Below are 144179 nucleotides of genomic sequence, written 5' to 3' on the forward strand. Positions count from 1 at the left end.
CAATCATTGGTGCCAAGTGAGCTCATGTCACTCGTCTGGCAGAAAGAGCTCATGAAGTACGACCCAGATAAATATAGTCTAACCTTACATCACAACAGCAGGCCAGGCTCAACTCTGGGACAATATGGAATTAAAACGCATTGCTGGACATGTGACTACATTAGAGAGGCCTTTTAGTATTAGCATAATACAAAACGTAAACACTACGATAGGCTCACCCACTTTTGCAATGATTTTGCTCAATATATATGTTTCTATTCATGAATATCATAGGTACCAAACGGGAGGAGGTATGGGGTGATGATAGCTTCTGCAAAACTCGCTTCCAAAATGCGAGGGTGTTACTAAATGTGATTACATACTAGCCTGAATAAAATGAGCCCACCCCCAAGAGTCTATATATACTGGCCACTATACACTACCAGTCAAAATTTTGGACATTTGTGACTGAATTTGTTTTTTTTTAGTGTATTTCAAAACACTGCTTCATGAAGCTTCGAAGCTTTACGAATCTTTTATTTCGAATCAGTGGTTCAGAGCGTGTATCAAACTGACAAAGTCACGCTCCCCAGTGGTGAACCACTGAAATTTTGAAACATTGATACACTAGATGTTGTTGAATAGTTTTTTGTTTTTTTGGCACACGTTTTTTGTATCAAAAATATCTTAATTTGTGTTCTGAAGATGAACAAAGGTCTTACGGGTGTGGAACAACATGAGGGTGAGGAATTAATGACAGAATTTTCATTTTTGGGATTTGTGAACTAACCCTTTAACCAAATGAAATTGAAAAATTAATGACTAGTTTTCTGAACCCCACGTATCCTCATCTGCCAATTGCCGACTTTAAAGAGCTTGAGCATTAAAGCGGCAGATGACAACTGCAGAGTACGCTTATAATAAACAGAACGTTATGGTGTGGATGCTATTAATTTTTAAAGCTCTTATTCTTGGTGGCCTTTAATCTTGAGAACTGCTTATTTGTACAACATTCATATATTGAGCTGGATAGGAAAAAGCATTAAAAAAATTAGTTACTTAGTGCTTTTTGAGACAAAACTGTGCTTGTGTATGAATTTCTTTTACAAATAAAAGAAACCATTAAAAAAAAAACAAAAAAAAAACAAAAAAAAAAACAGAACAGAACAGAAAAGCAAGGATCCAACACACGTTGGTCCTCCAATAGCAAGATGAACCTTGTTAGGTTTCAGAGCTGTAATCTAAGGTGACTTTTAAGAAACTGAAATAACTTCTGGTTTAGATTTTATGCATATTCCTCTAGAAAGAGAGTGTAATTTACCTTAGTTTTTTTGGCCACTATACTTGGTAATATAATATAAAATCATAACACCATTATATTAAAAAACAATAGTAATTAAGTAGTAATAAAGAATAAGCAAGCATGTACAAACTTGAACGATAGATCGATTTGCACAATGTATTAATCTAGTGGATTCTTTCACATCTCCAATCACTTCAGGTAGAACACATGATTTGAGGTATCACTCATGTCCACTGCAAAAACGGTGCAGGATGAATTAAGTGCCAAAGTTTAATATTTTTCAGAACCCTATAACCCTTGTGATGAGCTTGGCTTAGCAAGCAAGAAAAGGGCTGTAAACACAATGACAAAACTGAAAATTCACATTTCACAGTCTTGCTTAACAGTATATTTAATCAGAAAATATGATCTTTAAAAGGGTCTTAAGGTAAACCATTGAGACCAAGAAATTAGCTTGTAATTTATTGGTAGAAAAGGTCAAGGAAAATAATCGTAAAAGCCATGAAAACATAAACCCCACTGACTTTCACCTTATAAATAAATCACTTTTACTCTTGCATAAGCTAAGTGTTTTGAACATAACGTTTAATTATCTTTGTGCACACGCACATCCTTCAAATTACTCTAGACTCAAGGAAGGGTACAGAGCAAATCCTATGACAATGTTTAAACATTGACAGTACGTCTCTGCTTATCTGTGTAATCAGTGTAATGCTGCAGATGAAATTCAGAGTTAAATTTCATACACTTGATTGTTCAGAGGAATAGTTTCACACTTAAAGGTTCAATGCCATTAACATATTGGCTGTGCAGGACCAACTCCTATCCAATCCACTCCAAAACAACACAAGAAAGGGGAGGGAAAGATGCACACGTTCACAAACACTCATTCCACTCGCACAAAGAAGAGGTCCAGGGCTGCAGCAGGTTTTAATGCTATTATGGAAGGCCAGAGAATTTGCACACATGGCACAGCGTCCAACACACACACCCTGCCCTGCCGTTACAAAATCTTGGACTCTCAGATGTCAAATCAACAGTAATAAATAAATTTAATCTTTAGAAGGCTTTGTTGGGCAGGAACAAAAAAAAAAAAAAAAAAAAAAATCCTCCTCAACTCCATTTCTTTCCTTACAGGACCAAAGTTCCCATGTCTTTTGTCTGCTAACAGACTACACTCAGAAATATTTTCAGACCACAGTGGCCTCACAAGTAATGCTACATGAACAAAAGTTTCCAACGAATTGAAAAGAAGGGGGGAAAAAAATAAAGAAGAAAGCAGCATCCTGTAGGTTTCGTTTTTGGAGAAAACTCCTCAGGGTCTTTGGGAAGACTGATCTGAATCAGCATAATCCCACCAAAATCCATCCTGACATCATCTCTTAGCTGTATTGGGATCAGTGTGTTTAAAGGGAGAGTGACAGGGTGTGAACATGGTAAGCAGCTCGTTGGTGATGCACAGGGTGTGTCACGACAGCATAGTAAGAAGTCTTCAGTGCATCGGCCTCTAGACTCCCTCCTCCTCATGCTGGTTGTCTTTATAGATATCTCTGACCAACAGCACTCGAGTCAGGAGCATAGCCAGCGCGCTCTTCTCTAGAGGCGTCGAGCTGAACCATAGCGGACTGTCCGAGGAAGCAGAGACCTCTGGCTTCATGTAAAAAAAATCTGTCCTCTGTCTCACAGACTCTGGGCTGAGGAGAGACGAAGAGAGGAGATGGGTAAAATTTAAACAGCAGTCAGATCCCACAGAGTTCATTTAACAGAACTAGAGATACAGTAATATTAAAAATCTGGCTGATACCAAAAATACAAATTTTTCATGTTAAACTGATATATATTTAAATAAATGCTAAAAGTATATTTAGGAATCACAGTATGAAAAAAATGGAAATTCATTTTGAGATTAACAGAGTAATCTTTTGCTTAAGATTGGTGTTAAATTCAACTTAAATTATTAATTATCTCCACTGTATAATTAGATCTACACTACCATTCAAAAGTTTAGGGTTGGTGGGATTTTAAATATTTTTGAAGGAAGTCTCTTATTCTCACCAAGGATGCATTTATTTAAAAAAAAAATACAGTAAAGACTTCAGTGTCACATGATCCTTCAGAAATCATTCTAATATGCTGATTTGGCACTCAAGAAACATGTATTATTATTATTATTATTATAAATGTTGAAAACAGTTGTGCTGCTTAATATTTTTGTGAAAACATGATACAATATTTTTAAGGATTCTTGAATGAATACAATGAAGTTCAAAACAACAATTTATTTGAAATTAGAGATGCACCAATTGCAATTTTCTTGGCTAATTCAAATTTCTGATTTCTGAAGTGTGACCTGCCAATACTGATTTTGATTTTCAGATAACTATAATTGACAGGATATACAAAACAAAAATCTACTTTTCTTAAATAAAAAATTTTATTTTCATAAAAAAACAAAAAAAAAACAAACAAACAAGCAAAATGACAGTAATAAAGTAAGAACAAAAACAAATTTCAAAAAAATAGCACAAATAAATGAAATAGAATAAAGAGATATTAAATAGTTTTTCAGGTGGGTCTAACAGTATATTTAGGTAAGAAATACTACAGAAATTAAAGTAACCAAATGTAAAGTAACACTGGATAGTTTTCATTCTAAAAATTAAATACATATTAACTTACAATAGCTAACAATTAGTTACAATAGTTATTCAGTCAAGACCAGAGATTTCTTTGTCTTTTGTTGTATTATTACCATGACAGAGCAGCAGGAATATTAGACTGCTGTCACTTTAAGAATTTATGCACAGACCCAATATACTGTAACACAACATGTGTTATCTTTTTCAACTAATTAGGTTCCAAAACTGACTGTTTAACCAAATACTCGCCGAGACGGGCATTTTGACAAAATTTTGCGTGTATTTGACCGCAGTAAGCCACTCATTTTGGTACTTGAGACTGAGAGGAGGCTTATGTGTGCGCCATTTATATAGATCAGTGGTGCGCGTGCTTTCGGTGTTAACGCTAAACCTGTGGGAATTAGCAAAATTATGCGCAATGCAAGCACTATTTAACCTAAACAAATGAGACGAGTGAGTGAGAGGCGGAGGGTGTGTCACTGCGCCGTCAGAGAGAAGAGAGCAAGAACACGCAGATGACGTTATTGCCTGTGATGCTGAAAAACAAAATGGATCGGCTCGGAATTAGCAAGACATGAGACTGACCAGTCGTTTACCGGTACAGGCCGCGGAAAATAGTCCGATTCCGGTCCCTGGCCGGTCAATCGGTGCATCTCTATTTGAATTAGAAAACTTACCGTCACTTTTGATTAATTTAATGTGTCTTTGCTGAATAAAAGTCTTAATATCTTTTTTTTGGTCTGGCCTGTTTTAATTTTTCAAACTGTTTACATTAATACCTCACCAAGACAGGAGTTGGGTCACTGCAAGGTCTCTTTACAGAGATGATGATGTGTCCTCATACTACAAGTGTCAACACCATTTTTCAGGATGTGAACAGCAAATGTTATAATCACTGGACACTGCTTAGTTCAATACAACTTGAACAAGCCAATCAAGGTCTTGGGTTGCCCTTTCCTACCAAAATAGTGCTAGTGTTTGGTCAGAGGATCTGCACACCTCTTTTAGATAAAGTTATTCAAATGTATAACAAATAAGCAACTGTTATATGTGACTCACCACTTCGAAAGGTAAAGCTCATAGAGTCGACACTCGTGTTTCTTAACAGGACAGTGAGCAGATCCTCCTGAGCCACTGTCCGCCTCAAAGTTTGAGTCACAGTCATCTTTACGCCTCCTCTTACTTCCTGATTGCTCTACAGAAAAACAGACATGTTTCAGCATCAGGTAAAGTTAAAGGTACAGACAAAATTACATTTCAGCAAATGACTAAAATAAAAATCTGCTGAATAACAGCAATGATGATGATAAAATATATCAAAAAATAACTTTACAATACATTTTGCTATGGTACAATACTTCAGATGAACACACCGTGCTGCTCCTGTGAGATGGAGGGGATACGAATACAGACGGTGGTCTCATGGCTGTGTGGTTTGGAACTGCTAGGGCCGTAGACGTTTCCAAATGACAGGCGTAAGTGCTGTTCAGTGGTGTGAAGACCAAAGTATTTGGTGTTAAGATAGAGGAGGGATCTCAGTAGGACGGAGGGCGTCTGCTCCCCGAGCTGACCGCTGCTCCACAGATACTGCTCTTCAACACGACCCCACCGAGAACCTTAAAATAAAAAATAAAACAAAAAACACTTAACACTGAAACAACACAGATCTTAACAGCTCATGCAAACTGTTTTTGTATTTCTAATCAGCAATAAAATTAGACAACATTCAAAATCAGATTAAAGGTAGGGTAGGCAATTGTTTTTATAAACACTTTTTGTTATACTGGTTGAAACTCTATTCACATCCTGATAGTGATCAATAAAAGAACTGGTATAATATTAAAAGATGTACATATATCTTCTGTGGAAGTCTCAGGACCAAAAAATGTTGCAATCATTGCATTCGCACCCTGCTCGTGCAGACATCACACGTCATAAGTGCGTTCCATGAGGCTATGCAGAGCTGTGGACAGTCACTGAGCGCTGCAAATAAACAGCAGCTGCCTTTTACAGTTCCTCAGAAACCCAAACAATGCGCTTATGCTGGGCTCATGCCATGTAGTCACTGCAATTATGAGATGGCAACCCATGACATTCTACCCAGAGATGTTTATGTCCTCAGACTCAGATTTATGCATTTCTATGTCAACACTATAAACAGTAAAATGAATATGCAGCAGTCAGGTGGTACAAGTAAGAGCTCTGTAAGTTGTTTACTAGGGCTGCACGATTTATCGCGTTTAAATCGCATGCGATATGGCAAAGGCTACGATTATTTAATGCGTGGCTTGTCAGAGTTGTACGGCTGTGATCAGTAGTGAATGCTTCTCCATCTGAAAGTCAGAGGGCGCTCTTGCGCAGAAACTCCAAATATGCCCTGTAGCAGAAGAAGATAACACGCATCATATCGCTGTAGCTGAATAAACAGAAGATTGAAATGCTTTGATTAATTAAACATGACTAATAAACACACGACTGCCTTATTCTGTGTAAGAAGCCACATCATCTCACAGAATGCTTAACTGTCGTTATGAAGTGAGTTTGGAGTAAAAACATGTTATTAAATGTTGTCTTTTGTCGTGTCTGAAAAGAAGTTTGACACGTTTTGCTTTTTCAAATGTATAAGTGACTCAAACTCACAGTGCTTTCAGATGGATTAGCATTTGGAGCCATACTTCATTAACAAGCCACGCATAAAAAAAAAACAATCACAGCCTTTGCGATTTCATAATCGCGCAAGAAACGCATTTAAGCGATAATCGCGTTCAAGTTCAATGTTATTTTTCGTATTGTGCAATATATCGTGCAGCTCTATTGTTTACGTACATTATTGTAATACAGCATTATGTGCTTTGAGACATTAAGTAATTTAAAGCAGTCTTGCTTTGCAGAACCTGCTGGGCTCGTTCATGTATTTTGGAGGAGGCGTGGTTTTGGAGAGATCTCTATAGGGACAGTGCGATATCATGCTTTCAAAGCTTGCTATTGCTAGTCTCTCAAAAATTGCCTACCCTACCTTTAAAGAAAGACTCCATATACTGAACACTTTTTGTGTGTGAAATGTCCTCATAGTTGGATTGAGTCAACAGTACTTTTCAGAATGTGAACAGCAATAGTTATAATCACTGGACATTTCAAAATGGCAAATCATATTAGAATGATTTCTTTACATTTTCTATAAATGTATTAATGCATTTACCATCTGGAAGAACACTGGGTTGCCAGTCTTTGAGGAGCTTGTTCAGCTCTTCCCCAAACATGTGGTACTGTGGATCACTAAAGAGGTCATCTGTCCTTCCCTTGTCCTGCAAATACTACAAAACACCCACAAAAATTTGATAAAACAGCACATTGCAAGTAACACGCCTTTAATAAAAAGTGACTGGGTCAGTCTCCGATGAGTAGTGTAATGTGTCCTCATAGCAAAAGCATCAACACCATATTTCTGGATGTGAACAGCAAATGTTATAATCACTGGACACAACTTAACCCAGGAGTGCACAAGCCTAGACCTTGTTTCCTGCACAGTTTAGCTTCAAACAACTTTACTACTAAATCATGGTCTCTTTATTTCTCATTTTCAATTCATGGGAACTTTTGATGTTGAACTAAAGACTTGTAAATTTTTTTCAGGACTGTCTCATCACAAGATGGCTTTGATGTTTAGGGTTCCAACATGATTTTGTTTAAAAAAAAGAAGTTTAAACAAATGTACTAATTTATTAATTATTAATGTTTTTACTCCACATGTGTGCAGTTTTTTTTTTAATAAAAATAAATAAAACAAAAATATTAATTTTGACCCATTCATTTCTAAACATACTGAGCATGACTTTGTTTCCACACTAACATACAACCAGATATCATTCCATTTTTCTGTTTGTTTATTTGTAGAGCTAGCAAGTGTCAAAGTCATCAAGTCTCATAGCATTTAGATCAAGGTAAATGTTTTCTTAAACATCAGCAAATGCCATTTGAGGTCTAAAATTACCCCAAACAGCGCATAATGGTTAAATACCTACAGATCGGTACCATATTGGTTATTGCCCCATATTTAGAAACTTTAATTTATTAGTACTGGTTAACATTGGAAATTTTAATCTGTTGAGTTACAGATAGAAGTCAATAAGGCAATATCAACATTAGAAAACTATAGTCTATACTTAATTTTTTTCTGAAAATCCTGCACACTGCACCTTTAATTGTGCATGCTTATTTCCCTTATTTTTACATTTAGATTACTTTTTTGTCATTTAATTCTCACTGAAATGTAACCTTCAAAATCACAAAATTTAAAATGTTTAACAAATTACATAACTTTATCAAATCTCAAAATGAATATCATTTTTTCACACTATCCATTATAAAATTCACTTGCATTTAAAGTGATTGATTTTTGGTTTGTTTTATTCACACAATTTTATTAATCAGCCATTTATCAGTTATCAGACATAACATGAAAACAATTATCTACTTATCAATAGGACAGAATTTTAATATTGGTGAATCAATCCTTCTTTGTAAAGCAAGATGTAAAGGAAGGTGGTGTAAATCAAAATAAATAATTTGTCTCTGTTGTCTAATGCAGTGATTCTCAAACCTGTCCTGGGAGCCCACTAACACTGCACATTATGTATTCCTCATCTAGCAACACACCTGATTCAACTCACCAGCTCATCAGTAGAGATGACAAGACTTGAATTGGGTGTGTCCGATGAGAAAGACAGAAAATGTGGAGTGGTGGAGGGTGCCTGGGGCAGGTTTGAGAAGCACTGGTCTTAATGATCCTCTTTTACAGCTTTAATGGGCATCAAGCATGTGCAAGACTCAGGATGTGGACAGTCTCACCTTCTGTATGCTGAGACAGAGGTAAAGGAGGCTGTCTGGAGTATAGCGCTCCCCGTTGGGTCGACGCACCTCTTTGACAAAGGAAGATAAAGACTGATTCAGCTCTGCTGGGCTCAGGGACAGGAGACTGCCGTTTAAACTTACTGCCCATGAGAAACAAAAAAATTACCTTGAGTGACATCAGTATAGCATAGATAGACATTTTTAAGATTATCTTGATGACATGGCATAATAAGGCAGGTTTTACAGGATTGGGATTCTGCAATCAACTCAGATGGATGGAAAAAAGTGCCCTCATAACTCAAAGTGATCAACAAAACTGATTCAGAATGTGAACAGCAGTGAAGTTATAATCACTGAGCACAATTAAACCAAACAAACGTTTCAAACAATCCAAGCTTGAAAATGTCCCTGGGACCATCTGGCATTACAATCTATAAATCAAGCATTAAACTGAATGAACCAAGTTGAAGTTTGTGGGAAGATCAATCATGACGAATACCTTGTTTCTGGCTCTCCTTTCCTTTGGATTGACTGGACGGCGAGGCTTCAGATGTGGCCCATCTCCTCCATGCGTTTAAGCCATATCTGGAGCTCAAAGGGAAAGAGCTGTCTGCTGCCGAGGACTCTACTGTTGGTGACGAGGATAACGAGGATGAAGACTCTTCCTCTACTGCCCGCCTCTTCTGACCCTGCAGCAAAAGTAGGTCAGAAACATTAGCATACACACAGTGATTGTTAACAATCACCTCTGTGACTACTAGCCTCATATAAAACTTCAGCAATCACGACACATCAGCATGTGAACAGCAAATGGTTTTCTAATCACAGGACAACACTGGAGATGTGATGTTATTGGAGTGAATGTGTTCATTACCCTCCTCCTGGTTCTGGGCCGAGGCGTCTTCTCCTTCTCCTCAGCCAGGATTGGAGGCAATGAAAAGAGCATGTCTGTATCTAGACGCTCAACCAGGACGGGCTCTGATGCTGGAAAAGACATTTTTTTACTATGTATAATTTTGCATTTTGAAAACAGTGATCACATATTCAGAGAGATCAACAGAGGAAAATACTTTAAGGTAGACATCATCATGTAGAAATGGTAATATTGACCCTCCAAACATAAAAAAAAAAAAAAAAAAAGTAAATCTTTTGCAATAACAAGTGTGTTCATTTGGTGGTACTGTACCTAAGGGCAGGTCCTTCTCCAGGTCCAATTCTGGTTCATACTTGTCTTCCTCCTCCTCTTCTGAACTGCCACTGCCATTTTCATGTTTTAAACTTTCCATCTTCACTTCTCTACTGCTCTTTTCACATTTGATGTCTATACAAAAAAAGAAAAGAAAAAAAAGACATCAGGGTTTTAGCTGTAGGATTTCAGCTAATAGTTGCGTTGATTCTGCATGATGGGTTTTTGATGGGGATGCAACGATGTGAACATTTTGGCCGATACGACAATTCTTTATATTTGAAAGCCGAAAACTGATATATTAGCTGATAAATCTAAAATCCAAATTTATATATAAATTTTTGAGAGCCCAGTTACAAAAACAAAAGTGTCCCAAGCACTTCAACATCACATATACACAGTACAGCATCCTAGTTTGAATCAGTGTGTTTTAAAAATTAATTTTACACTCCTATGGCTAAGTTTATCAAAACAAACAAACCAAAAAAATATATTACCTTACAAATAAATAAAATAGTGCCTAAATAATGCAAACAACTCATTGGACAACATTACTTGCGTATAAAGAATCAAAATGCATATAACATGGATAAATAAAATGGAACAGCCTCTGCACGGACAATAATGAAATAATTTTAATTAAACCACATTGTTAATAAAAATGATGAGAAAAATAAAAGTGCTAGTTAATAATGCATCAATGTTTTTGAAAAAGAAAAAATTAATATTACTGCATCCCTAGTTTTTGATTATTTGTTGTAAACTGGACATTAAACATGCAGTGTCAATTTAACAAGAAACAATGGTGCAGTATGAATGGGGAGGAAAGATTGGTTTATAAAAGAAGGGAGTGTGGGATTGCTACTGGAGCAGAAATGAACAGGGTGTCAAAAAGCTGAGGCAGTGACTCAAGCAGAGTCTTGCTTCTATCTGTCAAAGGTGGATGGCTCCTAACAGGTTCTTACTTGAGCATTTGGGCTTCTCATCTTCTTCATGTGCAATCACTTCAGCCATCGCTATTAGATCAGCTTCCAGAGGGTCAGAGGGAACTTTGGCTTTGAGCTCATTGATGGTCTTCACAATCTGCTCAGCGTTCTGCAGCGTGGTTGGTAGAAACACTGGCACAGGCACCTGAAAGCACCAGAACGAGCCACAGAGCAATGTGGGTCATCTCCATGAAGTAAGGCATGTTGCTGTAATATATTTCAGACCATTCTCACATTTTAATGAAATAAAAGAGATGAAAGAATATGTGAATGTGAATAAAAAACATATATAAATATACATTTTTGTTTTATTAGTTTATTAATTTAAATAAATTAATAAGTAAAATAGCATAAGCACAACATGAAGCATTTTCACAAACGGACTTAGGGGGTGCACCCGGGTTTGACCGACGTCAGAGTTCGGTAAGCAAGTGCCTTTATGAACAAAACGAATTGTTCATAAACAAAAATATAGAAGTGAGGAGAGCAACATTACGCATTTTGCCGCCTTCTCCTGTGCCGCCCTCTCCTGTGCCGCCCTTACGAAACAACGGAGTAAACAGCTACTGGTTTGATGACGCAAACGAACTGCGGGTTGGACCCAAATAATATAATATGAACAGTCCAGCGGGGGCAGGGGGAGGGGGAGCAATCAAACTTGGGTTCGGTGCAGACAATTGAACCAAGTGTGAAAGCACCCTTAGACTTTAAATTTTACTGTATTTTCAACTGGTAGAGGAGCCTGACTTGAATATACCTACTAAAACAACATATACCCATATATATGTCAGGAATAATTGGTGACAGGCTGTTGAATTATTTAAAAAAAATATGCACTCCCGAAGTGGTAAAGCAGCCATGATGCAGGTGTGCATTATTTTCCCTTATAATTCAGCAGTCCAGAGTCAATTATTCCACTTATACTACGGCTATCACACCTCAATTGACATTGTTCAGATGTTTTATTTCAAGACATTTGTTAGGTTTTTGTCCTTAAAATACTTGTGTATAGGACTCATTCATCATATAATGCATCTCATTGATATGCAGACTAATGCAATCATGAGACAGAGATTCATTGATTAAGGCAGCAGCGCCTCTACTATTAACAAAGCTAATAGTTTAACTGCTTCAAGAACAGCGACATTACCACCTTTCAAAGAGAGCGTGCTTTCCATAGATAATAAAATGTCATTTCATAGAAATGTCATTTTTATCCTATTGTTTGTTAGATTTATTTGCCTGATCAATGTCTTTGTGGGTTTTGGTTCCATTGCTTTTGGAGGTAGTAAGGACCTTGAAATAATTTGGTGAAGTGATACAGAACTGTAATGCAGACAAGAACTGCCTGGAACTACTTTAGCTGTGCGTTTACTGGAAAATAACTGCACACCTTAAAACGTCCATCAACCAATCAGAATGAAGCATTTAACAGCCCATAGTGTAAATATTTATACATGCATATTGCAATAATAATAATAATTATAATAAAAGTGATGCTTTCATTCTGTGAGGAAACTCTTACCGGTACAGGTATTGCAATAGGAGTGGGTGTGGCCTGAGCATAGAGGTTCATGGGTACTGGGATGTAAACGGGAACAGGGATCGGAACAGGAACATACTCCTTTCCTGAGCCCTCCAGGTCTGCCTCATCTGAGGGGAAGCAGAGAAAGAAGCACATAAACCTCGACCTTTTCCAGAAAGTTTATGCATTCGTTTTGTCACAGAACAGAAGGCTCACCTGTCTGCAACGGTTTGCTCTGCATGTGGGGTTTGCAGTAGGTGGCCTTGGTCATGGTGAGGGGCTTACAGAGCACAGCTTTATTCTTCACATCCTTCAGGACCCCTCCCCCAGCATACGATACAGGCCCCTGAGTAAACGACTGCAAGTCACAATAAGAACGGGCTACAGTGAATTGAAACAACTACTCTCTGTGCCAATCTGTAGCTTCTTGTGTTTAAGAAAGATTCAGTCAAAACTGACAGCATCCTCACCATCTTCGATGCTTGGGTTGGTCCTCCAAACCCTGTAAATGGACCAAAGGATTTCATTTTAAACATGACAGCATGATTTAAATATGCATATTTACAGATGCAGGGTTTTAAATTGCACCTAAAGCTGTGTTTTCCGGGCCTTTCTGAGTGGCCATGTCAGGCTCGTTCTGCTGGCAGTAGAAGCGCAGGAGACACTGCTGGTCACAGAAATGCTTCATCTCTGCACGCCACTGCACAGACTCTGTCAGATTCCCCTGTACCTTACAGCAGTCGCAGCGCGCCGCCTAGTGGACACAGCCCAGAAATACAGGGATTTAAAATTACTGCAGCACAGAATTGGGTTAAAAGACCTGTAATTTACAACAGAAATTATTTGAAGTATGAAGGATCTCTGATATCAACAGTTTCCCTAATTATGTAATGCCTCATAATAGTCCTACATTTACTCAGTGTATTTTTAATCTGGAGGAGGCCATTTTTTTCCAAACGTCAGTTTAATGCAATATGTCAGTTCCATACAATCCCATGTGTTCAGTGAACAAGCAGCATTATCAGGGTTTGATTACATGATCTTAAAGTTAGGAATGATTAAATCAGTGTACCTTGTAGTACCAATCGTGAAACTTTTTAGCACACGTCTCGCTGCAGAAGTCCCTGCTGACTCCGTCTATCTGTTTGGTGACAGATTTCTTACACATCTGGGTGCAGTGGTTGCAAGTGACACACTTCAGGCCCAGACGCCTGGCAAAATCCTGCTTGAACAGTAACTTACAACCTGCAGAAGGAATAAATAGACAGCCTGATATATCACACCTGTTATGAATAAATGTAGCCAACAGCTTAAAATAATACATCAAATTCATTAGAACATTGTCCTCATACCCTAAAGATAAAATCACAGCATGTCATGATGTGAACAGCAGTAGATTTAATCACAGGACAATATGCTGTTAAACGTGCCCCGAAATTCGACAGTAAAAAGAATAATGACCTTCACTACAGAAGGGCCTCTTCACCCCCGAGAACTTCACAGTCTCATGCAGAGTTTTCTCTTCTTGACAGTACTCGCAGAATGTCACTATGCAGTGAAGCTTCTTGTAGTCATCACAACAGGTCTTACTGCAGAACTGATGCACTTTATCCTGCAGAGTATAAATAATAATAATAAAATAAATAATAAATGAAAATGTGAGTAAATAATGGCAGAATATTCATTTTGAGAAGAAGAATTCCTTTAAAATATTTAAATCTTAATAAAATAATAGGCCATTTGAAAATGTTCTCACCTCCCACTCCAGAATCTCTGGCTTCAGGTTGAAGGAACCTCGACAGTAATTGCATTTCAGCTGAATGTTGTCTGACGCTGAAGTAGGAAGTTGCCCATTGGCTGATGTTTGGATGGTGGCATTCTGCAGGTGGCATTTGGATAACAAAGCCACCAGAAGAACATTACTATTGTGTACTTAGACATGGACATTCTTAGCATTTAATGATGCATGTACTAGCTTGAGTTCTTCTACACAGAATTACCAGATATAACAAGCTTTAATGGCATCTGAAGTACCTGGAACTTAGTGACACATTGTGAACTGCAGAAGCTCAAAACCTTCCCTTCAGGCAGAGTGGCCTGATATTGAGGTAATGCATTTCTCTTACAGAAGTGGCATGAAGGCTCAGAATCTACAAATACAAACAAGATCAAACATGAGCTGACAATTATAACAGATACTCAGTTCTTATAACCCCAAATCTCTGACTCAGAGTTTGTAGAAATCAAATTGCCTGGCAAGTATAAATGTGGTAAAAACCAGTATGTACTGCAGAACAAAAAATGTGGAGAACATTTTGTATATTCAACAACACATTATGAAAACAACATCGAACTTAGGCATTAGGGGAACACAAATGTAGGCTGTTTGGCACCCACGGAGTAAGAGTCACAATATCAGCTCTAGGTTGTGATTATCTACTCACTCTGTGCAGCAGCTGTGAATTTGCTCTTGGTCATACAGGCTGTGGTGCAGTAAGACTCCATGGCTCCATTTGACCCGATACACTGAGTGGCATCAAATGATCTGCACATCACTTTACAGCCACTACACTGCACTATCTTCCCATGAGTCTGTGAAAAAAAGAAAAGAAATGAGAGTAAATCACTAAAAACATTAGAAGTAGGGCTGCACAATTAATCAAAACAAAGCCTAAACTGAAATGGTTTGGTGCGATTATCAAATTACAAAGGCTCAGATTTAATGAAATATGCACTGCACGTTTCAGAGTGAAGCACAGCACTGTGTTCTTTTAGATGTGTGCAGCATGATCAGGTGTTTTCAGTGTCTTAAGGCCCATTCACACCAAGAACGATAACTATAAAGACAAGATAAAGATATAGTTCTAAAAATATAATAGAACAGCAGAGTCCACACCACAGCTATAACGATAACGATATAGGCTAGAGAAAAGATATCATTGGAATAACTTTCAGAATTAAAATTTCCAACTGTTGACTTACAAAACAGACAGCCAATCAGAATCCATTTGAATTTAAGGGCTCGTGCATTTAAAATGACAGACACTGCGGAGAAGTTAAGGTCCAGAAAAATCCACCACTGTTTGACAATTCAAAACCCCTTTACAAGGGTACTTTAAAGAAAATGGATATATGGAAGACAATCGGTCATACCCGTGAAATAAATGATGAGAAGTATTAACGATGAGATCATTATTCTAGACTAGCAAACAGTGCGACATAAAAATTACCTCAGGTATCCAGCGCTAATTTTGACAACATTGCCTTGTTTCCTTTGATGTTGCAGTGAAAAAGACTAGGCACTATATTGACTTTGTCAGCTAAATCCACTGTTAGATTAGATCTATTAAAAAATATCTATTTGCTCGAAACATAGCATGCTGAGGACATCTGCTGGTTAAAGCTGTGAATAAACAGACCATTATCGTTCGTTGGTGTGGATGCAATGAAAATGAGATGAGAATGAGGATGAATTACAATACATAAATGTTAGTATTGTAATTTTACAGTAGCACTATAAATTACTTTTATAATATAATTATTGTTATTTTTTCTTAAATATTTTATTTTACAGTGAAATATAATAGTAATATTTCTTATTTTTTTTTATATTGTTATTTAGTAATAATAATTATTACAAACAACAAGTTTGTTTAAATAGCAAGTTAATCCGAAACAAATGTGCAGTAAGATTTTCACAGAACTGAGTGATGATGTGAACGTTAAAGTTTGACTTTGTAGAGTTTCTTGATTTGAATGTCAATCAAACACTGAGCTGAAAGAAATGAGTGATTTTTCTCAGGACTTTAACACATTAAACTAAAACACTGACCTGTTTATAGTCCCTGATGCAATTTTGACAGCAAAAACGTTTCTGCTGACCGTCGATGAGTAAAAAGTGGTTCGCTGTGGCACGACTTGGCAGGTAGTTCCCGCACTGTTCGCAGCAGTTCATAATGAGCCCGTTAGCCATACGGTAACGATTAAAGCATGCGTCACTGCAGATCTTGTGGGTCACATTCTTGAAGCTCACCTCATGTCGAATCTGGAGAAGATACAAAAAAAAACATACATCAAAATGATGAATTGAATTGAATGCTCATTCAACAGTTAGATTAACATTATAAATCAACAAATAGACTGCTAAATTTGTGTAATGGTCTTTTCTTCTGTTCCCAAGGTGATCGCTATGGATACACCACAAATACAGTCAAGGATAGCAGTAACCATGGCTACAAGGCTGGAGGCTTGATAGTGCTCGAAAATGATATTCTACAATGCACAACAATAAAAGGTGGGTGAAAATTACAGTACTTGGGTTTTTCCATCCAGTTGCAATGAACCTTTATTACAGATATAATGAATAAGTGAGCCGATTATGACCATCCTTCCTAATTGGCAGCACTTTTAAAGGCAAGATTCCAGCGCTCTACGACGAGTGAAAATTATTTGGCCGCACAAGTCCTAATACAGTCAAAATGCACAAATTTATGTACATAATACCATCAGAATAAAAACTCCCTAAGCACATTGCATCACTTTCAGAGTGCACACAGCCTTGCTGAATGTAATGGGAATAATCTAGCTCTAACTTGTCACACTATTCATCATTAATTGCTATTCATAATCTAAGCCTTTACTATGGTAGGATTCACCAGCATTCACAATAATCAGTACAGCTTTTATCATTTAGGCTGACTGAGCGAACATCACGTAACAAAAACTAATTAATGAACTAAGCATTTTTAAGTAGGATTGGTACATTACAGAATATAGACATACTAATTTATGACAAACTCTTTATGATTTTTATTAATTGCTTTAAAGTTGGCAAAGCTGAAACAGAAGTAGCATCAGATCTTTTCATCTGCTTTTTGACATATCGGAGTAAAAAATGAAGGGCATGATTCTGTGTTTATTGGATTTAGGGATGCGAGCTTGCAAGAGTGAGGTTTAAGCAGATGGATTGCAAAGGATTGTAGAAGTCATGCGTCACTGGAAGGCCCAGTTATGACATTTTAATTAAACATCACAAGGTCAAAACATTTATAAAAATTGAAACATATGAACAGATGAATTGTTCACAACAAAATCTTTAAGTTTATAAAATCGTTAGAATGAATATTCATTTCATGTGACTTTAATGACTATTATTTCAAAAGACTTAACAGATACAATCAAACAGTTTTGATACAGAATTTGATTCATACATTTCGCTTGAAAAAATTTAAGGTCAGTATGATTTCATATATTTGAAAAAAGTCTCATGGTCCAAGGCTGAATGTATTTGATAAAAAATACAGTAAAACTGTGGAATTGTGAAATATTATTACAATTTAAAATAACTTTATTTTTACTTTAATGTTTTTAAAAGTCATTTATTCCTGTGATTCCTGTGCAAAGCTACATTTTCAGCATCATTACACCAGTCCTCAAAGTCACATGGTCCTAGAAATAATTGATATGCTAATATGCTAATTTGCTGCTAAAGAAACATTATTATTATCAATTTTGAAAACAGTTGCGTGGCTTGATGTGTGTAAAACTTGTTTTTCAGGATTCTTGAATGATAAAAAGAAAGTTTAAAAGAACAGAACTTATTTAAAAGAAAAATATTTTGTAGCTTTATAAATATATTTACTGTAAACTTTTATTGGACTACTGATCTGTTAAGGATATGTAATATGTAAATGCTTCATTAATTTACATAAGTCGAATAAATAAATAAATATAATGTCAGTGCAATTGAAATGGTTCATCATTGAAAAAGGTCTAATGCCCTTTGTTATGCATCAAGTATAACAACGGATCTTCGCCTGTGCCTCAAAATGTTTGTCTGCGCATCGTAAACAGAAACGCAAGCACAGAGCCCTGATTCCAGAATACATATTCTGAGTAACACCATATCCTAATCAGGTGGAACAATGTTCTTGATAGAAGCAATTTGTCTGTACACATTGAACGTGAAACAAACGTTCACAGCAAAAAATATATGAAGACATAGTCATGGCTGCAGCTGTGAGAGGTTCAATACAAATCAAATGTATAGCAGCATGTAAACTGTCTGACCTCAGTGAGCTTTCCACAGACGGTGCACTTGGTTTTGAGCTGGTTCTTCTGAGGATTCTGTTTGTTTTCATAAGCTGCCAGGCAGCCTGTGCTACAGAACTCCTGAAATGATTCACTGGAGTCCACCTGGGCCACTATGGTGCCACCTTTCATGTTGGTAATGTCTCTGATTTGGAGAAGAAGCACAAAAGAGAGAATGACACTCTAAATGAAGAAAAAAAAACTATCAAACTGTGCGTTTACAAGCAAGAGTGCTTAAGTGTCATTTTAACCTGTGGTTAACACCTTCAGACATAAAATTACTCTCTGAAGCTCATTTTAAATGACATACTTCTTGCACATGGTGCAGCTCTTCTTGGGAGCGGGCTTATGGGAGAAGGCAGACAGGCAGGTTGTCGAGCAGAACAGGTGGGACGATCCTTTGCGCTGGTACGCAGTCTGGCCTTTCTTCAAAGGCTTCTTACAGTTGGCGCATGTGACTTTCATGGTGCGCTGTGGCTGCTGGGATCCTGAGGAGGATTGGCAGGGAGGTTTGGGCAGAGGAGCTGCAGGAGACGGTGAGTCCACTCCAGGCTGCTTCTGGTTACGGGGAAAAGAGGCCGATTGGGAGATCCATGAATCTGAAGAAGGACCAAAAAAGAAAAAAAAGATTCAACCTCATACGTCAGAACAGTCCCTATTAAGATCTCTGCAAACCTTTTGGTTTTTGAATCCTGGCAACAAAATACTACCTTAAACTACTGTAAAATATGCACATGAATGGTCAAGTGATCATCATCAAGTCTTTTAAGATAGAGTATCTTTTAAAGTCTGCTTTCACCCTATTTATTTTCTAAATTCATGTTACAGATCTTATTATAAACACTTAATCTGTGCCTGCATTCATTTTTTAAAAATGTTCTAACCTCGTAATATTTAATCAAATCATAACTTGACTTCTTTCTGGTGACATATGCCAGACATCTACAATCATTTAGTCCTCTTAATCTCCACCCCTGAAAGCTCAGGTTCATCTGCATAAACTTCTGAGAGCAAAGCTCACATCTCAAAATCCAATCAACACTCAATGCATAGAACCAATTCCCCACCCTACAATTGTTTTTTTTTTTTTGATAAAATGTATGTCACAATACAGAAGAAAAGATCTGTCGCTACTTCCATTTCATTGCAGCTTTAAAATACATATGTCAGTGAGCAGTCTTTCCTAGAGGTGTAAACATCTTTGCACAACATGCATTATGGATAGTGGTGCACTGCTTTTGGAAATTGAAACCTCTAATACAAATATAGTATTGTTTTGTTAGTACTAGAGAAACAAGTCAATGCAAGCCTCATGTACATCATGTTCTTTGACACAGCAGCTACGTGTGGATGACTTACCAGATCTCTGGTGTGTCCCCGTTTCTCCATTCTGCACAGGCTGACTTGCAGCGCTAATGCGTCCAGGGTTGAACGTGGGTGAAGGTCTGCCGGCTGTACCCTGGTTCTGCTGGGCCTCTGGGTTCAGGCTGAATGCACTGCTGATCTGCAGTCCATTCTCAGCCCCCTCCAAATCCTCCAACCGGCCTGCTGCTGGACCGCCCTCGCCTTTCAGCGATGTCACATTCGTGATCATGAGGTTTATATCCTCTTGTGCGCACACCGCCAGTGGAGTTGCTGTTGACGTTGCCAAGGCGACCGCAGAAGAGTCCATTCCCAGCGTGGTAACACTAGCGATTTTGATTTCAGAGTCAGGCTCGGTGCTGCTCAGGGCATCCTTAGACTCAGGGGGCGGCAGGCAGGAAGAGGCGGCACCCTTGAGCTCTGAATCCTCCTCATCGTCGATAACGATTGGCTCACTCTGGCTTTTGGCAGTCGTGGATGCGGTTGTGCTGGTGGTAGCTGCAGAGGAGGGAGGACTGGGCGTTTTGGAGGAAGCTGTTGCCGTGGTAGCCGACTCTGCACAGTCATTGGCTGCAGCGAGGGTATCTACAGGTGTGGGGCTGGGGGGCTGTACTCTCCCCTGAGACTGAACAGGAGGCTCTTCTACCAATACTACATCATCATCATTGTCTTCTGAGGCCTTGGGCAGGTCTGGTGCTGTCTGTGACTCTTCAGCAGATGGAGTCTGCTCTGTCGTGGGTGTTTCCATATGACCCTCCTCCTCCTCCTCCCCCCCCTCCCCTGTGACCGTACCTGCCTCCTCAACATCTGCCCTGGCTTCCAAATCTCCATCCATCGCTTAGGCAACCACCTGTAGACACAAACACAATGAGCTGAACAATTACCTGAGGAAGCAAAAAAGCCATGTGAATTATGAGTAGAAATAGCTTGTTGATCAATAATCCTTGTATTGTCTGACATAACTGAAAAAAATAGCTCAGATTACTGTTAATAATGACAGATGTCAATGCGATTAAGAATTTACCAAGGGATTACAAAAGATCAAATTTCAACAAGGCGTCTCTGGAGAAAGAAAAAAAGTAAATAATAAAAAAATAATCACTGGTGAACTTCAAATTATGAAATGCATGAAAGTGAAAATGATTAGGAGTCACCAAGTATCCATGACATCATTATCAAGAAACAGTAATCACTAAGCAACCCAAATTATTCACTCAAGCGAAAGACTAATAAATTAATAGAAACTCTTATCAACATGTGACCCATTTAGACTTTTATTACAGGGCTCAACAAACACCATTTGCCTAACTGTGCTTTCTATCAAAATTAAATCAATGCATGTGTTATTTAAAGTACATTAATAACTTAAAAACATCAAATCTTTTGGTCTCTCTGTAGATTATAAAATTGCATATTAGTCTTAAACCCATGTGCAATAGTACACACAAAAATCAGTGTGATACAACTTTACAATGGATGGACGGTCATAGCAGACACAGACTTCCAAAAGCAAAGACTTTGGTTGAACTTTAATACATCTGGACTGCAATGCAGAGCTTGGAGTTTGTCTCGGTCCCTTCCCAGGCTTTCACACTGAATGCCCCATTTCAGATCTTAATGTTGATGCAATACCGGCACAGACGAAGGCGACGCCAAACAGCAAATACAGAAACACAGCTCAAATAGACGTGACAAGTTAACATTTTAAATCTGTGGGCTTTGCTTGCAGGCTGATGTCATGATCAGGATGCTGGAGAGAGGAAAGTATATGCAGTGCTACTGATCCACCTCTCAGACGTGATATAACCACATGCATATGCGCCATGCGCGTGCCAAGTCTGCATTCTAAGCAACAACGCAAATGTTTTCCAAAGGTCCAACTGAAATGCATCACACTTTCATGGCCCCATAAATCTGCACTTCTCAAGCACCAGTTGTGTCAATTAGCAACATCATGAAGTCATTTTGGGGCGATTCCTACCATTCACCCCTGGGCCGTGCCCTTGACTCTGGACCCTTCGTATCCACACACACACACACACACACACACACACACACACACACACACACACACACACAAACACACCCGACTGCGATCCGTGCGCTGTCAAGGCAACCGGATGACGACGTCAACACGCGGTGCTTCATAGGCTTTCATTATTTTCTGGAAACTCAAGGGCCAACGGGTCTTCAAACTTGCTTCGCGAGACCCCCAGGCGGGAGGAGCCTCCCAATCTACCCCAACTGCCCCTCTTCACGCAAAATCCCCGGCCCATGTGTCGATTGTGCTCCCACCCCTGGCCTCTCTGGCGCATGCAGCCATTGGATTAGCGGCGAACTGGAGGGAGGAGAGCCTCCGAGACTGCGCCATTGTTATTGTAGCGAAAAAAATAGTCAGAAGTAGTTATCTGAGAATAATCTCCGCGACAAAATTGGAGGGAAACTGAATTAGAATATCATATATCCATATATATGCAAAACGACACTCTAAAAGATGTAATATTTGTTTAACAACCCACATATAACACTGCGACCAATTTCGACTCTTGCTATGAGACACTGAACACACTTCTAACACGTTAATTTAGGAAAATACCTCTACTTTTGGCTATACTTATGATCCCCTTTAGGATTTCTACGAGAATAAAGTTTTATTGCCGGTATTACACTTGAGTGAAGGTTTAATTGAAGTTACCCCAGAGCTTTTGCCACTTGCAATCAAAAAGCAATACCTGTGGTGCCCTGTGGGGGCGCTGCACTGTTAAGAAACATCAACTATAACGCCTATAGGTGACCAGCCACAAATATTTCACTAAATATTCCAAGCTTGTCCATTTAACTAGGGTCTAAAATCACATGTACTAATTAGCAACAAAAAACAAGAGCTATTTACAAATTGGTAAATCATCTTGCCCCCTTCAGTCAGCGGGTAGCACTGCTTCATGTCCGCCATTAGAGAGCGAGCGAAACAATGCGCGAGAGCATAGGCAATAGCACCCTGCCACGGCGGAGGGGGGAAATCTCAGGCGGGGTAAAATTGCACGTTAAATTACCCTCGCGTACAAACGCAGGTGACCCCGATAGTTTCCTCAGCTCGAGCTCCGCGGCGGACATAGTTGTGAAAACTTTGGCCAATTACGCACAGTTCAGCATCAAAACGCCAGAGAAATTCTTACCGGAGTAGAGCTGGAGATGATAGAGCGCCACTTTTGTGCCTTGACATAAATCCTGGCGCGCATGCGTAAAAACGTACATACGTTCCAGGCGCGTGGGAGGAGAATACTGCCAGCGAGCTCTTCGCGCTACTCACAACCCTCACAACGGATCGTGCGCGCGCTGGTTATGGGAAGTCCGATTTGTGTGTGTGAATCGGTTCTTTTGAACAGTTCCTTTCAGAGACCCGGTTTAAACGCGATTCCGTGATTCTTTTTACGCCATGACGTAATAACGCCACCACGTGATCATTGACATCTCAGTGTGGCACATTATATGTTTTTAAAAATTCCATAATGTTATTGCTGTTCTCTCGAAATGCTATAATCATCTCACTCATCTTTTTTCTGGCTTAGTATGAATCAGACATTTTCAGAAGAGACGGTTCTCGGTTCAATGAGTCAGTGAGTTGTTGACTCAAACATCTCTGACCGAATCATGAACGAACCATTGTGTGAAATGGTTCAACTGATTCGTTGAAAAGAATCGACTCGAAAGAACTATTCGTTTACGAAGCAGACATGGCTGGCGCGCGCAGGCGTAGCAGGAACAGCGAGCACGATGATGATGACACACCTCATTAGATATATTTCATCCCGTTGACAATTCACTTAAATCATGCAAGATTTGTAAATCAGAGCTTAAGTTGTTTTGGTCGATTTCATCCTAACGGGATATAAATTAACACTTTAACGAATATGCTATTGTATTAGGGAACGCAATAGTTGAAAGGAAAATGCTTTGTGTTCCTGAATGTTACTTAATTTCATCAGTTTAGAGGAGAAGTTTTCATAGATTAAGCTTTAGATACTTGCACAGTTCTCTAAAGCAGAACAATAACAAGTCAATAGCTGTAATTATACACACTGGAGCGTTTACGCAACGTTACACTTGGGTGTAAATATGGCGACGGAACTGCATTACGTAAGAGTCAAAGTTACATTTTAGGAATCCTTTATTAAATCCTTTCACGAAACATATATAACAAACTTTTCTGACTTCAATTACTTAAACAAGTGTCCTTAAAGACCCCTTTAAAGACTTCCTTGCCCAACACAAGTGGACACTGATGGGATCCAAAGAGGAAGCGAATGGAGTGACCCAGTTCGTCGTTGTGAAACAATTATTGACTGTGGCTACAAACTCAGTGACGTTACCACTGGTCAAAAACCAAAAAATAATTACCTATGTGCTGTCATTTATTTTGACAAAACAGACAGGCCTATTATTTTACAGTTTTAATATGTCTGTAAGGGGTGACAGGCAGCAGTTTATTACCATAAACATTTGTATGACAGATACACATACGCGAATAATGTTATAGGTTTAATCAGAATAACCGTCTTAGCGTTATACGATATGTTTGTTATTTCACATAACCGTTAGGCTATACTTGGACCTTTTTAGCTGTTGGCTGTTAATCCAATGGTTACTAGTTTGATATCACCGGGGACTGTATTATGATTGGTCAAGGTCGGTATATCGGCCGATATTTGTCATTTTTTAAATTTCTGCATGAAGTTTTTCAGTTTCTGTGTCGGAAGCGGGACTTTTATTTTGACATCGCCATTACCCATGAGCAATTTTAGTTTTAACCATCGGTTTTAACATTTAATATGAATTATATTAACAATTTAATTTCAGTGAATATATATAGATAATATGTAATGTAATGTAAATAAACTTTAGATAAAGCTTTAAAAGAACTAGCCTACATGTGAGCTTACATGTTCCAGTCTATTCAAAAATACAAACTACAAATACACACAAGACCGGCTCTAGTGAGGGAAAGAACTACAGTCCCATGAAGCATAATCGAATTAAAAACGATGCAGAAATATAAAAAACACTCTTTTACAAATGTTGATTTTATATATAAATAATATATTTTAAGTTTATTGAAACAGCTCAAAAAAAGATAAAGGCACACTTTTTAATCAGAGAATAGCATCAAGTCAATTAAATTACTGGGATATTGATCTGGTCAGTTAAGTAGCAGAGGGGCTTGTTAATCAGTTTCAGCTGCTTTGGTGTTTATGAAATTAACAACAGGTGCACTAGATGGGCAACAATGAGACGACCAGGAATGGTTTTACAGGTGGAGGCCACTGACATTTTTGTCTCTACTCATCTTTTCTGTTTTTTCACTAGTTTTGCAATTGGCTAGGGTCAGTGTCACTACTGGTAGCATGAGGCGAAACCTGGACCCTACAGAGGTTGCACAGGCAGTCCAACTCCTCCAGGATGGCACATCAATACGTGCCATTAAGTATCGGGATGAAATCCTTGGACCCATTATCAGACCCCACGCTGGTGCAGTGGGTCCTGGGTTCCTCCTGGTGCATGACAATGCCCGGCCTCATGTGGCAAGAGTATGCAGGCAGTTCATGGAGGATGAAGGAATTGATACCATTGAATGGCCCCCACGCTCACCTAACCTAAATCCAATAGAACACCTCTGGGACACTATGTTTCAGTCCATCCGACACCGCCAGGATGCACCTCAGACTGTCCAGGAGCTCAGTGATGCCCTGGTCCAGATCTGGGAGGAAATACCCGAGGACACCATCCATCGTCTCATTAGGAGCACATACAAGCATGTGGGGGCCATACAAACTACTGAGTACCATTTTGAGTTGCTGCAATGAAATTTCAGCAAAACAGACTAGCCTGCTGCATCATTTTTTTCACTTTGACTTTCGGGGTGTCTTTGAATTCAGTCCTCTTTTGATAATTTTCATTTCCATCAAATGATGTGGCATCCTTTCGTTCCTAACACATTACCCAGTCCATATCAGTATAGATATGCAGCATGATATTTTCCCCATTGAGATCTGATGATTATATATAATATAAAAACACACATACATAGGTCTGCGCAGTGCCACTTCAAGTCGAACACTCTTAATATTTTTCCAAGCATGTGCTTAGTTGTTAGCTACTGATGTCACACTTTCATGTGCACGTTCCATAATTAGTTGACAGAGAAAGCTTGAGGTACCAACAAAGCCTGATTGGATTTGTTAGGTTTTGTAAACTCAAAACTAATTCTGTAACCCTCTGGACTGTGAAAAATCTGTTGCCCTTATAGAATATATAGTAAAGACATTTCTATCACAACCATCTCTAGTGTGTATGTTGGCTAAGGCCCATCTTTCCCATCTGAACACATTCTAGCATGCATTTGTTATGAAATACAGATTTCCTTGTTACAATGAATGTGTATATTAAATTAAACTGCAGGGATGAAAATCTCCAATGCTGCACCAGATAAGAGAACAACTTTATTTCTTTCAGAACTGTGTAGGTTGCTGTATTAAAGAGGACTGAAGACAAAATATTGATTGTTATGGAAATATATGTACAGTTTATTTACTGTAGTCAAAAGATGATGTGAATCAATGAGCAGTCTCTCTCACACTTACTAATAGTACAATGACGGGAGAAAAAGAGGTAGGTCATGAACAGAATAAAAGAACTCTTGACTCCACTTCTAAAACTTTTCAGGATGAGCCCAGCTGTAAAGTCCTGATCCAACTCTTAGTTTAATCAAACGATTTTATATAATGTCTGTGAAAACTACACTCATGTGACTTGTATAATCAGTATGAGAAGATGACCTGAGCTCATGTGCTGCCATTTTAACAGTTATATAACTAAAGTCAAATGCAAAATCTAATAAGAAATTAAACTGAACTGATGTACAACCTGCCAAACACATAGGTACACACATGAAAAATATCACATTCCCTACTAATCAGCATTAAAAAAAACCTGTTCTACTGATCACTCGTACTTGGATGACTTCAACCTGTGTGGATCCTCCCCTCAATGCAAACACAAAGAAGCCCTTAAAATACCTCACGAACCAATTGTACACATTCATACATTTCTTCAACTATAATGGCTTCATTTTGTCCAATTTAGGATTCACGCCATTAGTTCATGCTTTTTAAAAACCATCACATTCTCAGGAAACAAAAAGCACCCACTCGTGTTCAAAGTCACACTTGGGTCCAGTCTTGTCAGTCCCACGAGCACAAAGCGACAGGGAGACAAGAACCACTCGTTCATTACTTCATTCACTCTGCAGAAGCGATGCAGATAGAAGCACATCAGACGAGCGTGTGGTCGGGTTAATCACAGAACATAGAACAATGGGTAAATCTGAAGTGATAAATTATTCTATTTAAAAAGAAAAAATAATAAAAGGAACACTTTACAAACAAGATTTACAAATGACCTTCAGATATAAGCCCAATGCGTCACACTTCATGCTGACCTCACGTGTAATGCAGTTGCTATTCAAAAATCAGACCTCCAGAAACTCGTTACAACACTTAACCAAGCATGAATTTATAGTCACACCGTGATTTGTGACTGTTGTTAATGACCTGTTAGTACTTCAGTCTTTCCCCAAAATAAAACAAAACCGTTTCTAAACTGTCTCCTGCTCAGCATGTGTCAAGTGTAGGAAAAGTCTCAGTTCTCGGAAAGGCCGAGCTCCTGCAGTGATCTTTGACCTGGAAGGGAGGACTGTGGCATCACTGTAGCTGGACTCTGTATGCACAAATGAGGAGTTTAACCTGTGGAAAGAGAGAAACACATATCTGATTAATACATTTAAATTATCATAAAGCTTGCTTAGCTCAGAGTTACCACTTTTCCATGATAAGGATTTTTAAAGGGGATGTATAATGCTATTTCATGCATTCTGACTTATTTACACTGTTAAAGAGTTGGATTCTCATGCTAAACATGGCCAAAGTTTCAAAAAAATGAGTTGGATGTATGACAGTATTTCTGTGCCAAATACTCTCCTTCAGGGTTCGTATTCAGTTTTTTTCTGAGTATGGCCCTGTATGATGTCATAAAGGGCATAATTCCTTGTATGGACAATTCTCCCAGAAGAGTGCGTACACACATCAAACAGAGCGAGAGCAATAGCACGCCCATCAATGTGCTTCATTCAGGTTACGGAAGCCGTCGGCAGTGTCGTCATTTTGTTTTTAGACCAAAGAGTCAACAATGTCACCAAAGAAAGGTGTTTCTGGTTGTGAGGGAAAGATAACCTTGTTCAGCTTCCCAAAGAACCCAGCGATAAGGGTTCAGTGGATGCAGTTTGTTTTTCCAGGGCAGCAACGGAGTTGTGCAAGTGTTTATTCCTAGCATTTCAGTGACAGGAATGCTGGATTTGCAGATCGTTTGAAACTGAAAGATGGAGCAGCCCCAGCGATAAAATATTCCGAAAGTACCACAGTACTACAGGCGATAAGTAAAACAGCACCAAATATCTGTGTTTTGTTGACAATCGTGCATATAATGTAAACATGAACGTATAGTGAATCAAAAGTTAACCAGGGATAATGCAATGATGTATTGTGTGTAATGTTGTGACTCTTTAGCTCTGGCCATGGCACGTCTCCAGGAGCTCGACTGTTTTCGGAAAAATCGGTACAGCATATCGGCCTTTTATAAATCTGATAAAACTAAAGACTCTTCGGAGATATGAAAGATGCAATACTACTCTATAGGTACTCAAGATTAACAGGAGATTGGCAGAAACTGTGTGTGTTATGTACCCTTCAGACTGATTTGTGAATTGATTAGAATGAGTTTAAATGAATAATAAAAAAATCTACACAGAATTATTCTAAGAAAAACCAGACGCTATTTTTATTAATATATTTCCATGGCTTTTCAGATTTTTCACATGGGAATTCCATGACAGGCCTGAAAAAAGAAAAAACTATTAAAGTCGCAATGTAACTGAAGTATCAAAAGACCTTCTGTATTGTAATTTTGGATGACATTTTTGATGAAGAATGAAATGTTTTCTTTAAAAGAGTGGTAATGGAAGTGTTTTATTAGTTTTGCTTAATTCTTACTTTATGATCTCAAAATAATATGCTTCTCACAGGCTCATATAAAAATGCTCCTCACATGATTTAATAAGTCTAAACTTTAGTAATGAATATGAGAATACTGTCAGCAGCAAGCCATACCAGTATGAGTGTAATACATGTTTGTTTCAACTTGAGAATTTTTAATCTACAAGTTATAGCGTGTGTATTTTTTGGTCGTTGAGTTGCTCTGTTGTGTCTGAAGTTACTACCGGCCGGTCGCTAATGAACCTTTTTATTGTAAAGAGTACTTGGGAGGAGTGTTGCATAGCTAAGGAAGCACTAAAGTGATAGTGGCTTCTTGGATGGGGCGCTGTCCTCTAGGTGGTTAGGGTCCACCAAAGGCAAGAAGGTAAGAACAAACCCCCCCCAATAAATTGTTTACAATAATTTTAATACTATGCATTTAAAAAACAGATAGGGGCAACTTTTACATTCCCTGGTAGTTCCAAAGAACCATGGGAACCAAGATAGCTACAAGTTTGATTATTTTGCAGATGCCATGTTGTCCCACTTGTTTGCTTGATTTGGTGCATGTTCTGGCATTTATACAGCAGTATCTAAACTCTCATATAAATATTAATGTAAAACAGTCACAATTACCTTAGCTGTGGGGGACTCTGCCAGACGAATGAACAGTTTATTGGCTCCTTGAACAGGACTGAAAGAGTATATGAAATGGCTGTCCTGTAGGGGGAGCAGCATACAGAATGTGAGAGACTGCAGACATTCAACAGAACAAAGAAATTATACATTTGAATAAGGATCATTCATGACATCAGCATCTTACCAAGAAGATGGGCAGCTGAAACTTGTCATTCAGGACGACAGCATGGACACTACAGGGCCCGCAAAGCCTAGCTGTGATCTCATTAAGGAAGTTTGCATGGAAGATGAAAAGCAGGATGCCAGATCCTGAGACGGAAAACACAATAATGGCACACTAAATTGGTAAATAACATGGCAGTTATTGAGAACAGAAGATTTTGAAGCAAGTATCTCACCTTCCCCAGGTGTGTGTTGAGGGGGTTTGTAGTTGAACTCCAGTGAAAAGTCTGGTCCCTCGCACAATCTGTGGCAAGCCAGAGGAAATACAGGTTCCAGCAGTGCCAGCCGCGTTTCAAAATAAGCTCTGATTGTCTCCTCTGCCACTGTTGATAACCTGTGAGATACATTTCACACATGCATTTTTATATTCAATGTATTGACACATTAACACACACACAGGCTTTACAGACAGACAGATTGAGAGAGACACTTGAAGGACCACCACAACATCCTCTTGTACCAGTGTTTGAAGAATTTATCTTCCAGAATGTGTGCAGTCTGTCTATAAAGCATATAAAAAATTCTTCATAAATTTTTACTACACTTCAGCTTGCGATTCTTATTAAGTGGGGGTCATTTTTTAGGATTCTTTACCTAACCTAAGTCTCTGAGATCCTGACACCCTGGATTTCTGGAGACTCCAGGTAGGTTGCAGTTCTGTAAAATGGTGGCACTGGAGACTAAAGGAATCCTGATGGTTTCACACTTAATTCTTCACCTTAATTCTTAATTCTTTTGCAGTTAACGGGTCTTTTCTTCTCCACCTGTTTTTGTCTGACTCTGCTGAACCAATGAGCATTTTGCTGTCTAATGGTCATGCTTTAACTTTCCAATTTCTGGTATTGCATTAGTATAACATCCTTCTCATGAGCATTTAATAATTTTTGACTTTTCAGTCTGAGCTAAATCTCTTTTAGGCTCATTTTATCTGTATAAGAAAACCTGCTTAATAATTATGCACACCTGAATATAAGGCGTTTTTCACTTCCAGCCTTCATGAACAATTATATATCACTTATAAATGATTAAATACAAAATTAATAGTAGTTTTTAATATTGATGTGGTTTGGAATTGGTAAAATGTACTTTCATCAACCTGCATAATTATGCACGCAGTGTATATACATAGACAGCAGTGTTCGAGATAATAAATAACAAACACTCACGTTTGCATGTGGTCTTTGATGAGATCATATACCATCACATTGTTGCTAACTTTGGCACAGTACAAGGCAGTGTTCTTGTGTTTAGACAGGATGTTGCAGTCAGCCCCATATTCCAGCAGGAGGCGAACCACATCTGCATTGCCCCTTTTACAAGCCTTAGAAAGAAAAATACAACAATCAGGAATCAGCACATAACAAAAGTTATTACTTAAAAGTGCAAACTGTTTAAAAGTTAAAGCACAACTTAATAAAATTAATAATCAAACACTACAGTAAAATGTTATTTTTTGAAAGAAATTAATACTTTTATTCGGTAAGGATACACTGAATTGATAAAAGGTCACAGTAATGACATTTACATTGTCACAAAAATTATATTTCAAATAATTCCTGTTCGTCAAAAAACAAAACAAAAATAAATGAAATTATTGTAGTAATATGTAGTAATATGACTGAGCATGAGACTCTCTCTCATGCACACACACACAAACACACACAATCACTGTGTGCCAAACTACCTAAAAAATGCCTCGGTAGGCACTGGAGTGTTAATTATAATCAACAGACTTTTAAAAAAATAAAAATAACTCTATAAACGAGTTCCAAATGACAATTATTTTTGATTTATTTATTGAATTATTTTTTTATTGTGAATTATTTATTCAAAGCTCTAACAGTGGATTGTAAAGAATAAAGATAAAAAGAAAAGGGCGATCATTTCTGAATGGAACGCTCTCTCTCCCTCTTCTCAGAACTGTCTCTCATCCCTCACAGTCACATGTACAGAGCAAACATCCTTTCTATTCTAAATAACTTAGTGATACAGTCTTTGTTCGCTGTGGCTTGAATAATATCTGTGCAGATTTAAACAGTGGCTCAGGATTTATTTTTTTTTTTTAAATAAATGCATAAATAAACAAGCACATTTAGCTAACATATGAATGTTTGAATTATAACCTCAGAGATTGCATTCACTTACAATAATTCAATGCAACTTTGACGATCCCTTATTAAATCGATGCACTTTAGCTATGTTCATTATTCTTATTTAATTTAATGTCAGGGGAATGTCCTTAAACACTAATCAAAGAAATATCATACCCTCTGTTCGCTTCTTTTTAAAGAATGTCCAAAGATGCGTTTGAACAGTTCTCTTGGCCAATTTGAAAGGCACGAAAAATGACTAAAGCTTGCTTGACTGAGCGCAGCGCGTTACAGTATTGAGTTCTGATTAGTCAATCGCTGTTATTTATAGTTTGTTAATTATCATACATAGAGAAGTATAATATTTAATTTGCAAGTTTTGCATAATACACAACACTTTTAATCTAATGGGGATGGCAAGGAGGGAAGGATGGTGGTTTTACAGAGGGGATGCTTTTTGTCATTTTTTAAACAAGGGGGATGCCCCCACCCACCCCTCAAATTGCCCTGAAAAATCCCTGAATATAAGAACCTTCTCACCTTCATGAGAGCCGTTTCTCCACCCAGAGTTTGGGCATTTACAGATGCTCCTGCCTCCAGAAGAATGGCCACTGTCGTCAAGAAGTTCTGCACCAAACAGGACGGGTTATAATAGAGACAGATGAGGGACTGTGCACTTACCAACAAAATCACATAGAAAATGAATGCTTAACTATACTAAGACAAATATAACAATACTATACAAAATATGCTAATACTCTCTTGGATTTAGTGTTTGAAGTGAAACCGCCATTGTGAGGGTTCCTGAATAGAGCAGTGTTGTTCTCACCTTTTCAGCAGCATGCATCAGGGCAGTGGTGCCATTCTTCTGTCTGGCGTTAACCTTCACTCCTTTCTTAATCAGCAGCCTGAGGACATCATCCTGACCACCTGCAGCAGCCAGCAGCGTTAAGGACATGCCGCTAGAGTCCTGCAGGTGGCAGCACATAAACAAAACATTCAAAAATGTTCACATGATATCATCTCAAATAGGTTTACTTTTCTAGACCCCCAAAAAACATCTTTCTTCACTGATTCAATTTCAATTAAATTCAAAATATTTCATTACATTATAATAGATGTATGTTCATTTGAGTGAAAACGTCTGTTCCTGCTCGGTGAGTGATGGTTAACACAGGGATTGAATGATGAACTGTAACATGACCCAGTTTCTCTGAAAAGTCATAACAGATTTCAAGACAGACACAGGCAGAGATAGAAAAATAAGAGGAAGAAGAGAGAAAGAGAAACAAGTAGCATACCTCCTGGTCCAGATTGTAGTCCTCTTTGGAACTAAGTGCACGTTTTACTGCCAGGTAATTCCCATTTTTCACCGCTTCTCGTAGTTCAGCTAAGAGTTAGATGGTAAACAAAAAAAAGGGAGAAAAGGAGAGGAAAATTAAGAGTGTTACAATAAACGAAAGATGATGCATTGTTTTTCTGTGTTGTCACTCACTGGGAGTTAAGGCAAGCGGAGAGAGATTCTCATCCTCTCCATTCAAGTGTTTCTGAAAGTCCTCCAGTGTCATCCAGTCCAGCTTGAGCTCCACCCCAAGATTAAGAGATGGCAGTCCCCTGTCTGTCACACAGAGACTCATGGTTACTTATGCATAGGTTATGCATTCGCATACATAGCCTATAATACATATATAATAGGCAAATGCCTATGGATCACACAATGTGCTATTCCATTAAAAAACAGCTAAAAAAAAAGTCCAAATTAGGGCTGCACGATTTGGGGGAAAAAAATTGTACTGGAATTTTTTTTATTTTAAAAAGTGTAATTGCGATATTTTTTTTTTTTTTTAAAGGAACCTGGTTTAATGTGCTTGTTTACAATTTGGCAAAAATAGGACTAAAAATACAAACAATAATTATTATTTTAATTATGATTATTATTACTAAAAATATTATAAAAAAAAAAGAAGAGTATTTAAAGAAAATAAAAATGTTATTTACAGTACAGGTTTAAAATTTTAAAAATCAAATGTATAACTTTCTTCACTTCATTTTTAAACATTAAACCATCAAGCTTTTATTTTGAAACATGTTGCTTTTTCAAATGCATGTTATAAACGAACCAAACTCAGATGCAGAGATGATTTTGTGTGGATCATTATTTACAGTGAAGCAAGCTGCTCTGAGACACTGAAAACACTGGATCATGAGCTGCACTCACGTATAAGAACACATTGGTGCCCCTCAATCCGAAACACACAATTCCGTAATCGCACATATGCGATTTCGGTTTTATTTTGATTAATCGTGCAGCCCTAGCGCAAATGAACAATCTCAAGACATGATTTTAAAAGATGAACCTCTTTTAACTTCACATTGACATGTACAAACCAGGAGTTTTGTCTGAGCGCTCCATAGTCTCCTGAGAGTCCTGATTGTCATCGCAGGCGGTGAAGACCCGTGATTCACTTCTTCTCCTCTTGTCCTTCCACCTGGAGTCTTCTGTAGAGTCAGGAGACGCTATGGACTCCGTCATGGACTTCCTTTCCAGCCGCTCTTGCCGGGCTTCTTCTGCCAGTCTCTGCGCCTCCTCCATGCGTGCTTTTCTCTCCCGTTGGGCTTCCTCGATTCTTTCTTTTTTCTTTCTCTCCTCTTCTTCAATCCTTTCTTTCCTCCTCCTCTCTTCCTCTTCCATCTTTTCTTTCCTCTTCCTTTGCTCTTCCTCTCTCTGCTCCCTTTGTAATACCTCCTTAGACTTTGGGGCCGGCTCATCTGATTTATCACTTTTCTCCATCTCGGATGTTCCCTTCTCCTGTTTCTCGTCTAGCTCCATGGAGACAGGACTCTGACCTGGTCGTGGCACTGGTAGGAGAAGAATGTATTTGTTAATATCAGGTGATCAAGCACAGCACAAGACCATTAAAAGTGAAAGTCAGCTGCAAATGTATTTTACCATCTTTTGCCTTCTCTGTCTTATCCGAATCAGGTTTCCGTGCAGGAGACTGCTTTGACAATTTTGTTTTCTTGTCATTTTTCCCTGCACCCTGTAAAACAAGTAAAAACAAAACAAAACAAAAAACTGTCAAATCACAAACACAACACTAGATATTACATTTTCTGAAAACATTTCCAAGCATTCTTGGTGGCTGCCAGTAAGTAAAAGAAAAATAATTAATACTTACACTACCGCTGAAAAGTTTGGAGTCAGGAAGGTTAAAAAAAAAAAAAAAAAAAAAAAAAATTAATACTTCAATTGAGCAAGAATGCATTCATTTGATCAAAAGTGACAGTAAAAACCTTTTCATTGTTACAAAGGACTACTATTTAAAATAAATGCTGTTCTTTTGAACTTCATTTAATCACTAAAGAAAATATTATTGTGGAAACCGTGATAAATTTAAGCAGCACAACTATGGTATCGAAAATAAGAAATGTTTCTTCAGCAGCAAATCAGGGCCCATATGTATAAAACTTCTCAGAAATTCTCTTAAGATAGTCTTAAGTTTTGACTTAAGTGTCAAAAATTTCTTAGTAAAGAGTAGGACTTTTCTAAGAGTAGGAGACTTTTATAAAGAAGCTAAAAGCAACTTTTAGTAAAGTAGAAGACGGATTCTTAAGTGCTGACTTAGGACTACAAAGACGTCAACTCAAAATGGCCGCCCTCAACCTCTGAATCAGCCAATAGTGAGTCTATCAGGGTGAAGTCACAGCAGCACAATACCAATCATTTAATGTTATTATAAAAAAAACAATAAAAAAAAACAAAAAAAAAAACGTTTTAATATTTAAATTTATTTAAAAGCAATAGCTTTGCATTGTGCAAAATTTCCACAAATTTGTATTGATGGTGTGGAATCTTTTTCTACTGATATACGTGTCCTCATTTACAGTTAGAGCAATGATGTGAACGCATTCATCAACGGCTCCAACAACTGCAGGAAAGCCCACAGTCAACATAAAAGTGGCTTTATTTTGCCGCATTGATGGTCAGTTGGAAAGTCAATGAACTGCTATAGAGTAGTGGCCAAATGTGATGTCCAGCTGTATGAAAATTGACATCTTCAGCCTTCAAATATTTTTAAAAATGTGTTAAAAGATGTAAGCATATTGTGTAGCTGTGCTTGGAGTCAATTGTTATACAATGTTATAATGAAATGAAATTTCAAATTATTTTTGGCCAGGCTGTCATACAAAGAAATTATGAACACATGCAAAAACAAGAGAAAACCAATTAAATATTAAAAACTGATTATGTTGTAGTCAATGTCATATTTTAAAATCATTTAAATAACAAACATCAAAATAAAAATATTTTCCTCATATTTTGATGGTTTAAGCAAAATTGTTTGCAATTAACAAGAAACTCTTGTTTGTATTTACTCTTGTGTACTGTATGTTAAATTTTTTGTGCTTCCTTGTTCGTTCATCATCTGCGCTTTATTTTTCGTGAAGCATTTTGTTTCGCGTCAGCTGTGATACACAGACATCCACTCTCATTATGTGTGTAACAATGGCTAGATAGTGAGAGTTTTGCAGGTAAACTACTGCACACTGACGCCCACTAGAGGTGTTTGCCGTCATTGACAGTGCATATGCCTTGCATGACAGCAGTGATCGGGCCGGGGTTCGAGACCGACTCAGAGCAGCGGCGGCGCAATGTTTGTTTGGGTTGATTTCAAATATCATCAGTTCAACAACGAAATTGAGAAATCGCATATAGCACCTTTTAAATGCATTAAACATTAATTATTGTTTAAGTAATATTTGTTAAATTTATTACATTTATTTAAAACTATTAAAATGTCTTATTAGGTCAGTTACAAAAAGAATTGACAATCAAGTTTATATAATTTTATCAAATCTGTGTCATCATATTAGCCTGACTACGTCAGACTTCCTACTTCCGCTCAATTTCATTTCGCTTCTGTACTCAGTCTGATACAGCGTCAGAGCTTTCTGTCTGCCAGCGGTCTGGAAACAGCCGGGCCAATCAACGAACAGAGGGCGGGCTGAGAGCCGTGACGTAGATGCTAAGCGCTGAGTTTTACATTGTAGGTTAGAGAAATCGAAAACCGAAACGACCGCGGAAATGGGAAACGAGACATGGGATGCAATTCGCTCTGTTATGGAGAACATTCAACTCTTTTCCAAACTGAAGCCAGAACAAGAAGAGTGTTTGATAAACATTTGTTTTATCATGTGTTTACAACAGGTTTACAGTGGAAGTTCAATCATAGATTTGAGTTCGATGCATGATGTCTGTGCTTCAATGCGGCTGTACAGGCACATAACATACGTCATAACTAAACGTATCTGATTGGCTTACAGATAACCAATGATTTTAAACTTCAGACAAGCGCCCCCTAGCGAGAGAGAAAACACTTCTCTATTATGCCATTCCAGACTCTGTCTACGAAGCAAAGTGAAGTAGCAGAGTCTGGTATTACCAGGCTATCATCATATAACTCCAATACAGTATATCTTCATTGGAAAGCATGTATCCTCTTCTTTGCTGCCATCTTGTTACTCTTAACTAGGTTGAGACACCTCTACAGCTCTCTTAAATAATTTAGGAGCCAAGACCTAGTCTTGACACTTAGGAACCTTTATGAATCACACTTATTCTTAAGTCTAAGAATAAGAGTAAAACGATGTCATTCTTAGAATTTTGACACACTTAAGACTAACATTTTAGTGGCTTTATACATACGGGCCCAGCATATTAGAATAATTTCTGAAGGATCATCTTTTGCAGTAATTTTGATCAAATGAATGTAGCCTTGGTGAGAAAAAGATACTTCTTTCAAAAACATTAAACCTTTGAACGGTAGTGTGTATAACAGAGTGAGAGGGAATTTTTGCCTTATGTCAAAAATGCCAAAATAAGGAAAGGAATAAAATGGGTTCCATCAGAGATGTATAGACATGTACCTTTGGAGTTGCATTCTTGTTCTGGTCCCCTTGTCTCCTTGGTGCACGATCTTTTGCCTCACAGTTCAGCAGGAACTTCTCAAACATGTGAGAGGCCCCACCCTTCTCACCACCTTCTTCTTTCGGCTCTTCCTCTTTGGATTTGATGGGGGCTGTTGATGCTGTGGATGATGAGGAGGAGGAAGAGGCAGATGAGAGCCGCTGAGAAGGCAGGGCTGCTTCTTGCCCTTTGCTTTTGACCTTTGACTTAGGCGCAGAGGTAGCTGCCCCCGTGTCACTGGAATCGAGCTCCTCCTCGCTGCGAGAAGACTTGCTAGTGCTCTTGCTACTAGTATGGTTCTTGAGCTTGTTTGCACCACTTTCTTTGAGCACAGCTGTTGAAACCTCTACTTTTTTAGGCTTCTTCTCTTGAATCAGGTCTTTGAAACCTTGCAGTTTCAGGTCAGGCTTGGCCTTCTTCTGCTTGGCCTGCTTGAGGTCGCCTCCGCTCTCACTTCGCACAGATTTGTCTGTGGATTTTGCTGATGTAGTTTTGAAGGAATCATTTGTTTCTGTGTTTGTCGTATCATCCGTGTGGGACTCAGAGGGCACGTCGCTCTTATCATCCTCTTCGTCCGAGGAATCGATCTCTTTTTTTGACTTGATTTTCTTTTTCTTGCGGTCTTCTCCACTATCTTTCCTATGTTTTCCTCCATCTTTAGGCTTGTCAAGCTTTTTTTGTTTCTTAGGAGTAACTGGGATATCGTCTTCATCTGATTCAATGAGCCTCTTCTTTGTCTCTTTTTTAGGAGGTGAAGGGGAAGGATCCCTGCTCTCCTCCTCCTCCTCCTCTTCCTCATCAGACTCAGGCGCAGGCAGAGGCTTGTCCTCCCTCCATTTCTCCTTCTTTTTCTTCTTCTTCTTCTCCTTCACAGGCATCTCATCATCTGATTCCTCCACTTTCTTCTTTTTCTTCTTCTTCTTCTTTATAGGTGAATCTTTGGGTTTATCCTTATCGCTTTCACTCTCCGAGTCAGCATCAAACAGATCACTCTTCATGGGCAGCTTCTAGGTACAACGGAACACAAATCAGTATTCAAAAAGACTTGAGCAAGTGAACCAGATATTGCCTTGTCCGTACAAGTCCTTAGAAAAACTACAATAATGTGAATACATCTTAAGAGTCTCACCATGCCACTTTCTTTCTTTGGCTTTATCTCAGCAAGGGCCTTCTTGTAGGCCAGCAGCACCTCCCTGCAGTCGTCCAGATGTGCCTCAGGCTCCCAGGTGTCATCTTCCGATGAATAGTTCTTCCATCGCACCCGATACAGCACCACTCCCTACAAAAATGTTAGAGGTCAAAGATTATGGCCTGCCATTGGGTTATCTACAATCTCCAAACGGCAATGTCAGTAATGCTCATGAAAACATACAGGTTTATACACTCATTTAAGGGGCATGAAACCCCCTATTTCAGCACCGGTTAAGCTTGGTTTAAACTCGCCGCAACTGCACATGACCGTTGAGTGCACGAGACCCTATTTCCCGCTTCCGAAGATGCACAACTTCAAGCTGATTCTGGCCGACGTCTGTCAAGCACCCAGTTTGCGCATGTCCAAATTAATTGCTTACATTTACAAAATGAGCCTACAATAGCAGAAATAAGCCTTTTTAATGAAAATAAAGGTCCATGTTTAATAAAAAAAAAATGAAAATTAAACTAAAAAATATATTTAATCTTTTTTTTTTTTTTTTTATTTAGATTTATACGCATGTTCTCATATCTGTATATTTTGCTCTAATGTCACAAGTAACAATCTCAAGATTTATGGGTTTGGTTCTTTTGTTAAGAAAAAAAACAAAAAGAAAATGTTTGGTGAGGTGCAATAAAAAAAAAAAACATCACCACGTGTGTACCTTACTTCTCACTGCTGCTTCCTGATGGTTAGGAGAACAATTATTCAGAGTTGCCCAGTCATTTCAAAGAATAGTACAACAGCGAGTGCGTGAAGTAAAAATGCTTTGTCCAATTGGGAAAAAGTGCTCGCAGGCATTGAAGGCCAAGGTTTAGTTCTCCCCCCAGTTTTGAAAAATTCTACCAAATTGGGCGTGGTACGCTGTGGAGTGGAGGGGGACACAGACAACAGGTCCAATCTATTTTATTTCACTCTCTTTGAGTTGATGCTTTCTTTTAACGCCATGCCCGCTTCTACAGCTATATTCATGGCAAGAGAGAGGTTTAGTTGGGGAAAAAAAAACAAAAAAAAACTAGAAGATGTTTAAGATTAATTTTTCCTAAAAACCTTAAAACTAAATTTGGATTTACTTGGTTGAAAACATCAAAGATTCCCACAATTGCACGCTGCAATTCACCACTGCATGCATCAAAGTAAACAAATATATTTCACATGGTTTTTTTAAACTTACAGTACACAAATACACACATATTCTGGGACTCCGAAGACAAAACAGCAAAAAATTAACCAGTTTTCCCAACAATAAAAATGAACGGATGCTAATATTTTATACTATGAGGTGCAAAACAAACACCTCTGTTAAAATCTAGGAGAATGAGTTTAGTGTTTTATGACTCTTTTAGGTAGCCTGTTATAGGAATGAGAATCGTTCCTTTCATTGAAGTATTAAAATTACTAAGACTAAAATAAAAATAAGTTAAAGATAAAAAAAAAATTACATAAACAAAATGACTCAAACTAAAAATGAAAACTGATAAAAGCTAACTCAAATACTATTAAAATAACACTAGTCTAGTACTTAAAAAAAAACACTCATAGACAGAAGAGAAGATACAACATTAACTGTAAATTATCTCAAAAAACACTTTTGTCTTTCACTTTTTTAGGCTATAAAAACACTGCTTAGGCTGTAGTAGTGCCAGACGTCCTCTTACATTATCTCTAGTGTCATGTGCTACATAAAGAGAATGATGAGATGGGTGATGCTTATTAGAGGCATTGACGCAGTAATTAATGCTTGGCAGACACATCCCAAGCGCCACAGGTTAGTTTCAAAGGGAAGTTCATTATCCGCTGTGTTGCTAAGTAACAAACACAGCTGATTCCCTGCTCCGCTTATTTCCTGTGACTCTAGCTGGAGGATTAATAATAGCTGAAGATCAAAGCCAAATAATATGTTTTAATCCCAAATGACAGAGTGGATGGGCTTTCTCCTTTTCTCCATCAACTTCACAACACTGGCAAGCAACTCAACATACTTTTGTGGCTGTTGTATGTAAACCCACATCTATCTGTATCTTAAAGCAAGTATAAGTTGTATTCAACATATTCGAGAGCCTTTGCTTAAATTAAGAGTGCTAGTTTCCTACACAACAGAAGCGGTTAATCATGTATTTATGTAAACAAGCAAGTTAAAGACATGATTGTCTGTGTGTGTCTGCCAAAGCGCAGTAGTCTATGAAGCACAAGCTGTCAGCTAATCTGAGAGTGGTTGTTACTGGCTCACAGCCATCACTGACTGACTCATGTTGCAGTAGGTATGAATGGACACAACTTTGATAAAACTGTTACGAATGCTGAGACAGAAATATTTCTCATTAAAACAGCCTTGTTATTACATAGCTTTTTTGTCTCAATTCAAAAATGCCACAGGAAGTGACTAAAATGCATTAGACTTTTAAAATGTCAAGGCAAATTTTTTAAAATTTGTTTTATGTAATGGAACATTTGATATCTATCTATTTAGTTATGGGTTTTAATGCCGCTGCAGTCAAGATAGTGAAAGAAATGAGTATTTGTGGTCTCAGAGTTGAGATTTGTTAAATGTATACTACCGTTTAAAAGTTTGAAAGGTAAAATCTGCATCTGTAAAACTGTTTGATGTTTTTGAAAGAAGTCTCTTTTGCACCCCAAGGCTGCATATACTAGATTACATTAAAAATAATGTAAAAACAGTAATATTGTGAAATATTATTAGGCTACAATTTAGTTTTCTATTTTAATATTTTTTGTATTTTAAAAGGTAATTTACTCCTGTGATGGAAAAGCTGAATTTTCAGCACCATTACTCCAGTCATCAGAGTCACATGATCCTTCAAAAATCATTCTAATATCTGATGTCTAATATCTGATTTGTTGCTCAAGAAACATTTCCTATAATTATCAATGTTGAAACAGTTGTGCTGGTTAATATTGTTGTTAATATTGTTAATAATATTGAACAGTGTTGTATATTCAATATGTTCATTGCTTTAATATAACACATTAGGCTAATCAACCAGTTACTTAAACTGTATTCAAGGATAGCCTTTATTGTGTTATAACATTTTATGCATTATTTACAGATAATTTTGAATTTAAATGTTCATTTGATTTTAAATGCAAGTCATAATTGTTAAAGAATTTTATGCAATTTATTTTAACTGAAGTATGAGACATAAATGGATGCTATGTGTTTTTATATAGTTAGAAAATGCCCTCATAAGAAATAAAAATAAGCTTATTTCTGACACTGGTTTTGAGCATCATCCTTTATAATAGGATATGGTAAGAAGGGAGATATAAAAGGCAGATAAGCAGTGAAGTGGGACAATAATCTGACTGAGACAGTTCCTTGATCAAAAAATAGCCAAAAATTGTTCCACAAATAAGCTTAAAATATCATATAATGTATCTAAATGGCTTTAAAGAGCAATACTACGAGTACCCACATCTTTCCAACATTATAAGACACAGAGAGGAAGAGCCTCTCACATACACTTACTTCACATTACAGATACACTGGTGACTGCAGTAGAACTGACTCCAGTTCAAAGGGCACGGAGTGGTACAAAATTGGATTTTACATGCCATTTGTTATCTGTCCTCTAATCACTGACCTCCTCGATACACTTTACCAAGGTTTTATTGATCTTAGCCAACAAGGTTTCATCTGCAACAGAGTTGTTTGTAATGTTCTTCTATCGCTATCCCTTTTCAAGTACACTTTTTCTGCTCACTCTACTCCATTATCTGTCTTTTCCTCTTTAAGTTATTTAAAAACAATCCTCCCATTGTCGCATAACCCTTGTCCTTTAAACACTAATGACACACGGTTCCACAAACACACACTCATGCCCTTGTGATATTTCTAGATTAAGCACTGCTGAATGTAGCTTCACCAAAATAAACTAAGCCAGTCTGGCATGAAGTGATCGGTTATACTTGCATTTTACACAGTTGGAACAACAGTAAAACAGTTTCCAAAAAAATAAATAAAAAATCATTCAGTCAGCATTTCACATGCTGAGGCAACCCAGCATCTTTAGACATGAAGGTGATGAAAGTGGTCTGTAATGTGATATTCCTCCCTCTCTCTTTATGAGAACCCAAGAGGCCTTTGCGTAAAGCACCTAAACAAGAAAAGGGAAAGATCCTCACCTGCCTCTCCAAAACAAATCCAGAGCAAATTTATGTCTTAAGTCGCTTTGGATAAAAGCGTCTGCCAAATGAATAAATGTAAATGTAAAATGTAAATGTCTACAACGGCTTTCCATAGTACAGTAAAGCTATTTTTAAGATGCAGTAACAGACCCTGAATAATCTAAACTACCGAATAATTAGTATATTCTAATAAAATAAACTACTTCTAAAGGAAAATGCTTAATCATTGCTATGAGATCATGTATGAAGGTCTATCAGGACATACGCCATTAATCTTTCACGTTTGTTAAGAAATTTATTAATGCGTTTACACAGTTAATGTGGTCATACATCATTTATTTTGTCTGATCAGAAGTATGTGCACAGGATTTAGTCTCTCTCTTTTCTATGCATTCGTGCAAAGAGCAAAACGACTAATAATGTGATGTAATAGCGCGTGCATGGATGCTGTAAACAACAACATAAATCCATGAATGACCGTCACTGCTGTCAATATTGTTTTCCTCTGCATGAAACACCGCTAGTCGTGTTCGGCATTTGTTATGGGCGTGGGTAGGTTTATTTCGGGGTTTAAACTAGTAATTTAGCTAGATTTTTAAGCGGTTGTGATGTAAACAACAAGAGCACAATGCCTTTGGACCTCAATTTGTCTCGCGCCCTGCTCATGGCTCAAAGCGGGCGCGAGCTGAGCTAACCGTCAGAAAGTTACAACGAGTGTACAACAGCCTCTCTGTGCTACGGGAAGTTTGTGTTTTAAGGCGAACAGGTCGTATTATGTCCCTTTCGACGAATTCTTTGCCGTCATCCTACTAATTATACACGTATCTGCAGTATTTAATAGGAACAGTAATAGCTACATGCTAAGTCGCTAGCAATATGCTACACACACACACACACACACACACACACACACACACACACACACACACACACACACACACACACACTCCTCTGCGGGAAGTTTGTTTTAAGGCGAACAGGCCATAAAATGTCCCTTTCGACAATTTATTTGGACTTATCTTAATTATTATACACGTATCTGCAGTATTTACTAAGGATAGTAATAGCTACATGCTAAGTCGCTAGCAAAATGGCATCCGAAGCGCTACCACACACTCTCTCACCTCCTCCACTCGCATGTCAATAATCCTCTCCACTTCGTATACATCTTCTTCATCCTGTTCGCTGTCTCCAGGCTCCGCTCTTTCGGCTCCGGAGGCCATTTATCCTTTAACCAAGCAAAATATTGACGCTACGTGTAGTATATATGTGCGCTAAAAGCATGAACGCCGCAATCGAGCCGAACTAGTGCACAGACACAGCAGCAGCGCACAGTCGCTGATAGTGCTCGGTGTTGCCAGGTCACGCAAGAAAAAACACGCAATCTGCTCTGGAAAATCCACCATCAAAGTAGCGTATATAACGCGGTCATGGCAACACGGGTAGTACTACAAGAGAGGGAGGATCCGTGTGTGTAAACGGTGACAGATGATATGACTGAGGTTATCTTTTCCCACTGCTAAATATATCACAAGCGACAAATAGAAGAATGAGGTGAAGTGACTTTCGCTAAAATAGCTAATTTTCGGTATGACTTTTCAATAAGTTTGAACTAATTTTACAAATTTAAAATAAATATTTAATGTATATTATAATTTTATATTTCAATAATATAAAATGACATTTATAAATAAAATAGCTAATTTTCTGTATCACTTTCAGGAGCAGTAAAGATGTTAAATGTTAAAATTATTTAACAATACTTGAACTAACATTGAACATACTTTTACAACATTAACACATTTGACATTTAATGTTAAAATGTATTCACATGTATGGCTGTAATAGTAACACTGAAATACATAAATGTTTCTGCATAGATTAAAATGGCATTTTACTGTAGTAACAGTAACTGTAGTTTTTAGTATTTTGAAGGTGGGAGGTAAAATAAGTATTATTTCAAAGGTAAAGTTACTATGTGAGGACAGACCTTCTTTCATTTCCTTAGGTTTTGATAAAATATTATCTCTAACATCTTAGAGATTAGAATGTGCAAAGTCTCAGTTAATTTATAGGCATGTTCTTTCAAAATGTAATCTTGTTTTTCATTAGAGATTTAATGGATTGCTGTGGTATGTGGTGTGCAATTTATCATCATCACCATCATCATTAACAAATGACCAACACTACTACAATCTACTGTAAAAACACTTTAATTACAAAAGTCCTGATTAGGTTTTTTCCTTCTTACAGTTTAAACTTTACAAGAACTTCACAAGGCCATAAATAGTCTTGCATAGACCGACATGACTTTATGCTGGCTATTGAAAAACAGCACCAAAACATTTATATGACACATATGTAAAAATTCTGACTTATTGCACAAAGAACTTCATATAAAAACATGAATCACATCCACAGATCTTAAAGACTTTGTGCATGCACTGATTTTGACATAAGTTATGGAAGGCTCATGTTAAAAAAGAAAAAAACAAACAAACATACAAAAAAAAAAAAAAAAAAAAATTAATGAACGCTGGAAGGATGCAACACCCTGTCATAAAAAATCATTTTAATCCAGTAAAGAGTTTTTGTCATAATAATTACATACAGAAAATAAAAAAGATTTTTTAATTTTTTCTGATATAAAAATGTGGCACATTTTGGAAAAGCAGCATTTGATGAATTAGCCGACAATGGTTCCTTTTCAAAACTTTCAGTAAGATTAGCATTTTTAAAGAAGTGCTAAGAATTGAATGACCAAGGTTCTTTCAATTTGACCTGCAAGTCTTGATTGCATAAAAGAAAACATGATTATTTCTGACACTTTATCCTCGGATAGTATGACATTTAATGCTCAGTAGGATGAAGTAAGAAAGGTATGTCTACTTCTGAATACCATATGATAACATGATGCCACATGACTTGTCATGAACCTATGGCAGACGATTTTCAACAGACCTGGCCCAAGACACCCTGGACAGAGAGTGCAGGAACTGTTAAATCTTTTGCTAATTTGGCTTCAGAACATTGTTTTCACGAGTGATTTGTGGAGTTTGAGAATGTCTGTACATGGTATTATGATAGATTAGCACTGATCCGGATCCACTGCAGCCCTTGCCTGGTGTACTGGACGATATGGGCCATGCTGCTATGCAGAGTCAAGGGTCCAGTCAGTGTGTTCAGATAGTTGAAAAATTCTGGTATGTGTGTGAGAGAGAGAGAATGAATAGTTTAATTATCACTGAAATTCACATTTATCAACAATAAATGAATAAATACACATTGTAAAAATGGTATTTTTCATATAAATAAAATGTTCTAATAAATAATGATACATATTTAAATAAAATGTAACATTTTACAAAAAAACATTATAAATGTCAAATAAATGTTTTCTTTCCTTAAGCTATAAAAAATGGGCCCCTGAGAAGCACACAGTTTTCCTAAACAGAACTGCACCAAAACTCACCCTTATTTTCCTTGGCCAGGGTGTCAGCCACCTCCCAGTACTCATAACTGTACAGGACACTGTTGGTGATGTTGAGGTGATTTGCTGCCATCTGGTGGATACGATGGGGAATGCTGATGACGCTGCTCGGTGAGCTGCCTGTGTGAGATCCCATTATATTGACAGAACAAATAGAGACAGGAGGCACAGTTCCCCTGTAGAAGCACAAATACAGATGTACTGACACCCAAACACAACATAAAGGTTTCTCACAGTGCTTAAGTATATATGAATTACAGGCCCAGCTCTAATTAACCCTTACTTTCCAGCATCGTTCCAAGGGGGTTTGTGAGGTCCTTTTGGAGAACCCTAATAAAAGCATAAAGAAGTATGGGTAAATCTTTCAACAGGACAACTTAGTTGTTTTAACAAACTGTATATATGATAAGTGACAACAGCCTACCTTGAAGTAGTCCAGCAGAACTTTAGAGTATTTTAGAGCGTGGTCCTTTTTAAGTCTGAACATTTGCCAATAGAGAAGAGCAAGACAGCGGAAACTACAACCCAGACAAAAATGTTTTGTCAACAGACTTTCACGTGATGAAGATTCAGCCAAAACAGATAGTTGCAGATCTTTGTAGTGTTGTATTTACCACAGTACAGCTAGCTGTTTGTCTTCCTGGCTGGCTCCAGGGCCTGCGTGACTCTTAAGTCTCATAGCGTATCTGATCAACACAGAGAACATGTCAAATCAGTACAGAGCTTCTGACAAACACAGGCCCTTTTTATTTTTTGGCATTTCTCAAAAATGGGTGGGAATAAAATCTATTGACATTAACAAATATATTTTCATTTTTTGTGGCTTGTTGATCTGTCACACCACTAAATCTACACATCACTTACCCACATCTGATGTAGGCAAAATAGAGTCATAGCCTGTCACATGGAGCTACCCCTGTTTTCCATTCATAGATTATTAAAGTCATGTGATATTTGGCCTAGTCAAAATGCTTTCCATGCTGAAATAATGTAGAAGATGAAAAAGAACAATAGAGAGGGTGAAAGAGAAACACTTAAACACCTTATGAGTTCCACAGTTTCAGCATACATGGTGTAGGGGGACTTGGACTCCAGCGGTCCCTCTTCCATGGCTTTACCACACTCCATGAAGGACAAAGCAGCATCCACATAATTCACAGCTTTTCCTAACTTATCCACCTGCAAACAGGGATAGAGAGGCAAAAGGGTAAATGAAAGCAGTGGATGAATCAGATACAGAGGATACACCCATAAACCAGGGATTCTCAACCTTGTTTTGGTCTGTGACTGATTTTTATGTTCTATCAACCTTGAGACCGCTGTTCCATGTCACAGCTATTCAGAAAAACACCTCCTAAACCCTGGGTTAACATCCTTATTTGCATATTTGCAGTATCGGTGTCATTGATTGGGCAAATACAGCATGTGACCTCTTTCCATAAAGCATTGTATAATACTGACTGTATTATCAAGTTTATACTGAATGAACCTTTTTTGGACTTTAAAGGTAAGAATGAAACTGTCTCTTCACTCCAATTGTCACGTTACCATTTTGAGGCGCACAATTGGGTGTCCATTGCTAAGCATCTAGCCGCAACATTCTGACACTGCATGGTTTCACACTGTACATGTTTGTCACCGAAATGCAAGGTTAATACAGCAAAAGCATTATTGCTATCCCTACTACGGAGAAGGGTTTCATAGCCCCAGGGAAAAATCTGTGCTAACCCCACTTCTAAATTACAAGTGTGAAATGTTTCTTTACTCAGGGTTAAAAGTGGGGTTTAGAGCGATGATAACCAGGGGTTAAGCACAGTGTGGAAAGCCCATGAGAGTCCCGTCTAGACTGAGGCAATATACTGTACATGTTCACAATGCTGTCATACCATTGCGTCTGCTCGATGTTTCAACCTCTTGGCCTCATGCATGTAGTACTCAGCATGATGAGAGCTAACATGAGAGGAAGAAAAGAAATATTAGGTGAGAACTATGGGACGCTTTTCGACATTATACTTTGCAGCATTGTTAAATGAAACAAGCATTAACAGAAATGAACTCACACATCACTGATAGGTACAGTTCCGCTGTAGTGAAGTGGAAGGTTTGGAGGAGGACCCCGAGATCCAGAGAGAGGCTGTAGGTGTCCTGACACCCCAACACACTCCACTTCTACCTTGGGTTGCGTCTTCTGGACCTGTTGTGACAAATGTCCTGTTTCGTGAGTGTATATTACATTAGAACAACTGTTATATTCCTTCATTGCCTCTATTAGTAAAGAACTACCATTATTGGTCTGCATAAGGTTCTTGAATTGCTATATGGTTCTTGAAGATTAAAAACATTCTTTACGTTGCATTATACATTCTTCAGATTAGAGTACTTGATTCTGGGTTCTTTAAAACATTAGTTCTTCTAAAGAACTAAAGAATGAAAAAATTCTTTGTGAAAAATTGTTCTTTCTGATTCTTTTTGGAACTTTAATTTTTAAGATTGAAGGATGCTGATAACATAAGCGTTAAAAAATCTGTAGAAAAATGAAAGAAAGAAAGAAAGAAATAGTGCTGTGTGAGTGTTATTTTAAGAACCTGTGTTTTCTGTGCTGTTGAATCATTGTCTTTTTCTGGAGGTGTGCGGTAATTCTCTGCATGCTGAGCTTTCACAGAGGGCTTTGAGAGCTCTAGTATGTCAGATGGAGGAGACAATGGCGACACTGGCCTTTTGGAATAAAAGTAATCATCCTGACATCTGCATACACGGCAATAAAAAGGACGTCATCAAAAAAGCATGAGCCATACAATAAACATCAGATTACGCTAACATGTCCCAGTTGGCAAGAATAACAGCAATGAATTGACCTTTTCCATGTTTGTATTTTGTTACAGGGGTTTTCCATGATGTCCTTCAAAACGTAATTGCTTGTTGATATTCCATTATACTATCAATATGCAATAGCATATACAGTATGTTCTAAATTTCTGAATCAACAAAACAACACTGGAAAAAAAAAAAAACACATTCAGCTCTTTTTTCATTCAATTTTACCTAAACTGTAGCTGCAAAGACAAAGCACTGATGCATAAAAGGTTCAAATAAAGTTATTAGGTCTAAATATACCCGTTTTGTTTGTTGTCAGCACAGGTTTCCTCAGTCTCATTATGGACTGACGGTGGGAGTTTATCTGCACGAGAGTGATTTCTCTTATTTTCTCTTTGAGCATCTCCATTCTCAGCCTACGGCATATGGCAAAACAAACAAAAACTTACATCTATGCAAGAAGACACCTCTCATATTCAACAGAACAGGAATTTAAAGATTGCTGAATTGTTTGCATGAATTGAATGTAAAGATGTTTTTTTTCCTTCCTCACTTTTCTTTTACTTCTGCCATCTCCAGGCAGTTGGTCAGAGTGGTGCAGTTGCTTCATCAATGTCTTTTCTTTTGCCTTTCCCGATGACAAAGATGAAGACGAGGACTGTCCCTTGGTAATCTCATCTGCACTAGGTACTCTACCCAGAAGTGAGAGGTCTATCCTCACAACAAGTTTTTTCAGACCTCGATGTGCGACGGTGGGGGACTTCTCAGATCGACCGAAAGGAACCAGTGTATAGAGTTTGTGCCTGCCCCGAACTTGTTTGTCTGTTTCAGGGGTGCTTAAGTTTGAGCCGTGGGGAAGAGCACCAGTGCCGGAACCCTGTTTGTCGTGCCTCCTCTTTGGAACTGTTTTTTGGTTTGATGTTGAATCTGCAGGGACTTTGGCAACGTTCCGGGGTGGACTGGACTCAGAGTCTGATTCAGAGGAAGATGAGGAGGACGATGAGGAGGATGAGGATGAGGAAGACGATGGACGAGTGGGCTTGACGACAGGAGTAGGTGAAGGTGGAGAAAGTGGAGGAGAAGGGCTAGAGTCTATCACATGAGGATGTGAGGAAATGTCATCGTTGCTCCACCTTTTCTTTTTCCTCCTCTGCTCCTCAAGGTTGAGTCCGTTGCATTCCTGTTGAGTGTGATGCTGGCTGTTGGTGTGAGGTCTTTGCTTGGGCTGTACCGCCTTCCATTCAGTTTCCTGCTCCCTTCTCCTTCTTCGCTTCCTCTCTCTTTCCCCTTCCTCAGTTCTCCTATCGTCCTCGTCTTCCTCTTCCTCAGAACTCCGAACCCAGCGGCGCCTTATTACCTGCTCTTCCGCCAGTATTCTTTGTCTCTGCTCCTTGCCAGTCGGCACCAGGGTCTCTCCCTGGGCCTTACTTCGGCTGTCCACCTCCTGCTCTCTTTCTCTGGGCTTTGGCTCTTTTAGGGAGTGCCCGGTTCTGGGAACCGGGTTGTCCCCTAGTTTGACCCTGCGCTTTGGGCTGGAATGTGGTTGGGAAGTCTGTTTAGAGCTGGATTGCTTGGTGTCTGGGAAAGATTTACTCTTAGAGCTGCTGTGACTATATCGACTGTTGACTTCGCTTTGGGATGAGTCCCTGGACTTTGACGAAGGACCACGGTCTGAGCTCTTTAGAGTATTTAAATGAGATGAATGCCCCGATTTGGGGGTTGAACTGTGCTTTGATGCTCCTGTAGGTTCATTGCTTCTGTGATTATGTTCAATACTATGGTCAGTTGTAGATGAGTGCCTGGCTTGTGGTTTTGGGCTAACACGTGGCCTTTGCTTCAACGAATGCTTTGTAATTGGGTTCGAAGGCGAGTTAAACCTTTGCTTGCTTGTGGATTCAGAGTTTTTGGATTCAGGCTTGTGTGTGAGATCTTTGTGTAACTTTTCTGTTGAGCTGTGTTTGGAATGATGGGGTTGTTGAGGAGGACAAGGTCTGGAGTCTTTGGCTCGAGAGTCTCTGGATCTAGAGTCTTTGGGTCTAAATTCCTTTCTCTGGTCGGAGCTATGGTCTGGAGGCACCCATGGCCTGACTTTGGGACGATGTGCTGGATTGGAGGCAACTGTTGGATGTGAAATATGTCTGGGAATTTCCCGTTGAGGTGACTGTACCTGAAGATATGTACCTTGGATAGGTACTAGGGTGGATGAGAGATTTGGACTTGGGCTTCTGGGAGGGTGCTGAAATAAAGGGCTTGGACTTCGACTCCCTCGGAGACTGTCTCCTGGACTTGGGCACACACTTGGCACTGGGCTTGGCACAAGGCTATTTCCTGGACTGGGGCATGGACTGTATTCTGGGCTGGGACGAGGACTGTTTCTGGGGCTATAGTCAAATTTTGGACTTGGAACCGGACTATCACAAGGACTATAATCCCGTCTTGACTCAGAGTCTCTGCCCCAGTATCTTCCAGGTGATGGTCCTCGGCCACAGTCAGATTTTGCACTTCGTCGCTGTCCTCCTGGGTCGTGGTCAGTCGACTGATGCTTTTTAGGGACTTTCTCAAGCCACCTGTCCAGTTGCCACTGTGTGGATGGAGGACTCTCCGTCTGGACAGAGATAGGACATGAGTTCAAGACACAGAACATAATAATAAAACTGGTAAAAATATTTTGTATTGTAGATATTACTCTAAATATGAATTTGATAATATAATGTGACAAAATAAATACAGCATGACCTACAAAAAAATGCTTGACAAGATTATGATTATCAGTGAATCCACTGTTTACTACAGTCAATCTTGGCAATTATAATCTAAGGGATCTTCCAAAACCTCTAGCTAATGAACATCTCCATTGTTGATTATACTGGTGTAAAGTAAACGCAGTATGTGTGCAGAAGATTGCATAAACCCATATTTCTATTTACTCAACAATGTGATTGTCAGAAAGCATGTTGGAGAGAATATAAATAAATGGCAATTAGAAATTATTAGAATAAATGAATAAGATACATGAGTATTTATGTAAACAAGCCGGTTTGTCAGTGGGAGAGAGAGGAAAAGAAAAACAGGGGGTGAGAGGGTGAGTGAGAGAGAGAGAGAGAGAGAGAGAGAGAGAAAGAGAGAGAGGGCAGAAACACTGGAGATTCCTTAAACCCTAACAAACTCTTTCTTTCAATTTCAACCCTTTTCACCATAACAATGCTTCTTCAGTTCACTGTTTCAAATTATTACAATCCAGAAAGCTGAAGCAAAAAAAGATGCTTTAAAAACTAAATACTGTATGACAACAGCATCACACTTCTTAGAGTAATGAAGTGAGCTATACCAACTATTGACTTTACAAAACATTTGAATTAATGCCACAAAACAAAGCAAATACTCACTCGATAGCACACTTGAGCTCCAGGGCAGACTGTGCTTTCCCTGCTTGCCTCCAGTAGCTGACCAGAGTTAATTTAAACTTTTACTCCTCCACTCAAACATTCCCCCTTCCCCTCTCTCTCTCTTTCCAGCAAAGACACTGCATCTCTTGTGCCCTTTTCCCACTGCCCCTCCCCTCAACCCCCCTCTACCTGGAACCGTGTGGCGTTTCCAAGCCGTCCTCCTCAGAGACACTACATGACTACACGTAGATGAAAAACACATGGTGTTCCCTCCTCCCTTCTCCACAGGTTCCAAATAGATGGCATGTTCAGTAATAGAACCAGCTGTGTCACACAGACAACTTCATTCATATGGTGGTGTAGCCCTATGCTACTGGAGCCTTTAATCCCTCTTTCTGACGAACAAAATTAAGACCCGCTAGAGCCAACGTCATATAAAAACAATATTACAGAGTCAAATTTTTCGAACGTAGCTGTTATAAGCCAAGGATTTCTTTCCTGTGCTGTTTTAAAGGGATAGTTCACCCATGAATTACTCACCCTTATGTTGTTCCAAACATTTATAAGTTCTTTCTTCTGTGGAACAGAAAAGATATTTTGAAAAATATCTCAATGTTTGATGTTTGTTTGTTTTTTTTCTCCATGCAGTGAAAGTCAGTGGGGTCCAGCCAGGGTTCTTTTGAACAGTCATACAAGTTTGGAATGACATGAGGGTGAGTACATGATGACAGAATTTTTTCTTTTTTTGGGTAAAGTATCCCTTTAATTTCGGCTTTATGTGATGAAATCAATGCTGACATGTACTACTTCATATCTAGTTAGTCATCTGGGGCACCACTTGTTGACATGACACCCAGATTCTAAAGTCTCAGTGGCCGCCCCACCACATTCCTCTCTCCACCCCCCACCATTCCTTTTTACCTCATCCGCTAAAAACAACTACTGGAAAACAGAGCGAGTGAGGCAACGAGAAATAGTAATTTGCATGGCAAAAAAATGTTAGTGTACCTCTGTGCTGCAGTTTAGGGTCCGCTGTTGGGTCGGTGTCCTGCACCGGGCATGTGTCCCTGGGCTCGGGCTGCGTGATCGCTGGCTGCTGCTTTCCCACTCGCTGGAGGGGTCTGATCCTGAAGACCCTGAGCTAGAATGTCTCACCCTTCCAGCATGTGTGTGTTGCTGCTGCTGGCCTGACAAGCTGTCAGTCAATAAATGCACACAATGGATGGGGATTGAGAAGTCCACACACTCAAATGCATTTACATATACAACAAGCTTGACAATCAAGTTCACAGAAATTCCACAATCCCAACAATTATGCAGACTAAACCCTGACTAAATGCTTGGCTTATGAGTGGTGTGTGTGTTTGTGGTTTGAACATGTTGAAAGGCCAAAAGAAACAGAGGCTGGTCTATCATCCAGCTGTCACATTCCACATATTCTGACCTCTTCAATATGTAATACACACATACTCACACATACAGAGACAAACACTGGCACATAATGAGACTTGGTACAGTTACAAACATATAAAGCAGACAAAAGCATCATAAGCACACACTTACCGGTCATTATTGGCCCAGGAAGTTGTTTGCTCACTTCCCTGTATAACAGTTAAGAATAAATAAGAGAGCTCTTTAGCTTGGAATCTTCAACTTCATGGTCACTACTAGCATCTTGACCAAAGCAAAAGCCACAGTCCTGCAGTAATGCCAGAAAGGTCACGAGTCTAGTGTATTTTATGACTCAGACTGTTATGACTCATAAACCTGGAGTCCTGGGTAGAGACAGAGAATGAGATACACTCACATACAAGGAGCTGGTGTTGTAGGTTAAATAAACGGAGTCAACTATCCAACTCGCTACATTTTCAATTTCAGCAAACTGCTTCAAGTTCAGCAGCATGAATATGGAGCAGTGGCATTTTTCTCGAGGCAAGAAGGCAGTGCCTCCTAAAAATGTGTGTAACTTGAGGTCATAATTTGTTTTATGAGAACTCCTATAGGGGTTATTAGCAACAAACTTCTGTATTCTGTAAAATAGGCTGCATCACTTCCGGGTGAGAATAACCAATGACAATCACATATGCAGATTGATATCTAAATGTTTTTTTAAATTATTTTTCTTCTTCTCACTAGCATTCGGATACTAGGTTAGCTGTTTGTTTCCCTTAAAGGGATAGTTCACACAAACATGAAAATTTGATGTTTATCTGCTTACCCCCAACACATCCAAGATGTAGGTGACTTTGTTTCTTCAGCAGAACACAAATGATGATTTTTTGTGATTATTTTTTTTTTTTATTGCAGAATAGAACATGGTCAACTTGTGTGTCACAGCTTAACTATATACAAAACCAGGGTTTGCATATGTAAGAAATAAAATAAAACAAATGATGATTTTTAACTCAAACCGTTGCCGTCTGTCAGACAAATAATGCGAGTGGATGGGAACTTCTACTATAAGAGTAAATAAAACTTGCATAGACAAGTCCAAATTAAACCCTGCGGCTCGTGACGACACATTGATGTCCTAAGACACAGTAAAAATATAAATACTGTTCAGTTTATCGCACAAACCAATCGTTTCGTGTCTTAGGACATCAATGTGTCGTCACGAGCCGCAGGGTTTAATTTGGACTTGTCTATGCAAGTTTTATTTACTCTTATAGTAGAAGTTCCCATCCACTCGCATTACTTGACTGACAGACGGCAACGGTTGGAGTTAAAAATCATCATTTGTGTTCTGCTGAAGAAACAAAGTCACCTACATCTTGGATGCGTTGGGGGTAAGCAGATAAACATCAAATTTTCATTTTTGGGTGAACTATCCCTTTAAAGGGTTAGTTCACCCAAAAATGAAAATTCTGTCATAAATTACTCACCCTCATGTTGTTCCACACCCGTAAGACCTTCGTTCATCTTCGGAACACAAATTAAGATATTTTTGAGAGAAGAGAAGAAATTGTTGAATAAAGTCACTATTTCTGTTTTGTTTTTGCGCACAAAAAGTATTCTCGTCAATTCATAACATTAAGGTTGAACCACTGTAGTCACATGGACAATTTTAACGATGTCTTTGCTACCTTTCTGGGCCTTGACAATGGTTATTGTGTTGCAGTCTTTCGTAGGCCAGAAGGCTCACAGATTTCATCAAAAATATCTTAATTTGTGTTCCAAAGATGAACAAAGGTGAAAGTCATGAGAGTAATTAATTAATGACAGTAATTTTCATTTTTGGGTGAACTAACCCTTTAAAAGTCCATAGATATTGACATCAGTTCATACTACGGTTAACGCTTTCTCTAACAAGTGGATGCTATTGATGTGACATTTGACATAAAGCCTATTGGAGTGAATGTGAGGCAGAAGCAGCTAAATAGTGTAATACAAAAACTGAATTCAACATTGATAATAAGAAATGTTTCTTGAGCATCAAATCAGCATATTAGAGTTATTTCAGATGTTAATACAAACATAAAATACTATTATAGCATTAGTCATATAATTTTAACCCAAAGACATCAAAGAGGACTTTGCCTCATTGAGCAATGCACAGACTGAGTGAATGGCAAAGTTAGTATTAATACAGTGCTGGCTGCAATGAGAGAGCAATGCAAACAAGTGCCACAGCAGCCAGGTGACTTTTTGTGAATGCATTTATTGTAATAAATGAACAAATGACTGTGTTCAAAGCTAACCACAAGAATTACTGCTAATAGCAGATGATATCTGCTTTTTAAGCCGATTCCTTGAACAATCTTAACAGGCGCCCTACCTCGTCCTTGTCATCTTCATCACTGCTGAGCTTCAGGTCATCAGCAAGCATGCTGGGAGGGCAAAGGGAGAGTCGAACATGAGAGAATGTCACACTCACTTGACAAGAGAGACTTATTCATTCTGCCAATCTGCAGAACATCTGTGTGTGTACTAAATGTGTGAGTTTGCCTAGAACAGTTTAGCCATATGAGATTGTATCACATTACAAGTTTCAAAGAAAGTCGTCATAAACGCTGCACTCTAATGCTGAACATTGATGTTATTTGACGGTAGTTTCCTTCAGGGCTCTCTCTGACTGTGTTAACCTACTCTGTAATTAGATACTAACTCAGTAAAGTTTATGAGGTCAGTGAAGTTGGTATGGTGTTTAGAGACAGCAGAGATATAACACTGGCCTAACATTCTACATGAAGCTGGTTTTAAACAGCAGTTGGTCCAAAGTAGTTAAATTCCAGGAAGCCCAATTTTTTTTTTACACGCTAATATGTACAGACATTCAACACTGAATTTGGTAAAGTCAGTGGTTTATGATCTAATAAAGTTCAAAGGCAGAAGCGGTTTAGGCACAACCTGGTGCTTGGTTACTGAGGACAAATCGGGTGCTGCGCGCTGCACTTACGATTTATGAGGGGCCACGAGTGGACGTGAGGGCATCCTCATAGAGACACCATCCTTCACTGAGAGAGCCACAGGGAGAGAAATACATCAGCGTTATAGAGCAGGATGTAAAAACACTACTATATTAGTACATGTACAGCTGTGAACCATGTATATTTCTAAGTGAACATGAAGCAGTTAATGATGAGCAAACTTATTATTGCACACATACACATTGGGAATGCTCAATATATTGGTACCATTACCATAAAAGTTTAATATTAGTCGATATTGAATAAATATTTGACAAAATTAGACATTTAACTGTAAATGTACATTACTATTCAAAATTATGAGTCAGTAAGTTTTACAAAAAAAAAAAAATAATACTTTTATTCAGCAAGGACACATTCAATTGATCAAAAGTGACATTTATAATATTACAAATGATATATATTTCAAATAAATGCTGTTCTTTTGAACTTTCCATTCATCAAAGAATCCTGAAAAAAACTGTATCATGATTTCCACAAAATTATTAAGCTTCATGAATGTTTTCAACATTGACAATAATAATAAATGTTTCTTGAGCAGCAAATCAGCATATTAGAATGATTTCTGAAAGATCATGTGACACTGAAGACTGGAGTAATGATGCTGAAAATTCAGCAGGAATTCAAATTCAGCAGGAATATTTTACCTTTTAAGATGTATTAAAATAGAAAAGAGTTATTTTAAATTGTAATAATATTTCACAATATTACAGTTTTTCAAACAAGTCAAACAAATGCGGCCTTGGTGAGCAGAAGAGACTTCTTTCAAAATCATTTTAAAAACATTAAAAATCTTACCGACCCCAAACGTATAAACAGCAGTGTACATTTACTCTATTTTTACATCATCTAATGCTCATAAAAAGTTAATTTTCAAAACACCAATACAACATGAATTCCGGAAATGTTGGGATGTTTTTTAAATTTGAATAAAATGAAAACTAAAAGACTTTCAAATCACATGAGCCAATATTTTATTCACAATAGAATATAAATAACATAAAATGTTTAAACTGAGAAATTTTACAATTTTATCCACTAAATGAGCTCATTTCAAATTTGATGCCTGCTGGTCTCAAAATAGTTGGGACGGGGGCATGTTTACCATGGTGTAGCATCTCCTCTCGTATTGTATGCACTTATGCACCCCCGTACCATCAGAGATGCTGGCTTTTGAACTGAACGCTGATAACACATTGCAAGATCTCCCTCCACTTTAGCCCGGGGGATATGGCATCCGTGATTTCCAACAAGAATGTCACATTTGGACTCGTCTGACCATAGAACACTTTTCCACTTTGAAACAGTCCATTTTAAATGAGCCTTGGCTCACAGGACACAACGGTGCTTCTGGACCATGTTCACATATGGCTTTTTTTTTGCATGATAGAGCTTTAGTTGGCATCTGCAGATGGCACGGCGGATTGTGTTTACCGACAGTGGTTTCTGGAAGTATTCCTGTGCCCATTTAGTAATGTCATTGACACAATCATGCCGATGAGTTATGCAGTGTCGTCTGAAGGCCCGAAGACCACGGGCATCCAATAAAGGTCTTCGGCCTTGTCCCTTACGCACAGAGATTTCTCCAGTTTCTCTGAATCTTTTGATGATGTTATGCACTGTAGATGATAAGATTTGCAAAGCCTTTGCAATTTGATGTTGAGGAACATTGTTTTTAAAGTTTTCCACAATCTTTTCACACACTCTTTCACAGCTCTGCCCATCTTTACTTCTGAGAGACTGTGCCTCTCTAAGACATCCCTTTTATAGCTAATCATGTGACAGACCTGATATCAATTAACTTAATTAGTTGCTAGATGTTCTCCCAGCTGAATCATTTCAAAATTTCTTTTTTCATTTGTTGCTCCTGTGCCAACTTTTTTGAGACCTGCAGCAGGCATCAAATTTGGTATGAGCTCATTCAGTGGATAAAGGTGTAAAATTTCTCAGTTTAAACATTTGTTATGTTATCTATATTCTATTGTGAGTAAAATATTGGCTCATGTGATTTAAAAAGTCTAGTTTTAATTTTATTCAAATAAAAAAAAAACATCCCAACATTTCTGGTATATGGGTATTAATTTAACACTGTTAAATGTAATCTTTAGTACATCTCAAATCTAAAAAATAAACCTCCATATTAAACCTGTTCATATTGTACTTTACAGTGTAGTGATGCCTAAATTCACTTGTAGCATTCAAAATGATTGACTTTAGTTTTCAGGATATGATTTATTTATTTTTACACAAAATAGTAAATAATTTTATTATCAATCATATAACAGTTATTGGCCTTAAAGGTGCTAAAGAGGATGTTTTGTTTTATACATTTTTGCAATATTACTTGAAACTGTCTTTACTAACTGATAAAAGACTATTTATTAGGTGCACTGAAAGGAATAATATTAATATACATCATCTGTGCACGAGGTAGGGCATTAAAAACATCAGCCAATTGTTTACGCGATCATCGTGTAAACGATTGGCCCTCTAGCTTGTCAATCACTCCCATGACGTTCCTTGTGCGAGACGTGTGCGGCTGCGCGCTCCAGTAACTTTCCACACTCCACAGGCGCCGCATGCAATGTTTTTGTCAGGAGACAGGAGTAACAACTGCAGATTATGAGTTACCTGCGGTGAGTCTGACATAATGAATCCACTAACACAACACAGCGAATGCCGGTGGTAAACAAACACTCGTGTTCCAATACGCGTGCACAAGTTTTGGGAGGCGTTCCCTTGAAATGAGCTGTGAAGGAGGGAGGTTGTTCTTACGCATGCGCTCATTTCAAAAACTCACTAACAGTCTTTGGTTTCTCAGTCGACTAAAAGTTCCTCTTTAGCACCTTTAACATGAAAATAGCCTATCAGTATTAGTCAGAATGTTAAAATCAGTGCATCCCTAATCCCAATAAAAAGACATCTAAGTCAGTGCTCCAAAATAAGTTTTGCACATCACTGTAGCATGTTTACCATGTCTGTGTCGTGAATTGGGCTGTTTTCCCTCCTGAGACAGATAAACAGAAAAAACAATCAGTCAAATCAACACACAAAAACAACATCTTGACAAAAGACAGAGGGGTGAATTCAATAAGTGGTTACTAAACTCAAATAAACATTCTTCAACATTTGCCAAACTCTGTACCTTATTCAATATTCGAATTCCAGTTTAACCAGTTGTTGTTAAGTTCAGGTGCACTTTTGGCATTTTAAACAAGTCGACTCTGGTTGTAGTGGTGAAGAGAAGCTGTACAGTTCCTAGAACTGGCTTGCATTGTGCTTGGAGCATTACTAGCTGATTTACATAATTTCTTTAGTGACTCTGGTGCTAAAACAACACAGATTTATGAGTTTATGAGTGTGTGCAAATAAACAATGCAAGTGTAATACCCTGCAGGGAGAGAGATGAGGAGAGAGAGAAAGAGATAAACCTACAGAGACAGAGCAGAGGTTGTGCCTTATATTGGAGAATTTTTCACACTTGCCTGCAGTCTGTGATATTACTACCTACCTTTGAGTGCGAGTACAGGAAATGCTGATTGCTCCCTTCCCCTGCGGGCTGCTGGTAAGGCCAGGATTGGGTCATGTCCTATGGAGAGAGATGAGAGGATAGAGGCTAAAAGTCAAAATTACTTACAGGTTTGGAAAATGAGCATTTTCCATTTTCCATTATTATATGCAACTGACTAAAACGTCCTCAGATATAAGGTGCATCTTTTATGGCCTCCTGAAATGTGTCTATATCCACTGACTAATACGTTTTGGCCAATCAAGGCCATTATATCAAAGGGAATTTCCAGTGGTTGTGATGGTCTTGATGTGATTTGCATCTTTAAGAACTCTCAATTTAAAGGGACAATTCAGTCAAAAATTACTCCAATTACTTACTCCGATTATTTCCAAATTGGTAAGACTTTCTTTCCTCTGTGGAACACAAAAGAATATATTTTGAGAAATTATTCAATGTTTTTGTCCATACAGTAAAAGTCAGTGGTCACCAAAACTGTTTTGTTACCAATATTCTTCAAAATATCTCTTCTTTTTTGCTCCACAGAATTAAGAAAGTCATACAGGGTTTCTACAAAATTAGGGGGAGTAAATGATGACAGAATTTCCATTTTTAGGTGAACTATCAACATTAAAATATAAACATATCAAATATATCAAAATAAATTAAATCCATAAAATAAAAAACGAATTAATATAAAAATAAAATAACTAATTAAGCCATCACTCAAAAAGATTTCTGCAGTAGCTCCTCACCACAATAAGCTCAAATATGCTGTTTTCATCTAAAAGACATTGCATTGAATATGGCTGCTGTATTGATTTTAAATTCCAGTGAAGAAAAATCTAAAATCTAAAAGTATCATTTTCTGTATGTTACTCATAATAGTAGTAGTAGTTTTTGCAGAACTAAGGTTTCATTTTGATCCTTTCTTAATAAAGGGTCATTGCTAATTCAGTGAATGGCCTAACAGAGGAGAGCTCATGACCTTATGATGAAGAACTTACAGGAATTGTGGGTTTGTGAAAGCTTCTGACATTTCTCATAATGTGTGTTTAAATGAATTACTCAGAAAGTTTTGTAATTGTTTATTGTGTAATCTGTTTTGGTTAGAGCATGTGTGTGTGGTGCAGAACAGGAAGCAGTCTGTGAAAATGGCCATGAGTTTTCTACTCTGTACAACATCTGACTGATTACAGTCTAAAATTAAATGTTCATGGACTGATGTTCATTTATCCGAGTGTCAAACATTGTCAGAACTATGTGACTAAAGTTGCACAATTTTTTTTGCTTTTGTTTTTGAAACAATTATACATGGCTGACTGCTACAATGGTACAAATGATTGTTTTTGCATGGTACTGCATAAATCCAACTTTATTGCCATTTTGGCCAGTGCAACATACACACACAATAATAAATAATAATAAAAATACTGTTCACACGCCCTCTTTTCTACACACTCCCTTCATACATAGAGATGGTCATTGGATGAGCCAATGTTACTGTGTCAAGACAGTGAGGATGCTCAAATAGTGATAGTGTCTCAGAGACAGCGTTTACACTTTTTGGGGAAGTCAACCTAATAATGGCATACTTAAAGCTAGGGTGTGCAGTTTTGTAGAGGCAAACAATAGCAAGCTTGTTTTGAAAGCATAGATCCCACCCTCCCTTCACAGCATCTCAAAAGCCACGCCTCCTTCAAATCACATTAACCACACAGCCAGAGCAGACATCACAAAAGATGCCGTTAAACTACCTAATCTCTCAAAGCACATAACATTACAATAATAATGAACATAACTTATTCACGGTCATAGTTAGAACTCAAAGTGCTTATGTAAAAGCGCATTCAGACCATGTCAGAATTACTCTATTACAAGATTCTGACTTGTAAATGTGTTCACATCCTCGTAGAATTCGTAATTACAACTTGTAAACTCAGAGAGCTCCTACTTGTACCACCTGACTGCCACAGATTCATTTCGGCATTAATTGTGTTGCCGTTGAAACAGCTCAGAGTACGTCAGAACGCCACGGGTTGTCATCTAGTAATTGCGGTAATTACACATGGTGTGAACGCAACATAAGCTCAGAAGGAACTGTAAAATGTGGATGCTGTTTTTTCCTGCACCCTTTGACTGTCGGTGTACCCTAAATCGCACACTGTCTGAGTAGGTAGGCCTACTACATTTGAATTTACTGTGTTAAAAAGTATGTTCTATATAGTATGAATATGGGTAGTATGGGTACTAGATCCGCCATGTTGTTACTGTCACATGACCTACAAGCGTCAGTTACATCACTTCACTGCCATTCACTAATCCTCTCCTGTGGCCTCATGGAATGGTAAAGTGTCCATTGAATGCACACTTCAGAATCTCGGTGGAATTACTACTTCTTTACTCACTGTTTTTTAATACTATGTATTCAGACATACTGCTCTTTTGGTGTACTGTTTTTTGCATACTATACAGTAGGGAGGTATTCGTTTTCAAATGCAGTGTGTGTGTCCACAACTCTGTATAGCCTCATGAAACACGTTGGTGATGTGTGAAGTCTGTGTGAGCAGGGTGCATGGAGGTATGCAAATACATAGGTTGACAAGCAGGTAGGACATCCTAGCATTGCATCAGGACCAAATGCAATGATTGGAGGAACATGTTTCGGTCCTGATACTTCCACAGAATTTGAATCAGCGAATCTGTGTGACCACTGACCAACTTAAACCTGTTGCAAAATCTATTTAAATGAGCAATTCATCGAACAATGGTAAATGTGACTACACCTTTATATTGTAGCTGTTGGTGCATATTAAGCTGAGAAAAGTAGAAAGTATGTCACATTTACATCACAGTTACACACGTGGCAGCTACAGCTACACCTTTAGGATAACAGTTATAGAGCTATTGTAATTACAGGCAAACTCATAAATCTGAGATTTTTAAATAGTACATTATACACACATTATCTGTACTGGATAATATAATATCCACTGACTTCATATGTTTCATTACAGAGTTGTCAAAAGTACCGACTTCGGTACTGAAATTTAAAAAATGTGACATTTTGATCGCTGTTGAGCGGATTCGTAAATACCTCTGATTGGCCATTGTATTCACGCGCTCATCGGATATGTCTGTGATTGGCTACAATGATCAACACACGGGAGTGTTTGAATTTGAAAGCGTTTTGAAAGTGGGAGCGGGAGTGTTTGAAAGCAGGCGTCTATCAGCGGACCATTCCAAAAATCGTTCATATTATGCCTTTAACTGTTAATGCTATGTTTTGAAGATTACAAAGTCTGGTGTAGAGTTGTCAAAAGTACCGACTTTGGTACCATGTCGGTACTGAAATTTAAAAAATGTGGTGCACTCAAAGTGTCACATTTTTAAAATTGTACTTACTTTTGTAAACACTACACCAGACTTTATAATCTTAAAAACATAGCATTAAGAGTTAAAGGCATAATATGAAAACCAAAAACCACTATATGTTATATAGTTTGTTGACTAGTGTACTTACATTATCCCAAATGTTTCCAAGAATGTTTAAATCCAGAGAAATAAGCAATTTTAGCTGTGTTCGTGCGTCACCTATCAATGACATCATACCCACGGTACCCTTGGTTTCTGGTTTTATTTTGTAGAAACCATGGAAACACCAATCACGCTTTAATATATTATGTTTTATAGGGCTCTCAAGTGTCACGCATTGAGCATGACAGTCACTCATTTCGGTCTTTTGTCACGCACTCCGGCCACACATTGTATTTCTCACGCAGAAAAACAATTTATCATATATTTAATATGCCGCAGCGCCCAAAATGTATCTGACCGCGCCGCTCTCTCTGGAACCGGGAAGGAATCGGAAGGAATCAAGCACGTCTCGAACCTGCCACTTATCAGCCAATCAAAAAAAAAGAAAGAGGCTACACAATAGCCAATCAGAAAATAGCACTATTGTATCTGGGTAAGATTTAACGCAACAACCAATGAAAAAAAAGCATGGGGATGTCACTCTTGCCTGTCTCCAAAACTTGAGAGCCCTGTGTTTTATTAGAGAGGTGAGCAACTGTTTGGATGGATACGTTCATCAACAGAAAACTAATCATGTTATATAGCTCAACAAGGTAAATCTAATTTTCTTGATTTACAGCGAGTACCATGTTTTACCATGCCTAATATCGATCTAACTTACTGCAGTGTGCAATAAGTGTTTTTTAGCAGCCGCCGAGGGAACGCAGAGTAGCACTACAACAACTTTCAACCCAAAAATGTATCTAAAATGATAAAACAACACTGCTTTACCCCACATATGCTTGACCGGAAGAAGCGACTGCGGCATATTAAAAGCCTCATTCAGCTCCCACACCACTCGGACGTGCTCTGCTTCATACTTCAGTAATGTTAATCTAATCCATGAACATGATTTCTGCCCGAGTCCCGTCCCGATTCTTTTCCACCAGCTGTAAACATGAAGACAACACATGCCATACCGCGAAATCAAGGAGTCATCAAGCTACAAGTTTAATAAGCGACCCCTAGTGGCAAAAATTTACATATTGTGCCTTTAATAAATGAGTCAAGTACAGCTCATTTCAACTCACAACAAATAACAATGGTATTTCACTTTCAAACTATTAGGATAAATTCCACCATGTCTTCAATACACACTGCTAAACTACTTTTAGTATAACTGTAGAATGTCATCATATTATAAATCTTCTACTGAACATGATGATATTTTTAGAAAACATTCATTTTACACATCAATAGTTCTTCCTAGCCTGTAGCAATATTTCAAAAACACACTCCTCCCTCCAGAGCATAACTCTTCCCCCTTTCCATCGTTCACCTGCTTCATTATCTCTCTCGCCACCTTCAGTCACTAAGGACTCATCTCTCTCCTCCAACAACAAAGCTTCCCAGGTGAACCCGAAACTGCCTCTTTTTCTATGCATGTCCTCTCTTTTCTGTCTATTTAGATGATTTGAAACAACCAGAACCAGTCTACAACACACTGCATAAAACAACTCACTCTCTTTTCACATAGTTTTTTTTTTTCATTCATCAAAAAATATTACACAAAAACAAATAAATAGCACTTTTTAGAGAAAATTAAAAAGATTAAAGTTTGATTAGATATCACTATCCTAATAAAAGCGGTTATATTTTATATTTCACATTAAGAACATACATTATTTCAGTAACTCCCATGTTACTGGGAATTTTCAATATTTAATCATATCAACAGACTGTGAATTTGACAATAAATGAAACAGTAAGACAAAACCGACAAAAGGCCTAGACACATGCACACTCATGCAAAAACACCTGTTGTGCTCTTTCTAAAAATACCTATGACCACAACACCACCCCGTCTATACATGTGCTCATTCACCAACACTGAATTCAGACTAATGGGAACAGATAGATATGAGATATGTAGCACTGCATACTGTACTGAGATTAACCCACACATACAGTTCAACACAATGCACATGTACAAGGCTGCTGCTTATCAAAACGGTTGCATTTACATTTACTACAATATCAACCCACGCATAACTGGGGCAAAGGGTGAAGTGGACACAAACAGCAATAAAACCTAATAACTGATCATGAAACAAGACAACATGCATGTAGTACATCTACCCCTTCGATTTTAAAGTGTGTACTTTATCACAATCAGATGTCTGGAGAACCACTGACTCGAACGACAGATTTGAAACTGCACGATCTGCATAAGCATTTTCCCTCCAAAAAATGTATTATATCTTTTAGGGTAAGACATATGTTCTCAGCAGACATGAAATATTGTTCATTTGGATAGCACCTAAATAACTCATACATAGAAATGTTATAAAAATTCATCTATAGAATAATCCTCTAATTCAGCAAATGATCAAGCAGTGTCATATATATGCCAACCAGAAGAGCTAAACTGCTAAATCTTTTGTAAACATACAATTTACCTGAATTACACCCAACATCAGTGCCACCATATGATCTTCCAAAGCTAATGTACAGTTTAAGTGACAGGGTGAGTGTCTCTTGTAGTATTTTTGCAGAGAAGAGACCAATAGGAATTGCTTTTAACCAACACTTAAGTGCAGTTATGCATAAGCATATTGATTCCAAGGACAATTTGTCTGGATGAAAGCTGCTGGGATTATTTCATTTGAATATTCCATTAGCATTTAAGGATGTATTTGAGTGGGAATCACACCAGCATTTGCAGTTGAACTGATGTGTTGAAAGAAAAAACATTAACTCATCAAAAAATAAAAACAAGTTAGGCATAATTTGAGACCTTGTAAATTTGGAGGGGTTTATTTTATGGTAATGACTGTATATTATCATACTTATTACATTAAATACTAATTTGAAATTATTTTATTATGCTGTTACACACTTTAACGGCTATTATATATATAAAAAAATTCTGTTTGACCAGTCAGAATCAAGCATTCCAGAAAGATATGCAAGTAATAATGAATTAGGCCTATTATTTTGTATAGTGTGCATTTTATGACATTCCAATATAGTTAATGTACAAGAATTAATAGATTAATTTATAGAAAGGTGTCATGGATATCTATAAGAAACGAATAATCCATATCTGTGATCAATTCTTACAAACAGGCCTACATTAGAGCTGAATAAATGCTGCACAGCTGACATCTGCATATATCTGCAGGTGATATGGTTGCCATTGTGGTTGTCTGCACACATGCACTTGTCTGAACTTAAGTGTCCCCAAAAGCTGACTCACACACAGCTGTAGGAAATCGTTATGTATTTTTGATGATCCCTTACTTTTTTTTATAAACCTAAGGCTTTCATTACCCCCTGAATGACTGAGAATGAGTCATCTGCGAAGCCTGTGTGTTTGCATGAGTGCAGCAGTGAATGTGCGTGTGAGAGAGAGAGACAAATTCCCAAAGTTTAACAGCTTTAACTGATTGTATTTAACCTTACTCACTTAGCAGACTACTGGTCCTCTTTGCGCCCTCAGTTGCTCAGACTGATCTTCAACTCTCTTCTCCCAGGTTGTTTGTTTTTTAATTACTATTATTCTCACATATGCGTCAATAAATATTAGTACAAGCGAGCCCTAGTCAGACAGCAGGCAAAATCCCCTTGATGCCACCGGGTCTCTGTGGAAAAGTCCAAACTGAGATACTAAGACGAAGAGATAAACATGATGTAACAACAGGAGAGGCAGGTGATGATCTCCTTGATAGAGTGAAGAAGCTCTTCAGAGAGACAGAAGAGGAAGTAGTTTTTTAAATTTTGAATTTGAATGTTTCGTACCACCTAATCAACGCTGAGAGCGAACCACAGCAAAACCGAAAACACCAAGCTGCGCTCGAAGGTATTCACACCGGAAAACAGTTCAACTGCCAAAACCATAAAGCATCACATCAGAGAACTTCTGTCAGTGAATGACAGCGCATGATTCTTCTAACTACAGAGTTTACAAATGTCTTAATTATTCCTTAATGCACACTAAACCTCATATATTCAAACATTTCGACGAAAACAAAAGTTAGTAAGGGCGCCTATTTTTTTTTACCTAACGTTAAAAAGACGCTCGAAATGAGAAATCGTGTCCGCCTGGGGGAGGTAACCATAGTAACAGTACGCGGCTCGTGTACTTTTCGCGAGGCGAAACATGGATAAACATAAACACAGCCATTATCTTTATTAACTAGGCTATATATATTTACATATCACAGGTACAACACAAAAGGTTTGTGTTTTGTTTAAAAAGTTTAAAGACAGTTGACGTTTGGTTAAGAGGGGGAAAAAAAAGGTTGCGCGAGACTACATTTATTTTCTATAGATTAATAATGATAATAATAGCCTGATAATAATAATATAAACCACATTAAATATAAGATAACACCACCAAAAAGTCTTCATCGAATTGGGTAGTCGTGTTTTTGTTTCTGCCTGAAAAACAAAGGAACTTAAAAGCATTAGGTTTCATTTAACACTAACCTGGGATGCGTGCTGAAGCATGAAACAAACACTTGCAAGTTTTCCCTTACTTCCATAAATGGTAGGCATGTTGAGGGCGATTGTTTAGTTGTTCATTTTGGCAGCTACAGAAGCGCAGCTCTATGCACCGCACGAGAACGAGCTTCAACAGGTCACGCATCAGAGGCACGGTCGGTTCTGTGGAAGCACGCGATGGGCGGAGGCTGATGGACCGGCTCGGCGTTGTCACCTAAACATCGCGTCAGAGCGCTATGACGGCAATGAACGAAGATGCTCGTAGAGACACTCCTGCGTAAGCAAGAAGGGAGGAGGGAAACAGTGACTGTGAAGATGAAGCATGATATTCCTCCGGGAATCCCAATGAAAAAGCAAAAATCATTTCTTTCTTTCTTTCTTTCTTTCTTTCTGAGACAACAATATCTTATATTATGTTGGAGACCTAACGTCACTGATGATTTTCCCAATGCAAACACTTAAAATGAGCTTAAAGCCTATCTCTAAAGACGAAGGAGTTTGGAATGTATCCTGAATCAGGATACATGGATTCCTGATACATACCCACAAAAACATTAGGCATGAAAATATTTCCCCTCAATTTCCACTGAATGTTACTCACTACTCTGTACACTCCCACATCAAGTTGTAGGCTACACCTCCCCCCACATTGCTTACATTTCACTGAAATGAAAGAATAAAAAGAAATGGAAACACAGAATACGAATGCATTAAGCCTATAAATGCATCAGGAGACAATTAGATGCTTAGGGAGACACACTTTCCCTGTGAAATGATTTTTCATTCACACAAGCTAACAAGATGAGGATGCAGATTTGTTTGTGTCTGTGAGACTTGATATAACTATTCCTCATCTGTGAGACTTGATATAACTATTCCTCACACCTGACCAAACATTAAGACTAAGAATCCCAAAATGAACTTTACACCGTCTAGGCAACTTAAAGGGTTAGTTCACCCAAAAATGACTCACCCTCATGTCGTTCCAAACCCGTAAGACCTCCGTTCATCTTCGGAACACAGTTTAAGATATTTTAGATTTAGTCCAAGAGCTTTCTGTCCCCACATTGAAAATGTATGTGCGGTATACTGTCCATGTCCAGAAAGGTAATAAAAACATCATCAAAGTAGTCCATGTGACATCAGTGGGTTAGTTAGAATTTGTTGAAGCATCAGAAATACATTTTGGTCCAAAAAATAACAAAAACTACGACTTTATTCAGCATCGTCTTCTCTTCCGGAATGCTTTCCATTGAATTGATTCCATTGAATTGATTCCATTGAACTGATTCCATTGAACTGATTCCATTGAACTGATTCCATTGAACTGATTCCATTGAATCCTTTCATCTGTCAGCGTTGGTAATGCACTTTTACGTCACCGTGGTTGTTTTTGGTGATTAGGAAATCCGCGACATGCACACTTATGCACCATTTTAATAAATATAGCAATACCAAAATACAAACAATGTAGAATAGCTTGAATACAGCGTGCGTCTCCCTCAGACCGTAAACGAAGCTTGGGCGCACCGGATAACTGTGGAGTCGTGAACCACACTCCGGAGCAGAAGGGGGCGGTAATGCACCAATAAGCTGGATGCCAACCGCCGTAAAACAGGAAAGAAGAAGAAGAAGAAGAAGAAGTGGAGTCGACAACAGACCCGAAAGAGAAGACAATGCTGAATAAAGTCGTAGTTTTTGTTATTTTTGGACCAAAATGTATTTTCGATGCTTCAACAAATTCAACAACCCTCTGATGTCACATGGACTACTTTGATGATGTTTTTATTACCTTTCTGGACATGGATAGTCTACCGTACATACATTTTCAATGGAGGGACAGAAAGCTCTCAGACTAAATCTAAAATATCTTAAACTGTGTTCTGAAGATGAACGGAGGTCTTACAGGTTTGGAACAACATGAGGGTGAGTCATTAATGACATCATTGTCATTTTTGGGTGAACTAACCCTTTAATTTGTTGTTTTCCAAAAAATGATGTATTAGGTTTGCACTGGGTGTGTTTGAGGTTTGTAGATAGGTCATCTCCTTGGTGTCATGTTTATAGGAAACCCAATCACTTTCATTTTTCTTTAACATATGCACACAAAGATCTAAAACAATAGGATGAATTCAGATAAACGTTACCAAATTGGCCCCCATAAGTAAACCAATTTAAAAAAATATATATATTTTTTTATAAGAAAATGTGAGTGGTGCTTGTCTGTGCAAACTTCACTGCCACAATGCCATGGGGTTGCTTGGTGGTGATTTCTGTCTTACTGCAATCTCTGGTATTGTGGCTAGATATGAGATATAAGATAACTTCACTGTAAGTCTATTTTCATTCATTTTATCATCCATTAGATAAAAATAAGTCTGATTGCTAAAGAAAAAAAGTATAACTTACCAATCAAGCTGCATGGTTTGAGGGGGTTTGCAACTTTACTTGCACAAAAGAGTGTTTGTCTTTTGGCTTTGTCTGTACAGTTGTGACAGGAATGCCCCAGATGTGCTGCTGATCCATCTTTCTCACAGTCGTGGTTTCATTACTCAAACAAAGCACTCTTCTTCTGACCGCTCAGTCATTACTCACCCTCATAAAGAGAGAGCCACACCTGGAGGAAGAAAATAATCAAAAATAGATTGAAACTGAGAAATGGCGTGTGTGAGAGAGGCTGTGTAAGAAAAAGAAACCAATAAAACTGAGTATTATAGCATGCAGTATTAAAAACACAAATCACAGAACAGGAGAAAATTGAACTAAAATGAATCAGTGAAGCTTTTTTGAATCTAAGAGTGAGAGAGAATCTAGAGTTTAATCAAGAATCATTGTGTATCTTAGTTTGTTTTTTTCCGGCAGAATATTTGAGTTAGTTATTATTGCTCCTATGCAGACAGAGACATAGTTAAGACAAAAAAAAAAAATCATAAAATTGTAATGTATAACAATAAACATGCACAGCTTTCTATTTATACCTTTTTCTCTATACATGCAGTACCATTGAGATGGGCCATGACATAAAGACTGCTCTCATTATTTTACAAGACGATCAATGCAGATTATGTAAGATGGTGACATTAAAGAGTTAGTTCACCCAAAAATGAAAATAATGTCATTTATTACTCATCCTCATGTCGTTCTACACCGTAAGACCTTCATTCATCTTTGGAACATAAATTAAGATATTGCTGATTAAATCTGATGGCTCAGTGAGGCCTCCATAGACATCAATGCCATTCAAACTCTCAAGGTCCATAAAAGTACTAAAAACATATTTGAAACAGTTCATATTAAGATGTTTTTAGTACCTTTATGGACCTTGAGAGTTTTAATGGCATTGCTCTCAATAGAGGCCTCACTGAGTAATCGGATTTCATGAAAAAAATCTTAATTTGTGTTCCGAAGATGAACGAAGGTCTTACGGGTGTAGTAATAAATTACATTATTTTCACAGATTTTATTTTAAATAAAAAGGACACTTAGACAACCAGAGCGGGAAACAAACCTATAAATACTATGTACAATTGAATCAAAATGTTTAAAGAAATTAAAAAGGGGAGAGGGTCCACCTAGAGAGTGCTCTGGGAGGAAATCATAGCAGGGGCATCCTTGGTTACAGCTACTTGAGATGGTGGGTCTTGGGGATTGTGGCTAGTCCCATGGCAGGCCTGTTAAGACTTGATGTTCTGCGCTCCCCGCCACAGAGGGGTGGCTTCTCTTCTCCTCCGGCTCTTGAGATGAGCCCTGAACCTCTGCTGGTATCCATGGTGACCCACTGGGAACTCAGATTCCTCTAGGTAGCTAGCCAGATGATTCAGGAGGGAGCAGGAGTGAGTGGTAAACTGGAAAGGAAAAGTGATGGTTTATGCGGGCAATCTAATATGACTAGTGAACTTTTTGCTGAGATGTGATGTTTCAGTTCCATACACTCTCATGCTGATCTAGATTATGCTTTGTTACTCTGCATTACATTGCAAGGTGTCTTCCAACAGATGCACTGAACCTCTCAAGCTCTTTATTGTCATTTGCACAGAGTAACAGGTTACACTGCACAATGAAATTCCCTTAAGAACTGCAGAAATAAATACTGAAAGTTAGAAAACAGACGTGATACCAATATTATGACATGTGTATGTGCAATATATTCCAGTACTTGTAGTGCAATTTGTCAAGTATTATTTGAAAGGTTTATGTTGTGAAACAGGAGGATGGCCTTTGGATGGGAAGCTATCACAGTCATTGTTTAATCGGTCAGTGGGATCAGTGGGGGAGAGGTGATGGGTGTCATTTATGAGGCTTGGTAGCTTGTGGGAAATACTCTTCTTAGAGTTATTACAGTCACACTTGGAAATATATAAGCTACACTACTCTTTCAAAGTTTGGGGTCAGAATTTTTTGTTTTTATAAGACATTAATATTTTAATTCATGCATTAATACTTGTATCCATGCATTAATCAAAGCATCAAGCAACTTATGTATATACAGTCAAACCAAAATTTATTCAGACACCTAGAACATTTCATTTATTAATACAGTTTATTCACTATAGATGAAAAAGATGGTAATAAAACATAACAAGATATCAGAGTTTTCTGTGTCAGAAAAAAATAATCTTAATTATGTCAGATAACACAAGTAAAACATGGTCAGGTCAAAGTGTCTGAATAATTTTTGGTTACAAATTTTTTATCAGTTTTACTGGTGTATGAAGAATCTTTGGGTACAATGTGTCACAGTTCACTTTATTTTGCTATTCTCACTTACATAAATGAACTAATAGTGTCCTGCACCCACTAGTAAATATATATAAAAAATGTCTGAATAATTTCTGGTTTGACTGTATATATTCATTCAAGAATCCTGAAAGCAATGTATCATGGTTTCCATTAAGCATTAAGCAGCACAACGTATTTCAACATTGATAATAATAAAAAATGTTTCCTGAGCAGCAAATCAGCACTGATTTCTAAAGGATCATGTGACATTGAAGAATGAAGTAATGATGCTGAAAATTCAGCCTTGCCATCACAGAGATAAATTAATTTTTAAAAATATGTTAAAATAGAAAACAGTTATGTTATATTGTAATAACATATCACAATATTAGCCTACTGTTAACCATTTTTAATCAAATAAATTCACCCTCTGAGAGCAGTGTTGGGTGTAACACATTACAAGTAACTTGAGTTACGTAATCAGATTACTTTTTTCAAGTAACTAAAGTAACGCATTACTTTTAAATTTACAACAAAATATCGGTTACTTTTTCAAATAAGTAACCCAAGTTACTTCGTTTTCCCATTTATTGACTGACAGCTCTCCTGTAACCATGTTGAGAGAAATTGGGAGTAAGAGCAGAGGCATTGTGTGCGCTATGTGTGAACATGATGGTTATTCTAGACTAGCTGTAGACTAAATGTGAGCATACATTTACTCATTTACTTCTCCTCCTGCATCCTATTCTTCTGTATTCCAGAATGGCAGCACAGCGGAAAGGCTTGTTTGTTTGAACTGTGCCCTCTACTGTACAGGTGTGAATTTGCATTTCCTTCACACTTTTGGTGTGAAATGGCCTTTTGCAAAGACATTACTTTTTTGTTGTTATAAAAACAAACAAACAAACAGCCCAGATGAGAAAATGTAACGCAAAAGTAACGTGTAACATTACTTTCCATAAGAAGCAACTAAGTAACGCAATTAGTTACTTTTTTAGGGAGTAACGCAATATTGTAATGCATTACTTTTAAAAGTAGCCTAACTTTCCCCAACACTGTCTGTGAGCATAAGAGACAAACAAACAAACAAAAAATCTTACAAACGCAAAAATTACTTTGAAAATGATAAAAAGAGCTGACTAATGATGATAAAAAAAAAAAAAAATTTCTAACTTCCTGACTACCCTGCTTGAAAAAAGACTGGTCTCTCAGTCTGGGCTGTTGCTGTTAAAATAAGTTTGGGCCACTTTTCAGCTGGTTAGGCTGGGAGAACAGCTAGGTCACTCTAAACCAGCTAAAATCAGAAAACCATTGCAGGCTGGTTCATGTTTTTCAGCAGGCCAAAGAAACCAGTTTCAAATGTACAAAAGGACGCCACCCTGCGGATCACATAAGAAATGCACTAGTCTGACAAAACAACAGTAGCAGACATAACCAGTCTAATAACGTGAGGGTTGCAGATTGCATATTTAACACTTCTTATATACAGGCTACATATCCATGCTTTCACACTCCCACAGTGTATAGAATTATTTCACAATATCCTTTCATTAAGGTCGTTAACCAAACGCTCTCTCTCTCTGTAATCTCTCATAATAGGTCTCCAAACAAATGCACACAAGATCTTTCTGTTATGACACATTTGTCATGCAAAGTGCAGGTGAATCTATGCAGTCCACATGCAAAGCAGGATGCGAAGCCGACTGGTCACAAACGGCTGTCTATGCTGTGATGTCATCTGCCGGAAGATGCAGGTTTAGTGCGCTGACTGTATTCCAGTGAAAGGCGTTTGACAGCTTGTCGTAATAAAGGAAATGGGAGCGAAGCGATAGCATTACTCATCTCCATGGAGCGCCATATAATGCGCCTTCCCACAAATAACACGTTTTAGAGAAAATGGTTCCCAGTTCAACGACTGGTTGATAACAGACAGCCTGTTTTTTTTCCTCATTACAATCACAATACTGAGAGCATCGACCTTGCTGGTGTGGCCATGAATCCGGCGGAACAAACGGTTACTTGGCTCATTACGCTCGGGGTTTTGGAATCACCAAAAAAGACCATTTCGGACCCCGATGGATTTCTGCAGTCTTCGCTAAAGGATGGGGTTGTCCTGTGCAGGCTGCTGGAGCGGCTGCGTCCAGGCACTACTGATAAAGTAAGCGCGCATCCTCCCTTTGGCGCACCGCGTTTCAGTGTTCATTTTCCTGTAATCTTCACACTACACAACCGTTTATATCTATTATCACACAAGTGGCAAATACAACATATGTTTTGTAGGTCACAACAGACGGTTAACCATAAATACGAATGTAAACGCAGCCCATGCAGCAGCAGCAGCAGCAGGTCGGTTGAGGCGTTCAGCGCTCGCTAGTGCTGCTGTTGCTCCAGGCAACAACATTGGCAGCCGTCGATTTTATTGTGAGATTTAAACTGAATGTTTTCTTTTGACTGTTGTATTTCACAGAAAACCAGTAAAACATGGATATTAACCGTCTGTGTGTAAGATGTAAACGATAACCTTGTTTGTATACGTTATGGAAACCTGAGGATAAGCGCGTGCAAATCGCATTACATGGCTGTGTATGAATAGCATAAATCTATTAGGTATTATCAATGTTCGCTATGCATCCCTGTTTTTATTGCTTACATGGGAAATGGGCCGCCATAGACAGTAAATAGACCAAAAGCAGATTTAAAGAAAGTCTTTTATTATTCCCATAAGCCCCTGCTCCTTTCCAATGCAATGCAATTTGGAAAGGCATACCAAATGACGTTCAACACACGTTTTTTCTCATCTCAACTAAATTGTACAGAAGTAATCAGAATGCAAGAATCTTAAGTCGCACAATAAATGAAAGTAAAAACAGTATCAATATATTCTACTGAACAAAATGCCTGAGGGCAAATGCAAATCTATGAAAGACATAGTGATTTTATATGCCTGTAGGGCCTCTCAGAAGGTACAGAATTCAAATTTATTCTTTTTTTTTTATATAATTAAAGGCAGCACATAAGCACCCAAGTATAATGATATCCAGCGTGTTTTCTAAAGCAGTCCATAAATAATGCATGGAGTCTTGGTCTTGGTTTGGTGTATACAGAGAGGGTGTGTTTTAAGAAATCAGTCATATTCAGGGTCAGCTCTCTGACAATGACTAACAGTCTATGACAGCAATAACCTCTTTTGAAGCTCCATCTGGTTTGCTTACCAAATTTCTCTTTCTCACTGCGAGCATAACAATAGGTTTTTTACAGAAGGTGTATATTCCGGCAAGAGGGCTATGTGAAAATGGAAAAAAAATAAAAATAAAATAATAATAAAAATAATAAAGTTTGCATATTTAAAGTGGAAAACAATATATTACTGCACTTGACCTTTTTCTAGATGGTGTGGGCAGCAGCAGCATGTTTCTGTTAGGACTGTCCATGTGACCAGTCAGAATGCAACAGAACTAACCTGTTAAATACAACTATCATTTAATGCAACATGTAAAAAAATATTTTTTTTTTTTCAAAAATATTACTTGTGTGATTCATGTCACTGCCTTTATTATCATCAGTACATAATGACCCAAATATCTAATATTTGTGACTATCAAAATATGATACTGATCAGTAATTTATCTTAAATTGATGATTGATCAAAAATTATCTTAGACACTCGGTTCTTCTGGTCAGTTCTCTGTGCAATAATGAGAACAACTCTTGCAGGGCAGATTTGTCTCAAATTCAGACTGCAATTGTCAGTTACTGCCATTTCTAGACTCGTTACCCCATTTTGAATCTCTAAAAGAACAGAAACAATTTTAAAGGAAACATGAAGGTGTTCAAACATAATGCGTCCTGACAATTCACTACAAAATGTAAATATATCCTAGCTTCAGCTGTTAGGCCCACTGACTTAAAAGGAAGTATCCATTTCCTATAGTACCATCTTAGGTATCCCTTGCAGCTCTTAATAGGATGACACTGCAAAGAAGGAAATCTTTATTGACATTGCAATTTGATTTGCTGATACTTTCATTCTTGAACATCTTTTAGCAAATCATCCTGCAATTTATTTTGTTGCCATAACAATATAACTTAAAACCCTTAAGGTGACGATACATAGGGCAACTTTTATAGCAATGTTGCCGGGCAGTTTTGCTTAGCGATGTTGCTTGGGCACTTTCCCATTGAGAATGGGCAACAAATTTCAATCTAAAGTATCCAGATAGAAATTTGTTTGCCGTCCAACTTGACCTACATGTAGAATTAAATTTTGCAGTTTTAGGTTAAATATTTTGTGTTAAAAGCAAACCCATTTGACTTTCCTCCATCTTTAGAAAGCAAATGAAGATATTTTAAATGAAACCTGAGAGACTTCTGTTCCTCCATTGACAGTCCAAACAACCAAAACATTGAGGCTTCAAAGTGGATTGTGTCTTCTCCGCAGACTTGGATTAAACCACTTGATTAATATGGATTTCATTTACAATGAACCTTTTAAAGCATTTTGGGGTGAATGGACTTTATATAGAAAGGAAATATATTTGGTTTTTATAAAAATATTTTCATTTGTGTTTTTAAGATGAACAAAAATAGTACAGGTTTAGAACGACGTGAGGTAAATTACAGAATTTTTACATTTTTGGATGAGCTATCTATTTTCAAATTATTTGATGACTGCAAGTCTAACTGTAAATTCACATAACATTAAATAAAAACTACAGAATAAATTTGTTATAAAGAAATACTTTTGTTATTTATGTCATTTTCATTTTATTCGATTTAGGGAAACAAAATAAAACAGAAAGAAGGGGCCCTAAAAGAGGGTTGAGACACTAGAGGCTTAAACTGAAGACATTGCACTGCATTCTTTTGTAAAAACTGTTATTCATATCATTATTTTACATAAGAATTGGTGGGTTGGCAGACACTTTGCATGAAAAAAAAATGAACAAGGATTGCTTCCACTCCCTGTGTATCCCAATCTGATAATTTTGCACTGTAAAAATGAAAAGAAACAGATTGCCACACTGGTGGAACCCTCAGGAGAACCTCTAGGCATAAGGTCTCTAGGGAACTTACAAAATGGAGCCCACTGCAGTTCCTGAAAGAACAGTAACCCCATTGTGGGAGAAATGTACTTGGTACCTTGCAGTTATCAAGAAGGTTTCAACATAGTACCAATTTGTGCAAAATGGTACTTTAAGTATTTTATTTGTTTATTTTTACAGTTAAAGGCCCACTGAAGAGTGTTGGAATGCGCAGCATTATTCAATGTGTTGACGTAATTTCAACTGAAACAGGAAGACCCCGCCCCTTTTTTTTAAATAGCCAATAGCGTTTTGTTTATGTTACAGCTCAGCCAGAGCCGTTAGACTCTGTAAAACCTCTGTTTCCTTCTAATATCTAAACGTTTCTCCTCATAATGTCCTTTATATCGCTTATATACAGCATTCTATGCAGAATTCAAATGGGTCCGATACCTTTTGTGGTCTGTGCTGACTCACGGATATGAACCGCTCTGTGCTCTCGTGTCTCTGGACCGGAGCAGACTGTGCACACGTCGCGGCGGTTCATGTGACACTAATGCGACTTCATTCACATCAAAGGAAAGCATATTTACGCTGTCTGAATCCTTCCCTATTCTCTATATAGTGCACAATGTGCCATTCACCATGTAGAAGCTAGTAAATGTGTGAGCAAATGACCGATTTCAGCCGAAGCTTCAGTGTCTGTAAGAGTGCAGCAGGAGGCGGGACTTCAGAATCTAGAGAGCATTTGATTGGACCGAAGATTTGACAAGAAACTGAAGTGTGATGTCATGAAAATCCATTTTAGCGGAAATGAAAGACTGTAAATTTTGAATGCTTATATCTCCTACGAATTTTGTCATTGTTTTGAAACACACCAGCTTATTCATAACTTTAAAGGGTTAGTTCACCCAAAAATGAAAATTCTGTCATTTATTACTCGCCTTACGGGTGTGAAACGGCATGAGGGTGAGTAATAAATGACAGAATTTTCATTTTTGGGTGAACTAACCCTTTAAGGCTAACATATTCATACTAAAGGCTAAAAACTTAAATGTTGATTTCAAGGGGGACTTATATTCAATATATAGACTTCATTCCTTCTGGTTCCACCCCAGGCACCTTTCAGTTTCAATCCACCACGTGTTTTCCATTTTGTATTGTATGTTGGTCTGGTCAGCTCACACTTTGACAACACGTGCCTTCTTGCTGCAGTATACAACAAATCCCATGACTGACATTAACTTTGGGGATTCGTCGGTTTTGAATTTGAAAAAGAGCCATTTTTCTTCAAAGAAAACCCTTCATAGAGCAGTGAATACACTGCCAGAACCCAAAATCGATGCTTTTAACTGTTGTTTTGATTTACACTATCCCCTTTTACCTCTTAAAATACCTGATCTGAATGAATCCGTTTTGATATCCCCCGCCAGAGCAGGGGTGTGTTGTTCACGTCCCGTTCGTCCCATTGTGTTCGGCGTCCATCTGAAAACGTCACTTCCTCCTCCTGCTGTCCACTTCCACGGTGCTGTTTAACTCGCAATGTGTGTGTGTGGATGTGGTTATAGTCAGTCAGTCAGTCATCCAGCCCGTGGACCCTCGTGCAGGATACTTGAGCCAGTCCTTCACTCCCAAAGCTTTCACACTTTCCAACTGCTCTTCCCGTTTTCCTCAGATCTTTCAAGATCCCAAGAACGACAGCGAGTGCTTGAGCAACATCACGGAGTTTCTGAAGGGCTGCGCGGTGTTTCGCGTCGAGGTAAGTTGGTGTATTTATGGTATTTTGACTGTACTGTATGTTGCTGCATTGGCGCCACAATGAAAACAATCAACAAAAGAGACGTGCAGTAGACAGAGGAGATGCAATTCTGGACCGATGTGAATGAGATCATGCCATGTACGTTACATCAATATATTGCCATAGTCTGATAGGACAAAAGCTTTGTAATGTTCTGAAAATGTTTCTAGGGTTTATTTGGCGTATTGTCAACAAAATATCTAGAATTTGGTGGTGATTTTGTGCATTACAGCATCGATATTGTGCTCTGTACCATCTATGAATGACTTTTCTTTGTCCATTCATGTACAGTTTGTCTGTTTCACTTGAGTCTGCATGAATTTGAGTTATTGGTATAGTTTCATTGATAGAAGCTTTGTTTTCTGCCTGGTTAAGTTCAACAGAAGTGACTTTCATAATGTGTTTTAAACATTTTCATGCCAAGTACCCCCAATATGATGAAGACAAATATATATTTTAATGTATACAGACCTTTTTAGGCCTATGCTATATATTCAATTAAATTAAATGATTGGTTTTATTTGTTAATATTATTGTAGTCTCAAACTAATTATAATACTGTTATTTAGTATTGATTTTAAAATATATTATCTGAAAAAAAAAAAAAAACTTAATTTTGTATGTAAAACTGTCCTTTTCTATAAAAAGTTTTAGCAATTTTGGACACAAATATGCACAGAAAGACATACAAAGGGCTAACAGGATTTTGATATATGCGCATTCATTAGGGAACAGATGGTTCAGGGCAATGCTAATGTATTGTCAAGTGTATCTAGACGTGGTGAGGTTGAGGCCCACGTCACATATGGAGCTCTTGGTAGCTGCATAATGTCAAAAGTGTTATCTAAACATGTACTGACAATATCTTAAGAAAAGATACATTTTCTCAAGTTCAGGATCACTCCATCTTTGAGATTAATGCAGCGTCTGGTGCTGGTAAATCTAAGATTGCTTCTGCACCATGATCTAGGGATGTAAATGTCTAGGGATGTGAATGTTCTGCTAGTGATTGTGTTAATGAATTCATCTCAGGGTTTGTTGGCAATACATATACTTTTAGTTCTGGCTTTGCTGTATATACTCTTAAAAATAAAGCTTCTTTATTTGCATCCATTGTTCCATGAAGAACCTTTAACATCCATAGAATGTTTTGATTGCACAAAAGATGGCAAAACATTCTTTAAATGATTAAAATGTTCTTCATACTAAAAAAAGAAAAGGTTCTTAAGAACTGTTTAGAGTTTAGCTCCAAATGTAAAAACTCACCTGTCTCTAGCTTTTTAGTAATCATAAAGACATTGTAATTTGTGTGGCTTTAGGCTCAATCTCACCTTCATTGAGTTTTCTCATATTGAGCGTTCTTGCTTTTGTGTTCTCTGTTACACCTCTGTCAAAGTAATTTGCTTCTCTCTGACCTGTTTAAAGGTCTCCGGGTTGACCTTGCAATGCCCAAGGCACCAGCAAGATCACAGTGTGCTAAATTTTGGAATAGAAATGAGCTGTTTTGTGTGTGAAACATTACAGCTGTGAGCGCCTGTCACAGCTATTGCAAGGACGTGTTATTGTCGTTATGCCTCAGGAGTGCCTGCGTCTCCAGCCCATGATTTGTGTGCATGTTCCTGGATGACAACCCTCATCCCATGATTTACATCACATAGGTTATGTGATACAGCTATAGGTCTGAATGAAAGAAGGCTTTTTTTTAAATCTTCTGAGAGTTTGATTTGCACTTTTTTGTATTAATGTAAGACTGTTTTGACCTCAAGGGATGAAAGCTTATTCCCTTGCTCTAAATTTGTTGTTTATGGGATTTTCACTAATCTGCTCAGTTCAGTTTACTCTGCCTTATGAACAGCCTCTTCTGAAGCTCCTTCACCATGAAGCACTGAGCCTATTCAGCTGTGATGATGTGATCTCAAGCATAACTACATGATGGCATTTTCAGATCTGCAGTCTGGCTGTAATTTTTTTTCGGACTCCATCACGCAGTTCCCATTGTTTTTAATGTTTGATTTCAGGGACAAAATCGTATTGTTTTTGCTGGAATTACATAATGCATGCATAGCCAAAACCATATTCATCATTCTGTAATCTAGTGACTATTTTTTTCCTGTGATGGCAACAGCATCATTACTCCAGTCTTTAGTGTTACATGATCCTTTGTCATTCAGATCATTCTAAAATACTGATTTGCTGCTCAAGAAACATTTCTTATCAGTAATGTTGAAAACAGCTGTGCTGCTTATTATTTTTGTGTAAACAGTGAAACATTTATTTCAGGATTTTTAATAGAACAGCATTTATTTAAAATATAAATCTTTTGTAACATTATAAATGTCTCTTTTGAACGATTTAACGCACCCTTGCTGAATAAAATTATTAGTTTCCATTTTTATTTTTTCTTTCTGAAACTGCTTTTTAAGTGTGGTTCAGGTGTGATTTGCTTTTTAATTTAATTCTGAAATGGACATTTTCTATGAAAATATGGTTGTAGGAGAACATAAAATAATCTCTATAAAACCGATGATGATGGATATTCTTATTTTAACTGTAGAAGTAGGGCATTATTTTCCAAAAAGATATTCCTACAGTGATATTGTAAATCATTGAAGGAACAGCATTACTTTGAAAGGCAACGCGCTCAAGATGATGCATTGTCCACTTATACACATCCACACACACACACTTGTTTTTGCTTCTCTCGGGGCGTAAACTGTAATCAGAGCGGAAAGTAAAGCGGAAGCTGATATTTTACTCTCACTGAAGTTCACATGCACACAGCCATAGTCCATTCACTGAAGTACACATAACTGTCAATCAAACAGTTCTAATACTGCAAAAGAGCAACACAGGACAGACCATCTAGAGCTGAACAAATCAGATTTCTCACTTCATAAGCAAAGAGACATCAGTGACCCCTAGCTAACCACACCACCTGCTCAGAGGCCGAACGGCACACGTAACTGACTGACGATTCTCTACATAGATGAAAAAAAAAAAACTGTAGGAAAACATGCTATTATTACTTTTAAATAGATTCTAAAATGTTTGTAACATTTTGAATCTACTTGGCTGTTTGGTTGAATGATTTTCTTTAACATGATATATATTCAAGCTTGTAAAGTTTATGTAGCACAACTAGAGTAATTTAAAGGTGTTCTGTGTTCTTGGGGCGCATGTCTTAATGCTTTGTTTTTTTGAAAACGCTGTATTTTTCATATATTTTACGTTTATTCTACACCTGTTTCTATTGTCATATGAACGGCTCATTTGACTTCCTGCTTCTATGAAGCCACTCCCTCCGAAATACGCAATGTGCTCAGATTGGTTAGCAGGTTGGTAGCTGGCCCAGTGTATTGTGATTTGCTGAAGCGTCCGGAAACGACACACCCCTTCCACCATCCGTTGCTTCAGTCAAAATGTAAATAGAGTCTATATTGCGGTATCAAATTGAGCCCGAATTAGACCCAGATGAAGAGGGTCAATCGCAATTGCGGCTTTCAAAGAACGTTTATGAATGGTATTTAATTTAGTATTTGTGTCAAAGTGTTTAGATATGCTGTCACTGCTGTTTGTTATCTTTCAATATACAGTTTTATCCTGATTACTGTAGCTTTACTGTAGCCGAATACATGATTGAGTAGTTGCATTTTTGTAAAGGTAGCATTTAATTTATAGCATGAACAACTGTTTGTCTATGAACATAGACGTTTGTTGGTGTTTGTAGAATTTAGCTAACTGGCTAGCGAAGCAAAAACAAGTTGCTCTTTGTATATGTCCTTGATGCAACCAAAAACAGCAACAGGACTATAGGTTTAAAAGACATGTACAAACAATAAAACGTATTTACAGTACTTTACAGATATAATAGAAAATATCACAGATTATATTGGGTTCTATTATCTTTTGACGCGTCGCCCCACGCCACGCCGCGCCGCACCACTCGCGTCCAGTGTACACAACTCTTCGTTTCCACATGCTGCACCACATGGCCTCGCCCACTTTGTTGCGTGTTCCCAGGGGAAGTGTTTTGAGGGTTTATGATGTCACCAACCCGTTGTAGTCCAAAACGGGTTGTTTTTGTAGGCATTAAACTGACATAACTTTAAAAGATAATATCTCCGTTTGCATTGAACTTTCAGCACTGTAACTTTGCAGATACTGTTTGTGCTCAACCAGCAACATTACACACTAACTAAAGTTAAGAAAGTGAAATCGCATTTAACCACCCCTTTAAAGGGTTAGTTTACCCAATAATGAAAATTGTCATCATTTACCCTAAACCCTCATGTTGTTCCAAACTCGCTGTTAAGGCTTTCGTTCATCTTCACAACACAAATTAAGATATTTTAATGAAATCTGAGAAATTACGCACACATCAGATATGGTAAAATGAAGCTCAAGCATGTTTGCTTGACGTGAGAAAACCAACGAGGTTTATTCTTGTGTTATGCAGCATGTTTGAGCTTCTTCAAGAACCAATGAGGTTTGCTCTCATACATCAAGCAAGTCCGGTTGAGCTTTATGTTCACTGATCAATGTTTATATGTAAATTTAAAAGCATAAATTAAATTTTTTTCATCATATAAAGCGATCAAGTCTCTTCAGAAAATTTGTACTAATTCGCTCTATTCATTTACGATCTCTTCATGAACTTTTTAAGGGACAAAAGCGGTAGTTGCGTGCACTGTCAGTGGAGGGACAAAAATGTCTCATTTCATTTAAAATATCTTCATTTGTGTTTAGAAGATGGGTCTTACAGGTTTAGAATGACATGAGGGTGAGTAAATGATGACAGAATATTTGGGTGAACTACCCCTTTAAGCTTAATGTGCTTGAAATAGGCTAGAGTTCTCTCACTGTTTTAACTGACATGTAGGTGGTCTAGATTAATGATGTTACATAATGTTTTTTTTTTCTCTCTCTAGCCATTTGAGGCTGGTGACCTGTTTCAGGGCCACAACTTCAGCAGAGTACTCACTACACTGGTCGCCCTCAATAAAGTGACTGCAGGTAAGTCTATCTACAACTATCCCATTTTTATCCCACAATATTAATTAATTAATTTTTAAACTTATTATTGTAAAAGTACACTATGTAACTTTTGGCCCTCTAGTGGTAAAAAAAAAAAAAAACTGCATGCATTTTGTGGAAGAACGTTGTTTTTGTTGTGCATTGGCTCTGCGTGAATTTGTGGATGAATATCCTGCTGCTTATAAAACGCTTACTACTAGGCTTAAGAGATATAACCAGTTTAGATGGAAAGGATCTCAAGCTGACTAGCTGAAGCTATGAAGCTGTAGCTATACCCATTAATAGACACAGTACTTCCTTGAAAATAAATTCCAGCACAGCGCTACAACAACCATAATGAAATGACCCTTCATAAGAGATAATGCTTTACAGTGAACTCTGTTAGAGAGCTATACTGTATATGGCAATTTATCTGTTTTTACAATATTTAAAATCTGTCCTCAGTTCTCGCCATCTCCGAAAAGCCAAGCCAATGTTGATTCTTGTTTTATTACGAGCTCTGCCACATCCTCTTTTTGCCAGCAGACTCAGTTCTGCGGGTTTTTTTTTTATTCGCCGGAGGTTCGAGATGTAGCGTGCTCCATATCAACCTTTCTCACTCGTTGTGACAACTAACCCATGCCACATACACACGTCAAATTAGTCCGAGCTACTTTTCTCTCTTTACGGATACGACGAGATATGACGGGCGAGTGACATGTACACAATTTCCCGTGAAAACCATCCCAACAAAATATAAACACTTTAAATAGACTTACCATAGTGAATCAGGGTTAGATAAAAAGACATTCTGAAAGAAGTGTTAATTTTGAACAAAAAAAAGTCACATTGTGTTCCTTTTAAAAACATTTTAAAATGAATGAATGAATGCATCTTGCTTGCTCATCTCATTCTTCCAATAGAGTGTGACATTGTTACAGATGTTCAGTGATTGTTATTCTCTTCTGTGTTCTCTCTGTTGGTGTAGATATTGGCATAGGCAGTGACTCTGTATGTACACGTCACTCTTCCGCCCACCGGATCAAATCCTTCGAATCACTGGCCTCCCAGTCCTCACTGGGACGATCTTCTAAGTTGCTCCATAACCAGTTCCGCAGCCTTGTGAGTAACTTTGGGGTGAGATCTCTCAACCAACTTCACTAGATTGCAATGAAAATATGTCTACATGTGCATAACATTTACAATACTGTTCCAAAGTTTGGGGTTGTCGATTTTTATTTATTTATTTATTTTTCTCCAGTCTTCAGTGTCACATGATCCTTCAAATCATTCTAATATGCTGATTTGGTGCTCAAACATTTCTTATTATCAATGTTGAAAACAATTGTGCTGCAATATATTTTTATAAACACTGATACATTTTTTTCAGGATTATTTGATGATTGGAAAGTTCAAAAGAACAGCATTTATTTGAAATGGAAATCTTTCACTTTTGATCAATGTAATGCATCCTTGCTGAATAAAAGTATTCATTTCTTTAAAAACGTTCTTACTGATTCCAAACTTTTGATCAATAGTATATAAAATTGCTGTCTATTTGAAGTGCTGTCAATGGTCCTGTCAAATAAAGCAACTAAAGACATTAGGAAACAGCTTGACACCCCAGTGCGCCATTGCTATGTTGGCATACTGTATTTTTAGCTAAGGCAAAGATATCTTTCTTTTGATGTTTGTAACTTTAATTATTGGCGTTAAAAGCAGTGTTCTGAAACTCTGTCTTGTGTAGACATATTAATTAATTAAATGGGTCAGTTTTGATTTTCGCATTTGTGAGGCTGTATGTAAACAAAAGTATTTTCTCTCTTATAGGACATGACGGAGAACAGTAACGCTCAGTTAGTGGTTAAAGCTCGCTTCAATTTCCAGCAGACCAATGAGGATGAGCTTTCCTTCAGCAAGGGTGACATCATCAGTGTTACTCGCACAGAAGAAGGGGGCTGGTGGGAAGGATCCCTCAACGGCAAGACAGGCTGGTTTCCAAGCAATTATGTCAGAGAGGTCAAAGGGTCAGGTATGTGTCAGTTTTCTATAGACCAGTGTTTCTCAACTGGTGGTTCGCAAGACCGTTTTGAGTGGGTCGTGGATTGTACAGTCAAAGAAATGACAACAAACGTAATTCTATGATTTTCTGATGCGAGATATTTACTTTGAAATACGTGCGTGAAAGGTCTCTGTCAGACTCAGTTTAAGTAAGTACAGAGTGCCTGAGAAAATTCAAGTAAGTTACGTAAGTGAAAAGTGCCTGTTGTTCTGATTTAGTATCTGCGGTCAGAAAAGATGTTCTCAGGCTATATGTCAATGTCATTATTCTAACATTATTTTTTATAACATAGTACTATACCAGCAGTATTTATAACTTTTTATATTTTTTTAGGTCAAATTCTTAAAAAAAAAATGGGTCATGGCTTTATGACCATGGGAAAATGTGGGTCCCATGGCCAAACCAGTTGAGAACCATTGCTGTAGACCAGGGGTGTCAAACATATGGATTACAGGAAGAAAAATATAAATATTGAATTGGGGGTGGGGGTTATATTAATGTATCTCTGAAGGAACTGTCTTTGTTTGCATCATGATTAAAATAGAGCAAATAAACAACAAATAAATTTGCTTAAAAAAAAGAATCAGATAAAAAATCATAACTGGGGCATCCCTAATAAAAAAAAACAAACAAAAAAAAACATTATTTTAAAAAGTCTTTTCATTGTAAAAATGCAGTTTTCACAAAGCAGTGTTTTCTAGTTTTCTTTCAAATTAATTTGTAGCTTGTATATTGCATATTAACGTAGGCTAATTGTCAGCGCAAAAGGTAATTCGGCCTGCACATGGTTAAATTTTTCCCATCCGGCCCTCAACCTAAAATGAGTTTGACACCCCTGCTGTAGACCATTCTAAATATATAAACACTGTCTTCTCTTGATCCACAGTGCACATTTTTTTTAAAACAATCTATGTGGCCTTACAGACAAACCAGTATCCCCTAAATCTGGAACTCTTAAAAGCCCCCCCAAAGGTTTTGATACCACAGCCATCAGCAAAACCTACTACAACCTGGTAAGCACATTTTAATCAGATATCCTTTTGAAGTGTCACCAGGTTGATTGGCTTAATTTTGTAAGTTTTCTGCATAAATATTAATCAGACTCAGTTGATTTGTGAATGAGCGCAGTTGATTAGTAATCAGTGTGTTATTAATATCTTGTCTAAAAATGCTGCTGTGTGTTTGTCTTCAGGTGCTACAGAACATTTTAGAAACTGAAACAGAGTATTCAAAGGAGCTCCAGAACCTTTTGACCAACTACCTGAGACCTCTACAGATGACAGAAAAGTAAAACACCTTTTTATTCTCCAAAAAACAAACAAGACTGAAATACACAATTTAGTATTAAAATGAACATTGTTCTATGCTCTCTGACTAGGCTGCCAATTTTAGCCCTGGTTTCACAGACAGGGCTCATATTAAGCCAGAAATAGGACATAGTTAAATTATAACATTTAAGTTGCTTTTATAAATGTGCCTTAGAAAAAAAACATTACTGGTGTGCATCTTGAGACAAAACAATGGTACTGAAATATGTTAAGATATGTCAGTGCAAGTTGTTTTCAGTTAAAACAGCTCAAACATGCATTTTAGTTTGGGACTAGTCTTAAGCCTTGTCTGTGAAACTAGGCATTAGTGTGTTCATTTAGTGTGTTTAATCAAGAAAATATTGTGATTAAAAAAATTTAACCATTCCCCTTGAAATTTTCTAATTATTCGAGTGAAGTACAGACTTAAAGTTTGAGCATTGACTTTTCTCATCAGTTTTCATCGTTTCTCATAGACTGAGCACCTCAGATGTAAGTGTCATTCTCGGAAACCTGGAGGAAATTAGCACTTTCCAACAGACTCTGGTTCAGTCACTGGAGGACTGCACGAAGTGAGTTTCATTCTAACCGTGAGCAGCCGTGTGATTCCTGGCCTGTCTCTTAATAGCCTCTGAGTAATTTACGACAGGAGGGACGAAGCACTTAGTGAAACTGAGACTCAATCAAATGTATCGAGTTTCGACTTCTAGATGATGAAAATAGACCTGGGCGGTAACGTAAACCTGAGGTCCATTAAGAGGATTTGAGTATCGCTAGAGGTTTCTAATGTTTACACTGACCTCTAGTGGTAAATCCTTTAACAAGTTTGGAAAATGCAAAATGAGTTTCAGCAAAAAATGTTTGAGTTTATATTTGTCAAAAAAGTAAGAGCACATTGAAGTAAGTTAATATTAGTCATATTTATTTGTAAAGAAAACCTTAGAAAATTATAAATATAATAAAATGTCTGAGATCTAAGAATAAAACATACTGCTAAATATAAAATGTTTAATAAAATTATGAAAAAAATAATTAAAAAAATAAATATATTATCAAATATTATATATTATATTTATTTTATATTAAGATTATTTTTATTAATTGTTATAGTCTATAATTTTTGCTGGGCTGACCAGGCACTGTTGAGTCCTGTTTTGTCTGTAGAGGATTTTCAAACTCAAATCTTTTATTCAAACATAAAGTTTGCAAAAAAAAAAAAAAGATATTATACTTCTGTTAAAAAATATGGGGTGTTAGAATTTTTTTAAATGTTTTTGAAAGAAGTCCTTTTTTTATTATTATATTTATAGCCAATGCAGTGTTGACAGAACCGGGTTAATATGGCCATACCAAAGTCCCTTTAAGACAAGTCATTTCACTCGGCGGCCATCTTTGAAACGCCTCTCGGGCATCCTGGGCATCATGCAATCTCTTTGAATGGGGAAACCTCAAATTCTCCAAAACTGTTCGCCAACCTTACGATTAAATTTCATTTTTAAAATTACCAATGAAATCTAACAACAACCGGCTCATAAATTTAGTTTCTAAATGCTCGAATCATGACAAAAAAAATGTATTTTTCAGGTTGGATCAAGCTAATGCGCATGCGCAGACCTAAACGTTTGACTGTTTCTATAGAAACCGGTGATTCTAAAGGCTGCTGAAGTGACGCGATGACTTTACCAGTTGGCGATTGGCTCTTATTTAGAAGGCGGGACATATTCCGCCATATTGTGCGTTACACTTTCTCCCATTCAAAACAATACGAGTGACACGTCTTGTGTTATTCTATAGTCTTTGGCCGTACTTCCTCATTCTAGTAAGAACTCTAGCTGCTGCATTTTGGACCAGCTGGAGTTTGTTTATTAAGTGTACGGGGCAACCACCCAGTAGAGCATTATAATAATCTAGCCTTGAGGTCATGAACTCGAACTCATGAACTAACTGTTCTGCATTTGTCATTGAGAGCATATGTCATAGTTTAGATATATTTTTAAGATGGAAGAATGCAGTTTTACAGATGCTAGAAATGTGGCTTTCAAATGAAAGATTGGTATCAAAGAGTTACACCCAGGTTCCTAACTGACAACAAAGATTTGACAAAGCAGCCATCAAGTGTTAGACAGTATTCTAGGTAATTATGTGTGGAGGTTTTTGGTCCAATAATAAAAATCTCTATTTTTTTTTTTTTTTTTTCAGAAGTAAGTAGTAGGAAATTACTAGTCATCCAATTTTTATATCAAACATGCATTCCTTTAATGTGTCCTTGCTGAATAAAAGTATTAATTTCTTTCTTAAAAAAAAAAACAAATCTTACTGTAATCTTACTGAATTTAAATGGTTTGGGCTGAATTAATAGCAGTATGTATTGTTAATATTGGAAATATAGATTTATGTCATATACTTAGGATTATAGATTCAGAAAAAAACCCACAGCCGAATTTTTAAGGAACATCAGTACAGTTTTTATAATAATTCTCCTCAATGTTCTGTGATTAAGGCTTCCAGAGCTGCAGCAGAAGGTGGGAGGGTTCTTCCTGAATCTCATGCCCCAGATGAGGTCTCTTTATGTGTCTTACTGCTCCAATCACCCGTCGGCAGTCAGTATTCTCACTGATCACAGGTACGCCGCCATACTGTGTCCTGATTTCACAGAGAAACTCTTCACTGGTGTGATAGGTGAAAATAACTTCTCAATTCTGTGCCTGCAGCGAGGAACTTGGAGAGTTCATGGAGGGAAGGGGTGCGTCCATACCAGGTATTCTTACACTGACCTCTGGCCTCAGCAAACCCTTCATGAGACTGGACAAATACCCCACATTACTGAAGGAGCTGGAGAGGCACATGGAGGTAGAAGAGAGAGAGAGTTTGTGTACTTTTTTTTGTTGAGGTTTTTATCATTATCAACATTTCAATGTCTTCTTTCCATTTCAGGAGGGTCATCCAGACAGGACAGAAATTCAGAAATGTATGGCGGCTTTCAAGAATCTCTCTGTGAGTGTTAACTGCCTAGTTAGCATGCTAAAGCAGACTAGTGTCCTGTGGTTTTGCCACTGCAGTTAGGTGTGGATCATTCCCATGACAACCAGTCTTTTTAATGTATTGTTTTTCTATGGTTACAGGCACAGTGTCAGGAGGTGCGGAAGCGCAAAGAGCTTGAGCTTCAGATCCTGACTGAGGCAATTCGTCTCTGGGAGGGGGAGGATATCAAGACCCTGGGTTCAGTGCTGTATATGAGCCAGGCCATGGTCCAGAACCATGGCTGTGAGGTGAGACAGCGCAAAGATCTATAGCTGACAGGCCTGATGAACATTTTCTCCCCTATTAGTGTGAATTTGGGACAGGGCTATCTGCTTATGTGACCAATGCCAGACATTAAAATCAGCATGAAATTAACATACACACTATCTATTTTCTTAATGGAGGTTATTGATCATATTGTGAATGATTCACCCATACATCCATTTTTTTGACCTTGTAATTTTTAATCAAAGAGTCATACCAACAGACTTCTTTCTGGTGGTGTATGGGAGACTTTTCTAATCATTTAGTCAGCTAAACCCTGCCCCTTTCTTACAATTGTCTCAAACTCTCATTTGGATCTGCCTCCATAAGTCATATACACCTAGGATGGTTTGAGGGAGAGTAAATTATGGGATACTTTTCATTTCATTTTCATTTTAATATTCAGGGTTTTTTTGTTTGTTTGTTTTTGAAAAAGGACTATTGGTAGTGTTCAAAAAACCTTTTATTATTACAGTTATTACCAAGATTAGAGTAAGTAGTGATTTATCCAGTGGGTTAACCCTGTGAATTGTTTTTAAAAAAATCAAGATTTGTCTTTTAATTTCAGAATCTGGATATAAAAAAGTTGAAACCATCAGTCGTGGACACCATGCATGGAAAAGGCTAAATAACAGCAGGAAAGAATAATAAATAATGTGTATTAAAAAGAGCTGTTGCTGATCCATATTGAAGAAAATGCCAATAGTTTTTCACTGTGATTTCAGTCCTGCAGTTACAATGGCTGTGTTATATTTTATTTTGTTTTTGTTTTTTTTCAGGAGAAGCATGAGCGTTACCTTCTGCTTTTTCCTCATGTTTTGCTCATTCTGTCTGCCAGTCCAAGGATGAGTGGTTTCATCTACCAGGTCAGAAACCAGCTGCTGTCATAGCTGATTACTGTACAGTCAAATAAATCTCATTGTTTCACTCCACCAACCCCTAAAATCCACTCGAACCACAGCTTCTCAACATGCACGTTAAAATGGCACTTGCGGCTCTAGCACAAAGAGAAAAAGTCTGCTTTGTTTCTCTCAGGGCAAGCTACCTTTGAGTGGAATGACGGTGACCCCATTAGAAGACTGTGAAAGTCATAAAAATGCTTTTGAGCTCTCGGGTAAGGACAAACTGACTCACATTTCTTTGAGTTCAAAACACAATTGAGTGTTTTTATCATTCTTAGTCATTCATTGACTCTGCTTGTGTGTGTCCATCCACTAGGAAGCATGTTTGAGAGGCTTCAGGTGATCTGCTATAACAAACAGGATCTGCAGGACTGGCTCGAGTATCTGAACCGACAGACCAAGCACACCACCATGGCGGGTCCCAGCATGAAACCCCTCGCTGTTCCCTGCCACACAGTGAGTCACCTGTTCAACATCACATCTTAGAAAACCACACATTTGGTATTGAAATATTCAAAAATATCAATATTAAAGTTTTTAAATATCTAAAAATACGCAGTTTACATTTTATTTATTTATTTATTTATGAAACACTTTTATAGCTGCTATGCACAGAGCTTTACAAAAATGTAAAAACACACATTTGTAAAACTTGTGTAAAGAGCTTTACACAATACAGTCAAGTGTATTATAACACAAAATGTATTTTTTTATTTATATTTTTTTACAGCTGCTATGCAGAAGAGTTTTGCAAAAACGTAAAAACACACATTTGTAAAATGAACTTTAAAGGGTTAGTTTATTCGAAAATGAAAATTCTGTCATCATTTACTCACCCTCATATCATTCTAAACCCGTAAGACTTTCATTCATATTCAGAACACAAATTAAGATCTTTTTAATGAAATTTGAGAGATTTCTGTCCCTCAAACTACCACTTTGATGCTTCAAAAAGTTCATAAAGAGATCGTAAAACTAATCCATATGAACTGAGCGATTTAGTCCAAATTTTCTGAAGACAATTGCTTTATATGATGAACAGATTGAATTTAGGCTTTTATTCACATATAAACATTGATCAGCGAACACAAACAGAAGCTCAACTGAGAATAAACTCAGTGGTTCTCGCACGTAAAGCAAACATGCAAACAAAACTGATGTGTGCGTTGATGAATATTTATATGTGAATAAAAGACTAAGGCCCAATCCCAGTTCTCTTTTATACCCCTTCGCCCTTCCCCTTGCCCTTTCAAACAGAGTGGCAAGGTGTAGAGGTGAAAATATTCCCCTAAGAAATGGGACACCACTACTACACCATTACACACGTCATCATAGTTTCTTTTATTAGTGTCCTGAAACATTTAACCAGTATGAACAGCAATGAAGTGCGCATATCAACAGAAATCCGGCGCGAGCACATTTAACAGATTTCTTTTGCGCTGTATTTTGGATTTAAGAAAACGGCGCTCGGTTTCAGATCGAAAACGTATGAGCCTTCAGTTTCTCAAGACAATACAGAATGTACAAGACTGGTGGAGCCGCTCTTCCATCAGGCCAAGTTTCATATCCGCCCGGTACGGATATGGTTTTCTACTGTGGTGCTGCAATAACAGAGCTATTTGCAATGTAATACAAACGAGTCAGTTTTTGCCTTGGTAACGCAAGAGTTTACAGACGATACAATACGTAAATAGTGACTGCACTATGAAGGATGACAGATATTTCTTTTAACTGTATTATTCAGTTGTGTTCACATCATTCAAATAGCGCTTTTAGCAAGCAATGGTAACACACACCTGGCAGCCAGGTAACACACAAGTGATTGATCCTGTGTGGAAATATCAATACCACTACCGGTGTATGCAGGGAAGTTTCCCATACCCCTTCGTTCGAAGTGTGGTCCCGAAAAATCTTCATTTGAAGGGCTATCTGGCCCTTCCCCTTACCCCTACCACTCCAGCCAAAAGAAAGTCGAGACACCCCTACCCCCTCACGTGAACATGCAAAATGAAGGGATAGGGGAAAGGGAAGGAGTAAGGGGTAGAATTAGGATTGGGCCTAAATTCAAACTGTTCATCATATAAAGCAATTGTCTCTTCAGAATATTTGGACTAAGCCGCTCAATTCATATGGATTAGTTTTACAATCTCTTTATGAACTTTTTGAAGCATCAAAGTGGTAGTTGTGTAGACTGTCAATGGAGGGACAGAAATCTCTGATTTCATTAAAATATCTTCATTTGTGTTTCGAAGATGAACGAAAATGTTACAGGTTTGGAACAACATGAGGGTGAGTAATTAAAGGTGCCCTAGATTCAAAAATTGAATTTACCTCGGCATAGTTAAGTAACAAGAGTTCAGTACATGGAAATGACATACAGTGAGTCTCAAACTCCATTGTTTCCTCCTTCTTATATAAATCTCATTTGTTTAAAAGACCTCCGAAGAACAGGCGAATCTCAACATAACACTGACTGTTACGTAACAGTTGTGGTGTACGCCCCCAATATTTGCATATGCCAGCCCATGTTCCCAACATTATGAAAGGCATTAGACAAGGGCAGAACGTCTGGATGTGCACAGCTGAATCAACAGACTAGGTAAGCAAGCAAGGACAATAGCAAAAAATGGCAGATGGAGCAATAATAACTGATTCATGATATCATGGTATTTTTAGTGATATTTGTAAATTGTCTTTCTAAATGTTTCGTTAGCATGTTGCTAATGTACTGTTAAATGTGGTTAAAGTTACCATCGTTTCTTACTGTATTCACGGAGACAAGAGCCATCGCTATTTTCATTTTTAAACACTTGCAGTCTGTATAATGCATAAACACAACTTCATTCTTTATAAATCTCTCCAACAGTGTAGCATTAGCCGTTAGCCACAGAGCACAGCCTCAAATTCATTCAGAATCAAATGTAAACATCAAAATAAACACTGTACTTACGCGATTAGACATGCTGCATGACGAACACTTTGTAAAGATCCATTTTGAGGGTTATATTAGCTGTTTGAACTTTTTAAGTTGTTTAAGGCAAGCGCGAGCTCTTGGGGCATGGAGCACCAGATTTAAAGGGCCACACACCCTGGGTGAACTAACCCTTTAAAAGCTTTACACAATATAAAGTCAAGCATAATGTAACACAAACATTTATTTATTTATTTATTTTATTTATTTTGGGTTGAAATGTGACCTGTCAAATATCTATCAAATAGGTCAACTTATATTTTACCCCTCTAGCTCCCGTCTCACCCTCTGACGCCATCCAGACATGCAGAAAGCCGGGGCCTGACAGTTGCTCCTGCCTACCACACCCTACCACACCCCTCCTCTCATGGAGCCCCACACAGCACTATGATGTGGGGCCCCCTGGAGCCCCCCAAAACCCAGAAGCCTTGGAGCCTGAGCTGCTTGCGTCCAGCACCCCCACTCAGACCCTCAGCTGCTCTCTGCTATAAAGAGGTATCCTGGGATCAGATTAGAGTTGATTATGCAGCATCCTGGACTTCCTGTTACAAATATTGTGGGAAATAATATTAAATGCGATATAATATAATACATAAATCATAATTGTTGATTATCTCCCTTGATAATGTTGTCACTATTATTTTGAGTAGCTTCTTATGGCTCTGTAAGTCTCCCCTTTCCTATTCTTTCCATTCCTTCTCCTCTTTCAGGACCTCAGTAAAAGCCCCAAGACAATGAAAAAGCTGCTGCCCAAGAGAAAGCCGGAGAGGAAACCGTCTGATGAGGAGTTTGCACTGAGGAAGAGTAAGTCAGCAGGTTTGATATGGTTATTGAAATGGAGAGATTCTGAAAGATCACGTGTCTGATGTAACCTCTGAACCGCGTAGGTACTGTAGCTCTGGAGGAAGACGCTCAGATTCTGAAAGTGATCGAGGCCTACTGCACGAGTGCCAAAACCAGGCAGACTCTGAACTCAAGTAAGTCTCGTATGCGGCCCCGTCCACCCCCGTCTCCTTTCTTCTAAGACATTCCTCATTCATATCTACTTTTCTGTGTGTAACATAGAACAGCAGACCTGTATAAACTAAAGTCTAAAGGTTATTCTTGGATCTCTTATAACAATATACTCTCTGTTTTTTCCTCATCATATTAAATATTCATTTATTTATCATGCCCCCCTCCCCCTTTAATTTTGACATCTTTACACATATTTTTTTTTTTATTTAATCATTTATTTATACAACTCATTTACTATCTCGGGGTATTTTTGGTTCTTCCATCTATGTGGTTGCACCACCCGTCTCCATTCTTTGGTCGGCCCACTTGTTTCATTCCCTTCCCCATCCATTTGCAATTCTTCCCTTCATTCATATGATTTGATCCCCTTCTCATCATCTGCGACTGGATGGCCTCTTCAGCATGGCAAGGCACCGATCTCATGCATAACCACGTTTTGGATCAATCCAGTGTGGACTCTCTGGGCCGCCGTAGCAGTATCTCAAGGCCCGAGGCCACCTCGGACCTCTCAGAGGACTCTGACTATGACAGTATATGGACGGCCCACAGTTACAGGATGGGCTCTGTTTCCCGTAAGAGCTCCTACATCTCCCACCAAAATTAATCTCCCCCTCACTCCTCTTATTTCAAATGACTTTATATTTATTTGAAACTATTTATGTATTTAATAATGTCACTCTCTGATGCATATTTATTTTATTCATTTTTATATATTTATTTCTCGGTGTTGTATTAATCACACCTCATCGTTGTCTGCATATATATGCACTTTCCCAAAGCAGTTCCCTGTTGCCTTGACATTTAAACTCCCCCTGAAACCACCAACCTCACTTAACTGTTTTTTTTTTTTCACTTTTTGCCACGCATTCAAGATTTATTTAAGTGTCCTTTTAAAAAAATGTTGTCATTCCCTCATTCCCAGATGTATTTAATTATTAACGCTGTTGAAGGTACAATGCACTCCGAAGGCAACAAGGACAGGTTCTGCTGTAAAAGAAGAAAAAAATGATAAAATCTCTTAACTTGTCTGTAAATATTAGAGTATTGTCATTCATCTGAAATGTGTGATATAAACTTGGACTTTGTTTACTGAATGTGAACATTAGATTTCCGCTCTGTTGACATGAGGAGTTGGGTCTTTTACCAGAGAACGTCATGAATAAGTCTTCATGAAATTCATAAGTATGATTCTCAGATGGCACCACGGACAGTATTACTGTGGATGTTTTGTTCATACTTATGTGATTATAAATGTATTTATTTTCAATTTGTAAATGTATTTTGAATGATTTTGGACTTTTTGTATGCTTGTAACATGTAAGTTTATAGTTGTGTCTATAGTGAAAAGTATGGAAGTTTACAGAAAAAAAATGTTGAATTTAATGTTGGTTGAAATTCTATTAGAAATCCATTTAAATCAGGTGTGTGGATGGTAATAGTTAAGAGTTCTTCGCCATTCATTCGAGACTCTGTCAAAGCCTCAGTGTTTGATGCTTTTCCTCTTTTATGTATGACGTGTTTGACACAAACAAGAAAACCAACTTGCCAATTATTTCAATAATGACAAAGAGTATAAGTCATGTTATGTGATTCATTGTGACCAAGTTCTATTCTGTGGTTAAAAAAAATGAACGAGAAGAAAATATGTATATTTACTACCTTTTTGTCGGTCGTTTACTGCAGATATTCTTAAAACTGTTCAACAGAGATACTTCAGTGCCGTTTACGTGATTTGAAACTGAGACATTATTAATGTGTTTGTTATATATATGCAGAGTCAAATATATGACAAAATACCACAAATGTTGTAATATACATTTTGAATAAATCTTGGGTTGTTTTGTACAGTATGTTTATCCTTTCAGGAATTGATCTCTTACAACAAAAGTGTTTTTTTTTTTTTTTTTTTTTTGGTTTTACCGGACTTCAGGAAACCCTTGGTGTTCTTTTTTTGAATGCGTTTATTTTTCTTGGATGATCCCTCTCTGCATGACTAACTCCTGTCTCACTCACGCACAGTCCTGTGTAAGTTTGATCCAGTTCAAACCATTCTTTGAGGCACAGTGGTCCTGTACTGAGCTAATCAATGAATCCAACTAAACTAAACCTCCTGAAATCATTCTGCGGGGCTTCTCTTTTGAAACAGGACAGTGGAAAGATGCCAGTCCAGCACTGATAGTTCCTGGAGAGGAGAAGTTCAGTGTAGACGAGTTGAAGAGTAATGGTCAGACTCTTCCGGAGGAGAAGTAAGATTGCATATTTGGCCATTCTTATGAACAGGGTTTATAAGTGTAAAAAAAGAAGGTTGTTTGTAAAGGGAACAGGAATTTACTAGAGTTTCAGTATGCATTCTTGAAGTATGGACTGACATATTCAATATCCAATGTTTCCTAGGAGCCTTGTGGATGTTGTTTATGCTCTGAAAGATGAGGTACAAGAACTTAAACAGGTGAGTGTCTGTGATGGTGTGAGGAAGCTTTATGTGATATTTCAATTAATCTCATAGAAAAAATAATATTTAATAGTTTCCATTGCCTGGTTACATGATTTTACCGTTCCAACAGGACTATAAAAAAATGAAGAAATCCTTGGAGGAAGAACAGAGAGCCCGGAAAGATCTGGAGAGGATAGTTAGAAAAATGTTAAAGAATATGAACGATCTTTCTTGGGATGAGACCAATTTATGATATCGGTGTTGCCCTCTTACTATGGAGACCCTAAAGTGACGTGGTGGAAAAAATATGAGATGGGAGGAAAAAATATATTTCAAAATTTTGCATTACTCTGAGGAACTTTGAATTTGCTCACAAAATGTTTGTCCCTCTGAGATACTTTGCGTTCGCTCACAAAACATTTGCATTCCCCCAAGAAACTTTACATTTGCTCGCAAAACGTGCAAAGTTTCTTGGGGGAACGCAAATGTTTATGCGAGAGAACGCGAAAGTATTGACATTTCATTTTTTTTCCCATCTCATATTTTTTTGTATCACCATGTCCCTTTTGGGGCACCATACTAGTTTTGTTGTTACACTAGTGGTTAAAATGACCTGGAAGTTCATCCAGATCATTGACATTTCAGATGCTTTCTTACCTTGAAAGCACCATGGACATCCAGGGAGTTTGAGGTAACATAATGTTACTTTTTTTTCATTCCAATGTTTAAACTAGGTCTTTTAGTGCATCTACACCTAGCAGATTTTTTATTTCATTTGAAAACCACAAATTTTATAGCTGAACAATCATGATGGGATTTGTTTGCTTGAAGTTGTAGCTTAATCAGGCTCATCTTCAGCATCTCTTTGGATGGCATGAATGTTACGTGTGGATGTCGCTGTTCATCAAGTTCATCTTTTACCTAACAGTACCTCAGTCTTCACATCCCACTGATTTCTGGGGTTGTGAGTGTCCTGTTTTTCTAAAAATTACTTATGTCATTACAAAGGTTCAAGAGATCATCGGATTTTAGTTACATTTCAATTTTAAGTATCTTTTATTCAGATGCACTCTGATTTAAAATGCTGAATCTGTGAATATTTCCATGATGTGGTACCATGAACTTTTTCATTCCATTTAATTATCGTTTACAAATGCTTTAGATGTTTATACTTAAACTTTATACTTGATTCAACACTGGGTGCGTAAAGACAAAAAGATATGCTGTTAAATGAGGAACATGAAGCTTATGTCAGTAAATGTTTTAGGTGCCATTGTAACTCAAGCTGTGACGGGACTTCGTTATTATAATAGCTTCTTGATCACAATATGATACACATCATACCTTCTTGCAAGTTATGACTATTAATTTCAATGTCACTTACTTAGTGTGACCAAAGCAAAAGCCAAACTCTTATTTATGGACTTCACTATCTGTGACTAATTACTGTACTTGACATTTATTCATATAGCTCTTACACAACACTAGTAGAATAACCTCATTTGAATTCATAGGATATTTATTTAGTGTTCTTTATCTCGGATTCATGTTACTGTAAATTAATTCTGTAAATAAAGAAATTTGTTTATTTGCTTTATCTACTTAAGTGGTATCAGTTGGGCTTAAACATAAAATTACTAGAAAATAATACTCTACACTTTTTTTTTCTTTTTTTTTTTTTAGAATCATATATTGTGAAGTATATTTAAATTATAATTTATTTGTGTGATGGCAAAGCTGAATTTTCAGCATCATTACTCCAGTCTTCAGTGTCACATGATCTTTCAGAAACCATTATAATATGCTGATTTGCTGCTCAAAACAGTTGCTTAATATTTTTGTTTCCAGGATTCTTTGATAGATAGAAAGTTCAAAAGAATAGCATTTATTTTAAATCTAACATTTAAAATGCCTTTACTATCGCTTTTCATCAATTTAATACATCCTTCCTGAATAGAATATATATTTATTATGACCCCGAACCTTTGAAAAGTATGTGTATGTATGCATGTATATATAATTTTAAAATATAGAATTGTCTGTGAAGACGATCCCCTGAATGTGTCTGTGAAGTTTCAGCTCAAAATACCCTATAGATTTTTTTTTTTATTCATTTTTTTAATTGCCTATTTTGGGGCATAATTAGAAATGAGCCGATCCAGGGTGTGTGGCCCTTTAAATCTGGTGCTCCACACCCCAAGAGCTCACGCTTGCCTTGAACAACATAAAAAAAGTTCACACAGCTAATATAACCCTCAAAATGGATCTTTACAAAGTGTTCGTCATGCAACATGTCTAATCGCGTAAGTACAGTGTTTATTTTGATGTTTACATTGATTCTGAATGAGTTTGAGGCTGTGGCTAACGGCTAATGCTACACTGTTGGAGAGATTTATAAAGAATGAAGTTGTTTATGAATTATACAGACTGCAAGTGTTTAAAAATGAAAATAGCGACAGTCTTGTCTCCGTGAATACAGTAATAAACGATGGTAACTTTAACCACATTTAACAGTACATTAGCAACATGCTAAAGAAACATTTAGAAAGACAATTTACAAATATCACTAAAAATATCATGTCATCATGGATCATGTCATTATTATTGCTCCATTTGCCATTTTTTGCTATTGTCCTTGCTTGCTTACCTGTTGATTCAGCTGTGCACATCCAGACGTTAATACTGGCTGCCCTTGTGTAATGCCTTGATTATGGGCGGGCATATGCAAATATTGGGGGCGTACACCCCGACTGTTACGTAACAGTTGTGTTATGTTGAGATTCGCCTGTTCTTCTGAGGTCTTTTAAACAAATGAGATTTATATAAGGAGGAGAAAACAATGGGGTTTGAGACTCACTGTATGTAATTTCCATGTACTGAACTCTTGTTATTTAACTATGCTGAGGTAAATTAAATTTTTGTGTTTACCACATGAACAATACGATAACTAGCACAAGATTAAATATGAACAGGCATGTGGGATGCTCAACTCAGGAGTTTAAGCTTTAAGTTTCTACACTCTGTCAAAGGGAAGGGCATGACAAGGATGACTTTATGCCCTTGTCTTTCGTCTGCACACAACAGTTCTGGGTGAAAGTTGTGCATGCGCCAGGCTCTATTACAGTGACAAGGCAATCTAGTCCCTTTGTGGGCGATGATTCTACTTCATTGATTTACAATGGAAAGGATATAATTTTGCTGGTGTTGGCAAAAAGCTCAAATGTCAGGCTTTTCAGAATGCCAGCATTGCCTTGTTCGCAGATGAATAAGGAGAAAGTCACCTTTTGTCTCCTGTTAAATATTCCTGCATAAATACAAAGGAGCATAATGCCCTCCTGATAAAAGGAAGCCCTGATTTATCCTGATTTATCCTTTAGTGTATAGATAAAACCCGCAGATAAATGCCAGGTTGGCCTTTTCATTTTTGTTCTCTGCGGTTCGCTTCTCTTTTTACAGCATATTGAGTTTGGAAGACGGGTGTCGCTTTCAGCGTCGCTTTGGTTTTGTGGAAAGGACACAACTTGCGCTTCCTTGCCATTATCAGTAAAATATATCACGGTTTGTCACTGAATATGCTTCAAGCCTGCTTTAATTGTGTTTATGCTGGTTTGAAGTCTGAGTTTAGGACATAATGGGTGTGCAGTTTAACAACCTGTTATTGCTGACAAAAAGTTTGACTCCCAGGTAATAACAGCCTCTTTATGGCAACACTACATGTCGTTGCAATGCGAAAGGGACGGCAGGACTCTGTGGACATGGAATCAATTAGCTTTTGACCAGACTATACACACAAGCACACACACACACACACACACACACTCGCTTGTCTAAGACCCTGTCTTTCCCTTTCTTTCTCTCCTTTTTTCTATTCAGTAGCCTGTGATCATTTAGATTTGACATGCATTGTGGCTGAGATGGTCTCTCTCTTTTGCTCTCTCTCTCTCTCCCTCTTTTGCTACTGTCTGTCATTAATTTCCAGGCTTTACAATTTGCCAAAAAAGAAAGAGAAAAGAGTGAGTGAGTGGTGGAAGGATAAGAGCTCAGTGTCCTTTTGAAGGGGTTTGTTATTGCACAAAAACAGCCGCCCAATAATTTTTCGTCAATGTTTAACTCTAAAAGCTTTTCCCCGTCAGCTTTTGAAAAGAAGAGCAATAAAGCCCTATTCATACGGACTGAATAAAAACAGTCCTCTGGGGGCTATGACCGAAGGGCTTCTTTTCTTCTGCCTCTAATCAAATAGGAACTGAAATGAATTAGAGTTTTCTTATGAAAATAGCCTTTGTTGTCAGGCAGGCCAGTAATTCATAAACAATAAGCAACGTCATTGTGTGGCTAGTAATATATTCATGCTGTGGAAAGGCTAGAAGGCAGTGCAGGACTATGGCTTTGTGAATGAGGGGAGGGAAGGATTGGTCCTGGACTCTTCATTTGCAGTCTGCACAGTGGGTGGTTCTGGTAACCACCAGTTTCTCTCTGTCTCTCACTATTTCGCTCACGCTCTTGACATGCTCTCCTCATTTTCCTCATGCTCTTCCTTTTTCCTTTCCATATGGCTTCTTCCTACAGTTCCTGGCTGAGTTCGACCTTTCTCGAAGGCCTCCGGTCTTCCCTTGTGTTTTGACCTGGCAGGTTTTTCGTTTGCTCTTAGGTTCCCCTCCCCTCTTCTTTCCTCTGAGCAAAGCTATATATTCTTGAGAACTTCGGGACAACGTTGGATTCTGCTCCCAAAACTCGTCTGTCTTTGGAAAAGTAGTGGATTATCTGAAGTAGGATGGTATGTGTATGAAGAGTTATGGTCAAAGGGCAACTGGACAAGTTGGATCTTGAACTTCAGGATACGATTTCCACTGGACACAAGTGTCTACTAGATTATTAAGGAATAGCATTACTCTTTTAGTGGACCTGGAGGTCTGTGATGTTCCTTTTCCAACTTAATACGTGAAAATTTGCCATCACTTCTTTCTTGCTCTTCTACTTTGGAACTAACCATGGAGATGAGATTTGTCAAGCTTGTTTCCATCTTATGTTACTTGGGAGCTTTTTCAAATAATCAAGGACTCAGTATTGAACAAGATATACTTGTGGCATGAAGTTTTCAACAAATTTAGAGGAGTTCCTGCAACTGGTGCTATGAAGACTTGTGTCATTTTCATGAGTGGATTTTTTTATATAAGAACTTGTGGTGATGCTGCTTGATGACACTCAAATAAATCACCAGCTATCAACAATACGTGAGTCTTTATACTTGTTGTGGTAATATTGAGTGTTTTACCGCGTGTGTATAGCCTACTTGAAAAGCTAATTTACTTGAGTTTTCTAAAGAGGCAACTTATTGAGATATTTAGATGCTAATGAGGAAGAAAATCAGTTAAGTTCTCTCTTTAATCAACAGCACCTATACTGGCGCTGAGGCACTTAATAAGCGCCAGTTAAACTTTGACAACAGCGCTTCAAGAGAAGGATCATTTCTCAGCCCACTCGTCTTGTTTTCATATTCACAACTTTGCAGACTTTTAGACAGAAACACTTTCAACCGCTTGAAAACTAAAGATAAAAATATAGATCTGAATGCGTTCAACCGTTTACGACTGAAAGGCTACCACTGAAAAGTCTAACCCATATGTCAGACCGTCAAGTCACAAACTGAGTCAGTACCGGAGCTAAACAGAAGGTGGCAGCGTTGCTCCATGAGAAATTCGAGGACGTAAAGCGCAGCACAGGTTCAGGATGGAAGATGTAGGCGTCATGAGCGACTGAGTCAAACAACTTCAAATTGAGGCGTTTTTACACAGGCAAGTTAATGCTTTTGAGCAGGTTATGTACCCTTTCCAAATTCGGTGTAAGGGTGCGATTTCCTCATCATTTCGTGTAAATGCATGTGTTCTGTAGCAAGTTATATTTTTAAAAGCATGTCTGAAAGCAATGTTTTTAAACGGTTGTGATTTAGTTTATTATTAGTTTGTTATTTTGTACACAGACACACACGCAGGTTTGTTTTTGTGAATTGTGGGGACATTCCATAGACGTAATGGTTTTTATACTGTACAAACCCCTACACTTAAACCTACCCATCACAGAAAACTGTGCACATTTTTACTTTCCCCCAAAAACTCATTCTGTGTGATTTATAAGCCTTTTGAAAAGTGGGGACATGTCCTCATATGTCACCCTCTCATTGTAATGCCTATGTCCTACCCATGTCATTATACAAATTTGTGTCCTGATATGTCATAAACACACACACACACAAACACACACAGGCCGCTTTATTAAGTAGCATACACCTTGCTAGTACCGGGTTGTCTTCAGAACTGCCTCAAAGCATTAGTCCACTTTCAAATAAAATTTTCCTGATAATTTACTCACCCCCATGTAATTCAAGATGTTCATGTCTTTCTTTCTTCAGTTGAAAAGAAATGAAGGTTTTTGATGAAAACATTCCAGGATTTTTCTCCTTATAGTGGACTTCAATGGCCTCCAGACAGCTGAAGGTCAAAATTACAGTTTCAGTGCAGCTTCAAAGGGCTGTATATGCATTATAAACACAAATGATTGCCTTGTACGTGCTTCCGCTTTCCGTATTCTTCAAAAAGCTTACGCCGTATGTCCTACGCCTTCCCTATTCAACTTAAGGAACGAATGCGTCGCCAGTTTCGTTTTTTTTTTTTTTTTGTAAGTAGGATAGGGAAGACGTAGGACATACGACGTAAGCTTTTTGAAGAATACAGAAAGCGGAAGCACGTACAAGGCGATCATTTGTTTATATAAAGCATATACATTTAAATATTTTTGAAAATGACAGATCGTTTCACTAAATAAGACTCTTATTCCTCATCTGGTATCGTTTAAAGTCCTTTGAAGCTGCACTGAAACTGTAATTTTGACCTTCAACCGTTTGAACCATTGAAGTCCACTAAAAGGAGAATAATCCTGGAATGTTTTCATCAAAAACTTTAATTTCTTTTCGACTGACATGGGTGTGAGTAAATTATCAGGAAAATTTTATTTGAATGTGGACTAATTCTTCGTGGCTTAGATTCAGCAAGGTGCTGGAAACATTCCTCAGAGATTTTGGTCCATATTTGGTCAATGATAGCATCACACATTTGCTGCAGATTTGACGGCTGCACATCCATTATGTGAATCTTCTGTTCCCCCACATCCCAAAGGTGCTCTATGATGACTGTGGAGGCCATTTGAGTTTAGTGAACTCATTGTCATGTTTAAGAAACTAATTTGAGATGATTTGAGCTTTGCTGTGTTATCATGCTGGAAGTAGCCATCAGAAGATGGGTGCACTTTGGTCATAAAGGCATTTAAACGATGCTCAAATGGTACTAAGGGCCCAAAGTGTGGCAAGAAAATATCCCCCACACCATTAGACCGCCACCACCAGCCTGAATCGTTCATACAAGGATACTTTCATGTCATTTACACCATATTCTGACCCTACCATCTAAATATCACAACAGAAATCGAGACTCATCAGTCCAGGCAACTTTTTTCCCCCAATCTTTTTTATTGTCCCGTTTTGGACCATAATTAGCCTAAGTTTCCTGTTCTTAGCTGACAGGAGTGACACCTGTTGTGGTCTTCTGCTGCTGTAGCTCATCTGCTTTCAGAGATGCTCTTCTGCAGACCTCGGGTGTAACGAGTGGTTGAGTCACTGTTGCCTTTCTATCAGCTCAAACCAGTCTGGTCATTCTCCTCTGACCTCTGGCATCAACAAGGCATTTTCCCTCACAGAACTGCCAGATATTTTCTTTTTCTGACCATTCTCTATAAATCCTAGAGAAATTCTCAGTAGATCAGCAGTTTCTGAAATACTCAGACCAGCCTATCTGGCACCAACAGCCATGCCATGTTCAAAGTGACTTAAATCACCTTTCATCCCCATTCTGATGCTCAGTTTGAACTTCAGCAGATCGTCTTGATGTATGTGTGTGTGTATAATATATATATATATATATATATATATATATATATATATATATATATATATATATATATATATATATATATATATATATATATATATATATATATACACACACACATATGAGTGAGAGAGAGAGAGATATTAATCACATTTTAACTGTCCCCTCTCCCGATTTATCAGATAATCTACAGACTACTGTTTGCGTGTCACTCGGCTTACTACAGATATCACAGTTAAATGGTGTCTTTTAAAGAACTATTGTACATTTTAAATGAACCTGTGTAGTTATTGGCTTTTTATTGATATATTGTCAAGTTTTTTTTAAGCTGTGTGTTACTGTTAAAGGGGTAGTTCACACAGAAATGATCATTCGTTCATCATTTACTCATGCTTGTGTAGTTCCAAACCTGTGAAACACGCAAGAAATCTCATGCACTGGCAGCCTCAGTCATCGTTTACTTTCATTGCTTCCATTTTCCACACAACAGAAGAAAATGGTAAAAGAAGGTCAATGTTTGGAACAGCTTGATAGTGAGTAAATTGACAGAATGGTCCTTTTTGTGTGAACTATCCCTTTAACAGGTAAATTGCAGTAGCTGGCTTGATCCCGTAGAGGGCGCGCAAGACTGTTATAAGCGACTTCACATATAATATGATACTCGCTTTATAAATGTTGAATGGTTGCCTATTTATTTGGCAAATGCCAATTTTGAGTACATGCGGGACAGAGTAACTAATTAAAACTTGTCAAAAAAAAAAAAAAGATATGCCTACATGATTGTTGCCCTATAATTAACACCGCCTCAGGTACAGCCTTTCTTTCCCTTTGTTTATTCAGTAAAAATAACACAACGTACATTACCAAAAGTGCAAATGTCATTATTGTAGTTAATTAAGATTAGATTTAATTTACAATTAAACATCAAAAATCGAATCAATAATCCGAAAAAAAGAAGAAAAAAGAAATGGGAAGAGTAAACACTCTGCCTTAAAACAAATTAACAGACTATGAGGAAAAAAAACAAACAAAAAACAGATTTAATTCAAATCTTCCCAAGATTCAACCATGATTGAGCAGATAAATAATCTTAATATATGTTTAACTCTAGATAATATTCATTCAAATATAACATTATGTAAAGTGACAGGAAATTCTCTCACCATTATATGTGCTATTGTTCACTGCCACCTCCCTTTAATCCGTCTGAGATATGGATTCTCATCACATACGAGATATATTTACAACACACAGGATGTGACATACACACATGGGTGAAAGGAAAGAATCATCCTGTTTCTTACTACCTGGTTTTACATTCATAAATAGATGGGCGTTGGCATGGGAACATGCCCCTGGCTGCTACCTGAATGAGGACGCAGGGCCTCTGCAAACGGCGCAGTCAAAGGAATGACCCAGCAGGCTGCACATTTTTACCTACAGCCGTATCCATGACAACAAAGTCCCATACCCACTATCGGGCTCTACTATTGAATTTTTGATTGACAGATGTCCAAATGTCAACCACTCCCTCTCAGGTAAATACTCCAGGCATTTTGCGTTTTCATTTTTTTTTTTTTGCAGATATCCTTTCCTTTGCTTGCACACACTATATATGCAGCTTGACAGGGTCACAGGTCATGCACAAATTTTTTTTGGCACAAGTGTTTGCATGTGCTTTTACTTCTTGTTTAAATTGACATGAGCTCTGACTGCCAGCTCGCTGCTTTACTTAGCGAGTGTATTTTTATATGTGATGCGCATTAGCAGAGACAGATCTGCTATACAGAGCTGGGCCATCTTTCATAGCAAAGAGACTGTATTAATCCATCTCCTCGGCCTAAAAGAGGCGCTGTGCTTAAAGTACCACAGTCTCTCTTCCATATTAGAGCGTCAAAGTGGAGATTCAATCACAGTAATGGTCAGCGTCTCACGGCGCATCTCCATCGATCCAAAGGACAGTGTATTGGCTGCATTAGTGAAAAGGAAATTGAGTGCTATTTTCTAGTCGTCACAGTCTATTTGTCATTCAGAATTGAGACATGCGGAACTATGGTTTGAATATGAATGTCAAAGCTGGCCTGAGGTCTGTCCGTATGTGTGCCTAAGTGAGATAATTCCCTGTAAAATATCAATTTTTTATAGTATTATACTATACTATATATATATGAATATGCTGTTCTATTAAATAAGGCCAGTTAATGATACATATTTTAAATAGTTATTCATCTTTATTAATATATTTATACAACAACTTGAAGTTAGTATATTAAATAATATATTCAAGTATGGTAACATGACTTTTCCCTCAATAAACTCATAATTTACTACTTATTAATAGTAAGGTAGTTGTTAAGTTTAGGTATTGAGTAGGATTAAGAATGTAGAACAAATCATTAATATGTGCTTAATATGCATGCTAATAAGCAAAAGCCCCTAAAATAAAGTGTTACCCAAAGTATTTTATAAACCATATACAGCCTATATAAATATACCATACTTTATACATTATGTAGTCTGTGTGTGTATAATATAATATATAGACACGACTTCTAATGTGCCGTTCAAATGAATAAGGTCAAATTTGCATCTAACTGTTGCGTAATATTGCTTTCCTGTGTTTCAAAGCGTATTATGCATGATTTAATTTTGGATAGGTTATTTGTTTTCTTAATAAAGGCGCAGGCAGCACACAGCGTGCGCAAACCCTTTTGTTGTGAATCATTACGAGCTCTGTAAATTCTCTTATCTCCAACTCTGATAACCCATTCACAATCTGGCCATAAAGAATTTGATAGGCTAATTGAATAGGGCTTCGATGCACACTTTTGTAATAGAGCATTATAAATCTGGAACGAAGGTGACAGGGGTACAAAAGGGAGCGCTTTAGGGCGAGACTCCCTCCCTTTCAGCCGCTGACTTTACAATAAGTTTTGCAGCTTTGAATGTTGGGCTGTAAAAGAGTGCTCTCTGCTTGAATCGATTGCCCCCACCTAACAAGTCCTCTGCCCTCCAACACTGAGAGAGCGAGGGATGGATTTGTTGAGGGCAGTGATACAGAGGCCTGGCTGCTATCTTGATCCTTCATGTGCTGCACGGCCATATGGACCATTAACCCTCACAGTTTTATCTAACACCAGTGATTAGCGTCAAGACCTTGCAGTCCTATTGACGGCATGTGTGTGTAAGGGAGATGATGTATGACTATTACCTCTCTAACATTTATCTCCTTTTGTCTGTCTTTTCACATGTAGGGAGAGAATTAGTGGAGGTCTGCTGACTTTCTGATGTGATGTTGATAGCATTATTTGCCAGTTTGTGTGAATTGCTTCACTAATTTGTCTCTTCTCTTGTGGTTGAGTCAGTATTGGATGAGGTGTACTAGTATTTTTTCTTCTGGCTAGTAGTACAATGGGTTACAGGTTTATCTGGTGTAAGCACACATTCCATTTTCGCTTTTTTTCCTCAATTTTTTTCTGTGCAGTCAGTGATCAGTGTGCCCATGTAATATAATATATTAATTATCATGGCATGATCTTAGACGTGATATTAACTTTTTGATTTCTATCTATTATACAATACTTTGTGCATTTAAATTCATTTAAGTATGAAATTAGATATCTTTTAGCAAATTTGAAAAGATATGTTTTTAATAGAAATATGATTTTATAAATATTAAAAGTTATTTAATTTTTCGGTATGTGAGAAAAAAGAGAGAGCCTGGATTAGATACAGGTGCCAGGAGTTTGAAAAAGCCCATATCAAATAGCTGAAAGGAGGAAATCGATGGAAAATGGTCAATATATTGTACTGAACAATATTAAAATGTGCTTATGTAAGTAAATCTTATAATTATATTTAATGTCTAACAAGTGGATATTTCCCAAGATAGACTCATGATTGTCATGCTTATGTTTTGGCTGCAAAAAGAATCTATTGAATATTTCCACTGTTATTGAAAGCAGATTTACTGGATACATGTTGACAGCAGGGGCATGTTGTCACACTTTATGGAGTAAACAGGATTATAAGATTTTCATCAATTAAAACATTACAGCGCTTATGAAGCACAAAACAATTTAAGAAATGGCAAAATGTAAAAGATAACAGAAATATTGGACAAAAATATTGGGTTACACTTTATTAACTTTTTTAATGTGTCCTTATATTGTAATTATACATTTAAGTACTGAGTAATATTAATTAACAACATGTACTTACTATAGGGTTAAAATATTAAAGATAAAAAAAAAGAATATATATATATATATATATATATATATATATATATATATAATATGCCTATATGGTGAGAGATCATTCATATGCTTTTTTGACACGAAAGAGTGAGTACAAGAGTGGTGCATTTCTCTTTTAGTTTTAAATGCCACTTGCCTTTGCAAGAGTTTTTAAATAATTTATTTATTTTTCAAGGACAGTCATTTTAATAAGAGCTCACACAAAGGTGTTAATATTAATCATGTTTTCCCCACTGTCATTCATGCTATTTCTGGTTAATACCTGCTCTGCTTTGTTATTCATGTTAGAAAATATTACAGTAGTCTGACACCAGTGTAAGCGTTTTTCTTACTAAAATCCGTCTTCTGTTCATCCACATTAACACTGAATCCAGTATTCAAAGTACAGTCAATTAACCATTTTGAAATCAGCCTGGAGTTCACAATCAGATCATTAGGCAAGTTTTACAGATGGTCAGCCTAGATGTCCTTTGCTTTATTTTTCTGAATGTGCTGTAATATTTTTCCCTCTCATGAAATAAGATATGAAGAGATATGTTTTTAATACAAATGTGGTTTTATAAACAAAGTTATTTCATTTTTTTCTCAGCTTGCCTTTTTGGTATGTGAGAAAAAAGAAAGAAAGCCTGGATTAGGTGGCAGAAATTTGACTAAGCCCATATCAAATAGCTGAAAAGAAGAAAGCAATGTAAAATAGTCCAAATTGTTCATAAAATGTTTAGCTAAAGCTATCTTATTACTTGAAATAATATCTCTATATATTTCAAATACTGTCTGCTTTGTTGGCCATTGGTGCACTGCACCCACGACACCCACCGAAGCTCTGCTATAGGGTTTGACCATGACCTGCTTAAGGAAACTAAGCTCAGTACGACATTTAAGTGAGGCGTTTTACTCGTGTGGACCTTACAGTCTGTCTGTTTTGTTTCAGGGCGCTGGCACCCCACATATACTCACACTCACTGCACTAATATTTACGTGTGTTTTATCTGTAATGGTGTTTAGTGTGCTCTTGAATGCTGAGGGTTGTTGACAGTGAGAGGGGAGGTGTGCGCTGCCATCACTTTACCTGTCAGAGCGAATACACACATCCACACACACACAAACCTGTCAGAGAGGACGCTCTGAGTCAATGGTGCTACATGGAGAGGACTGTAATGGCGTCTATTTCGACACAAGTGCTGTTCTCTTAAATTGAGTGACACTTACATTTCTGTCACTGCAGCACAGACAGTGCAATTTACAGGATTTGGTGATTTTACGCTTCATTTATTTGTTTATCTCAAAACTGGTTAAACAACATGGCATTTAATTGATGTAGTGGACATTTCGCTAACGTGAAGCTAAATGGCTTTATTTGGTTGAAGAGGTTGGAAAACTTTCGAGCCTTAAATTGTTTAGGTCAAAGGGTTAATGACACGTACTCTAAGAGTGTCCATGATCAAGAAACAGAAAATCTAATTTAAATACTAATTAGAAATGTACTTTTCCGTATTCATATGGTTTTGAAAAACTATGGTCATATGGTGTAACTATCAAGTGATAAGAGGGCTTAATGTATTTTTTTTATACCATGATAAATATGAGCGTAGTCATCTTAATTTTTATTTTCAAAAGCTGTAAATAGATTTTTTGTAGGATAAAAAAAAAATTTTTTTTTGGTAACACTTTAGGGTCCGATTCTCACTATTAACTAGTTGCTTATTAGCATACATATTACTAGGATATTGGCTGTTTATTAGTACTTATAAAGCACATATTAATGCCTTATTCTGCATGACCATATTCTACACCCCTTAATACTACCCAATACCTAAACTTAACAACTACATTACTAACCTTTCTAACTAATAAGCAGTAATTACGAGTTTGAGGCAAAAGTTGTAGTTAATAGTTAGTTAATAGTGAGAATTAGACCCTAATGTAAAGTGTGACTATTTATTATTATTTTTTTTTTACAAGTATCATGAATTATTATTATTATTATTATTATTATTATTATTGTTGTTATTATTATTATATTTTCCAACCTGACCTAACCTTGTCATGTCATTAGGTCAATGAGGATCTGCTGGTATTCTCTCTATGATTTAATTTTTTGGTAACACTATTTTAGGGTATTTTAACTAGCTTATAGCATTACTAGAATACTGGCTATTTATTAGTACTTATTAATGCCTTATTCTGCATGACCTTATTCTAAATTCTTAATCATACCCAATACCTAAACTTAACAACTACCTTACTAACTATTAATAAACAGTAATTTAGGAGTTTGAGGTAAAAGTCATAGTTAATAATTTATATGAGATCCCTATAAAGTGTTACCGTTTTTTTTTTTTCTTCTTCTTCTTGTTGCTTGCACCACATGACTATGGTTTGATGGACAGAAGTTTTGATAAAATATTATTGTATTTATTAAGAAATAATACAAGAGTGTGCTGAATTACTTAGAGTAGAATAGAATAATATTTGTAAAAGTTGTATCGCCCTGACAATTTATGCCCCTAAAAATATTAAAATGATTTTTAATACAGAAATTAAAAACATTCTCATCATAAAATAGGTGTATTTGGGTCATGTGTGAATGTGTGAATTGCATTTGAATGTATTTTTGAATAAATTAATAGATCAAGACCGTATAAGTGTGTACAGTATTTGTCAGTAATTGGAAGAAACTCCAAGTGCTCTAGTTGGAACATAAGGAATGGTTGAAGTAGCAAGAAAAAGATGAAAATGATAAGCTGTGCGGTTGTGAAGTTCTCTGTTCTGTTTGTAGGTGGTGCTTTAGCGGTGCATTTGTCCTGGAAGAGAATTTGACTCCATAATGAAATATAATCTAAGCCTTAGAAATTAAGGAGGCCTTAATTTCAGTTCATTTTGTCCTTACCTCAGATCACATTTTCTCCCAATTGATTGTGCAAACGTTGCTATATCCAAGGGTCCTCAGTTTTTGAACACTAATCAAATTCAATTTGACCGCCAAAGAAAATAAACACTCTATTTTAGCTCTCCATCTCTCATTTTCTCCCTCTTTCCCTCCACCACAGAAACTTTCTCTCTGTGTGCGTCTCTATGAAGGTGTATATGTATCCTGCTGGACCATGCAGATCCAGTCGACGCTTGTTTGTATGTTTCGATGTGTGCACGTGGGATGTTGTGTGTATTTGAGACAGGGATGTGAGTGATTTTGGCAATTGCTGAAGTGGGATGCAAACTCATCTTATTTACCAGAGAATAGGCCAATTAAGGCCGAGTCGGGAATGAGCAGTGGTGCAGGAAACCAAGTGAATGTTCCATTGATTAGCAGCGTTCGCTTAATCACAGTCTCTCATAAGCTCATGTGCCGCTGTCAGCTGGGGCTTGCTCTTCACTCCTTTTCGAGGAGCAAAGGTTCGGGTGTCAGCGTGGAGGTGACACAGGCCAGTGATTACGTTTCCGTCTCCTCAAAGACATCAGGATGTCATCCAGAAAAATGAGGCACGATTAGCTCCAGCAACTTTTCCTGCCTCGTGAAAAACAAGAATTCCCAATTTGCAGGAAATGGGAAGTTTTCATTGAGGGAAGGCTCTGAATGAGCGCTAATGCTGGCGTTATGTGTGTGTTTGTGGAGCGTAATGGATGGTGTAAAACATCAGCGTGTATTGACGCTCTTTCTCCTAAAGCCCTGCTTCCCCTTTTTTCTAGCCTTGCCTAAATTTGCGCAAATTGAAAAGCGATAAAGAAGCAGACTCGTCTAATAAGCATTACTTATCATATTAATTAAAAGAGGATGACACAATATGGCTGACAGCTGTGGGTTTTGATTTGTTGTGTTGCTAATGTGACACTCATTATACAGGTCATGGTGAGACAAAGCCGCAGGGGTAGCCGTGGTAACATGCAGATGCAGAGACTGAGGCCTGCTACACAAACACTGGGGTCTCGCCTAAACAGCCCATAATTACCTCAACGTGCAGACAAACAGTAACCATGGAGAGGTGAGCGGCAGTTATGACCTCAGAGCGGGACATGGATTCAATTCTGTAATTGTTTTTTTAATGGAATTAGTTTTCGCCAGATTTTTCGAGAGGATCCGTCTTTCTGCGCAAAAGCTCGCATTCAAAGGCGCCGGCCTTAATGATGGGATGAATGCTGAACTGTCTGTGCTCGGCTCTTTATCTTCCATCTCTCTTTCATTTTATGAGGTTTGTTGAATATGTAGAGTAGCGTAGAAAACATATTAGCGCTCTGACCCGTGAGGTGACTATCTTCCCGTATTGCACCTATCCTGTTTCATTACCAGCCTACCATTCATTTGGATTATTAAAGGCAAGTGTGTGAGTACAGAGGGAGCTTTAGTCAGATGGAGAGCTGCGAGTTGCTCTGAAGGGGTCCACATTGGGATTCAGATGTGACAGTTGCTTTTTTGGGACTTTCTTGTTTGAAGTTTTGAAAATGGACTTCTTAAAGGAATGTTTCAAGCTATACTTATTGATTACCACATTGAAGTTGATTACCACAAAAATGAATTTAATTTAGTTTTTCCTTTTCTTTAAGTGAGGCAGTTAAAATGGAAGTGAATGTTAAATATATTCACTGTTTCAGTGGTATAGAGACAAAACATGAACAACTTTTAAATGGCTTATTAGCTTGCATATTGCTAGAATATTGGCCATTTATTAGTACTTATAAAGCACATATTAATGCCTTATTCTGCGTGACCTAAATCTACATCCCTTAATCCTACCCAGTACCTAAAATTAAATGCTACGACATCTGTCTTACTATAAATAAGCAGCAAATTAGGAGTTTGAGGCAAAAGTCTTAGTTCATCCATTGTGAAGACATCATCAACGTGACAGCCAGTGCCACAGTTTCCTCAAAATTATAATCACGATTATTAATCATGTTTATTCTATCAAAAGAGTAATGAAACTATGGCTATTTTGCAAATTCTTTACCAACCTACACTTCACCCAAAAGGCCTGTAGGTGGCACAAAGACTTAAATTTAACCAACTATGATAACTTTGTTAGATGGTAAATCAATACAAAACATGGTTTTGGTGAGCGCTTTGTAATATGTATTCACATTAGATTTTAAAGCAACACAATTCATTTGCAATAAGACAAATCAGATTCAAATTGCCCGGCAAAATTCGTAAAGCAAAGAAAAATCATTTCTAGCTGATCAACATTATGAAAACTGGTAAAACCTTTAGGAACTTAAAAAGATAAACCAGCGAAATTCCTAATATTACTTCCAATATTTCCAAATTATGTTCATTTTCATAGAGCGGGCCAATATCGTGACGATTATTTAAAATCAATCGAGAGAAGCAGATATCGTTATCGTGATAAAATACGATTAATCGTGCAGCCCTAATTTAATTTAATTTGACTTGACATTTGATATTCAACAATATCCTTGACATTTATTCAACAGTGCTTTTGATCTGCCTTCATCAACACTATTCTTTAAAAGGAAAAATTATATACCAATTATCAATGTAAAGCTGCTTTGACACAATCTGCATTGTAGAAAGCGCTATATAAATAAGGGTGACTTGACTTGACTGACTGATAGTTAATAGTGAATATGCATTCCCCATACTAAAGTGTTACCCAAAATGCCTGATTTACATGATTTCAGTGGGAAAAAAATTAGTTACCTGTTCTGTGAAACGTTATATTCAATTTTACAGCTTCAATGACAACCTAACACCTTAAAACAACCATAAAATGAGTTTGCATCTCAAATAACACACAAGTTTTAACAGGAGAATGAATGTAAGTGTTTATAGAAAAATATAAGTGTCACATTTCAAAAATTTCCCCATTCTTGTCTATTGTAAGTGCCTCAATGTAAATTTTACGGCAATCAGCGTAATGCTATTGATTGAGCTTAGTACTGAATATTTCTTTGACATAGTCACTACTATGTAAATAATCTAAAGTAGATTTTAGTAAATAAGTAAATAAATATAAAATTGGAATCCATTTCCTTGCCCTTGCAAATGTTGAAATGAAATGGCATTATGCAAATCTAATAATATTATATGCTATATAAGGTAAACCTCTCTTAAAGCCTTTTGAATATTCATAGCTCCATATGTGTGTGGTCTGATATGTTTGAAACAGGATCTGAAATGACTGATAAAACATTTCTGCTTAATACATACATACATATTGACTGTTGTGTTGGCATGCAGATAAAAATTTTGTTAGCTGCATACTAAGAGGAGGTGTATGTGTGTGTCAGAGAGCATGTGTTTAGATGAAAGACAATATAACTACGCGTAATGACTTTTCTGTGTGTGACCCTACAGACGGGACGTTTTCTGCCTATTTGAGCATTTAGGAAACCGCTAGAGATGGTTCATCAGCGCTCTGGTGTATTAGATGTGATCTGACAGGATCTTATGGAGATTCGAGCACAGACCAGACAGGGGAGAGAGCGAGGTGACGACGAGGGGTCAGGATTGGATGCCCTGAAACACCAGAGGGCACACAGAGCTGCAGGTCACTGTGGTTGGGTCAGCTCAGAGGTGATCCAATTCCCCTCTAGTTTCAGCATTTCGAGATTGTGTGAGATTGTGTGCGGGTCCTTTGAACTCACTCCGTTCAGAGGTCAGCAGAAAGAGATGAAGAACCATAACGTATCATAACAACACTGTGTGTTTGTATGCCGGTGTGTGTTTGTGTAGCTGTGGCCGTTTTTAAATTGATTTCCTGCGAGTTGAGTGACAAGGGTCTGATTTCTGTGCACATATAGAGTATATGCGTTTATATGTTTTAATGTATGTATGGCACATTAGTGTTGGCGCTTGAGAATCTAAGTGACATTGACTGGGCCAGACTGTAATTAGGGATCGGGTTGGATGGTCTGTGAAAGCAATGCATAATGGGATGTTTCCTCTGACACTGAGCATTTCCCAACAGCTGCCTGTCAGTCTGATCTCGGCCCTTTTAAAAGAGGACACTTTAATTAGTCACAATCCCTAGAGGAGCCTCTCATTTACAGTCATGCCCATCTTGATGTAAATCAGCTTTCTACCCATCACTATTTTCTCCTTTCACTCCTTTTTTATCTAGAGTTTCCCTCCATCACTCCGTGGCTCAATCATTATGTCATTTTATTCTCCGCAGCACACCTGTCTCTCTTTCACTCCATCTTCGAAGTTCATTTTATCTGCCCTCAGCGTCCCACCTATTCATCTACACCATTTCTCATTTCCTTCATCTCCATTTCCTTCAGTTCTCTGAGACTGCAGCTCTGCCTAGACGACTTCTCTAACTTGGCCACCCAGACTTACTTTGGTCAACCATGTTTTTTCAGTCCAGGGTCAGTGACATCACGGTCTTTTTTTGTATGCATCTATTAATTTATATATAAAAAAAATATATATATATATTAAAACGCAACTATGCATCTATGATGAGTATGTTTTTTGGGAAGGAACATGAACAATCCTTTGAAAATGGCACATTAGTCCAAATTAGTGCACCCAAAAATGAAATTTCTGTCCTTAATGAGTCAACCTCGTGTCGTTACACATTCGTAAGAACCTGTTCATCTTCGGAACACAAATTAGGATATTTTTGATGAAGTCTGAGAGGTATCTGTCTCTCCATAGAGATACAATGCAACTACCACTCCAAGGTCCAGAAAGGTAGGAAAAAACATCATTAAAGTACTCCATGTGACTCCAGTGGCTTAAACTCAATTTTATTAAGCAACTTGAGTGCAGGTCTGTGCAAAAAACATAATTTACCACTTTATTTACAAAATAATATTATCCAAAGCATGTTCATGCAACAGTGCCAGCTCTTGCGTGAACACAAAACGCATGCATCATGAAGCTCTCGTGAACCCGTGTTGCAGATCAATATTTTTGTAAGTAAAGTGGTAAATTATGTTTATTTGCACAAACAAAGCACTCACGTCGCATCAGAAAATTTAGTTTAAGCCACTGGAGTTACATGGAGTACTTTAATGATGTTTTTTTCTACCTTTATGCACTGTAAAAAATGGCCGTGATTTTAACAGTAAAAGACTGTAAAAATGCTGCGGTGAAAAACTGTCAATTGGTTTACAGAAAGTTTCCGTACTATATACGGTGAATAACTGTAATAGATCTAACGGTACATTTAATGTAATTTTACGGTAAAATACTGTTAAATTCACAGTTTTTGGAAATGAAAAATAACAATTCATTGTAAAATTTACAGTGAAAAACCGTAAATTGACATTTCCACAATTCCCTGCGTGACACTTCACATTTGATAAATTTTCGTTGAAATAACTCTGTTTCTTCTTAGTTTTTCTCATTTTTTTTCTAATCAGTTATGTACATTAGGGTTTTATGTTACATCTAATGTTGTTAAATTAATGTTTATTGCATTTTTAAAATTTCATGCATGTTACCATGATGGTGTTCAGTGTGTGTGTGAATGACACTGTGTGCACCTTGTTAGTGTTGTCCTTCTCAGCTTGTGGAAAATCTGCTTGTGATGAACTTTGATTCATCATGTGACTCTTATCACCACTGTGTTTGGTGACTGTCAGTGTATTATAAAGGTATAAAACATTAGGTTGGTAAATTAACATTATATCAGTTAATGAAATACGTTATTTTACCATAAATTTAACAGATTTTTTTTACGTTGCTACTTTATTTTTTACGGTAAAGTTCTGGCAACCACAGCTGCCGCTTTTATACCGTAAATTTTACTGGGATTTTTTTTTTACAGTGTGGACCTTGGAGTGGTAGTTGCATTGGATCTCTATGGAGAGACAGAAAACTCTCAATTTCATCAAAAATATCTTAATTTGTGTTCCGAAGATGAACAAAGGTCTTACAGATGTGGAACGACATGAGGGTGATTAATTAATGACAGAATTTTCATTTTCATTCTTTCACAATTTGAGCCTGATGAATCTTGGCTTTGTCATGCTGGAATATGGCCATGATACATCTTCCTACATGGATGTTGAAACGAAAAGCTACACACACTCAATCAATTAGGGTTAAACGATCTGTTCCCAAAAATATAACATGCTAGAAACATAATAATCACTGCAATAATGATCCAATCATAGACTCTTAAGTATTTGCCTAATTAAATTTCAAACACCGACTTATTTATATGTTTTAATTCATATATTTATATAAATGTTATATATAAAATGCTTTATAATTTATCATTTTTAGAGTTATTAAATGTAAACGTTTCTTGAAAACTGTATTTTCTTCTGAAACCAACATGAATACAAAGGCCTGGTTTCACAGACAGGGCTTAGACTAAGTCAGGATTAGGCCTTATTTCAATTCGGGCATTTAAGTAGCTTTTATAAACATACCCGACAAAAAAAAACATTACTGGTGTCCATCTTGAGAAAAAACAATGGCTCTGACATATTTTAAGATATGTCAGTGCAAGTTGCTTTCAGTTAAAACAGCTCAAACATGCATTTTAGTTTAGGACTAGCTTAATCTTTGTCTGTGAAACCAGGGGAAAGGGTAACATTTTAAGCTTGATTTTCAAACCATTTCCCTTATCTTTTCTGTGGACACTCATAAACCAACATGGACCAGCATAGAAATTCATGTTGGTGAAAATGTTCTGCTTTCATAATCATCTCTGTACATCTACGGTATGTTCCCATTTTCTAATGTGCTCAACTTTCACTGATTTTCTCCCACCCTCTTATTGTATTTTCAGTCAGACAACATGTTGGCCAGCATGGTGTATTTTCTGCTGACCCCAAGAGTGTTTTTGTGTGGGAGGTGACATTGTTTCCTGACCCTGGGGAGATCCTGTCACTGTGCACACTCATCTGGTCTCTGATTGCTTTCTCTTTCTCCTTGTTTTTCAATAGCACGCTATATCTCTCCCTTCATCTCAACACGCTTTGCCTCATGAGGAACAGTTTCACCTTGACCGGCTCAGAGTTTGAACCGAGCACCGCTTTGCCCCATCCATAGAAATACATGTTGTTCACGGGTCAACAGACTACTAATGACTGTTATTTAAGGTTCTGCTTTGCCACGCATCTACAAACGAAAGCGTCTTCTTTATGTACAATAAACAACAGCGGTAACCTTGTTCCAACATTTAGTAACTGTTTTGTATTTAACCTTGGTTTATATAGTACATTAGAGTTGTTTTCTGGCATTTTTGTCCTCTTTTTTTCTGTTGGTTTCTTTCCATTGTTCATGCTCTATTGTGAGCTCAATGAATGGAACAACATTGCTGCATGTTTCCTGTCAGTCATGTTGGTTTTAAAGGAGAGGGTGAACTCATCGACTGTTGACTGTTGTGGTGCCGTCAGAGCTGTCCATCTCTCAGAGTCAGCCAGTGAAGTTGTCATTTCCAATGTCATTCTGACATGGAAATAATCAAGCAGAGTCAAAAATGTTTCACCCTCCTCCTCCAGCACCCTCTTTGAAAAATGTTTGTGCTCCTACTTGCTCACCTCATGTGGCTTTCAGCTTGTTGATCCTCTTTATGAGGCTTTGTGACTTTGACATTGGATCTTTTTAAAGCTTCCTCTACTATTTCGAAGTTATGGCATATGATTAAATGTTTTAGCGTGTTAGCAAAAAAGTCAATTTGCTCATCCCATGGCTTTTGACTCCAGTATGCCAAGGTTACGTTCAAGGCTGGAAAAACACTACACTACTTCAAATATCTGAACAGATTTTAAAACACTAGGCTTGTTGACTTTGTAAATGGTTAAAGAGAAAAACTGTGCATCATACACTAAACGACTGGGGATCACTCACTACCAGTCATTCCGAACACAATAAACTCACACAGAAATGTGCGCCTCGTTGCTAGGAGACACAAGACAAATGAAAACAATGTGTGTTCTAAAATCAGCTCAAAATGTTTGATATCCTCCAGCTGGATGGAATCATAGGCCCCGTTTACACTAGTGCATTTTTATTTTAAAAGTGTTTTAAAATGAAAACCATCCTCATCTACACTGGCGTTTCTCAGTGTTTCAGAAACGATCTCCGTCTACACTACACGGTCGATAACGCATGTCACATGACCGTCCGTGCACATTGGGTATGTGCATACAAGTGTAAATTGTGCAAAAGTGTACTTGTGCATATGGGAAGCTTCAGTATAGAAAAATTCAGAGTTTAAAGGGTTAGTTCACCCAAAAATTAAAATAATATAATTTATAACTCACCCTCATGTTGTTCTACACCCATAAGGCCTTTGTTCATCTTCGGAACACAATTTAAGTTATTTTTGTTGAAATCCGACAGCTCAGTGAGGCCACTATAGACAGCAATGCCATTGAACTTCTCAAGATCCAGAAAGGTACTCAAAACATATTTAAAACAGTTCATGAGAGTTCAGCGGTTCTCTCTTAATATTATAAAGCGAAGAGAAATTTTTTTGTGCGGCAAAAAAACAAAATAATGACTTTTCAACGATATCTAGTGATGGCCGACTTCAAAAGACTGCTTCAAATCTTTTGTTTCGAATCAGCGATTCAGATCGCGTGTCAAAATGCCAAACTGCTGAAATCACGTGACTTTGGTGCTCCAAATCACTGATTCTAAACAAAAGATTCGAAGCATCTAGCCATCACTAGATATCGTTGAAAAGTCGTTATTTAGTTTTTTGGCTCATAAAAAGTTTTCTCGTCGCTTTATAATATTACGATTGAACCACTGAACTCACATGAACTGTTTTAAATATGTTTTGAGTAACTTTCTGGATCTTGAGAAGTTCAATGACATTGCTCTCTATAGAGGCCTTACTGAGCCATTGGATTTAATCGAAGGCCTTATGGGTGTAGAACAACGACATGAGGGTGAGTAATAAATTACATTTTCATTTTTGGGCGAACTAACCCTTTAACTGCACAATGGCTGCTAAACAAAGGCAGCAAAGATTGCAGTTCATTCTCCATGTTATTAATTACACGGTCATCAAGGATACGCAGAGCAAACGTGGGCAGCCATGCCATCGTTTTCAAAAGTCTCCATTTTGGTCCGTTTACACTGAAACAGCGTTTTCAAACTAAAATGGGGTCTGCAGCATCTTCAAAAGTCTCAGTTTTCGAGGTTTGAAAATGCTGGTGTGGTGTAAACGACAGGCATAACTGTAGCAAAACTTATGTGTTTAAAACCAAAACGTACTAGTGTAAACAGGGCCATAGTCTGATGCTAAAAAAATCTCTGCCCATCATACACTACATGATTTTGTCGACTGCCCAAAATCGGAGAACTTTCTGCAACTAGCGTAGACTCTTCCAGTCTGCAAATGGAGGCAAAAATCTGTGCAAAATTTTGCAAAATGTATTTAAGCCTTTTAAAATGAATATTTCTACTCTACTCTCCCCAGCAGCATATAGATTTAGCAGACTTGTAGAATATAAAGATCTCTTGATGAAATCTTTCAAAAATAAACTCTTTTTATGTCTGGCAATAAGGCACCAATTGTGATGTTATGAGATCAAGAATGGAAAGCAGTTCAGACAGGTTTGCATAATATTCTCTGTGTACAAGGAAATCAGCCTCTTTAGTGAGCTGCCAGAGCTCGCAGTCTCTGGTTTGACAGTGTGTGTCCATTAGACTGGGGTCAGTTTCACTTAGAGAAGGCTGAGAAGGAGCCCTTGAGGGTTTGGAGTCAGAGGTTGAAGGTAACATAGAGAGGCTTTTTAGATCTAATCCTTCTGAGGTACTGTAGACTCTTCATCTTCAGACAGATTAAGGTTGATCCAATATAGCTGCCAGAGGGATTACTGGCGGCTCTGTTTTTGTCATGCCCCCTTGATCTCTTTTTTGTTGGGAAGTGTCCCCCTGAGTCTCACATCAGATGTCTGGGTGCACTGAGGCTATGTTCACATTACAAGTCTTAATGCTGAGTTCCAATTTTTTTGCTCAGATCTGATCCTTGTGCTGCTGCTCACACATTTATCTATCACACATTTCACCTGTCCTGGTCTCGTAGATCTCTTCACTGACTTCCCACACTCAGATTCTCCTCCAAATGTTTTTAAAGCATTTTGATTGTGGTGCTCATATGGGTGTGTCTGCATATTATTAAAATTCCCTAAATACCCCAATAAAACATCAATTCATTTTTTACTAAATATTGAAAATAATAATGATGATGATAATAATTTATGATTATTTTTATTGCTGTTGTTGTTGTAATAATTAGTTAATAAGATGCTTTTGCTTTGTGTAAGATGCTAAAGTGTGTTTTTTAACTGCGAGTCTTTTCTCTTTTGTTGGGTGGTATTGAATATTAGGGGAGATTCACCATCTGTTAGTGATGGACTGAAGGACATCATGTTTGTCCTGTCATCCCCAGCTGCATGGCTCCACCTCCACCTGTTTACGCCATCTCAGGCTGACACACTTGTCACAAAGCCAGAACATTCAATTCTACATCCTTGAGTCCAAAATGTCCAATATATTTATGGGAAGTCAGTTAGCACCTTTTTCATCCTTTGTCAGAGGTGTTAGTTGACTGAAGGGTTAGTTCATCCACAAATAAAAATTCTGTCATTTATTACTCACCCTCATGTCGTTCCACATCCGTAAGACCTTCGTTCATCTTCGGAGTACAAATTAAGATATTTTTGATGAAATCTGAGAGCTTTCTGTCCCTCCATAGAGATCCAACGCAACTACCACTCCAAGGTCCAGAAAGGTAGGAGAGACATCATTAAAGTACTCCATGTGACTCCAGTGGTTTAATCTCAATTTTATGAAGTGACGCGAGTGCTTTGTTTGCTCAAAAAAACAAAAAACATAATTTACTACTTTTACTTACAAAAATATTGATCTGCAACACGTGTTCACGAGAGCTTCACGCTGCATGCGTGTTGTGTTCAGCTGGCATTGTTGCATAAATAAAGTGGTAAATTATGTGGGCTTTTTTGAGTCACATTGAGTACTTTAATGATGTCTTTTTCCTACCTTTCTGGACCTTGGAGTGGTAGTTGAGTTGGATCTGTATGGAGAGACAGAAACCTCTAAGACTTCATCAAAAATATCTGTAATTATTTGTGTTCCGAAGATGAGCGAAGATCTTATGGATGTAGAACGACACTGGTGTGAGGAATTTTTTTTGGGTGAACTAACTTTAAGAATGAAAAACCACATAGCATTTAAAGAGATGAAAATTGAAAATTCTGTCATCATTTCCTCATGTCGTTCCAAGCCTGTATGACTTTCTTCGGTAGGACATAAAACAAGATATTTTGAGAAATGTCTCTAGAGCAAACAAAGGAAGAGAAAGTGTCTACGTTCATACTGTCAGTTTTAGGGATTGACAATCGCATATACTTACATGTGTTTCGAAATGTCCTGTTAATACAGCAACTTACAGTAGCATTTCAAATACTGTCTGTATGAACGTGCAATGAGAGTCTCGCTCATATTCTCTTACTAGTAACCATAGAGTACCTCAGAGATGACGTGTTTTTTAGGCCAACCCAGAAGTTAGCGGCGCACGGGCTCCCTCGATCGAAAGCCTTTGCATTTTCCCCATAGACTTTTGGAAAATCGGAAAAAATAAGCTCTGTGTTTAACAAAGGGTTATGACACTTGCACGTTGTGTCTATCAAGATAATCTTTACAAGTTAACAAAACATTTATACATTTTGAAGCCTAAATAAAGTTGTCAGATATAAAAGGCTAACAGTAGGCTATAAACGGACTACAGCACACCATGGTCGCGGATCAACTTTGTCACCACCAAGCGTCCTCAAACTTTATTTAGAAAACAACTCTATTTAAAAACATGCTCGCTGATTATGATCTGCGCTGTGTATGAATACTTATCCACTTTTTCATGAGAAATGCTGTCCAAATGTCCTGTTTGTCATGAAGTCCCCACCAATGGAAATATTCCCTTTTAGCAACTTGTTAGCAACTGCCGATTTTTAAGACACAAAGGTTAAAAAAAATAACAAGTGGGTTATAACTAGTGCGTTTTGTGTCATAGATCAAAACGTGAAAATATTTAGAGGCTTAGTTAACCACAGACATTTATTTCAGGCGATTTAGCAAAAACCCATTCAAAAAACCCATAGACTTTAGGGCAATGGAACCGGAAGTCCTAAAATGCTAACTCGCTTCTTTAATGTAACCATGCACTAGCTGGACACATTTAACTGTTGCACTCGCTTCTCCTTTGCAGTTTCTCGTGCATAACACGCATTTGGGTCGCGTATAGAACACAAAACTGACGGGAGCTGCTCCGGTGGAGAATAGTGACCAGATCTAAAACCTTCAGGTGAAACACAGCTCATATCTCTCTCGTGGTGAACGAAACCCCTCAGCATAGCGGCTCTCTCTCTTCCGTTCACCCAGCGCAAATTTTCCGTGAATGCGTTAGTGAGTCCTCCTGTAAATGTACGGGTGTGAGTTCAGTTATAGAATGCGTTTGTCACTCCTGTAAATAAACGTACTGCGTGTGAACGTAACCGTATTAAGGACTCAAATACAGGACTGACAACCGTATTCTGCTGCTGTGTGAACGTGGCCACTGTAACCACTGAGCACTGATAGAAACATGTCCATCTAATCATCTCTCATGAGCCATATGTGCTGCATCTAATATATCACTGTGTTATTCAGGGCTGATGTCCCATGAGTCTCTGCGGAACCGTCAAGCTGATGAGACAGCTTTATTTTTCTCTTCTATTAAGTGATTTTTAATCAACCCAGTGTTTGCATGGGGATGGCCCAGGGGACCTGACCAGAGGGGATGGGTTTTGGAAGGGTCGGCCCAGGGGAGATCGGCTTTAACTGCAGGAGTTCTGGAGATGCTCAAGATGAGGATGTTCTATCGGAGATGCCATAATTAAAAGGTTATATCTCCTGGAATAAACCTCATTGGCAGGGATTATGTCAAATCTAGATTACATCTGCTTAGTTTTCTCGATTCTGATCAGCTCGTGTGTGTCCTGAAGGTCTTTTGTATGGATCTTGCAATCACACACCGGTGGACATCAGCTCTTTTTCAGAAAGAAGGTTGCTGTATTTCATTTCGGTTTATTTAATCTGCGCTTTGCAAACAGACCTGCAGTGCACTGCTCTCCATTCCACTTTATTGTGTTACAGACTCAATACACTCAGCCAATTCCTGGTGTCTCTGCTTCGAGAAAAACACACACGGGCCCCTGTGGCAGGTTCAACAGAGAAGTGATGTTGTGCTGACGCTTTCTGAGGGACATTTATTGAGCATGAGGACACTTCTGTTTCCCTCCATCCTGTAAACCAATTATTGTGTCAGCCCTGGAGAGCACAGCAAGGTAAATATCAGTAAGTTTTGTGATACATACCTGAATACCATGCACGCATCCTTCCACAGCAAACAGAAGGGTGTGCAAGTGCGCGAGCGTGAGAGCGCTTGCACGCAGTCCAACAGACAGCAGCGGGTAGATAACTCCTAACTTTGTTTTGACACTTTTGATTAAGGACCATTGAAGGGACACCTGTACTGCGGAGATGAACAATAGCCGGGCCCCAGGAGAGATTGATTTTCTGCATGAGAAGAGGAGTCTTTGTCTAAAGCCACACGCTCTTTTCTTATGCTAACGAGCCATGGAAGATTTCCAATTCAATTTCACCTGAGCGCTGGTCAGCTCTCCGCTCTTTTGTGTGGCGTCCCTCGAGCCCCCCGACACGCTCGCACACGCACGCCCAGCTGCAATTTGGCTTTGGTGGGTGGGGAGTCCGCGGGGAGGTGGATGGAAGATTGACAGGTGGCTTGGAGCTGTGATATCTCTCGGTCCTGTTGCATCACAGGAGAAGCGGTGTCAACGTCCCAGGACTTCATCTTAAAAGGCGGATCAGAGGCATGCTGGGATTGATCTCAAATACCCTGATGCTTACAGTGTGTGCATGTTTTTACAAAGCTATTAGTGTCAATTCTAATTTATCTGCTCTGGCATGATATATACCACTGCACAGACTTATCCCGGACTGCACAGAGATATTAAGACGAAATGATGACAATAAGCTTCACTTATTTTCTTTTTTATTCATGCTATTATTATAACTGGCAAGCATTGTTGGTGATGCAACAATTATACCCAAACAATAACAATGTTGTAATCCTCCATGATGACTGTGCTTTCATATTTACAATCACAGGACTCTGGATCTTAGCTCACTCTCTTCCAGCAGTTATGTTTATTTAATGTTTACCTTATGAATCTGTTTTGTTTTATGGTGTGGTAGTCTATCCTGTATTACAAATGAGATAACATTTTTAATATTTCACTAGTTTCTCCTCGACTTAAAGGGTTAGTTCACCCAAAAATGAAAATTCAGTCATTAAATACTCACCTTCATGTCGTTTCACGCCTGTAAGACTTTTGTTCATTTTCAGAACACAAATTAAGATATTTTCGATGAAAATATAGTAAGGACATGGTTAAAATAGTCAACATGACTACAGCGGTTCAACCTTAATGTTATGAAGTGGCGAGAATACTTTTAGTGCACAAAAAATAAAAAAAATAACTTTTAGTGCACAAAAATAACGACTTTATTCAACAAATTCTTCTCTACCCTGTCATTCTCTCACGCTATTGACTCAGTGAATGCAGTTCAGTGCTTCTGTGTTTACGTCTGAATGCTGGCTCATTATTGGCCGGCTCCTGCGTCAGCATCACATGCATGCGTCGTGCTGCTCACCTGAATAGCATCGGCCAATACTGAGCCCACATTCTGACGTAGAACCTGGAAGTGCTGCAATGTAAACAGCATAGGAGAATGACGAATTTGTTTAATAAAGTTATTTTTGTTTTGTGTGTGCACACAAAAAGTATTCTCGTCGCTTCATAACATTAAGGTTGAACCACTGTAGTCACGTTGGCTATTTTAATAAAGGTACCTTTCTGGACCTTGAATGACAGTAATTACACTGCTTTCTATGGGGGATAAAAAACCTATTGGATTTCATCAAAAATATCTTAATTTGTGTTCCAAAGATGAACGAAGATCTTACGGGTTTGGATTGACATGAAGGTGAGTCATAATGACAGAAAATTCATTTTTGGGTGAACTAATCCTTTAAAACCCTTTAAAAATGACAGTTCTGTCATAATTTACCTACTGCACCCTCATGTGATTCCATACCTATATGACTTGCTTTCTTCTGCGGATAGAAGAAAGATATTTTGAAGAATGTTTTTGCCCATACAGTCAAAGTCAGTATGGTTCAAAACAACATTGGACCCCACTGACTTTCATTGTGTGGACAATGTTTGCATTTCCAGGAAAAAAATACCAGTAATCTCACATCCTGTCTCTTCTAAAATTTCAAAAATGCTTTCATCAATGTCTCAAACTTTGCACAGATACCAAAATCTGCAATCATAATCCGAGTTTTTGATATGAACTCAAACATTTCTCATCAAATTAATGTCTGCGTTTATTTTATAGCTCTGAATACTAAAAATTGTCTCATTTTTGTCAATTTTTTTCTTTTTCCTAAAAAAGTTAATGTCGGAGACAACTGATTTTTTTAATGAAGGGTAAATGAGTAATTCTTTGTACAAACAAACTTGAGATACTTCACATACAAAATATTTCCATTTTCTAGTACTAAATTTATCAGTGTGTAGATAAGAAATAAATGATCTGCAAACTTAATTGAAAAATTTCCCTCTTAAAGATGACCTTAATTAAAGCATAGACGCATTAGGGGGGTAAATGGCACAATGGCTGATTAAGATTTTGTAGTGACTGAATGCAGGCAAATTATAGAAAGAAACATTCATATTAATACAATGCTCACCCTAAAGCTGAAAATTAAAACATGAAATCTAATACTTGAATAGACTTTTTCAGCTCTTTTACTGTTTTAACACTGCCTTAGAAATTAATTAGACATTTGCGCTGAGTTAGTCAGAAAAGCAAGTGCTCTTTAATTAATTTCTCTCAATTGATAGAAAAGCACATACGGATGAAACTGATCCAAATAGCGCTTTGTTTTGGGTTAACGAGCACAGAGCTCTGCGAAACCTGATGACCAAGTCACTCAGATAATAAATCATCTTGTTCCAGATGTTGAGTTTGTGTAGGTGAATTACAAAGGTTTCAAACATTTGTTTTTCTTCCAGATTTTGTTTGCACGATTTAGAGTAACTATTTAAACATTTTACTGATGTGTATTTTTACTGAAGTGTTGCCAAAACTTCATGGTGGCACCTCAAATGGCTTATATAAAACAAGAAATTTATGATGCAATAATCTGCAATTATGTTGTGCTATCATGCAAGAGTGACTCAGCCATTAACGATTTCCCCCCATCGCATAGCAAACTCTTAATTAATTTGTTGCTTATTTGAGCGTATGAGTAGCTGGTTCTCGCTCTGTATCGCACGTCTTTATTAGGTAATTCGATACCTCAGCTAAAGCAACATGTAATCTTTGCCCGGGGAAATGATATATTTAGTGGCAGAGGTATTGTTGGGTCTGTTACTGTGAATATGAAAAATAATTAAGGCTGTTTGATCCTGAATAGACGCATGACTGTTCTTTGAGACGTGCTTTCTTTGGACTCAGACTGTAAAATCGTTTGAGTGCTGTTTCCTGTGGCTCTTTGCACCATCCTCTGAGCTCAGTCTGAAACATCCTCACCTCCGTAGCACACATGGGGCCCTACAGGCCCCTCTCAGAGCAAAAGGGAAATGACTAAAAAGAATAAAGGAAAAACTGAACAAACACTGTTCCTCCTGGGTTTAGTGTCTTGGTAAAATCCCAAATCCCCTCATTTTTAATTTTTTTAGACTCCAATGCCGATTCTACGCTTGCCAATCTTAAGAACAGGATTTCCTTGGTCTGCTTCCCATATTCCTGTCTTTCAGTCTCCCTCCTCCTCTCTGCAGTGCTGGAGGCATGATTAGGGGTGTTCAGCTCCTGCCCCCGCATGTTGGTTACAAGATGCCCCCTTCTCCCTCGAACGCACAACCTACATTTCTTACCTTTAGAAGCAGTGGCGCTCACACAAGCACTTGTTTTATTAATCACGTTTTCATCACCTTCAGTCATTGATTACTCAATTGATTACTCTTTGGCATTTTTAGGATGTGAGTTGATTCAAGGCTGCCGAATCACAGGACTGTCATCATCAGAGCTGAGAGAAGAAACATGAACTGAATAATCAATCCGCTCATCCGAACCTCCACTATACCGTACAAATTTGTTTTGCATTTTTCTTGGTGTGCAGCAAGACATACATAATGTGTACACCAATCAGGCATAACATTATGTCCACCTTCCATATTGTGTTGGTCCCCCTTTTTGCTGCCATAACAGCCCTGACCCGTCAAGGCATGGACTCCACTAGACCCCTGAAGGTGTGCTGTGGTATCAGGCACCAAGATGTTTGCAGCACATCCATTAAGTCCTGTAAATTGTGAGGTGGGCCTCCATGGATCTGACTTGTTTGTGCAGCACATCCCACAGATGCTCGATTGGATTGAGGTCTGGTGAATTTGGAGGCCAAGTCAACACCTCAAACTCGTTGTGCTCCTCAAACCATTCCTGAACCATTTTTGTTTTGTGGCAGGATGCATTATCCTGCTGAAAGAGGCCACAGCCACCAGGGAATACTGTTTCCATGAAAGGGTGTACATGGTCTGCAACAATGATTAGGTAGGTGGTATGTGTCACAGTAACATCCACATGGATGGCAGGACCCAAGGTTTCCCAGCAGAACATTGCCCAAAGTATTACACTTCCTCCGATGGCTTGCCTTCTTCCCATAGTGCATCCTGGTGCCATGTGTTCCCCAGGTAAGCAACGCTCACGCACCCGGCCATCCACGTTCTGAAAAAGAAAACGTGATTCTTCAGACCAGGCCACCTTCTTCCATTGTTCCGTGGTCCAGTTCTGATGCTCACGTACCCACTGTTGACACTTTCAGCGGTGGAGAGGGGTTAGCATGCCCATGCAGCCCCATACGCAACAAACTGTGATGCACTGTGTATTCTGACACCTTTCTATCAGAACCAGCATTAACTTCTTGAGCAATTTGAGCTACAGTAGCTCGTCTGTTGGATCAGACCACACAGGCCAGCCTTCGCTCCCCATGTGCATCAATGAGCCTTGGCTGCCCATGACCCTGTCGCCGGTTCAACACTGTTCCTTCCTTGGAGAACTTTTGATAGACATTGACCACTGCAGACCGGGAGCACCCCACAAGGGATGCAGTTTTGGAGATGCTCTGACCCAGTTGTCTAGCCATCACAATTTGGCCCTTGTCAGACTGGCTCAAATCAACTTCCCCATTATTCCTGCTTCTAACACATCAGCTTTGAGGACAAAATGTTCACTTGGTGCCTAATATATCCCTAACAGGTGCCGTCATGAAGACATAATCAGAGTTATTCACTTCACCTGTCAGTGGTCATAATGTTATGCCTGATCGGTGTATAATAATAATTCCTTTTTTTTTTTCTTTTTTTTTTTTCTAGTATGCTGCATATGAAGATGAAACTAAGTAACAAGTTATTTTTATGTGTCTATTTTTTATGATCCCATATTTTTAGCTGATTTATTTTTGTTGGTTTGTCATGATAAAATGTAATGAAATCTAAGAAAGGCAGATTTTTTTCAAACTATACAACATTTAACAGAATTTGCCTCTAAAGTGCTCTACAATTAAAAAAAGATGAAGTAAAAAATTTATGAGCAAAACCTCAGACACAAGGAGAAATGAAAGTAAATCAGGTATAATTAAAGTAAAAACAACAACAAAAAAATAAAACAATGCTTGATTTTATCTTGCAGCATATTATTACATAATTATCTGAATGATTGCATTTTGCTGTTTAATATGAAGCAGTTAACATTTTTCATAACTAAACATTGACAGTTTTGGGACTGAAGAGGTTAACAATGACAAATGTGCTTGTGTTGCCCCTGGTTCTTGTCCACTATGAACTGGAAATAAGGCCGTGGATCAGACACATGACCTGTCCTTTGCTTTTCTTGAGTTTTAGTCCCCTAATGACCATTAGAGTTGTCATTCAGTCACTCCGGCTCATACATCAAAGTCAGACACCCTTACCAGCCACTGTCCTTTCATCTATGGAAGATGAATGTAAAGCTGTTATGTGATGCCTCTCAAGTTCATGTGTAAGGTCAACAGTCACCCAAGGGTCCATTTGAGACAGGTACAGGAGATGAGGTAAAGTTACACCTGTTAGAGGAGACAGGTGCTGCATTAATGAGGTTTAATGACTCCTCCTTCTCCCCCCCCCACACCCCCCGAACCACATTTCAGTCATCTCTGTCCTTCTAGAAACCTACATCCTCCTTTTCACTTCCTATTTCATTAACAGTGCTGTGAATGTTTAGATTTGTACCATAAATGGCAATCATACTGGTTCATATTATTAGTGTAATATAATAAACCTCTCTCATTAGCTTTAAGGCAAGACACATTAGCTTCAAGGCAAGTATGGTAACCCATTAGTTAGTGTACACACACATTAGGAATAGTGAGTAGTGAACACACACACACACACACACACACACACACACACACACACACACACACACACAGTGGGCAGCCACTTTTTTGTGACATTTCCTCTCTCAAGATCCAATAAATTACTAAAAACATATTTAAATCAGTTCATTTGAGTACAGTGGTTCAATATTAATATTATAAAGCGATAAGAATATTTTTGGTGTGTCAAAAACAAAATAATGACTTATATAGTGATGAACGATTTCAAAACACTGCTTCAAGAAGCTTCGGAGCACAGATGAATCAGCGTGTCGAATCATGATTCGGATCGCGTGTCAAACCGCCAAACTACTAAAATCACATGACTTTGGTGCTCCGAACCGCTGATTCGACACGCTGATTCAAAACGCTCTGAAGCGAATATTCTCGTCGCTTTATAGTATTAATATTGAACCACTGTACTCGCATGAACTGATTTAAATATGTTTTTAGTACATTAATGGATCTTGAGAGAGGAAATGTTATTGCTGGCTATACAGGCCTCACTGAGCCATCGGATTTCAACAAAAATATCTTAATTTGTGTTCCGAAGATGAATGAAGGACTTACGGGTGTGGACGGCATGAGGGTGAGTAATAAATGACAGAGTTTTAATTTTTGGGTGATCTAACCCTTTAATACATTGTTTAAATTAATAGATTGTTAGCTAACTGCGTGATTTATGTACATTTCTGAAATCACATAACTTGCACCTCTGATAACGGATTACTCCAAGTTGTAATGTTGACATGCATTTTTGGTAAAGCTTTTTTGTGAATTGTGAAAAGCACTAGACAAATAAATGTGAATTGAATTTAATACATATCACCATACTTCAAGTTGATTAATCACAGTAAATTAAGACAATTGTTTTATATTAAAAGTTTTCTGAGAGGTTGTTTAAATATGGAAATGGGGCATTGTCTAATTAAATATGCGCTAATTTGCATACATCTCCAGAACAGAAATCTGAACATTGGTTCAAAATTCTGGTTTCATTTTGTTGACATATTAGAGGTAAAGTTTTTTTTTTTTTTTTTTTTTAACTCTTAAATGTGAACAGTTTTGCCTGTGTCTTGCCTTAAATAGAAAATTCTGTAATCATCTTCCTATCATCATGTTGGTTTAAGCTCACTAATATTTTTAACACCACAAAAAGAGAAAAATGTATTTTATTTTTATACAAAATTTTTTTTTTTTTTTTGTTCAAGAATTGTTTAAAACGTTTTTCTTTTCTCGTATTGGCCAAAGTGACCCGAGAATTCCACTATTGGCAGTTGCATGATGCGTCTAGTTTAGATGTTAAGTGGCTCTATTTCAGTGCCAAATAATGCAGCGAAGAAAACTAAAAATTAAAAATATTTTTTTATTTGTTTAATCCCTAGTAAGTGCATGATGTCTTTCGAGATGTGCTTTCTTTCTGCAAAATAGTGCCGTTGCATGCGGGAACTCAATCTTGTAATCTTGTGTCCTAAAGTCACTGAAGACCCCTCGTACTGTAAGGGTATTACTTGACCTTTGGTGTATACTTCATAAGCATGCTGTAATTGTTTACCGGAGGGGTTGTTTATTGGATAATGTGTTAGTCCAGCAGTATTTATTGGCATAGAGTGGCAGGGTATTGGCGTGTAGTGTGCTGTAATTGTGTAATGTGGTTGCTGTGGTTGTGTATTGGTCGGACTGTTCATTGGCGTGTAATGGGATCATCCCTCTGTGCTGCTGGATATCATAAAACACCATCAGTGGAGGGAGTGGATGATGCACCAGGAGATGAGAGGCCTAATCCTCTCCCTCTGCTTTCTGCTGGAGGGGGAACTCTCTAACTCTCTCTCTCTCTCTGCTTCTCTCCATCACTCTCTCTCTCCCTGTATTATTATCCCATGCTTGGCGTCCTTCCCCTGCTTCTCCCAGTGCCAGCCAGTGGGTAGAAGAGGCAGCAGGGGAATTTAGCGTCTAAATATACTCACCATGGGTAAATATGTCCGCTCACACTGAGAGAGAGCAGAATAATCCTACAGGCCTGAGAGAGATTAGAGATTTCCATGTTTAATCCACTCTCCCCCTCCCTCAGGTTGGCTGTTAGCAAGTGGGTCCTCTCCGCTTGTCATGTTGTTCATTTTCCTGGCATATAATCAGGTCTTTTTTAAAGTTGGCCTCAACATTCAGTATTTTCCAAATACAGCGAGAGCGAGAGGACAGGAGTAAAATTGAAACCGTTGTTGTCATGACTCGCTCTACTTCAGCCAAAACATTGTGTACCTCAAATGAGAAGATTTTAATTGTGAACAAAGGTTGTGAAAGTCAAATGTGAAGTCAGTTAAGCAATTCTATTATCATAAGAGTTTATATTTAAAAAATATATATATAAAGAAGTTTTAACACTTTACAATAAGGTTCCATTTGTGGTTCCATTAGTGAACTACACAAGTTAACATGCTAGTTAACTAGCTAACAATGAGAAATATTTCTAAAGCATTTATTAATCTTAGATAATGCTAATTTACTAATACATTATTAAAATCATCTGTTCATATTATTCAGTGGACCTGAGCTAACATGAACTAACCATGAACAGATGAATTTTTATTAGCAAAAGTTAACTAAGCTTAATAAATACTGTAACAAATGTACTGATCATTGTTAGTTAATGTTAGTTAATGACTAACTAATGGGACCTTATTATAAAGTGTTATTAACAATAAGCTAATAATAAAAAAGAAAGAATTAAAATTAAGCTAAGAAAGTAAAAGAAAAAAAGATAAGAACAGTAAAATAGATATATAAATACATATACAATTCCTGAATTTTATCATAAGTTAACCATAAAATTTTATTTGATCTTTAAGTCACAGCAAAGCATGGTCTGCTCAGACTAATGACACACAAGCAATGTTCAACAGCGTGTCTTTATTGAACACAGTGTTTAAACATTTCCTGCAATTGTAAATATGGATATGAAAGTATAAAAAGTGAAAATTGTGCATCAGTCTGTGCAAAAACAAATATGCAATGTGCAATGGCAGGTAAACAAATGTTCTGAGCAGTGTGACATACTTTTTAAAATTCAGTTTGATCACAAAATTAGACTTTTTTTTTTTTTTTTTTGTAAAGGGCACTATTGTTTTTATTTAGATTTGAATTATTTTGCATAATTTGATATTTCAGGTTTAGTATTTCACATTGTTGCTAAATTGCAGATTTTGTATTTAAATTTTTGGCAGATTTAATCACTAATCTGAAATTTGAGATCCTGCAGCACCCATTAAATCCTCAGCCATGGAGTCGTGAATGCGTCTCGTATGATACGACTGCAGTGCTCAGTATGCAGTCGGAGTCAAGACTCTGCGGTGGCTCCTCAGTCAAAAACAGCCGCCCCTGTTTTTATGCAGACCTTGATTAGTTTACTGTCGCCTGATTAGAAATTAATTAAAATGATGAAACAGACTCCAGAGGGGAGGTGGAGGGACGCTTTAAGGGGGGAGGGGGCTGATGACTTTCACACAGCCATTGTGCCTCAGTCCGAAGGGATGCACTGTGTGTGTGTGTGTGTGTATTTGTGAGCACAATAATCAGAATACCACTTATGGTTGTCGGAGTAAGGAAGAAGGCCGGTTATGCCGTGTGCAGTCCCTTCCCCCATCGCTTTGTGTTCTCTCTTCCTTTTCCCCTCTCGTTTTCGACATTTCCTCACAGATACTTTGCTTTTGTCTCCCTATTTCTTCTCATTTTTCTATAAAACCTCTTTCAGTTTGTCCAAATCTAATCATTTGTATGATAATAGTTACATTTTTAAATATGCCATTTCAGTAGCTGTGGCTGTGTGCAACATGTTTGCAGTCTAATAAACTGCAGGCTGAACTCCTGAAGCACCAAAACATGGGCAAGGATACAGCTAGACCTGGAGTTAATTATCAAAATTGCTGTAGACAAGCCCTCTAACATTATGTAATGATAAATACTGTGCCATATTAGGGCCTGATAACATCAATGTTGTGGATAGCAAGCAAATTGCCGCTCCATAAGCGGTTTATACAGCTGTTGCATTTCTGCATTTCACAGATGAATGAACCTGTAATTGGAGACTAATGAAGCCCGGAGGGGCTGTGTGGCGCGGAGCGCTCACTTCGCTATTTATTTAACTGTGGACTCTTCAGATCAAAAGGCTCCTGTGTTTACCCCATGGCTCTGTGGATCATCTTTTCAATTTAGCCTGACAACCGCTGAACAGCAATCCCTCAGAGACAGACTCAATCTCAAATAGGTGAAGAGAGCGAGTGGTTAGAAGCGAGTGTGTGTGTAGGAGAGAGAAAGGGAAAGGTGGAGGAGACAGCCGTAGTGGGTGGAGGGAGACACGGAGAGTATTGTTTTATGACAGGAATTTATTTGAAAGAAACACAGGATTTGTCTTGAATATTGACATGCCTGTCATGATGTCAGATTCTTTAGTGGTTCACTCGAGTGCTGCTGGGATTGACAATTCTCTCATCTGTTGCATGAAGTGACGTAGAAATCACTGGTTGCAAAATATAACTCTCAGATATTGTTTGGAGGAGCATCAACGTATGTGTATAGCTGTTTAAAAGGATTGTTTACTGAAATATTTAAGTCCTGTCATCATTTACTCATCCTCATGTCATTCCAAATCAGGATGATTTTTTTCTTTTGCAGAAAACAAAAGATATTTTAAAGAATGTTTCAGCTGATTATGTCCATACAATTAAAAGTCAACGGGGACCAAAAAACAGCAGCTGTGGTTGCCAGAAAATCACCGTAAAAAATATGCTGATTATTTCCAGTATTATGGGGTGGGATATTGATGCCTGTATTTTGCAATATAACTATATTTCATTAGGTGATGTTATATACCAATCTACCTGAACTACCAAAATATGCTTTTTACCTTCAAATATACTGATAATCGCCATTATATTACAGGTGGTATGACAGAAAGCAAGAAGATGAATCGGAGTTCACTGTCAAGACAAAATACCATCAGGGTAATACACGTGATAATAAAATAATGCAATAAACATTAACTACATAACATAAAATGTAACACAAAGCATCCTTACAGTTAACCAGTTAACAGATTTTTATTTTACTGCTACAGCAAAATGTTATGTAAAGTTAATCACTAATGCATACAGAGCAGAAATTATATAAGACGCCACATCAATAACATCAAACCTCAATGGTTTTTGAGTGTCACATGACTTGACGTCATGACACAAGCATCAGTACATCAAGTTTGATGGAATTGACATGTCGCAATATTCGATTTGGGCTCTGTATACTTGGGTTGATCAGTGATTTGATTTGATCTGAGAGTGAATAACCAGTTAAATGTTGGATTATTATTCCACCTTTATGCCCTTTTGGAATCTTTAATTAACTTTAATTGTACTGACAAAAACCGATGAAACATTCTTCAAAATATGTTCTTGTATCTTCCCCAGAAGAAAGAAAGTCATACAGGTTGGATTGAATAAACACTCTAAAAAATGCTGGGTTAAAAACAACCCAAGTTGGGTCGAAAATGGACAAACCCAGTGATTGGGTTAAATGTTTGCCCAACCTGCTGGGTAGTTTTATTTAAACCAACTATTGTTTAAAAATTGCTATATGGCTAGCTTAAAATGAACCCAAAATAGTTGGGAAATTAAAAACCAGATGCAATTAGAGACAACAATAATAGACAAAAGGTGAATGTTTATTAATAAGCTTTAATATTTTATTAATATAAATGTAATTGTTTAATAGTTTATTAATATAAATTTATTAATTTATTAATAAGCAATTTAATAAATATTTATTGTTTAATAATTATTCATTGAACATTAATAAATGTTCATTTCCAACATACTTTGGGTTAATTTTAATTAAGCAATACAGTAATTTTTAAACAATAGTTGAGTTCAATAAAACTACCCAGCAGGTTGGGCAAACATTTAACCCTACCGCTGGGTTAAAACAACCCAGTCGCTGGGTTTGTCCATTTTCAACCCAACTTGGGTTGTTTTTAACCCAGCATTTTTTAGAGTGAAGGGTGTTTATTTTTGTCTCTCTCGCATTTATCTCTTTACTGATGTCACATGGTATGACATCAGTTTAGATGGTGTTTTCCCCTTTTTTTGAGCGAATTTGGGGATGAGGAAGGGTGAAAGTGTTTGGCACATGGCCAGTGGAAGTGTACAGATACATTCACAGCTACACACACTTGTGTACACTCTTCCCTCTATGAGCTGTTCCTGACGCATGGTGGTCTTTTTAAATGAGTGTGTAAAGCCTAATTGGAAAATGCTTTAAATAATTTCTAATTAGATGGAGTGTGGTTGTAATTGGTTTGGTAATCTCTGGATTAATTAGCAGTGCTGTGTAATGTGTGTATATGTGTGTTTGTGCATGTGTTTGTGTGTCTGTGTGTGTGAATGGACGAATGAAGGGGCCTTAAAGGTTTCTTGCAGACCTCCAGCCACTCAAGGGCTTCTGTGGGAGCAGGAGGCCCCAACAGAGGCATCTTTGTTTGGGTTGTTGTTCTGTGGGTGGCCCTGCTGCACCGAGAGAGACACATTTATTTCCCAGCATTAAACCAAGCCTATCAAAATTCCCCAAACCCAATCCTCTTGTCTCTACTCCCTCCAAACCACACTTTTGCTTCTCAAAAGTCCATCTGAAATCCGCTTCAATCTGAGATGGGAAATGGAGCATTTTAAAACCGATCCTCTTATCCTCTTCGATTTCTCTTCCAGTCTTCTTCTTTTTCACCACTTTCTTGCACTTACTCTCATCTATGATTCCCATTGCTTCTCTCTCTCTCTCTCTCTCTCTCTCTCTCTCTCTCTCGTTCCCATTCCTTCTCCTCCTCCAAACTTGGTACGCTTGTACACAGTGCTAAGTGGCCACTCGTGCTATGGATGGAGGAAATGATGTGAGCTCTGGATCTCTAGACCTCCCCCCTCCTCTCATTACTCTATTCTTACCTCAATAAGAAATTCAGGAGGAGAAGAAAAGGAGCGAGAGGCCTCTGGACACTTGTTGCTGCAAGGCTCTTATTTGAAATATTGCTTCATGAATTGATTCAAGGTTTTGCTGGAGCAGAGCATCCAGAACATTTCAGGAACTACTCTCAGCTATTTTTAGCCTGTTTTTTTTTTTTTTTTTTTTTTTAAATTTCAGTGGACTAAAGTTGTGTATCTCTACATTCTCAGTACAAAAGCTGTCACTAAGGTGTTAACCTATTTGTACCTTTTAAAGGGTACAACCCCAGTGAAGGCTTTTGTATCCTTTTTTTGCATTCTTTCTTAACGTTTTTTAACATTTTAAAGGGGTTCTTTTTTTTACTGCTTTCTGTTTCTCTGTAATGTAATTCTCTCGTTCATAGTTTCCAACTCCAGAAACACATACACTCCCACACTATCCTGTAATTTTTCCATTTATACAGTTTCTACTATATGTAACCATAAATTAATTATAGAGTACTTAATTACACATCTTAACCACATTTCTGAAGTGACATAGAGACTACGTATAAATCTCTCAATAACACAAAGTCTCATTTTTGAAGATGTTTAGTTATGAATGTGACATTTGCACAAATATATTCTGCTTAATTGTATAGAATAATATACTAGAGTCAAATGAAAGTAGCATTCCTGTTGCTCAAAGATTAAAGCATGGAACCAGCAATGCTAAAGTCTTGGGTTCGATTCCCAGAGAATGCATGCAAAAAATAAAATGTATCCATCTTATTTTTCAATTTGAAAGTAAGCAATTTCCAGTGAGTGTTCTTCCAATTCTATAGGTAAATAACTACGCTCTTAGAAATGCTAGGTTAAAAACAACCCAAGTTGGGTTGGACAAACCCAGCAATTGGGTTGTTTTAACCAAGTGGTTGGGTTAAATGTTTGCCCAACCTGCTGAGTAGTTTTATTTAACTCAACTATCATTTAAAAATGACTGTATTGCTTGCTTAAAATGAACCCAAAATATGTTGGAAATAAACATTTATTAATAATATGTTATGTTAAATGAACAATTTAATCAGTAATAATTAAACAATAAACATTTATTAAATTGCTTATTAAAAAATGTTCACCTTTTGATTATTATTTTTGCCTCTAGTAATTATGTGTCTGATTTTTAATTTCCAACCTGTTTTGTGTTCATTTTAAGCCAGTGATAGTCATTTTTAAACAATAGTTGGGTTAAATAAAACTGTCCAACAACCCAACAACCCAACCACTAGGTTAAAACAACCCAGTTGCTGGGTTTGTCCATTTTCAACCCAACTTGGGTTGTTTTTAACCCAGCATTTTTTAGAGTGTAGAAGAGTAACAAAGTTCAGTAAACTGTAAAATGATACGTTCTACAAACCAGTGTGTTTATTATCATGATAATAAATGTAAATAATATAACAAATACTAGTTTGCAACATCAAGCAGCATAACGGACTGTTTTTATACAGCTATAATAACTGGAAGCAGATGACACTGTGAAGCCTTCCACATTCATATTAAAAAATGGCACAGTTAAAAATAAGGTGGATAATTTGAATGCAATGCATGTTGCTTTAGATAAAAGTGTCTGCCAGATGCATTAATGTAATATGAAGTTGTCCTAAAGCAACTGCCATATTTTTAACCTCTATTCTTTGAAGCTAAAATATGTCTTAAGGTATGTTTTGTCTCTCGCTCAGCCCACCTTAATCCTGACCTGTGTGCTTTATTCTAGATCCTAATGCATATAGGGTACGGCTGCTCCCCTGGCCTTTTCCCTGACATTTATTGGGCCTGTGCAAGGACATGCCCTTTTCTCCATCTCCCCGGTTCCTCCCTGTTAATCGGGAGGGTGGATGGGGGGTATTGGGGGGGGGGGGGGTGGCGAAAAGCAGGCAGATAAGCCCATTGTTTGGCCTGACAATGTCCTGATGATACGGCCAGAGAGGATCGCTAGCCTGCGCCTCCCCTTTCAGAGCCCGCCTGCCACCAGAGAGAACTCATTACTACAGAGCAACCAGGTTAATTAGCTCACAGAGAAAAAAAAGAGCGACAGAAAGAGTGAGAGAAGACAGACAGAAAGAAGGGGGGAGAGAGAGAGACCTCAGGGTATCTTAAAGAAAAATAGACTGACATCTGTATTTACTCCAGAATAAGTTTTTATAAACGGATTTCATTCTGGCTGAAGGCTACTAACATGAATGGTCACCTGCTCCATTACAGGAAGCTGTGAATTATGGGTAATATTGAAACCTTACCATCTGTCTCTCATAGGCTGTTAACTTCCTAGTGGCCATGCATGTAAAAATGTTTTAGTTCCAAAGTTAGGTCAGCAAATTTCATGAAACTAGTGTAGTTTAAAAACTGATCAACAGGGGGAGCTCTGCAACCCCACAACTCACAGCCCTAAGCAATAAATAACCTGCAATCAGAGGTCATCTGCTTGCACTTTATTTTATACGCCGTTATATATATTGATGGGCCCTGTGTTTTTGTGTCTGTACAAGAAACCTGTTCATCAGGTGTATTTAGGAACACCTGAACTAGAGCTCTTGTAGCTCAATGACACTAAACACACCAAGGTCCAATTCAAGCAACTTGCATACTGAAAGAATGAATGCCTTAAATGCACTGTAAGCTGCTCTGAATAATATGTCATTTGGTCAGTGTCTGGCAGTTGAATTACCGTAGAGGTTCGTTACAAACATCTATGACTTTCTTTCTTCCGTGTAGCACAAAGGGGAAATTTTTTTGGCCACTCTTTTCAATATAATTAAGTGAATGAATACTAGGGCTTTCAAGGTACGAAAAAGACAAGGAACGCATCATAAAAGTGGCTTAAATGACTTGTGCTCTATATTCCAAGTCTTCTAAAGCCGAACAGATTGAAATATAAGTCGTTAGCAAAGTCAGGGTTGTGAATGAATCATTTTTTATTTATTTATTTGTTCATTTGAATCAAATGAATAAAAAAAAAATAATTTGATTCAGTATATAAAACCAGTGTGAAATGATTTGTTCATGAACTCACTGACACAATGATCCAGCCACA

The 144179-nt window shown here is 37.7% G+C and overlaps 4 protein-coding genes across 15 annotated transcripts; 1 reads left to right on the plus strand and 3 right to left on the minus strand.

Moving 5' to 3' along the window:
* Positions 1 to 1551: 1551 nt before the first annotated feature.
* On the minus strand, positions 1552 to 23279 carry zmym2 (zinc finger, MYM-type 2). Of its 3 annotated transcripts, none has more exons than XM_067409554.1 (23): positions 23098 to 23279; positions 19919 to 20771; positions 18870 to 19158; positions 18539 to 18704; positions 16302 to 16514; positions 14914 to 15061; positions 14504 to 14619; positions 14226 to 14348; positions 13931 to 14081; positions 13542 to 13714; positions 13058 to 13223; positions 12940 to 12971; positions 12686 to 12815; positions 12470 to 12597; positions 10924 to 11089; positions 9959 to 10093; positions 9647 to 9756; positions 9272 to 9461; positions 8770 to 8912; positions 7121 to 7235; positions 5295 to 5537; positions 4981 to 5116; positions 1552 to 2976 (listed from the first exon to the last, which is right to left on the minus strand). In XM_067409554.1, exons 2-23 carry the CDS (start codon positions 20754 to 20756, stop codon positions 2790 to 2792), a joined length of 4098 nt encoding a protein of 1365 aa, XP_067265655.1. In that variant the 5' UTR covers positions 20757 to 20771; positions 23098 to 23279; the 3' UTR covers positions 1552 to 2789. The 3 variants fall into 3 exon arrangements, with proteins under 3 accessions (XP_067265655.1, XP_067265654.1, XP_067265656.1); XM_067409553.1 differs by having other exon boundaries at positions 12686 to 12827; positions 23098 to 23278; XM_067409555.1 differs by lacking the exon at positions 23098 to 23279 and adding an exon at positions 22815 to 23066.
* A 1803-nt stretch (positions 23280 to 25082) lies between these two features.
* Positions 25083 to 44637, minus strand: mphosph8 (M-phase phosphoprotein 8). Of its 2 annotated transcripts, none has more exons than XM_067409821.1 (14): positions 44386 to 44637; positions 39053 to 39202; positions 37884 to 38930; positions 34906 to 34996; positions 34344 to 34814; positions 33451 to 33573; positions 33257 to 33345; positions 32785 to 32925; positions 32496 to 32582; positions 31032 to 31186; positions 30042 to 30199; positions 29828 to 29952; positions 29641 to 29724; positions 25083 to 27720 (listed from the first exon to the last, which is right to left on the minus strand). In XM_067409821.1, exons 1-14 carry the CDS (start codon positions 44482 to 44484, stop codon positions 27679 to 27681), a joined length of 2862 nt encoding a protein of 953 aa, XP_067265922.1. In that variant the 5' UTR covers positions 44485 to 44637; the 3' UTR covers positions 25083 to 27678. The 2 variants fall into 2 exon arrangements, with proteins under 2 accessions (XP_067265922.1, XP_067265923.1); XM_067409822.1 differs by having other exon boundaries at positions 25084 to 27720; positions 37884 to 38927; positions 44386 to 44636.
* Positions 44638 to 45491: 854 nt separating this feature from the next.
* aff3 (AF4/FMR2 family, member 3) lies at positions 45492 to 69153 on the minus strand. Of its 4 annotated transcripts, XM_067409958.1 has the most exons (19): positions 68894 to 69153; positions 61267 to 61302; positions 60890 to 60967; positions 60352 to 60385; positions 57348 to 57405; positions 56727 to 56778; positions 54515 to 54552; positions 53960 to 54146; positions 50119 to 52170; positions 49866 to 49981; positions 49337 to 49496; positions 48812 to 48945; positions 48638 to 48701; positions 47794 to 47930; positions 47366 to 47437; positions 47176 to 47269; positions 47035 to 47081; positions 46734 to 46927; positions 45492 to 46461 (listed from the first exon to the last, which is right to left on the minus strand). In XM_067409958.1, exons 1-19 carry the CDS (start codon positions 68960 to 68962, stop codon positions 46340 to 46342), a joined length of 3744 nt encoding a protein of 1247 aa, XP_067266059.1. In that variant the 5' UTR covers positions 68963 to 69153; the 3' UTR covers positions 45492 to 46339. The 4 variants fall into 4 exon arrangements, with proteins under 4 accessions (XP_067266059.1, XP_067266060.1, XP_067266061.1 ...); XM_067409959.1 differs by lacking the exon at positions 61267 to 61302; XM_067409960.1 differs by lacking the exons at positions 61267 to 61302; positions 68894 to 69153 and adding an exon at positions 67872 to 68110.
* Positions 69154 to 75330: 6177 nt separating this feature from the next.
* arhgef7a (Rho guanine nucleotide exchange factor (GEF) 7a) lies at positions 75331 to 99862 on the plus strand. Of its 6 annotated transcripts, none has more exons than XR_010897130.1 (22): positions 75331 to 75785; positions 80324 to 80407; positions 85375 to 85459; positions 86448 to 86596; positions 87290 to 87491; positions 88446 to 88534; positions 88714 to 88808; positions 89305 to 89400; positions 91329 to 91451; positions 91540 to 91678; positions 91763 to 91822; positions 91951 to 92097; positions 92893 to 92979; positions 93149 to 93227; positions 93332 to 93471; positions 96260 to 96481; positions 96697 to 96790; positions 96874 to 96963; positions 98934 to 99028; positions 99150 to 99249; positions 99398 to 99452; positions 99568 to 99651. XR_010897130.1 is itself a non-coding variant. In XM_067409922.1 (22 exons), exons 1-22 carry the CDS (start codon positions 75621 to 75623, stop codon positions 99688 to 99690), a joined length of 2595 nt encoding a protein of 864 aa, XP_067266023.1. In that variant the 5' UTR covers positions 75331 to 75620; the 3' UTR covers positions 99691 to 99862. The 6 variants fall into 6 exon arrangements, 5 of the variants coding, with proteins under 5 accessions (XP_067266023.1, XP_067266025.1, XP_067266024.1 ...); XM_067409922.1 differs by lacking the exon at positions 98934 to 99028 and adding an exon at positions 97405 to 97575 and having other exon boundaries at positions 99568 to 99862; XM_067409924.1 differs by lacking the exon at positions 98934 to 99028 and adding an exon at positions 97405 to 97602 and having other exon boundaries at positions 86448 to 86581; positions 99177 to 99249; positions 99568 to 99862.
* The last annotated feature ends 44317 nt before the right edge of the window (positions 99863 to 144179 follow it).

Source organism: Chanodichthys erythropterus, chromosome 14 (genome assembly GCF_024489055.1).
Source record: "Chanodichthys erythropterus isolate Z2021 chromosome 14, ASM2448905v1, whole genome shotgun sequence".
Lineage (NCBI taxonomy): Eukaryota > Metazoa > Chordata > Actinopteri > Cypriniformes > Xenocyprididae > Chanodichthys > Chanodichthys erythropterus.

What these genes read in the sequence shown, in the direction of transcription:
- mphosph8 (XM_067409821.1), bottom strand. Translation starts at nt 44,484, where the DNA reads ATGGCCTCCGGAGCCGAAAGAGCGGAGCCTGGAGACAGCGAACAGGAT. An exon ending in TTGACATGCGAGTGGAGGAG is followed by an intron (nt 39,203 to 44,385) that starts GTGAGAGAGTGT and finishes ACATTTTTGTAG; the next exon opens with GGAGTGGTGCTGTATCGGGT. An exon ending in CAGAGTCCCCCACAGCTAAG is followed by an intron (nt 27,721 to 29,640) that starts GTAATTGTGACT and finishes CTCTTTCCACAG; the next exon opens with GTTAAACTCCTCATTTGTGC.
- aff3 (XM_067409958.1), bottom strand. Translation starts at nt 68,962, where the DNA reads ATGCCTACCATTTATGGAAGTAAGGGAAAACTTGCAAGTGTTTGTTTC. An exon ending in TCCTGGGCCAATAATGACCG is followed by an intron (nt 54,147 to 54,514) that starts GTAAGTGTGTGC and finishes ATTGACTGACAG; the next exon opens with CTTGTCAGGCCAGCAGCAGC. An exon ending in AAACAGCTAGCTGTACTGTG is followed by an intron (nt 47,270 to 47,365) that starts GTAAATACAACA and finishes TCTGGGTTGTAG; the next exon opens with TTTCCGCTGTCTTGCTCTTC.
- arhgef7a (XM_067409922.1), top strand. Translation starts at nt 75,621, where the DNA reads ATGAATCCGGCGGAACAAACGGTTACTTGGCTCATTACGCTCGGGGTT. An exon ending in GCGCGGTGTTTCGCGTCGAG is followed by an intron (nt 80,408 to 85,374) that starts GTAAGTTGGTGT and finishes TTCTCTCTCTAG; the next exon opens with CCATTTGAGGCTGGTGACCT. An exon ending in TGAGTGGTTTCATCTACCAG is followed by an intron (nt 92,980 to 93,148) that starts GTCAGAAACCAG and finishes TGTTTCTCTCAG; the next exon opens with GGCAAGCTACCTTTGAGTGG.
- zmym2 (XM_067409553.1), bottom strand. Translation starts at nt 20,756, where the DNA reads ATGGATGGAGATTTGGAAGCCAGGGCAGATGTTGAGGAGGCAGGTACG. An exon ending in TCTGTCTCAGCATACAGAAG is followed by an intron (nt 7,236 to 8,769) that starts GTGAGACTGTCC and finishes GGTGTTTTGTAG; the next exon opens with TATTTGCAGGACAAGGGAAG. An exon ending in GAGCTTTACCTTTCGAAGTG is followed by an intron (nt 2,977 to 4,980) that starts GTGAGTCACATA and finishes GTCTCTCCTCAG; the next exon opens with CCCAGAGTCTGTGAGACAGA.